This window comes from Lepidochelys olivacea (assembly GCF_965140295.1).
Source record: "Lepidochelys olivacea isolate rLepOli2 genome assembly, chromosome: 27".
Taxonomy (NCBI): Eukaryota; Metazoa; Chordata; order Testudines; family Cheloniidae; genus Lepidochelys; species Lepidochelys olivacea.
This window is the reverse complement of record NC_140437.1, coordinates 2,993,893-3,138,071: the sequence shown is the minus strand read 5'-3', so window position 1 is coordinate 3,138,071 and position 144,179 is coordinate 2,993,893. Positions and strand designations below refer to the sequence as shown.

Sequence of the window (144,179 nt, the reverse complement as noted above, 5' to 3'; positions counted from 1 at the left end):
GGTGGTGAATGCACCAGGTCCAGAGTGTCACTGCCTTGGTACAAAGGGAAGGTGAGCCTGCTCTTCCCTAGTGATTTATGTAAAACATACATGCAGTGTTCTGTATCATAATGTTTAGATGCTTCCCCCGATCAGTGGGAGAAAATGTGAACAAGCTTTCCTGACTGCTCTGGGTTCCAGTAAGTAGATATGCAATGTGGATTCGAAGGGGAACCATTTGCCTTGACTAATGTTTGTGTCCAGGAGGGCTCCCCATCCCAGTAGGTATGCATCTGTTGTCATTATTAACGTTGGGGGTGGTTGAGTGAAGGGAACTCCTGAGCAGACATTGTGAGAGTCTTTCTACCAGTTGAGGGAGTTTTTGACTGTTGAGGGCATCAATAGAAGTTTGTTTATACTGTGTGTGCTTGGTATGTGCTGAACCACCACTGAAACCAGTACATGTGGAGTCTCACGTGATTTATTACAAAGGTGCCTGCCACCATGTGTCCCGGTAGCTGAAGACTATTTCTGACCAAGGTTTGAGGGTTGGCCTGTCCTGTTGAGATTAAGTTGTCTCAGGTGTTGAACCTGCATAAGAGAAGGAAGGCTTTGGCCTCTGCTCCATCTAGGTAGGCCCCTATAAATTCCAGATGTTATATTGGAGTTAATATGGTCTTTTGGATGTCTACTTTTAGAGCCAGTTGGAGGAATAGGTCCACAGTCTTTTGTGGGGGCGTCAAAGCATCATCAAAGGAGCATGCCTTGAGCAGGCAATCATCTAGATACAGGAATATTATCACTCTTTGTTTGCGAAGGAGCACCACAACAATAGAAAGGACCTTTGAGAACACTCTGGGTGCAGACAATGAAAGTTGTCTTGTCTCAGAGTGAATACTAGAAACCTTCTGTGGCTCGTGATATGGAAGTAAGCATCTTGTAGGTCAAGGGTCGAGAACCAGTCCCCATGGTCCAGAGATGGGATTATTGCTGCCAAAGTCACCTTCTTGAAGCGTTGTATCTTTACAAATCTGTTGAGTGATCTTAGATCCACAATGTGTGTCCAATCACCATTCTTTTTCAGTATCTGGAAGTACTTGGAGTTGAAGCCCTTTCCGCTGTGTTGAGTAGGAACTGGTTCTACAGCACCTAGGTTCAGAAGATAGCTTGTTTCCTTATGTAAAAGCTGCTCATGAGAAGGGTTCCTGAGGAGGGTCGGGGGGAGCGGTAGGCAGGAGTGAGGGAGGTAAAATGGATCGAAAATCCTGTGGAGATGATCTCCAAAACCCACTTGGTCCCAATTCTGATGAAAAAGAGTAAGGCAGTTGCCAAAGTAGTGGTGATATTTGTGTTTTTGCAGCAAATTAAAATGGGGATGGTACCTCGGGTCCCCAAACAACATATCAAAAATTGTGCATAGATGTAGATGGCTGTGATGTTGATGACTGTGGGGGAGTTGATCTTCACTTTCATATTCATTGTGTTTTCTGTTGGGGTTCATAATGCCTTTGGGGAGGAGAAAATTGATCAGGCCAGGATCTCTGTGTCATCTGTGATTTATTATATCTTCTTTTTTGTGCAGGTGCATAAATTCTCAGTGAATGCAAAGTGGCTCTAGAGTCTTTTAGTATGTGGAGGGATTCATCCATTTTCTCTTCAGATAATTTGGATCGTTCAAATGGAAGGTCCTCCACAGTAGACTGGACTTTCCTTGGAAAGCCAGAAAGGTGAAGCCAGGAAGCTCCGCATGCCCACTGCTGTTGAGATGAAGCAGGCAGCTGTGTCAGGTGTTTAGAGAGGTGCCTGCAACAATGTCCTTGCAAGAAGCTGACCCTCAGTAGTGATCATGTGAAACTAATGGGAGATGGTCAATGAAGGTGTTTAATGTAGAATAATTGATACGGTTGTATTTTGCCATAAGAGCTTGGTAATTAGCAACCTTAAATTGCAGGGTCACCTAAGAATATGATTTTCAAGTTGTTTTAAGTTCTGTCATAGGATGTTGATTTAGCATGGTGCTGTCTGCCACGTTCATTTACAGCATCGATTACAAGGGATTTTGGGAATGGGTGGGAAAATAAAAAATCCGAGTCTTTAGAGGGAACATAATACTTTTATCCACTCTCTTGCATGTGGGATGTACTGTGCCACATAGTCTTTGCTGGGTCCAGCGATACCTCGTTAATAGTGAGTGCAATACAGGCTGATGATGAAGAGTGTAGCATGTCGAACAGCTTGTGTTGCAACACCTTGACTTCTTCCAGTGGAATATGTAGAAAATCCACTTCTCTCTTGATGAAGTCTTGAAATGGTTTGAAGTCATTTGCCAAAGTTGGTGGGGGAGGCATAACAGCTTCAACAGGAGATGATGAAGAGATGTTAGTCACTGGAGTAATCCCTTTGTCTCATCTCACTGCCTGTTCTCCTCCTGTGGATCGGGAGACCTAGACAGAGAAGCAGTAGGAGATTGTCTTCTCCTATCGTGATGAGCAACGCTAGGGGCCCTCAAGAATTGGGGTATAGACCAGTATGGCCACTGGGGTGGTGCAAAGGGCATTGATGGGTGCACCCAAGCGTGTCCATACCAACTGTGTGGGTCATGTCTCTCATGGTGGTAAGCTGGTTCTGCAGAGGTTTCTGGGTGATTCGCTCCCTGGTAGTGGGACAGAGAGCCTTCCAAGGAGACTGAGGAGAATCTGTCATCCTCCTCCTCCGCCTTGACACTGGGAAGAGGTGGAGCTGTCATGGATGCTGTGGGAGACTCCATTGGTACTGCATGTATGTCTGGGCACTGAGATGTGATCAGTACCAAGAATGTGTCGGTGCTGAACCGGGGCGACTCAGGTATCTCTGAAACCAACAAGTCTTTAGGCAAATGAAATGCATTGGGTTCTTCCGTCCTAAGTGCAGGACTCTGCATTATCCTTATTGATCCTCATCAGATTTCTTTTGGCCCAATCCTCCAATTTGTCTAGGTCCCTCTGTATCCTATCCCTGCCCTCCAGCGTATCTACCACTCCTCCTAGTTTAGTATCATCTGCAAATTTGCTGAGAGTGCAATCCACACCATCCTCCAGACCATTTATTTATCATTTACTTTGAACAAAACCAGCCCAGGACCGACCCTTGAGGCACTCCACTGGATATCGGCTGCCAACTAGACATGGAGCCATTGATCACTACCCGTTGAGCCCAACAATCTAGCCAACTTTCTACCCACCTTATAGTGCAGTCATCCAGCCCATACTTCTTTAACTTGCTGACAAGAATACTGTGGGAGACCGTGTCAAAAGCTTTGCTAAAGTCAAGAAATAATACATCCACTGCTTTCCCTTCATCCACAGAACCAGTAATCTCGTCATAGAAGGCGATTAGATTAGTCAGGCATGACCTTCCCTTTGTGAATCCATGCTGACTGTTCCTGATCACTTTCCTCTCCTCTAAGTGCTTCAGGATTGATTCCCTTGAGGACCTGCTCCATGATTTTTCTGGGGACTGAGGTGAGGCTGACTGGCCTGTAGTTCCCAGGATCCTCCTTCTTCCCTTTTGATTGGCACTACATTAGCCTTTTTCCAGTCATCTGGGACTTCCACCGTTCGTCACGAGTTTTCAAAGATAATGGCCAATGGCTCTGCAATCACAGCCGCCAATTCCTTTAGCACTCTCGGATGCAACTCGTCCGGCCCCATGGACTTGTGCACGTCCAGCTTTTCTAAATAGTCCCTAACCACCTCTTTCTCCACAGAGGGCTGGCCATCTACTCCCCATGTTGTGATGCCCAGCGCAGCGGTCTGGGAAATGACCTTGTTAGTGAAGACAGAGGCAAAAAAAGCATTGAGTACATTAGCTTTTTCCACATCCTCTGTCACTAGGTTGCCTCCCTCATTCAGTAAGGGGCCCACACTTTCCTTGGCTTTCTTCTTGTTGCCAACATACCTGAAGAAACCCTTCTTGTTACTCTTGACATCTCTTGCTAGCTGCAGCTCCACGTGCGATTTGGCCCTCCTGATTTCATTCCTACATGCCTGAGCAATATTTTTATACTCTTCCCTGGTCATATGTCCAACCTTCCACTTCTTGTAAGCTTCTTTTTTATGTTTAAGATCCGCTAGGATTTCACCGTTAAGCCAAGCTGGTCGCCTGCCATATTTACTATTCTTTCGACTCATCGGGATGGTTTATCCCTGTAACCTCAACAGGAATTCCTTGAAATACAGCCAGCTGTCCTGGACTTCTTTCCCCTTCATGTTAGTTCCCCCAGGGGATCCTACCCATCCGTTCCCTAAGGGAGTCAAAGTCTGTTTTCCTGAAGTCCAGGGTCCGTATCCTGCTGCTTACCTTTCTTCCCTGTGTCAGGATCCTGAACTCAACCAACTTGTTAGAGAGCTTATTCCTTCACTCTCTCACTTCCCTGGTCCTTCTCACATGAACAGAGAGCAACAATATCCGAAGTCCGAAGGTGCAAACAATTCGATGTTTATTGGGGTGAACTTCCAGCAAGCTTAAACACAAGTTCCTTTTCCTTATTTCCGAATCCCAACTTACTTCCTGTTTGCCCCTAATTTATATAGTAATATTCTTAGCTATACCTTAACCAATCATTCTACTAAAATTTAACTAACCAATCCTAACATATTGTAACATGATTATGTAACCAATTATATCCCACCACCTTAATTAGTTTACACCCAGCAAAATTATTTATACAGCAGACAGGAACAATCACAGAACCAGACAGAGATTATACAGACAAACAATAGCAAAGTGGGAACTATAATGGCAAGACAATACAGAAGTGAGGATTTCACATCCCAGTATTGATAAGTGAGTTCTTGCCAGACAGGATGCTATCAAACTAAGTTTTCTTTTACATTTTCTAGGCACTTCCCTTTCTCTGGAGCTGATAGGCACTATCAGGACAGGATTGTATTCCTAACAGCCCAATAGCACCTTCTTTCCATGTGACTACTTTGGAATGTGAGGATGTGACCGGTCGCTTCCCAGCTTATGGCTGCCTCTGTCGCTTAGCCAAAGGCCTTAGCCTAAGAACAGGGCCCCAGACTGTCACAGTAAGAGAAGGACCTTACATTGGCAGACAGTGATTTTGATTCTTTCTTTTATACCTCTAACTAGCCAAGTGATAAGAATACACCTAAATTCTTAAAGTACAGGCCTTTACAGGCAGGCCTGAATATCTATATCCTAACACTCCACCCCTTTTTTTCTTTTTCTTTTGGGATCCTCTTGCCCAGGTATCCCTGGAAAAGCATAGGACATATGGCGACACATTTCCTGATAGGTCCAGGCATCAAGGTGGCAGGTGTCGATGCTCCATCTGTCCCACTGCCCCTTGTGTAGTACCATGCCCTGCACCTTCTCTTGTACGGGCATACTACACCTATTCCAATTAGTGTTCCAGACTTCCCAGTATAGTGGGCCCGAGAAGGTTGGGTCCGGGTTGTCTAGTACACATAGGTGGGGGGGGGGGCTTACTACATTACTTATAGGTTATAATTAGTGGCTGTTCTCTAGGGGGTTGTGCCCCCCTTGATCGTTTCCATATGCAATGTAACACACATATAGTTAACAATACACTAGCTGCTATGATAATCCACAGCAACACCGAGAGTCCTGACCACTGCAGTATGGTCCAACATCCTGGCCACCACCAAAAACACTGCTTCTCCTCCTTTGATAAGGTTAAAATTTTGTCAGCGCCATCCTGTAGTGTGTATTGTAAGTGTGTCCAACTGTTGGCGCTTGCAGCAAGTTGCTCTTGTAATCTTTGTGTACTTTTGTCCATATTGTGTGTCCATTGAATATCCACAGTGAAATTTGGTATTGTCCAAACCAATTCAACTACTTGGTACGGCATGGGGTAGTAGGTGCCGGTTCGATTGTTTACAACGATGAAGTCCACTGATCCATTGGTGCACCATAGTCCAGGTGGCAGTGTATAGAAGTTTATAATTTGGTCATACACTGGAAGGATTTTGCCTCCTAGTGTTATATTGCAGGATTGCATACATTCCCAACAGAATACACCGTACCCCATATACATTACCCCTAAATGCCCCCCCTTTGCAATAGGCCATTGATCCTGCTCCTCCATAGTCATAGAAGAGGGGCACATCCATATTCCTCCTCTGGATATACAACTGCTTAATGTGATGACAGTCCAATTTACACCATTCCAGCCCCCCCACCTATTCCCTAGTGGCTCCCAACGTGCTCCCCCTTCCCTACTAACTCCCATAGGGTTCAAGGGAACCACCTTATTTGCATTTCCTTCCCATGGTATCATAGTAACAATTACACAAGAACTGTCCCCATAGGTCGGGGATGTTATTTTCCAGGTAGATGGGTATGTTTTTGCAATTGTGGATAGATATGGGCTAGCCTCCCGATTTAATACTGAAGGCCATTGTTCTGACCAAGCATCTCTCATAATATCCATTAACATTATTAACTGAGCATTTTGAATACCTACGCACACTTCTCCCCATGTTAGTCTTCTGAAGCCATCCTCTACCCATGTCAACAGGTCCCCTGCCCAATGAGTTAACTGCAAGTTTACCTCTACTGCTGTCCTCCACCTTGTGGCAACTGCTGATAGTTGCTGTGCCATTAATTCATTAATTTGTTGTTGAAATTTCACATTTTGGCTTACTAATTGTTTGGTTACCCACTCGTCCCCCAGATTCCATGTACCCAGCATAGTGTTCCCCGCTGCCCACAACCCCCTTTTCCGACGACGATTCCAGGTGTGTCCCCTCACCCATGCATTGAATTGTTGTTTCAATCCTTTTATGTACATACTACAATTAGGATGGATTTGGTCCACCCACCATTCCTTGGGGCGTACCACCCATGTAATAGAGTGAAAGGACATGTTAAAAAGTGCTGGCTGCACCTGCTCCCACAATGGCTCCCATACATTTGCTTGTCGGGGAATATTCTTGGCTCCAGGCTGTGGCCACTTTAAATTTGGATTCTTCCAACTTGGCATCCATATCACCTGTAGGGTTACATTCTGTAAAATGGTTAACTCATCATACACCCAGCGTCCCAAAGGGGATTTTACGCCTAATGTAATATGTACATAACAATCACACCTTCAGGGATTATCTTCCATGGAAGTACCATTGTGGTTACATATGGTAACATCACACCCTAAATGTGGGGCCCTATTTTCCCAAGAGGGTTCATTTGCTCCAGGAGACCAGAGGGTTATATTCTTTGGACCCTCTGTAACAAACCACATAGCTGGGTAACTGTGTTTTCCACTATCATTAATCATGGCAGCACCCAGGGAGTACCATGTGATATTTCCTGATAAATTTGATATTCTCCACCTGGTTGGGATTCCCCCATCTAATCCATAAACCATATACCGACACTGCCAAATTCCTGTTGGAGTATTAGTGGTACATCTTTCTATGGGGAGATTCTCATAGTCTTCATTAGCTTTATTACCACAGGTTGCATGTGTAGCCGTCCATGTGTTTCCTCCTTTTGACACTTCACATCGTGGGATCTGAATAGAATTTGTAAATGTGACAATTGTGATTAGCACTAGTAATTCATAGAATCATAGAATCATAGACTATCAGCTGGGTAATCCAGCTACCCAGCCTCCAGGACCTGGTATGATTCTTTTCCCTCCCACCAGATGGTGCAGGCCTCGAGACCAAGCCTGTGGGGATCAATGTGCACTTCTCCGGCCCAGGGCCTGTGGTAGGAGGCAGTAAAAAGAGAGAGAGGGTGAGCTGGACAGGTCTTGCCTGGCATCAAGAAACACACACACACACACACTTCTTTTCCCTTGGTGCCAAACACAATGCAAGAAGGAAAAACAAAAGTTACGGTCACGCTCTACCGTGATGGCGGGGCTCTTTTTTTCGCATCTCCCACTCTGAACCCCCTTCCCATGATGTTCTCGGAGCTACAATTAGAAGCATCCCAGTGCACCTGCACCCAAAATCGTCACTCTGCACAGGAGACTCTTGTCCCTTCCACTGGTCTTAACCCCGCAGAGCCCTGGGCCCAGCTAGGATGCACCTTATTATTCTTGAGTACTGGGGTGCTCATTCTCTCCTTCCTATCCCTCTTGGACTCCATCTGTGAGAGAGGACAGGGAAGTGTTTCAGACACAGACATCCTCCCCAGCTCTCTGCGCCCTGGGCTCACACCTGGTTGTCTCCCCAATCCTTGGCATTGTCCAGCATGTCTCCCTCCACAGAAGTCACCTGGCCTCGTCTTAGACACCATCTTCATATTGCTCTTCTCCTTCCCAGAGCTCCTGCTCTGCTCCTCAGACCCATCTGTCCTCAGCTCTGCAGGCAGAGGGGAAGGGGCACCGTGGGATCACACACGCCCCATTCCAGACACCCCATCGCATCCACAGGGCTCCCAAATGGTTGAATATGAAAAGTGCATGAATATGCTGAAAATTGCCAGTTGGGGGGAGCTGAGCCCCTCCAAACACACACACACCCTGCCCTTAAGGCAGGAGGGGGCAGGAAGGATTGAGTGGGATGCCCTCAGGGAAGGGGGCAGAGCAGGGTGGGGTGGAGGTGGGGCTGGGGCCTTGGGGGAGAGGGCAGAGCTGGGATGGGGGACCTACTGGCAAAACCAAAAGGCAGCACCTATGCCAGGCCTGATGTCAGGTTACTAACTTTCTGCACAATACCGAACCCCTTAGCCCCGCCCCTTCTCTCAGGTCCTGCCCTGCCCCTTCTCAGAGGCCCCGCCCCCAGTTCACTCCATTCTCCCTCCCTTGGTGGCTTGCTCTCCCCCACCCACACGCACTATCACTGGGCTGGGGCAGGGGGGTGGGATGCAGGAGGGGTGAGGGCTCTAATGGGGGGTGCAGGCTCTGGGGTGAAGCCAGAAATGAGGGGTTCAGGGTGCAGGATCGGGCACCGGGCTGGGGCAGGGGTGCAGGACCGGGTGAGGGCTCCGGCTGTGTGTGTGATCTTCCCCTTTCCCTGAGCCATGTGTCTTCCCCCCACGCACAAGGTCTCCTGCTGATGCACAAGGCCTCGTGCTGACGGGTCACCTGGCTCTCCGCTGATAGCTCAGGGGTCTGGGGTCCTCTGGCCCTGAGACCCCACTATAACTCCAGGGTTATTTCTCATGGGTTAAAGCCCAACTGATGCTGAGCTGAACACGTCCCTCATGGGTCTGGGGTTCAACAGTCCGAACTGGCTCTGCGTGTGGGTACAGTGCATGGGTCTGAGTGAGACCCATGCACCAACATGGCTGAAACACACAACTCTGCATCCTGGGGGTTTCTATCCCCCTCATTCCTCCCACGGGGGCCTGGCCCATCTCCTGTACGTCCAGAGACCTGAGGGGCAGCAGTCGGGGTGTTGGGAGAGGGTCTGTTTTCTGTGGCTAGTGACTGCCCCAGAGTCACTCCCACCAGCTCCGATTGCCTTGCGCAGCAGCTGCCGTCCTCTGAAGACTGGCTGGGGATTCGACTCGGAAGAGGCACTTGGGAGCTGGAGTGACCATAGGTCAGACATTGCAACGTTAGAGCCAGAACATCCAGGTCTAGATTTTCAGGCCAGTCAAGACAACAAAATAATCCAGTGTGACCCCCAGACACATGACACCCAGCTGATCCAGGCAAGTCACTTGTGCCCCATGCCACAGGGGACGGCAAAAACTCCAATATCCCTGCCAATCTGACCTGGGGGAAATTCCTTCCTAACCCCCCAAAATGGATATCAGTGAGACCCTGAGCATGTAAGCAAGGCCCACCGGCCAAGCACCGGAGAGAAATTGTTTTCTATATCACCTGAGAGCACTTGCTTCAGCACCTCCTGCCCCCTCCTGTCACCTCCACGAGGAGTGGAGAATCCATCATTGCCCTGGGTACCTTGTTCCAATGTTTAATCACCCAATCTCAAATGTGTCCCAAATTTCTAATGTCAGTTTCTCTGGCATGAACTTCCAGCCATTGGTTCTTGTTCTGCCTTTCGCTGCTCAGTTAAAGAGCCCTTTCGTACCCAGGTTTCTCTTTGTGAGGGGATTTGCGCACTGTCATCAAGTGACCTCTTGGTCTTTGTGAGAAACTGAACAGATTCAGCTCTTGTATCGCACTGAAAGGCAACTTTTCAGCTCCTTTTTTTTTTGGGGGGGGGTTCTCTGTCCCCTGTCCAATTTTTCATTCTTCCTTTTAAAATGCGGCCAACACGACTGTATGCAAGATTCCGGTGTTGGTCTGACCATGGTGGTATACAGAGATATCTCTGGTGCCCTATTTCTAGTCACTATTCTCCTTGTCTGTGCATCCAAGGATGGCCACAGCATCGCACGGGGATTTCATGCTGAGTTGTATGTCCATTATGACACCTAAATCCTTTACCAAGTCACAGAAGTCCGGCCTTCCTCCATATTAAAGCTCAGTGTGTTTGAATGGACACAGCTTCCCAAGTGCTCCATCACACACGCAAGGGAATCCCCCACTCAGCCACCTTCACCTGCTGCTGGTCTCTTTTCTCTTTCTTTTTCTCCAGGATCTGCATGTGTCATTCTGGGGGCAGTTCTCCTCCGCTCTTTGCCTGTGAGCAATGTGACCCCCCCTGGACAGACTGACCAACCCAGGATTCCTTCAGCCTGAAAGCAGAGGGGAGCCTTCACTCACTCCCTCTTTATGGCTCCAGTCTCAGGACCTAAATTCCCTGCCACAGCCCAAAAATCCACACTGGGTCCCACTCCTCTCTCTGGCGATTTCCCTTCTCCCACAGACCTGTCCTGAGGACACAGGCCTGGGGCCAGGTGAGCAGAGCCCCTGAGATTTCCCTTCGCAGTCTCTGAGGGTCAGGTCGCCCCATTATGCAGCTTGGTAATGTCGTCTTTTCTTCTCTTTCAGAAGTAAATTGTTGTATTTCTAGTCTCTTTATACGACCCCCCCGATTTGCTGCTTCCAATTCTCTGCTGTATACACCAACACTGGACTGGGTGAGGAGTCTGGAGCCATCCTGCACTGGGTACGTGGGAGGCTTGTAGGATCAGACCCTAAAATAGCTTTGGAGGGAAATTCTAACCCCGCCTTCCCATCCCAACCTGTGCAGAGGAGCTTTCGACCCCAATCCCTGCCTGTCACTGCCCCACACCCTTCCTGACGGCTGCCCTACTTCACTCTCTTCCTGCCATATTGGGTCCACCAATAAGTTGCCAGGGAAAGACAGCTCCCTTCTCTTACTGTTAAAGGTCAGGTGGGCCAGTTGTTGCTCTGTTGTCCTGCTGGGAAGCTCAAAATCAGGGACCCACCTCAGGTAAAGGTGCCAATGCCCTCCCAGAAAACAAGCCACCCCTGCACAAAGGAGGAGGAAAGGGCCTGCCAAAGCCTGGGATTGAACCAGGGACTTTTAGATCTTCAGTCTAATGCTCTCCCAACTGAGCTACTTCGGGAGCTCCATGGCTCTCTTTTGGCCTGCTGCTTCTCTGTCCGGGATGTTTTTGTCAGCTGTGGCACACAAAAAGGACATCGTTGTGAGAGGCCCATGATGGCAAGACTCGCTTTTGCCTGCCTTGCTCAGCTTGGCTTGCTTCCTCACTCTATTCCTGCCTTAGTTCCCGGGTTGACCTAGTGGTGGAAGGGGACGAGGGGCCAGTGGTACAGGGAGAAAGTTGAGCTGGACCCTGAGCTACACTCGACCCTGGGGCAAGAGTCTGGCCACCACTTGCCACCCCACCCTGTTGTCCTGGCTTCCCCTAATGGACATCATTTAGGGAGGGAAGTGGGGCTTCTGCCTCCCCTCCCCGATTTTCATACCGCAGAGGAGTGCGAACAGGAAAACAAATGGCTGCTCCACACTCCCACCAGAGGAACCCAACACCCTTAGCTGTGGCTGAGTGAGAAGTGTCTGTTGGGTGACAGGGCTGTCCCTGAGGAGCTAGAACAGCAGCTGCCGCCTCCCCCTTGGCTCCAGGCTGTGGGAAATGCTCATTGCCTAGCTGCATGGGCGGAAGCTGCTCCATTCTCTGGAGAGCGTCTGTATTGGTCTGTCAACACCCCATCTTCACTGAGCCAGTCTGATAAGGTCCCAAGTACCCCCTCTGGCTTGGCAGCTCTGAGACCCTCTCCCAGCCCTGAAGAAGAGCCCTGCCTGGCTCAAAAGCTTGTCTCTCTCCCCAAGAGAAGTTGCTCCTATAACAGTCATTACCTCCCCCGCCCTGTCTCCCTGGCATTCTGGGAACACGTGAGTGGCCACCCTCACAACCTGAGTTGCCCCCAGCCCCTCCCATCTTCCCCTAACCCCAACCCCCAAAGGCACCCCACCTGCAAACCCTATGGAGACTGGGGGGAGGTGCAGGGCAGGGGAGGGGAAATCCTGGGGCCACAAGCTCAGTAACTGGGTGAGGCTGCCCCTGAGCTGGGCGGGGAGAGGGAGTGAGCCAGTGCATCATGGGAGATGTAGGGTCTCCCCCACCTGCTGCAGGCCCCAGGGCATCATGGGAGATGTAGGGTCTCCCCCACCTGCTGCAGGCCCCAGTGCATCATGGGAGATGTGGTTTCTCCCCTGCCTCCATCTCGCGCCAGTCGCTGCCGGGCCCTGCCCCGCCTTCCCATCTTTCGAGCGAGGGGCCGGCAGGGCGATGCCGGAAGCAGAAGCTGCCGTGAAGCTGGGGAGGCCCCCCCCGGGAGATGTTGTCTCCTCGCCCCGCCCCAGCGTGCTGCGGGGGGCGGGCTCCAGCCGGTGCAGTGCAGCGGGGACCCCCAACCCTGCCCCTCCTGCCCACGCACTCCCCGGCCCTGCCCGGTCCCTGCTCCACTCGCTCCCCAGCCAGGGAAATGGCGGGGTGCGCTTCACCCGCTGGGGGTCCGTTAGAGCGATTCCCGGAAGAGGTCGCTGCCGAACTGGAAGTTCCCCGTGGGACTCGAAAGGAGCGGGCACCGGGGCAACGTACTTCCGCTCCCTGCCGCCGGTCCCTTGCGCGCCCGGGTCCGCCCCTCACTTCCGGTCAGTGCTCCTGGTGGGGCTCTAGGGGCGCTGCAGGCTGGGGGAATGAGGCGGGAGGAGCCCGGGGTCCCCCAAACCCCAGCCAAGGCAGTCATATCCGGGCGCTGCACCCAGACCCTGCCGCTGCAGCCCGGCCCCGCCAGGGGGTGACTCGCGGTGCCTCTGGCTGTGCTGCCTCCCTGCCCGCTCCCGGGGCTGGGGCGGGGCCGGCCTGGGACACCCAGTGCCCGAGTGCCCCAGGGTTCGCACCCGCCCCCCGGCCCCAGCATGTCATGGACCCGGGTTTGCCCCGAGCACCGCGGAGTCCCCGACCCCCGAGTCTGCAGCAGAACCGCGTGTCTGGCGTGACGCTGCGGGCCCAGGACATGCCGCCTTCAGAGGGTGCGGGGAGTCGGGGTCCCGCGTTGACAGCCTCGGTAGGGCTGGCTGAGCCCCTCCACAGTGTAAGCACAGAGTGCTTACACAGCTGTTAGGAGCATGGAAGCGTCCTGTGGCTTATTTTTCTAAGCAATTGGATCAGGTTGCAAAGGGTTGGCCGGCATGTTTACGGGCGGTCGCAGCTACTGCCCTATTGCTTAAAAAAACCGAGAAGCTAACATTGGAAGGGGTTATGCAAATCTATACTCCCCATATGGTCCGAGCCTTATTGAATGCAAAGGGAGGGCTTTGGCTCACTCAGGCTCGGATTGCTCGGTACCAGGCTAAGCTGTTAGAGAACTCTGAAGTCACCCTACAGCCTTGCCCCTCCCTTAACCCAGCCACTCTCTTGCCAGAAACAGAGGAACAGAAACATGACTGTTTAAAAATCATAAATGTCCAGTACTCCAGCCGTCCGGATTTAAAGGATGTACCTCTCCCAAATGCAAATTATGAGTGGTACACTGATGGTAGCAGTACTGTAATAGATGGGCAAAAAAGGGCGGGTTATGCTGTTGTGACCCTCCATGACACTGTGGAAGCTGAAGGTTTGCCTGCTGGGACCTCTGCCCAGCTTGCCGAACTAATAGCCCTGACCCGTGCACTTAAACTGTCAAAAGGAAAGCGGGTCAACATTTTTACTGATTGAAAGTATGCTTTTGGTGTGCTGCATGCTCATGCTGGCCTATGGCAGCAAAGGGGAATGCTGACAGCCCAAGGCTCCCAGTCAAGTACGGGCCCCAAATCCTCCGGCTCCTAGAAGCTGTACAACTCCCCTCGGAAGTGGCGGTGGTACACTGTAAAGCCCATCAAAGGGAGAATCAAGATGTGGCCAGAGGTAACGCCCGGGCAGATAGAGAGGCTAAGCATGCTGCCACCCTGCCATCCCCTCAGACTGAGAACGCCCATATGCATGCCCTTATCCCATCAGGAGGGGAGCTTCCAACCCCTCAGTACTCTGGGAAAAAAAGACAGCTAACTGACAAACTCGGTCTCCGGGAAAAGGAGGGATGGCTCCATTCCCCAGAAGGGAAGGTCCTCCTACCAAAGGGCCTAATCCAGCCGGTGCTGCAGAACCTACATCAAACCACTCATGCTGGCAGGGAAGCACTTATCCAGCTAATGGGAAAATACTTTATCACTTCCGGACTCCGACCCCTGGCTGCCCAGGTACAAGCGGACTGCTTAGTCTGCCAAAAGAATAACCCCCGACCGGGACATCCTGTGCCACCAGCTGCCCTAGAACCCACTCCGGGCCCCGAACAAATGTGGCAAATAGACTTTACTAAGTTTCCCCGGACCCAAGTGTTCAAATATCTCCTTGTCATAGTGGATCAGTTCAGCGGATGACCAAAAGCCTTCCCATGCCATAACTGCACTGCCAGGACAGTGGCCCCCCAAGTTTGTTAAGGAGCTCATTCCTCGCTTTGGACTCCCCCTGTGAATGGAATCTGACAACGGGACACACTTCACGTCAAAAATCATCCAAAGCATCTCACATGCCTTACAGATCCCCTGGAAACTCCATACGCCCTGGAGACCGCAAGCCAGTGGGGTAGTGGAGCGTACCAATCAGACCCTTAAACGGCATCTCTCAAAAGTGTGCCAAGAAGCCTCACTGCGATGGCCTGATGCTTTGCCCCTCGTCCTACTCCGTATCTGCGTTCTCCCAAAGGGTAGATTAGGGCTCAGTCCCTTTGAAATTATGTTGGAAAGGGCATGGCCCATGAATGGCACCCCGGTTCTGTCAGGGGAATGAAAGTTGGGTAATGTTTTTTTGTCACAGTATATGTGTTCCCTGTCTGCTGTTCTCTTGTCTCTTCACAGGTATACCAAGGATTCCCAGCTTCGGCCCTTGGACTCTCCCGTCCACTCCTTACAGCCCGGTGACTCTGTGCTTGTTCGCACCTAAAAAAACGAGCCTCTCCAAAAAAAGTAAAAAGAACCCTATACCATCCTGCTGATTTCCCATACAGCGGCAAAAATAAAAAAACACAAGAACTGGATCCATCACTCTCGTCTGAAGGCAGTACCTGCCCCCTCGTCAGCAGAACCGTGGACCGTCCAACCTGCTGACTCCTCATCTAGTGACAATCTCGGGCTAAAGCTACTGTTTAAAAAACACAAATAGCGGGCTGGGGTTTGTCGTCTTGGCTTGGTGGTTTATTTAGCCTGCTATTGAAATTTCTCTTTCCTGTATTGCTTGTATTACTGGTATTATGCTGTGCGGTATCATGTGTCAGGGCCCTTTTGCAAAAGTTAATAAGTCATTCTCTTCAGGGCTATCACAAAGTGCTTAAGCAAAGTTATATTATAAAAAAAGAAGTAGCCCAAGTAAAAAAACTCAAAGCCAAGGCTGTTGAGTGTTCTCAAAGGGGGGAGTTGTTGGGAACACTGGGGCATGGCCACTAGGTAACTCACGGGGATGGAAGACCACAAGATTTTTCAAATCTTCCTGTACCTTTTTAAAGCTTAAAATAAACTTTTCTGCTTCTCCACCCCGTTGTAATTATTGGGTGTAGCACACCGGGTAACGAACCAACTCCAGCTGTTGTTCAGCCTCTCGGCACTGGGTGCCAGCAACAGGAGCGAGCAAAGAGAGCTGTAAACAGGGGAGTTTGAGTGGGAGTTCTGTTGGAGGAGAAGGTATTTGTGTGTGTGTTTGGTTTTGTATTGGTGGTATCTGTATGTGTAGGGGCTTTGTGGTGGGAGAGAAGCTGAGCCCTGATTAGGGGGCGGGGCTTCACTGACTAGGGGTCCTATATAGGTAGCGGCACAGGAGCTAGCAAAGAGAGCTGTAAACAGGGGAGTTTGAGTGGGAGTTCTGTTGGAGAAGAAGGTATTTGTGTGTGTTCAGTTTTGTATTGGTAGTATCTGTATGTGTAGAGGCTTGGAGGGTCTTTGTGCTGGGAGAGAAGCTGTGCCCTGATTAGGGGGCGGGGCTTCACTGACTAGGGGTCCGAAAAGGGAGCAGCCAGTCAGGCAGCGGCACAGAAGCTAGCAAACAGAGCTGTAAACAGGGGAGTTTGAGTGGGAGTTCTGTTGGAGGAGAAGGTATTTGTGTTTGTTTGGTTTTGTATTGGTGGTATCTGTATGCGTAGAGGCTTGTAGGGGCTTTGTGCTGGGAGAGAAGCTGAGCCCTGATTAGGGGGCGGGGCTTCACTGACTAGGGATCCTATAAAGGGAGCAGCCAGTCAGGCAGTGGCACAGGAGCTAGCAAACAGAGCTGTAAACAGGGGAGTTTGAGTGGGAGTTGTGTTGGAGGAGAAGGTATTTGTGTTTGTTTGGTTTTGTATTGGTAGTATCTGTATGTGTAGAGGCTTGTAGGGGCTTTGTGCTGGGAGAGAAGCTGAGCCCTGATTAGGGGGCGGGGCTTCACTGACTAGGGGTCCTATAAAGGTAGCAGCCAGTCAGGCAGCGGCACAGGAGCTAGCAAACAGAGCTGTAAACAGGGGAGTTTGAGTGGGAGTTTGAAAGGGGAGTTTGTCTTGTGGTGCTTGTGTGGGGTTTGGTTTTGCTGTGGGTGGTGGTTTGGTGTGGTTTGTGTTTCCCAGATTAGCAGGATTTAGGTGGGAAGGCTATGACAGATTCAGAGGTGGCAGTGGGAGTGACCCATGTAGCAGATGACACAATGAAGATGACTGGATGTGGAAGCTGTGGTATGTACATGATCCTGGAGGGGGCACCTGGTAAGAGTTTTGTCTGCATGAAATGCCGTCTGATAGAGCTGATGGAGGAAAAGATCAGAGGTTTGGAGATGCAGGTGGAAAGTCTGGTAGAGTTTAGGAAGGGGTTTGAGCAGATTATGGAGCAAAGACATGAGGTATCTGAAGGGAAAAGTTCAGACTTGCAGATGGAAGCAGGACTAGGGAATTCTGAGGGGAGACTGGGTGAGGAAAGTGGTCAGTGGAAGCATGTGACTGAAAGAACTAGGCAGAGGAAAAGACGGGCTAGTGAAGGAGAAATAGAGCTTCAGAATAGGTTTGCAGATTTGGAAAATGAAGAAGGGGCTCAGCAGGTAGTCACTGAAGGTGACAGGGCAAGGAAGAAGAGAAGAGCGGTTAGTCCTATAGGAAAAGGGGAAGAGTTAATGGAGATTACACCAAATATGAGCCCCAGGAGGATACAGGATGGGTTAAAAAGGATTACAAGGGAGAATGGGAATGGGAAGAACTTGCAGCCAGAGGGAACAGGGGATAGACTGGAGAATAGCACCGTCACTAGGAAAAGGCAGGTCTATGTGATTGGGGACTCTTTACTGAGAAGAATAGATAGGCCTGTAACCAGAGCTGATCCAGAAAATAGGAGGGTGTGCTGTCTTCCAGGTGCTAAGATACGGGATGTAGACCTGAGGTTGAAAAGGATTCTAAAGGGAGCGGGAAAGAATCCCCTAATTATCCTTCATGTGGGAACAAATGATACGGCTAGATTCTCGCTGGAAAGTATTAAGGGAGACTATGCTAGGCTGGGGAGGATGCTTAAGGAAATTGAGGCTCAGGTGATCTTTAGTGGGATTCTGCCTGTTCCTAGAGAAGGGCAACAAAGGTGTGACAAGATTATGACTATCAATAGATGGCTTAGGCAGTGGTGCTATAAGGAGGGCTTTGGGATGTATGGCCATTGGGAGGCATTCATGGATAGAGGACAGTTCTCTCGGGATGGACTTCATCTGAGTAGGGAAGGAAATAGACTTCTAGGATGGAGGCTGGCACAACTGATTAAGAGAACTTTAAACTAGGAATTTGGGGGAGATGGTTGGGAGATGTCCAGGTAATCTCCACGCCAGAATTTAGCATAGAGTGGAAAGAAAATGAAGTAAGAGTGGATACAGCTGTAGGTAGGAGGAAGGGCAGTGTAGATACAAGTCTAATAGGTTATACTGGTAGTAAAATAACCATGCCTAATAGGGTACAGAATGTGAGTGAGGCCAAACAGCAAAAATTAAGATGTTTGTACACTAATGCAAGGAGCCTAGGTAACAAAATGGAGGAACTAGAGTTACTGCTGCAGGAAGTGAAACCAGATATTATAGGTATAACAGAGACCTGGTGGAATAGTAGTCATGACTGGGCTACAGGTATTGAAGGGTATGTGCTGTTTAGGAAAGACCGAAATAAAGGTAAAGGTGGTGGAGTAGCACTGTATATCAATGATGAGATAGAATGTAAAGAAATAAGAAGCAATGAAATGGATATGACTGAGTCTGTCTGGGCAACAATTAAATTGGGGAAGAAAACTATTAGAGCCTCCCCTGGGATAGTGCTTGGGGTGTGCTATAGACTGCCGGGATCTAATTTGGATATGGATAGAGCCCTTTTTAATGTTTTTAATAAAGTAAATACTAATGGAAACTGTGTGATCATGGGAGACTTTAACTTCCCAGATATAGACTGGAGGACGAGTGCTAGTAATAATAATAGGGCTCAGATTTTCCTAGATGCGATAGCTGATGGATTCCTTCAACAAGTAGTTGCTGAACCAACTAGAGGGGATGCCATTTTAGATTTGGTCTTGGTGAGTAATGAGGACCTCATAGAGGAAATGGTTGTAAGGGATAATCTTGGCTCAAGTGATCATGAGCTAATTCAGTTCAAATTGAATGGAAGGATTAACAAAAATAAATCTGCAACTAGGGTTTTTGATTTCAAAAGGGCTGACTTTCAAAAATTAAGGAAATTAGTTAGGGAAGTGGATTGGACTGAAGAATTTATGGGTTTAAAGGTAGAGGAGGCCTGGGATTATTTTAAATTAAAGCTGCAGAAGCTATCGGAAGCCTGCATCCCAAGAAAGGGGAAAAAAATCATAGGCAGGAGTTGTAGACCAAGCTGGATGAGCAAGCATTTTAGAGAGGTAATTAAGAAAAAGCAGAAAGCATATAGGGAGTGGAAGAAGGGAGGGATCAGTAAGGAAAGCTACCTTATTGAGGTCAGAATATGTAGGGATAAAGTGAGACAGGCTAAAAGTCAAGTAGAGTTGGACCTTGCAAAGGGAATTAAAACCAATAGTAAAAGGTTCTATAGTCATATAAATAGGAAGAAAACAAAGAAAGAAGAAGTGGGACCGCTAAAAACTGAGGATGGAGTGGAGGTCAAGGTTAATCTAGGCATGGCCCAATATCTAAACAAATACTTTGCCTCAGTCTTTAATAAGACTAAAGAGGATCTTAGGGATAATGGTAGCATGATAAATGGGAATGAGGATATGGAGGTAGACATCACCATATCTGAGGTAGAAGCGAAACTCAAACAGCTTAATGGGACTAAATCGGGGGGCCCAGATAATCTTCATCCAAGAATATTAAAAGAATTGGCACAAGAAATTGCAAGCCCATTAGCAAGAATTTTTAATGAATCTGTAAACTCAGGGGTTGTACCGTATGATTGGAGAATTGCTAACATAGTTCCTATTTTTAAGAAAGGGAAAAAAAGTGATCCAAGTAATTATAGGCCTGTTAGTTTGACATCTGTAGTATGCAAGGTCTTGGAAAAAATTTTGAAGGAGAAGGTAGTTAAGGACATTGAAGTCAATGGTAAATGGGACAAAATACAACATGGTTTTACAAAAGGTAGATCGTGCCAAACCAACCTGATCTCCTTCTTTGAGAGAGTAACAGATTTTTTAGATAAAGGAAACGCAGTGGATCTAATTTACTTAGATTTTAGTAAGGCGTTTGATACTGTGCCACATGGGGAATTATTAGTTAAATTGGATAAGATGGGCATCAATAGGAAAATTGAAAGGTGGATAGGGAATTGGTTAAAGGGGAGACTACAACGGGTCCTACTGAAAGGTGAACTGTCAAGTTGGAGGGAGGTTACCAGTGGAGTTCCTCAAGGATCAGTTTTGGGACCAATCTTATTTAATCTTTTTATTACTGACCTGGGCACAAAAAGTGGGAGTGTGCTAATAAAGTTTGCAGATGATACAAAGCTGGGAGGTATTGCTAATTTAGAGAAGGACAGGGATACCCTACAGGAGGATCTGGATGACCTTGTAAACTGGAGTAATAGGAATAGGATGAAATTTAAAAGTGAGAAGTGTAAGGTCATGCATTTAGGGATTAATAACAAGAATTTTAGTTATAAGCTAGGGACGCATCAACTAGAAGTAACGGAGGAGGAAAAGGACCTTGGAGTATTGGTTGATCATAGGATGACTATGAGCTGCCAATGTGATATGGCTGTGAAAAAGCTAATGTCGTCTTGGGATGCATCAGGAGAGGTATTTCCAGTAGGGATAAGGAGGTTTTAGTACTGTTATATAAGGCACTGGTGAGACCTCACCTGGAATACTGTGTGCAGTTCTGGTCTCCCATGTTTAAGGAGGATGAATTCAAACTGGAACAGGTACAGAGAAGGGCTACTAGGATGATCCGAGGAATGGAAAACTTGTCTTATGAAAGGAGACTCAGGGAGCTTGGCTTGTTTAGCCTAACTAAAAGAAGGTTGAGGGGAGATATGATTGCTCTCTATAAATATATCAGAAGGATAAATACCAGAGAGGGAGAGGAATTATTTAAACTCAGTACCAATGTGGACACAAGAACAAATGGATATAAACTGGCCACTAGGAAATTTAGATTAGAAATTAGACGAAGGTTTCTAACCATCAGAGGAGTGAAGTTTTGGAATAGCCTTCCGAGGGAAGTAGTGGGGGCAAAAGATCTATCTTGCTTTAAGATTAAACTCAATAAGTTTATGGAGGAGATGGTATGATGGGATAACATGGTTTTGGTAATTAAATATTCATGGTAAATAGGCCCAATGGCCTGTGATGGGTTTTTAGATGGGGTAAGATCCAAGTTACCCGGGAAAGAATTTTCTGTAGTATCTGGCTGATGAATCTTGTCCATATGCTCAGGGTTTAGCTGATCGCCATATTTGGGGTCGGGAAGGAATTTTCCTCCAGGGCAGATTGGAAGGCCCTGGAGGTTTTTCGCCTTCCTCTGTAGCATGGGGCACGGGTCACTTGCTGGAGGATTCTCTGCTCCTTGAGGTCTTCAAACTACAATTTGAGGACTTCAATAGCACAGATATAGGTGTGAGGTCCTTTTTAGGAGTGGTGGGTGAAATTCTGTGGCCTGCGTTGTGCAGGAGGTCAGACTAGATGATCATAATGGTCCCTTCTGACCTAAATATCTATGAATCTATGAGTTGGTTGAGTTCAGGATCCTGACACAGGGAAGAAAGGTAAGCAGCAGGATACGGACCCTGGACTTCAGGAAAGCAGACTTCGACTCCCTCAGGGAACGGATGGCCAGGATCCCCTGGGGGACTAACTTGAAGGGGAAAGGAGTCCAGGAGAGCTGGCTGTATTTCAAGGAATTCCTGTTGAGGTTACAGGGACAAACCATCCCGATGAGTCAAAAGAATAGTAAATATGGCAGGCGACCAGTTTGGCTTAATGGTGAAATCCTAGCGGATCTTAAACATAAAAAAGAAGCTTACAAGAAGTGGAAGGTTGGACATATGACCAGGGAAGAGTATAAAAATATTGCTCGGGCATGTAGGAATGATATCAGGAGGGCCAAATCGCACCTGGAGCTGCAGCTAGCCAGAGATGTCAAGAGTAACAAGAAGGGTTTCTTCAGGTATGTTGGCAACAAGAAGAAAGCCAAGGAATGTGTGGGCCCCTTACTGAATGAGGGAGGCAACCTAGTGACAGAGGATGTGGAAAAAGCTAATGTACTCAATGCTTTTTTTGCCTCTGTTTTCACTAACAAGGTCAGCTCCCAGACTGCTGCGCTGGGCATCACAAAATGGGGAAGAGATGGCCAGCCCTCTGTGGAGATAGAGGGGGTTAGGGACTATTTAGAAAAGCTGGACGTGCACAAGTCCATGGGGCCGGACGAGTTGCATCCGAGAGTGCTGAAGGAATTGGCGGCTGTGATTGCAGAGCCATTGGCCATTATCTTTGAAAACTCGTGGCGAACCGGGGAAGTCCCGGATGACTGGAAAAAGGCTAATGTAGTGCCAATCTTTAAAAAAGGGAAGAAGGAGGATCCTGGGAACTACAGGCCAGTCAGCCTCACCTCAGTCCCTGGAAAAATCATGGAGCAGGTCCTCAAAGGATCAATCCTGAAGCACTTGCATGAGAGGAAAGTGATCAGGAACAGCCAGCATGGATTCACCAAGGGAAGGTCATGCCTGACTAATCTAATCGCCTTTTATGATGAGATTACTGGTTCTGTGGATGAAGGGAAAGCAGTGGATGTATTATTTCTTGACTTTAGCAAAGCTTTTGACACGGTCTCCCACAGTATTCTTGTCAGCAAGTTAAGGAAGTATGGGCTGGATGAATGCACTATAAGGTGGGTAGAAAGCTGGCTAGATTGTCGGGCTCAACGGGTAGTGATCAATGGCTCCATGTCTAGTTGGCAGCCGGTATCAAGTGGAGTGCCCCAAGGGTCGGTCCTGGGGCCGGTTTTATTCAATATCTTCATAAATGATCTGGAGGATGGTGTGGATTGCACTCTCAGCAATTTTGCGGATGATACTAAACTGGGAGGAGTGGTAGATACGCTGGAGGGGAGGGATAGGATACAGAAGGACCTAGACAAATTGGAGGATTGGGCCAAAAGAAATCTGATGAGCTTCAATAAGGATAAGTGCAGGGTCCTGCACTTAGGACGGAAGAACCCAATGCACAGCTACAGACTAGGGACCGAATGGCTAGGCAGCAGTTCTGCAGAAAAGGACCTAGGGGTGACAGTGGACGAGAAGCTGGATATGAGTCAGCAGTGTGCCCTTGTTGCCAAGAAGGCCAATGGCATTTTGGGATGTATAAGTAGGGGCATAGCGAGCAGATCGAGGGACGTGATTGTTCCCCTCTATTCGACATTGGTGAGGCCTCATCTGGAGTACTGTGTCCAGTTTTGGGCCCCACACTACAAGAAGGATGTGGATAAATTGGAGAGAGTCCAGCGAAGGGCAACAAAAATGATTAGGGGTCTGGAACACATGAGTTATGAGGAGAGGCTGAGGGAGCTGGGATTGTTTAGCCTGCAGAAGAGAAGAATGAGGGGGGATTTGATAGCTGCTTTCAACTACCTGAAAGGGGGTTCCAAAGAGGATGGCTCTAGACTGTTCTCAATGGTAGCAGATGACAGAACGAGGAGTAATGGTCTCAAGTTGCAGTGGGGGAGGTTTAGATTGGATATTAGGAAAAACTTTTTCACTAAGAGGGTGGTGAAACACTGGAATGCGTTACCTAGGGCGGTGGTAGAATCTCCTTCCTTAGAGGTTTTTAAGGTCAGGCTTGACAAAGCCCTGGCTGGGATGATTTAACTGGGAATTGGTCCTGCTTCGAGCAGGGGGTTGGACTAGATGACCTTCTGGGGTCCCTTCCAACCCTGATATTCTATGATATGGACAAGTGGTCATAGTGTACTTGGACTTCCAGAAAGCCTTTGACAAGGTTCCTCATCAAAGGCTCTTAACCAAAGTCAGCAGTCAAAGAATAAGAGGGAAGGTCTTTTCATGGATCTGTAATGGGTTAAAGACAGGAAACAAAGAGAAGGAGTAAATGGACAGTTTTCAGAATGGAGAGAGGTAAATAATGGTGTCCCCCAGTGATCTGTACTTGGACCAGTGCTGTTCAACAGATTAATAAATGATCTGGAAAAAGGGGTAAGCAATGAGGTGGCAAAATTTTCAGATGATACAAAATTACTCAAGATGGTTAAGTCCAAAGCAGACTGTGAGGAGTTGTAGAGGGCTCTCTCAGAACTGGGTGACTGGGCAACAAAATGGCAGATGAAATTCAATGTTGATAAAAAATACATATTGGAAAACATAATGCCAACTATGCATACAAGATGATGTGATATAAATTAGTTATCATTCAAGAAAGAGATCTTGGAGTCATTGTGGATAGTTTTCTGAAACCATCTGTTCCATGTGCAGCAGCAGTCAAAAAAGCAAACAGAACGTTAGGAATCATTAGGAAAGGGATAGAGAATAAGACAATAAATATCTTAATGCCACTATATTAATCCATAGTAAGGAAGCCCACACCTTGAATACTGCATGCAGTTCTGGTTGCCCAATCTCAAAAAAGATTGTTTAGAAATGGAAAAGGTACAAAGGGGGGGTGGATTAGGACATGGAACAGCTTCTGTATGAGGAGAAAAAAAAGACAGGGACTTTTCAGCTTGGAAAAGAGGTGTTTAAGGGGGATAGGATAAAGGTCTATACAATCGGAAATGGTGCGGAGACAGTGAATAAGGATGTGCGTTATGTGAGAATCACCCAATGAAATTTATAGGCAGCAGGTTTAAAACAAAGAAAAGGAAGTATTTTTTCACACAATGCACAGTGACCTGTGGAACCTTGTTGCCGGGGGATGTTGTGAAGGCCAAAATTATAACTGGATTCAGAAAAGAATTAGATAAGTTCATGGAGGCTAGGCCCATCAATGGCTATTAGCCAGGATGGTCAGGGATGCAACCCCATGCTCTGAGTGTCCCTAGCCTCTGACTGCCAGAAGCTGGGAGTAGGCGACAGGGAGTGGATCACTTGGTGATTGCCTGTTCTGTTCATTCCCTCTGAAGCACCTGGCACTGGCCGCTGTTGGAAGACAGGATACTGGGCTAGATGGACCATTGTATCTGACACAGTGTGGCCGTTTTTATGTACTTCTTCACCTTTAAATGACAAGGTTCATTTTCCTTGTCTTCCTCCACAGCTTCTAATGATTGTGTGGGACACTCTCACATGTATTCCTCAAGGGAATATCCTGGTTATGATGAGTCGTGCAGGGAATCTAGAGACTCATCTCATGATAGACTCTGGGCCCGGCATGGACCACCAAGTTCTTATCCTAGCATGCATGTATGGTGATACTGGGTTCTTTGTGGTCCATAGAGACAGGAACCTTCTCCTAAAAGATGATACCCTCACAAGAACCATCTTCTACTGTCTCAACCACTCAGGCTGCTCCTGTGCAGCTCCTATACAGCCTTCTCTTCAGCCTGAGGATTCAGGCAAGGACACTTGATCCCACTCTGCAGACTTGTTGGGACATACCATAATTTCATCACCTCTAGATGAGACTGTGTGGTTCCTCCTAGTACACCACAACTACATGATTTGAAAGCATTTCAGGACTTATTAAAATGGTGTCAGACTCTTTACAAATCCCTGTAGAAGAGGTTAAGGAGCCCGCCCAGAGACTTACTGATATTCTCCAATTTTCTGCTTCTGGTAGGTTTGCCCTTCCAATGAATGAGGCTATTATGGATTCTGCAAGAATTTGATGGCAAACTCCTATCACAGCAGTCCCTATGTCCTAGAAAGTGGACAAAAAGTACCATGTCCTTCCAGGGGGGATGAATTCTGTTATTTCCTCCCCAACCCCACGTGGGATTCCTGTTGGTGAGAGCCACAAAAAAGAAGTCCAAACAACCATTTAAAATCATACCAAAAGAGCATGAACCAAAGCACTTAGATTTATTGGACTGAAAGTCTTATTCTTCTGCTAGTTTTCTGTTTTGAGTAGGAAATTATCAGGCCGTGTTGGCCAGATATGACTTCTTAAGTTACATAAGCTTTTGAAGTTTGTAAATAAACAGCCTCTTGTGACTGTGGGATAGTTCATGGCCAGAACCAATTTACTAGCTTCGCCTGATGCAGCAGATGCTGCTTCAAGTCCCATGGCCATGATGGTGGTTGTGAGGATAGTTCTATGGTTTCAGGGATCTAGCTTCCTACAGGAAGCTCAGTCCAATGTAGAGGACTTGCCTTTTTTATTGCTTATTCATTACTAAAACCGATGAGGCCCGATGTGGCACACCTTGTTCCCTTGCAGGCTTTACAGCAGCCTCTGAAATGAAGTGTGTTATACCACCAGGTTATTCATCACAGAGACCAATACCACCACAACCTTTTCTCCACCAGAGATCCTCTGAGCCTCTAAGAAAGAGGCAGCAGTTCCGTAAGAAGAGGCCAGCTACTTCAGCTGCTCATACATAGCAGCCTGCTCCTGGGTCAGAATACTTTATGGGATAGTCAAGAGAGGTGAACTCATTCCCAGGGGTCTAGAGCCACCATCCCTTTGTTTTGGAAATCGAGTAAGGGACTTCCATCACTTCAGACCAATGGGTACTGGACACGGTTACAATGCAATATTCTGTCTATTTATATACTGGTCTACTCCCAACCCCTTATTCCCCATCCCTCTTCAGAAATCACCTCACAAGGAGCTGTTAAACTAGGCAGTTCTCTTGTTTGTCCCTTGGAGCAATAGAAGTTCTTGCTCCATATCAAGGGAAGTGGTTCTGCTTGAAATACTTTTTTATTCCAAAAGAAAGGAAGAGGATGCCCTGCCTTGGATTTAAGAAAATTCAGCACTTACTTTCATTTATTTCTGGTTGGGCTAGAGTGGATCTTGTGGAAAGAGACACCAGACTTAATTCAGAGACTCCAATTGATGGTTAATTACTCTCCTTGTTAAAAAAAAATCATATTTTCCTACTCTGAATTTGTCTTGCTTCAGCTTCCAGACTTGGCTCACAGGCCCCCTCTGGCCTCAGCATGTACAGTGGTTACTGCTGATGGTGCCACCGTTGGGTCTTCAACTGAGGGCTGAGCAGGCTTAGTTCACAATTTTGCTCTGCCAATGCCTACAGGTCCCTCTATATATGTGCTTCAAAGTAGAGAATGTCTGATCTAAAAACAGAGCTGTTCCTGTAGATGTATTGGAGCAGACCTGTGAGCTCAGCCAGAGTCTCCACCTCCTCTCCAAGATCTTGCTCTTTGACGAGGGGGAGCGTTGCGGGGTAGGTACACCCTGTCACAGGGTGTCTGGCCACGTGTGTACACAATCAAGGAAAGAGGCTAACTGCTAGAGCCAGTTAGGTCCAGTGCTAATGATCCTTACTACGAAACAGGGTAATACAGCCTAGTGGCCAGAGTCAGTAATGTTGCACTCCCACACAGGGCAACATGGCCTAATGGCTAGAGCCAATAAAGCGGCCCTTCCAGTCAGGGCAGCGTGACCTAATGGCCAAGGTCAGTAAAGCGGCCCTTCCACTCAGGGCAGCGTGGCCCAATGGCCAGAGTCACTAGATGGCCCTTTCACTCAGGGCAGTGTGGCCCAACTGCCAGGGTCAGCAAACGGCCCTTTCACTCAGGACAATGTGGCCCAATGGTCCGGGTCAGCAAATGGTCCTTCTGCTCGGGGCAGTGTTGCCTAAGGGCTAGAGTCAGTAAAATAGCCCACCTCTGTGAGAGTGCCTGGCGTGTTGGCCCACTGGGGGAGTGGGACACCACTCAGGGAACAGGGGGTGCCCTGGGTAAGGAGACTCAGGCCCTCGCTGCTCCTCCGAGTCCCAGCCCAGTGCCTTGGCAATGGTAGGGGTGCTCACCAGCAAGTAAGCAGTGATCCTCCCGAAACACAGACTGGTTCCCCAGTTCACTCACCAGCAAAAAGTTTTAAGTCCCCTGGGCTGCTTCTTACCCTTTCATAGAATCATAGAAGATTAGGGTTGGAACAGAACTCAGGATGTCATCTAGTCCAACCCCCTGTTCAAAGCAGGACCAACCCCAACTAAATCATCCCAGCCAGGGCTTTGTCAAGCTGGGTCTTAAAAACCTCCAAAATGGAGATTCTACCACCTCCCTAGGTAACCCATTTCAGTGCTTCACCACCCTCCTAGTGAAATAGTTTTTCCTAATATCCAACCTGCACCTCCCGTACTGCAACTTGAGACCATTACTCCTTGTTCTATCATCTGCTACCACTGAACAGCCGAGCTCCATCCTGTTTGGAACCTCCCTTCAGGTAGTAGAAGGCTACTATCAAATCCCCCCTCACTCTTCTCTTCTGCAGACTAAATAACCCAAGTTTCCTCAGCCTCTCCTCATAAATCATGTTCCCCAGCCCCCTAATAATTTTTGTTGCCCTCTGCTGGACTCTCCCCAATTTCTGCACATCCTTTCTGTAATGGGAGGCCCAAAACTGGACACAGTGCTCCAGATGTGGCCTCACCAGTGCTGAATAGAGGGGAATAATCACGTCCCTCAGTCTGCTGGCAGTGCTCCTACTAATGCAACCCATATTGCCGTTAGCCTTCTTGGCAACAAGGGCACACTGTTGACTCATATCCAGCTTCTCGTCCACTGTAATCCCCAGGTCCTTTCCTGCAGAACTGCCACTTAGCCAGTCGGTCCCCAGCCTGGAGCAGTGCACGGGATTCTTCCTTCCTAAGTACAGGACTCTGCACTTGTCCTTGTTGAACCTTATTAGATTTCTTTTGGCCCAATCCTCCAATTTGTCTAGGTCACCCTGGACCCTACCCTCCAGTGTATCTACCTCTCCCCCAACTTAGTGTCATCCACTAACTTGCTTAGGATGCAATCCATCCCATCATCTAGATCATTAATGAAGATGTTGAACACAACCAGCCCCAGGACTGATCCCTGGGGTACTCCGTTTGATACCAGCTGCCAACTAGACATGGAGCCGTTGATCACTACCAGTTGAGCCCGACAATGTAGCCAGCTTTCTATCAGCCTAATAGTCCATTCATTCAATCCATACTTTTTTAACTTGCTGGCAAGAATACTGTGGGAGACTGTATGAAAAGCTTTGCTAAAGTCGTATATCATGTCCACCACTTTCCCTATATCCATAGAGTCAGTTATCTCCTCACAGAAGGCAATCAAGTTGGTCAGGCATGACTTTCCCTTGGTGAATCCATGTTGACTGTTCCTGATCACCTTCCTCTCCTCCAAGTGCTTCAGAATGGATTCCTTGAGTATCTGCTCCAAGATTTTGCCAGGGACTGAAGTGAGGCTGTAGTTCCTCGGGTTCTCTTTCTTCCCTTTTTAAAATATGGGCACTATATTTGCCTTTTTCCAATCATCCAAGACCTCCCTGATTGCCACGAGTTTTCAAAGATAACAGCCAATGGCTCTGCAATCACATCAGCCAACTCCCTCAGCACCTTGGGGTGCATTGCATCTGGCCCCATAGACTTATGCATGTCCAGCTTTTCTAAATAGTCCTTAACCTGTTCTTTCACCACTGAGGGCTGCTCGCCTCCTCCCCATACTGTATTGCCCAGTGCAGCAGTCTGGGAGCTGACCTTGTCTGTGAAGACCGAGGCAAAAAAAAGCATTGAGTACATTATCTTTTTCCACATCGTCTGTCATTAGGTTGCCTTCCCCATTCAGTAAGGATCGCACACTTTCCCTGGCCACCTTCTTGTTGCTAACATACCTGTAGAAAGAAAAGGAGTACTTGTGGCACCTTAGAGACTAACCAATTTATTTGAGCATAAGCTTTCGTGAGCTACAGCTCACTTCATTGGATGCTTTTATGTAGCTCACGAAAGCTTATGCTCAAATAAATTGATTAGTCTCTAAGGTGCCACAAGTACTCTTTTTCTTTTTGCAAATACAGACTAACACGGCTGCTACTATGATACCTGTAGAAACCATTCTTGTTACCCCTCACATCCCTTGCTAGGTGCAACTCCAATTGTGCTTTGGCCTTCCTGATTGCACCCCTGTAGGTTCGAGCAATATTTTTATACTCCTCCCTAGTCATCTGTCTAAGTTTCCACTTCTTCTAAGATTCCTTTTTGTGTTTAAGCTCACCAAAGATTTCTCTGTTAACCCAAGCTGGTCACCTGCCATGTTTGCTATTCTTTCTGCACATCAGGATGGTTTGTTTCTGTGCCCTCAATAAGGCTTCTTTAAAATACAGCCAGCTCTCCTGGATTCCTATCCCCTTCATATTAGCACCCCAGGGTATCCTTCCCATCAGTTCCTTGAGGGAGTCAAAGTCTGCTTTTCTGAAGTCCAGGGTCCGTATTCTGCTACTCTCCTTTCTTCCTTTCGTCAGGATCCTGAACTTGACCACCTCATGATCACTGCTGCCCAGGTTGCCATCCACTTCTACTTCCCCTACCAATTCTTCCCTGTTTGTGAGCACCAGGTCAAGAGGAGCATGGCCCCTAGTTGGTTCCTCCAGCACTTGCACCAGGAAGTTTTCCCCCAAGTCTCTCCAAAAACTTCCTGGATTGTCTGTGCACTGCTCCATTGCTCTCCCAGCAGATGTCCAGGTGATTGAAGTCCCCCATGAGAACCAGGACCTGTGATCTGGAAACTTCTGTTAGTTGTTCCAAGAAAGCCTTGTAACAATGAAACAATGGGTGTTACCATATACACTGTAACAAGAGTGATCAGGTAAGGTGAGCTATTACCATCAGGAGACAAAAAAAAACCTTTTGTAGTGATAATCATAGAATCATAGAATATCAGGGTTGGAAGGGACCCCAGAAGGTCATCTAGTCCAACCCCCTGCTCGAAGCAGGACCAATTCCCAGTTAATCCATCCCAGCCAGGGCTTTGTCAAGCCTGACCTTAAAAACCTCTAAGGAAGGAGATTCTACCACCTCCCTAGGTAACGCATTCCAGTGTTTCACCACCCTCTTAGTGAAAAAGTTTTTCCTAATATCCAATCTAAACCTCCCCCACTGCAACTTGAGACCATTACTCCTCGTTCTGTCATCTGCTACCATTGAGAACAGTCTAGAGCCATCCTCTTTGGAACCCCCTTTCAGGTAGTTGAAAGCAGCTATCAAATCCCCCCTCATTCTTCTCTTCTGCAGGCTAAACAATCCCAGCTCCCTCAGCCTCTCCTCATAACTCATGTGTTCCAGTCCCCTAATCATTTTTGTTGCCCTTCGCTGGACTCTCTCCAATTTATCCACATCCTTCTTGAAGTGTGGGGCCCAAAACTGGACACAGTACTACAGATGAGGCCTCACCAATGTCGAATAGAGGGGAACAATCACGTCCCTCGATCTGCTCGCTATGCCCCTACTTATACATCCCAAAATGCCATTGGCCTTCTTGGCAACAAGGGCACACTGCTGACTCATATCCAGCTTCTCGTCCACTGTCACCCCTAGGTCCTTTTCCGCAGAACTGCTGCCTAGCCATTCGGTCCCTAGTCTGTAGCTGTGCATTGGGTTCTTCCGTCCTAAGTGCAGGACCCTGCACTTATCCTTATTGAACCTCATCAGATTCCTTTTGGCCCAATCTTCCAATTGGTCTAGGTCCTTCTGTATCCTATCCCTACCCTCCAGCGTATCTACCACTCCTCCCAGTTTAGTATCATCCGCAAATTTGCTGAGAGTGCAATCCACACCATCCTCCAGATCATTTATGAAGATATTGAATAAAACCGGCCCCAGGACCGACCCTTGGGGCACTCCACTTGATACCAGCTGCCAACTAGACATGGAGCCATTGATCACTACCCGTTGAGCCCGACAATCTAGCCAGCTTTCTACCCACCTTGTAGTGCATTCATCCAGCCCATACTTCCTTAACTTGCTGACAAGAATACTATGGGAGACCGTGTCAAAAGCTTTGCTAAAGTCAAGAAACAATACATCCACTGCTTTCCCTTCATCCACAGAACCAGTAATCTCATCATAAAAGGCGATTAGATTAGTCAGGCATGACCTTCCCTTGGTGAATCCATGCTGGCTGTTCCTGATCACTTTCCTCTCATGCAAGTGCTTCAGGATTGATTCTTTGAGGACCTGCTCCATGATTTTTCCAGGGACTGAGGTGAGGCTGACTGGCCTGTAGTTCCCAGGATCTTCCTTCTTCCCTTTTTTAAAGATTGGCACTACATTAGCCTTTTTCCAGTCATCCGGGACTTCCCTGGTTCGCCACGAGTTTTCAAAGATAATGGCCAGTGGCTCTGCAATCACAGCCGCCAATTCCTTCAGCACTCTCGGATGCAACTCGTCCGGCCCCATGGACTTGTGCACGTCCAGCTTTTCTAAATAGTCCCTAACCGCCTCTATCTCCACAGAGGGCTGGCCATCTCTTCCGCATTTTGTGATGCCCAGCGCAGCAGTCTGGGAGCTGACCTTGTTAGTGAAAACAGAGGCAAAAAAAGCATTGAGTACATTAGCTTTTTCCACATCCTCTGTCACTAGGTTGCCTCCCTCATTCAGTAAGGGGCCCACACATTCCTTGGCTTTCTTCTTGTTGCCAACATACCTGAAGAAACCCTTCTTGTTACTCTTGACATCTCTGGCTAGCTGCAGCTCCAGGTGCGATTTGGCCCTCCTGATAACATTCCTACATGCCCGAGCAATATTTATATACTCTTCTCTGGTCATATGTCCAACCTTCCACTTCTTGTAAGCTTCTTTTTTATGTTTAAGATCCGCTAGGAGTTCACCATTAAGCCAAGCTGGTCGCCTGCCATATTTACTATTCTTTTGACTCATCGGGATGGTTTGTCCCTGTAACCTCAGCAGGGATTCCTTGAAATACAGCCAGCTCTCCTGGACTCCTTTCCCCTTCAAGTTAGTCCCCCAGGGGATCCTGGCCATCCGTTCCCTGAGGGAGTCGAAGTCTGCTTTCCTGAAGTCCAGGGTCCGTATCCTGCTGCTTACCTTTCTTCCCTGTGTCAGGATCCTGAACTCAACCAACTCATGGTCACTGCCTCCCAGATTCCCATCCACTTTTGCTTCCCCCACTAATTCTACCCGGTTTGTGAGCAGCAGGTCAAGAAAAGCACCCCCCCTAGTTGGCTCCTCTAGCACTTGCTGCAGGAAATTGTCCCCTACGCTTTCCAAAAACTTCCTGGATTGTCTATGCACCGCTGTATTGCTCTCCCAGCAGATATCAGGAAAATTAAAGTCACCCATGAGAATCAGGGCATGCGATCTAGTAGCTTCCGTGAGCTGCCGGAAGAAAGCCTCATCCACCTCATCCCCCTGGTCCGGTGGTCTATAGCAGACTCCCACCACTACATCACTCTTGTTGCACACACTTCTAAACTTAATCCAGAGACACTCAGGTTTTTCTGCAGTTTCGTACCGGAGCTCTGAGCAGTCATACTGCTCCCTTACATACAGTGCTACTCCCCCACCTTTTCTGCCCTGCCTGTCCTTCCTGAACAGTTTATAACCATCCATGACAGTACTCCAGTCATATGAGTTATCCCACCAAGTCTCTGTTATTCCGATCACGTCATAGTTCCTTGACATCACCAGGACCTCCAGTTCTCCCTGCTTGTTTCCAAGGCTTTGTGCATTTGTATATAAGCACTTGAGATAACCTGTTGATCGCCTCTCATTGCCAGTATGAGGCAGGAGCCCTCCCCTCACAGACATTCCTGCCTGTGCTTCCTCCCGGTATCCCGCTTTCCCACTTACCTCAGGGCTTTGGTCTCCTTCCCCCGGTGAACCTAGTTTAAAGCCCTCCTCACTAGGTTAGCCAGCCTGCTGGCAAAGATGCTCTTCCCTCTCTTCGTAAGATGGAGCCCGTCTCTGCCCAGCACTCCTCCTTCATGGAACACCATCCCATGATCAAAGAAACCAAAGCCTTCTCTCCGACACCACCTGAAAACCTTTTGTAGTGATAATCAAGGTGGGCCATTTCCAGCAGTTGACAAGAACGTGTGAGGAACTTTGGGGGGAGGCAAATAAACATGGGGAGATAGTTTTACTTTGTTTAATGACACATCCATTCCCAGTCTTTATTCAAGCCTAAGTTAATTGTATCCAGTTTGCAAATTAATTCCAATTCAGCAGTCTCTCGTTGGAGTCTGTTTTTGAAGGTTTTTTTTGTTGAAGTGTTGCCACTTTTAGGTCTGTAATAGAGTGACCAGAGCGATTGAAGTGTTCTCCAACTGGTTTTTGAATGTTATAATTCCTGATGTCTGATTTGTGTCCATTTATTCTTTTACGTAGAGACTGTCCAGTTTGGCCAGTGTACGTGGCAGAGGGACATTGCTGGCACATGATGGCATATATCACATTGGTAGATGTGCAGGTGAATGAGCCTCTGATAGTGTGGCTGATGTGATTAGGCCCTGTGATGGTGTCCCCTGAATAGATATGTGGACACAGTTGGCAATGGGCTTTGTAGCAAGGATAGGTTTCTGGGCTAGTGTTTTTGTTGTGTGGTGTGTGGTTGCTGGTGAGTATTTGCTTCAGGTTAGGGGCTGTCTGTAGGCAAGGACTGGCCTGTCTCCCAAGATCTGTGAGAATGATGGGTCTTCCTTCAGGATAGGTTGTAGATCCTTGATGATGCGTTGGAGAGGATTTAGTTAGGGGCTGAAGGTGATGGCTGGTGGCATTCTGTTATTTTCTTTGTTGGGCCTTTCCTGTAGTAGGTAACTTCTGGGTACTCTTCTGGCTCTGTCAATCTGTTTCTTCACTTCAGCAGGTGGGTACTGTAGTTGTAAAAACACTTGATAGAGATCTTGTAGGTGTTTGTCTCTGTCTGAGGGGTTGGAGCAAATGCGGTTGTATCGTAGAGCTTGGCTGTAGACAATGGATTGTGTGGCGTGGTCTGGATGAAAGCTGGAGGCATGTAGGTAAGTATAGCGCCTCTAAACTTGACCGAAAGACTCTCAACAGGCTTTTCTGCAGTTTCATACTGGAGCTCTGAGCAATCATATACTGTTCTCTTACATACAGTGCAACTCCTCCACCTTTTCTCCCCCATCTGTCCTTCCTGAACAGTTTATACCCATCCATGACAGTGCTCCAGTCATGTGAGTTATCCCATGAAGTCTCTATAATTCCAATCACATCATAGTTCCTTGACTGTGCCAGGACTTCCAATTCTTCCTGCTTGTTTCCCAGGCTTCTTGCGTTCGTGTACAGGCACCTAAGAAAACTAGGTGATTGCCCTGCTTTCTCAGTATGAATCAGGAGGCTTCCCGTCTTGTACCCTCCTCCTTGTGTTTCCTCTTGGTATCCCACTTACCTCAGAGCTTCGGTCTCCATCTCCCAGCAAACCTAGTTTCCCCCTTGTCGAAGCTCCCCGGTATCTCTGGGTCTCTGCGGTCCTCAAATGGCCGGCTCCCAGTGGTGCGGTCCCTTCTTGGGGCTTGTTGGGCAGCCTGGAGTCTGTCTGGAACTCTGCAAGCTGTGGTCCCGCCACTGGGGCCTGTAGCAACTTCCTGGAGAGAGCTCGCAGCCTGCGTCCTTCCCCTACAGCAGCCTGCCCAGACTGAGCTGGGCTGCTTTCTTTTACATGCTTTAGTTGGGGATTGGTCCTGCTTTAAGCAAGGGGTTGGACTAGTTGACCTCCTGAGATCCCTTCCAACCCTGATATTCTATGATTCTATGCTGCCTCCAGGCTGGGCATGCCCATCAGTGTGGGAGGGATGTTGCTTCCTCAGCCTGCAAAGCAGAGTTAACCCTCTCGGGGCTTGTCAGGGTTCTCCCACACACACTCTGAACTCTGGGGTACAGATATGGGGACCCACATGAGAGACCCCCTAAGTTATATTCTACCAGCTTGGGTTAAAAACTTCCCCAAGGCACAAATTCCTTTCCTTGTCCTTGGACGGTATTGCTGCCACCACCAAGTGATTTACACAAAAATTCAGGGGTCACTTGGAATCCCTATCCCCCCAAGCCCCTTCACCCCCTTTCCTGGGGAGGCTTGAGAATAATATACCAACTAATTACCTTTGCAATGTAAGCACAGACCAGACCCTTTATCTTTAGAACACTAAAATCAATTAGGTTCTTAAAAGAAGAACTTTATAATAAAGAAAGAAGTAAAAGAATCACACCTGCAAAATCAGGATGGAAGGTAACTTTACCGGGTAATAAAAAGGATTTAAAACACAGAGGACTCCCCTCTGGCCTCAGCTTTATAGTTACAAAAACAGGAATAAAACTACCTTTGTAGCATAGGAAAATTCACAAGCCAAAACAAAAGATAACCTAATGCATTTTCTTGTCTTACTTACAAATTCTGTAATTTTAGATGGATCATTCCAGGTATGTTTTCAAGAGATGTTGAACCTGCTTGATCTCTCCCTCCATCCAGAGAGGGAACAAACAAAGAGAGCCACAAACAAATTCTCTTCAACCCCCCCCCCATTTGAAAGTATCTTCTTTCCTCATTCGTCATTCTGGTCCGGTTCCAACTAGGTGATTTGAGCTACTTAACCCCTTACAGATAAAGCGATTCAGTACAGCTACCAAGGAGGGATCTTATGCTACCCTTTTCTTTATATTTATGACAGGGCTGGTGCAAGGTAGGTATGCCCTGTCACAGGGAGCTTCATAGATCATAAAACAATAGGGTTAGAAAGGAACACAAGGGTCATCTAGGCCAACCCCTTGCCAAGATGCAGGATTTGTTCTGTCTAAACCATCCAAGACAGATGACTATCCAGCGCCCTTTTGGATACCTCCAGTGAAGGAGATTCCAGGAGCTTCAGCCAGGAGCTCACTTCTGGTGTGACCAGTGCTTTTGCAGGGAAGTGAAATGATCAGTCTGAGAATATCTGGATTTGGGGTCCTTTGGGTTCCCAGGTCAGCACCGGGTTGAGAGGGTAGGCTTTGTACCTCTGCTATGCTGAGATTGATAAGGGACAGATCGTCCAAGAAAACAGGATAAAGCAATCCCAGGGCTGCACTAACTTGCACCCCTTGCTGCCTTAGCCCTCATGGACATTGTGGTACCTGGGAAGCATCAGGGTGCAGGACTGTCTCAACCAGGCCTTCCCCTGCCTCTGATCTGCCCGAGATGCCTCCTGTGCCAGAGGATCCAAACCTGTGTTGCTGTTGCGGTGTCTGTCATGGGGGCCTGCTGCACCAGAGAAGTTTACTGGGGGCCTTGCAGCCACTTTGCCGAGTGTACATGCAGTTGTGCACAGAGCGCAGAGGAGATTTTCCAGCATCTGATGGACCTCTTCAGGGGGAAGATGGGACACTTCATTACTGAGCTCTGTGGTTGAGGCTCTCTTTATTTTGAAATGCAGGGAAATTCAAAGATAAATGTCACAAAGCCAGTTCAGGGCATGAAGGGACCCAACTCCACAGCACATCGCCAGGAAGTACAGTGCAAAGCCATGTAGCTACATACATCACAGTCTCACAAATGCACACCCATAAACAGTTTGTTCCTGGCAAACCAGCCCTTGGACACACCCAGACCTTTGCTTCTTTGTTTACTGTTTTTCTATCCCATTAGAAATCAAAGCAAGAGATTGAAGAAGAGGGACAAGCACTGTCCCAGAACGAGGGGATTTGTGGCAATGTCAAGCTGTGCTGCCTGCAACCTCTGCTGGAAGTGACAATCCAAGAAGCTGAAGCTCAGCCCTTTGAGGTGCTCATGCAGTTCCTGTACACGGATAAAATAAAATACCCACGCAAAGGTAGGACAGCAGGAGGAGGACTGTGTGCAAGCCAAACCTGGCCCATAGGGTCTTTTAAAAAGAAAATGAAAATTGAATATTAGCAATTTGTGAGCAAATCTTTATACTTATCACTGATGCAACCGCTGCTGGAATTCTGAGTCCAGTTCTGTTGTCCACAGCTCAAGAAGGATGCTCAAAAATCAGAGGGTTCAGAGAAGAGCCACAAGAATTATTAAAAGATTTGAAAACATGATTTGTAGTCATAGACTCAAGGAGCTCATTCTGCTTATCTTAACAAAGAGAAGGTTAAGAAGTGCCTTGATTAGTCTATAAGACTTACATAGGGAAAAAATATTTAATAATGGGCTCTTCAGTCTACCAGAGAAAGGTATAACACAGTGCAATGGCTGGAAGTTGAAGCTAGACAAATTCAGACAGGAATAAGGCATACATTTTTAACAGTGAGAGTAATTAACCATTAATCACTGACCATTTTAAAGTCAAGATTGGATGTTTTTCTAAAAATCTCCTTTAGGAGCTATTCTGGGGAAGCTCTGTGACCTGTGTTAAACAGGAGATCAGACTAGATGATCATAATGCTAATCTCCCTTGGTTCTGCTATCCGAATTACTCAAGATGGCATCAGAAATTGGGAAAATTTCTGACCCCACTGGACATCTTTGAAGAACCTTATATTAGAAAGCTCTCTAGAGCTGTGGAATGACACTGTTTCCCTTTGTGATGTACAGGTCATGTGCAGGATGTACTACTTATCATGGACGTGTACAAACTAGCCCTGAATTTCAAGCTCTCGCGACTGGAACAGCTCTGCCTCCAGTATATTGAAGCATCTGTAGATCTACAGAATGTGCTCATTGTGTGTGAAAATGCTAACAAGCTTCAACTGGATCAACTAAAGGTAAACACTGAATTTCACTAACAAGGTTACTGATAAAAATTAACAGGTTTCAGAGTAACAGCCGTGTTAGTCTGTATTCGCAAAAAGAAAAGGAGGACTTGTGGCACCTTAGAGACTAACCAATTTATTAGAGCATGAGCTTTCGTGAGCTACAGCTCACTTCCTCAGATGCATATCGTGGAAACTGCAGCAGGCTTTATATATACACAGAGAATATGAAACAATACCTATTCCCACCCCACTGTCCTGCTGGTAATAGCTTATCTAAAGTGATTTCCAGCACAAATCCAGGTTTTCTCACCCTCCACCCCCCACACAAATTCACTCTCCTGCTGGTGATAGCCCATCCAAAGTGACAACTCTTTACACAATGTGCATGACAATCAAGCTGGGCTATTTCCTGCATAAATCCAGGTTCTCACATCCCCCCCACCCCCATACACACACAAACTCCCTCTCCTGCTGGTAATAGCTCATCCAAACTGACCACTCTTCAAGTTAAAATCCAAGTTAAACCAGAACATCTGGGGGGGGGGGTAGGAAAAAACAAGAGGAAACAGGCTACCTTGCATAATGACGTCATTATGCAAGGTAGCCTGTTTCCTCTTGTTTTTTCCTACCCCCCCCCCCAGATGTTCTGGTTTAACTTGGATTTTAACTTGAAGAGTGGTCAGTTTGGATGAGCTATTACCAGCAGGAGAGGGAGTTTGTGTGTGTATGGGGGTGGGGGGGATGTGAGAACCTGGATTTATGCAGGAAATAGCCCAGCTTGATTGTCATGCACATTGTGTAAAGAGTTGTCACTTTGGATGGGCTATCACCAGCAGGAGAGTGAATTTGTGTGGGGGGTGGAGGGTGAGAGAACCTGGATTTGTGCTGGAAATCACTTTAGATAAGCTATTACCAGCAGGACAGTGGGGTGGGAATAGGTATTGTTTCATATTCTCTGTGTATATATAAAGCCTGCTGCAGTTTCCACGATATGCATCTGAGGAAGTGAGCTGTAGCTCACGAAAGCTCATGCTCTAATAAATTGGTTAGTCTCTAAGGTGCCACAAGTCCTCCTTTTCTTTTTGATAAAAATTAAAGAATTAAAGCTCAGTATAGTCACTGTAGACATTGACTCATGGACAAAACATATTATTGTTGTTTTGTGGGTTTTAAGGCTTTGACGTTGACTTTGAAATTGGTAGCAACTTAAAATTCCACCTGGGGGTCAGCATCAGCATTAAACTAGACTCCCTTCCTCCTGCTTCCTATGTCTTTAACATTACAGAGTTTGGTTGACCTAGGGCTGCATACGTTGACCTAGCTCTGTAAGTGTCTACACTAAAATGTAGCTCCCACCAATGTAAGTCACCCACTACAGCGACCTAATAACTTCACCTCTGCGAGAGGTGTAGGTTGATGTAGTTAGGGTGATGCAGTGCCGGTGTGGACACTGAGTTACGTACATCGTCTGTTGGCTGTCAGCCCTGGGGTGGGGGATGTGGGGAGCTCCAGGTGTCAGTGCCCTCCAGTGCCCCACACAGTTAAGTCAGTGGAAGCACTCCTGGTGAGAATGCGCTCCGCCGACAGAAGGTGGACATGAACCACCATTTTAATTACTATGGTGGCTATACATCGATTTAATTTTGTAGTGTAGACATGCCCTAATGCAGCAGCTGGAACAGCTACTGCCCTAAAAACATCTCTTTACCTGAAATCCCTTTACAGTTCTTAGGTGGTTGTCATGGATTCCCAGAGTCTGATCTGTGTCTTAGCCTTTAACCAGTCTACTGGGAGTCCCCTTTACTGTGCTGGACCCCTTGGATCCCCAGGGTTTTCCAGGGGCAGGACCATGGTGTCCATGACTCCACCTCTCTTTCCCTGTGGCTCCCTTCAGGGAGTCCAGCTGAGGCAGACTCCTGCAAGAGATTTCCCCTTCCAGAGTGCAGTGCTCTTAAGTAACTGCAGCAACACCAGGCAGCCTTTCTCCAGCAAGGTAACCTTTATTAGTCGCCTGGAGCACAGAAAGTCTTTGGGTTAGTATGAGAGTGACAGACTTATGATAGAGTCCATGTTGGTGGAGCCGGGGCTTCATCCTGCTCTGCTGCCTCTGAGCTCTATCCTACTGTCAAGGATTCATGTTTGGTCATTGAGGTTCCCATTTTTTTTCTGGACCCTTCATTGCTTTATGCTAATTCCAGCCAGCTCTTGATGGCACATTCTTACCACCCCAGACAGCCACATGACCCAAGCCTCTCATGCCTCCTGCTCTGTTCCAGGAGAAGCATGTTAACCCTTCTGCCTCCTGTGCAGTGAGGAGATGCATATAGTTCACAGAAATATTACAGAAAATTCACACATTTGTCACAGGAATTTATCTCTACTAAAGTTTGTCTGGTTTCTTAAGCTCATTTCTTTTTCTCTGTTAGCTCTTCAAGTATGTGTCAGTGTAGTCCCACGGTAGGTGTGCACAAGCCTCATGTGCAGAAGATCAGATATTTTGAATAGCTCCCACACAGTGGTGTAAAGGGCAGAGCAGCCACAACCCCCCTCAGTTCCCCCTACTGCCTTAGGAGTGAAAAGGAATTTGGCAAACCTCTGACCTGCAACTCGCTTCAGACACTTTAAGCCAGATCTTTCAAGATGCTTAGTGAAGAATTCTTACAATCAAATTTGTTCTCTAAAGGATATTGATTGGTGACATCTCCCCACCCCATGTGCAACAGGGTAAAATGCTTCTTGCCAGCTCCCATGTCTTGTGACAGAGTTCAAACCCTGCCCATCCTGCAATGAACAAGGGAATCCTGTCCCTATCATGGACAGACAAGCCAATGCCTCTCTTGCTTAGGAGAGTGTCACATCCTGAATAATTCCTTTGTGTGCAAGAACTTCTCCACCAGGACCTCCAAGTCTAGGAATGCATGGTTCAAGCTACATGTACTTGAGCAGTCCATACAGATCACTTTGGCCCCAGATGTGACGATTATGACCAGAGTGAGGCTGGTTAAATTAGCGTCGACCAGTGATCCCTTGAATACTCTTCAAACTCCAGGATCAGGCAGTGGAAAGAAGGCAAAGAGGACACTGGCAGAGTTGACACTAATGATGTCAACCGCCTCTTAAGAGCTTGGCACTATGCATCTTGGCATTGACAGACTTGGCATTGGTAAATCGGGTGCTGAGAACTTTGTCTTCCTTACTGGCTGCTCCAACTCAGCGAGTAAACCTGGCATTGCATCCACTTATAAACTGGACGCCCACTGATGTAGCCTGTCTGAGCATAAACCTAGCTCCAAGACCGAAGGGAACTCCCATATGGAAGACATGGGATGCTTCTCCAAGGAAAAAACCCTTAAACGGTTGGGCAAAACAAGATACCTGCCACGATCCCAGTACCAATGCCAGTGATGAAGCCAAGGAAGTACATCAGTTGGCCCCATTCAGTCCCTCAGTACCCTCCTTCAGTGAGGAGATATATTCCTCCTCACTCTTGCCAGTGTATCCCTTCTTGCTGACATTGAACAGAAATCTCTCTTCCGTGCCATTGGAGAATGACTTCAAGGAGGATATTGGGGAGCCCACATTTAGAGCACCACCTCAACCGGCTCTGGAGTGCCATGGGCCAACCAGCCCCAACATGGTCAACACCCATAAATATGCCACCTTGTTTGGCTGTATTGACATGTGAAGGAGCAGTTTAGCGTCTTCTACAATGTAGAAAAAGGAATATAGATCATGCTTCCTGATGGCTTCGCTGACTAGCCCATCCACAGAGGAATGAGAGGTGGGCCCACAGGAACAGGAGATGTTAGAGAGACAACAGTGAGCCCCGACATCCCCCAAGGAATCCTTCTCACCACCAGACAAGGCAGAGACACTAGCACGCACCCTGGCTACAGATCAGTGATTCTCAAACTTGTGTACTGGTGACTCCTTTCACATAGCAAGCTTCTGAGTGCAACCCCCCCACCATTTATAAATTAAAAACACTTTTTAATATATTTAACAGCATTATAAATGCTAGAGGCAAAGCGGGGGTGGGGTGGAGGCTGACAGCTCGCGACCCCCTATGTAATAACCTCATGACCCCCTGAGGGGTCCCGACCACCAGTGTGAGAACCCTTGCTATAGATGATTCTAAAGCCTTCCTGGACCTCCTGTCCTGAATTGTGGAGACCCTTGATACGGAGGCTTGGACTACACTATCAATTTATACCTGCCTGTGACAAAGTTCCTTCTCTGCCTTGGTGGGTCCTGCGCTTATTGGTGGCTTTGCTCGCCTCAGAGATTCACAGGAGCCCTCAGTTTGGCCACTTTTGCTAGTGGCTCAAACCTGCCGTTCACTCAGCTAACCTCATCACTGGCGAGCGTGGGGAAAAGGAAGGAGAACAATCCCTGCAGCCTCTGCTGATCAACCTAGTGGGTCGGGGGAGAGGCCAGGGACCATACCCTCTAGTGGAACCCACAGTCCAGGTCAACTCCTCCTGTATCCAACAGGGAGTTGGGGGAATGGGGTGAACCTGAGCCCGCCCTCAACTCTGGGTTCCATCCCAGAGCCCTGTGGATCACAGCTGTCTACAGTATTTTGTATAACACCGGTGTAACAGCTACAACTCCCTGGGCTACTTCCCCATGGCCTCCTCCCAACATCTTCTTTATCCTCCCCATAGGACCTTCTTCCTGATGCTAGATAGTGTTTGTACTCCTCAGTCCTCCAGCAGCACTCCCTCTCACTCTCAGCTCCTTACGTGCCCCTCACTGACCTGAAGTGAGGTTTTTTTTTAAACCAGGTGCCCTGATTAGCCTGCCTGTCTTAAGGGATTCTAGCAGCTTCTTAATTGGCTCCAGGTGTCCTAATTAGCCTGTCTGCCGTAATTGGTTCCAGCAAGTTCCTGATGGTTCTGGAACTGCCCGTTAGCTTACCCTGGGAAAAGGGACCTGCTTAATCTGGGGGTAATATGTCTGCCTTCTGTTACTCTCCTGTAGCCATCTGGCCTGACCCTGTCACATATTCCCCCCCCCCCCGTTCAACACCGCGGGGTTGGGCAACTTGGGATGTCAGGCAGTGTACCCGTGACAAGCCATTTGCATTGCCATGTGGCTTCCAGCCCGGTGTTGTCTGGTGAATTGAAAAGGTTGTTGGGGACAGGAACCATCTGGTCACCCTTGCGTTCTTCTTTTTATTTCATTGCATCCACTGGCGGGATGCATGGTTGGTCACAAGGGTAAACCGTCGTCCCAGCAGGTAATAACATAGTGTTTCCATGGCCCATTTCACAGCAAGGCACTTTGTCTCAACCACTGCATGCTTCTGCTCTCTCGGGAGGAGTTTCCTGCTGAGGTAGAGGATCAGGTGTTCTTTGTCTCTGACCATCTGTGACAGGACAGCTCCCAGTCCTACTTCAGATGCATCTGTTTGTAAAATGAACTCTTTGTTGAAGTGTGGGGCTGTAAGCACGGGGTTACTGCAGAGGGCTGTCTGTAGATCCATGAATGCTTTCTCTGCGGCATCTGTCCACTTCACCATGTCTGGACCCCAAGCTTTTATCAGCTCTGTCAGGGGACTTGCTCTGGTGGCGAAATGGGGAATAAATTGCCAGTAGTACCCCACCACAACCAGAAATGCCTGGACTTGCTTTTTCCAATTTGGCCAGGACCAATTTTGGTTAGCCTCCGGTTTGTTTATTTGGGGCTTGGCCATGCCCCTTCCTACAATGTAGCCAAGGTATTTAGCATTGGCAAGCCCTATAGCACACCTGCCTGGGTTGGCTGTAAGGCCGGCCAGTCTTAGTGTGTCCAGTACCACTTCCACCTTTTCCAAGAGGGTCTCCCAGTTGGGGGTGTGAATAATCACATCATTCAGGTACGCAGCTGAATAACTGGTATGGGGCCGCAGGAGCTTGTCCATAAGACGCTGGAAGGTGGCACGTGCCGCATGCTGTCCAAAAGGAAGAACAGTATATTGAAACAGACCCTCTGCTGTAGAGAGTGCCATCTTTTCTTTGGCAAGGGGAATCTGCCAGTATCCCTTTGTTAAATCAAGGGTGGTCAAAAATTGGGCATTGCCCAGGCGGTCAACTAACTCATCAATGCGGGGTATGGGTTATACATCAAATTTGGATATCTCGTTCAGATGGCGAAAGTCATTACAAAACCTAGTGGTGCCATCAGGTTTGGGCACCAACACAATCGGGCTTGACCACTGACTGTGGGTTCCAACATGCTTTTCACCTCTGCCTTGATCTTCTCCCTTTTTGCCGCTGGGACCCGGTAGGGCCTTAAAGTTATCTTTGCCCCAGGGTCTGTGATAATGTGGTGATATGCTTCCATGGTCTGGCCTGGTTTGGTTGAAAACACATCCTGATACCATCTTAGTTAGCTCCTTCTTCTGGTTCGGTGTCAGATCAGGTGATATCTGCCTATATCTACCTGCACATGTAGGTTATTTCCCTGGTTCGGGGCCTCTTGGGCCACTACACATGCCTCTTGCTGGTGCCAAGGTTTCAAGAGGTTGATGTGATAAATCTGTTCTTGTTTCCAGTGTCCTGGCTGCCGCATCTTGTAGGTTACTTCCCCAACGGGTTCAACCACCTCATAGGGCCCCTGCCATCGGGCCAAAAGCTTGCTTTCTGCCGTGGGTACCAACACCATCACCCGATTCCCCTGGTTGGAACTGTCGGACTTTTGCCTGGTGATTATAATGGGTTCGCTGGGCATCCTGCGCCTTTTCCAAATGTTCCTGTACAAAAGGGGTGACCCTGGCTATCTGGTCTCGCATCTGCAATACATGTTCAATTATATTTCTCCCCACATTGGGTTCCTCTTCCCAGATCTCTTTGGCGATATCTAGTATGCCACAGGGGTGGCACCCGTATAATAACTCAAAGGGGGAAAACCAGTTGAGGCCTGAGATACCTCCCATATGGCGAACATAAGGTAAGGTAGTAGGGTGTCCCAAACCTTCCTGTCCCGACTTACCACCTTCTGTATCATAGCCTTGAGGGTTCGGTTAAACCTTTCTACCAGCCCATTGGTCTGTGGATGATAGACTGAAGTTCTCAGGGTACGTATATGGAGCAGGGTACAGAGGTCCTTCATTAGCTTCGACATGAATGGGGTTCCTTGGTCTGTTAATATCTCCTTTAGTAGCCCCACTCGGGCAAAGATCCCCACCAGCTCTTTGGCTATCATTTTAGAGGCCGTGCTCCGCAGGGCGATGGCTTCTGGTTAGCGAGTAGCATAGTCCAAAACAAGAAGTATAGGTGGCCCCAGGCTGTCTTCTCCAGGAGTCCCACTAGGTCCATGGCTATTCGCTCGAAGGGGACCTCTATGATGGGAAGGGGTACTAAAGGTGCCCTCAAGTGGGGATGGGGACTGTGCAGCTGACACTCTGGGCAGGATGCACAGTACCTCCGCACTTCTTCGTGTACTCCGGGCCAGAAGAAGCGTCGCACGACCCATGCCAGGGTCTTCTCTGCCCCCAAATGCCCCCCAAAAAGATGACTATGGGCAAGATGTAATACAGCATTCTGGTGTTTTTGAGGTACTAGGATCTGCTGTACCTTCTGCCCCTGTACTGGTGCGACCCGGTACAAGAGATCCTTCTTCATCATGAAGTAGGGTCCTGGTCCCTGGGTTTTCCCTTCCATGGGGACCCCATCTATTTCGGTCACCTCCTTCCTAATGTTGTCATACCTTGGGTCTTCAGCCTGGTCCCGTCCAAAACTTTCTCTCCTGGGGCTGATCTGCCCGAGATCTAGGGGGCCAGTCTCTGTCGCCTCTACTGGGTCAAAGGCATTAGGGTGGGGGTCAGACGTGGGTGCGTCTCCCTCCTGGGTGGCCTCCTTTTCAGCTGCTCGTGTCCGCCTACCTAAGAGAGCGACCCTCTGGCTTTGGGTCAGTATTCGGGTTCCCAAGGCCTTTGCTGCCCTTCTTTCCCTTTTCTTCTTTCTATCCTGCCTGGGAGTGGAGAACAAATCTGGGGATATTTCAGAGAAGATTGGGGGTTGACAGTCTACTGTGGATGTCTCACTAACTTCAGGGTTTCCCCCTTTCTCCAGTCCCCCTACTGGGAGTAAGTCTCCAAACCCTGGAAAGTCCCTCCCTATGAGCACCGGGTATGGGAGTTTAGGGACTACACCTGCTGCTACCTCAGTAGTGTTCTCCTGGATTTCAATTTTTACTGGGATGGTGGGGTAATAACTAACTGTCCCATGGACGCATGTCACCCCAGTGCGCTTTACCTGCAGCAGATGACAACACTTCACAAGCTTCCCTGAAATAAGCGTGATAGCACTCCCCAAATCAACTAGTGCCGTGGTTTCTGCCACATTTAGTTTTACTGGTCTGGTGTATATATGCAGGGTTAGTGCGACCCCCACCAGGTGAATTAGGGAGCATGTGTCTGCCCAGTTCCCCAGGTTACACTGCATAGGCTCCTCGGCATTGGGACACTGTGCAGCTATGTGTCCCCACTCCCTCAGGTGTAACATCTGTATGGGGCCCTAGGCATTGCCCAGTCTCTCGGTTTGGGCAGTCTAATGATACTATCCTCTTTCCCCTCAGTGCTCCAACTGTTTGCGGCTTCTGATGGGTCTTCAGCCTCTCTCTTTTTCCACTAGGCCCTCCTGGGGGCCCAGTTGCCCAAGCTTTGGGGCTTGGTGCTGCTTGTTTAACCCAGGGTGCCTTAAGATGCTTTAACCTTAAGTGGTTGGGTCAGTTCCCTTGCCGTCCTTTGCCTCTCTACTGGTGCGACAACCTCGTCATAGGTGGAGGGTTCATTCTGGCTTACCCAGACACAAAGGTCTGGCGGTAGTCCCCTCATGTATCGGTTGATGGCTCCAGGTGTCCTAATTAGCCTGCCTGCCTTAATTGGTTCCAGCAAGTTCCTGATTGTTCTGGAACTGCCTGTTACCTTACCCAGGGAAAAGGAACCTGCTTAATCTGGGTGTAAACAGTACGGGCTTCTCCCGTCAACATAGCTATCGCCTCTCTGGAGGTGGAGTACCTACGCTGATGGGAGAAGCTCTTCACTAAGTGCTACAGTGGGATGTAAACCTTAACACACTTAAAACTGCCTTCACCAAACAAGGACATTCCACCAGAGAAGTAGATTGCATCATGGAACAGGCCACACAAATACCCCGAGAGAACCTGCTTCAATACAGAAATAAAACCCCCTCTGACTGCACACCAGTAGTTGTCACTTACCATCCCACACTGGAACCCATATAAGATAGCATTAAATATTCACAACCCATACTCTATGGGGTCCACATTCTGAAAGAAATCTTTTCTGAACCCCTCTTCTGGCCTTCAAACAACCCCGCAGCTTCTCCAAAATCATCATTAGAAGCAAGCTCCCCACAGACCAGGACACATCAATTCAAATCTTTACCAGACCCCTGCCAGAACAACAGATGCAAAACCTGTAGACATATCTCCATGGCTACGATGATTGACACCCCCTCCCCAATACACCTTTCAAGATCTGAGAGTCCTGCAACATGTGGCATACCTTATCTGGTGCACTAAATGCCCCAGTAACAACTATGTGAGTGAAACCAGACGGGCACTATGCTCTCGAATGAGCTAACAGAAAAATCATAAAAAAAGAAAAAAACACCACGTGGGTGAACACTTTTCAGAAAATGATCACTCTATCTGACTTCTCAGGAAATCTTCACATCTTCAAAAGAGACTACTGGGAGCTTAAATTTATAACTTTGCTAGACCCTAAAAATCATGGACTAAATAGGACTCTAGATTTATGGCTTATTACAACAATCTCACCAACAACCCACTAACAACTTCTCTGACAAGTTGCCTCCCCCCGGCCTTTCCCCCCCATGACTGAAGGGTTGTTAACAGGCCAATTCACCTTTAATGGTCCCTTGCAATATGGTGTCCAGAAATAGACATATATGCCACAGATCAGAACAAGAAATGCCGTGTGTTCTGCTCCAGAGGGGTTTTGAGTCCAGGCTTTCTGTAGCCTCATAGGCAGAGGGGCTCATGTATGCCTTCTGCCAATTCATTTAATACCAGGAATCCTGAGGGAACTCGGACAAGGTTCAGCCTCAGTTATTATGCTAGACCCAGCGTGGCCCAGACAGCTCTGATACTCTGAGCTGATGAACCTATCAACACACCACTTGTTCTATCTGACATGATTTTGCAAAACAGAAGTGAGATCTTTCACCTCTTTCATCATTACATCTGACAGTGTGGTTGTTGGCTGATTAACTGCCTTTGAAAGGAGCTGTTCAAATGAAGTCCAGGACAGTTTGGTACATAGCAGAAAAACCTCTACTATACTGAGAAATGAAACAAAATGGAAGAGGTTTTCTATTTGGGCTCCAAAACATTTCCCTTGTCAATTCCTCTTTCTGCTACTCAGGACTGTCTGCTAGCTCTAACACATTTGGGGCCATCCATCAGATCCATAAGAGTACATTTAGCAGTAATAGCTGCATACCATCCTCAATTCAGGGTTATACTGTATCTTCCCACCCTACAGTTGCTAGATTCCGTAAGGGTTTTATTCATGTTTTTCCACCCAGACCAAGGGGCTCCTCCTTCCTGGGACCTCAACACAGTGTTAACTGTTTAGTGGGACCTCCTTTTTAGCCACAAGCAACCTGCTTTTTTGATCAACTGTCTATGAAGACTGCTGTCAAAGTTTGACTCAGACTCACAATTTATCAGACCACTCTGTTTTATTAGCAAAGCTGCTCTGCTAATACATTTAGAGTGGGGCTTGTGTCTCTTAATTTATACTGTTTTTGGAGAACAAGTTACAGAGAAGTTACAGACAAAAGAAGAAAAAAGATTTTAGTCACCACCCTTCGAGATCCCTGAGACCAGTCACGTATCTTCAATTACCTGCCACCCTTAACAATCTCCTTTAACAGCTTCCAGTTAACTTAACTAATTGCCCTTCACACCTTCCATTCTGATGCCTGATTCTTAGACTTGCTGGCTCTGTCTTAATTGCTTCTCCATTCAAAAGCTAACTGTCCCTACATGTGCTCCCTCAGATACTTTGTAACATGTTTTGGCATGCCCTCTCATATACAATGTATCCAGCATGTCCCCTTATACAACGCTATACTTATATAATGTTATACTTCCACACTGCTTACATCAACTCATAGGTTAGGGGACATGCAAGCCCTTATGGATGGTCCACCTGACATGACATTCCATAAAGATAGGCCTCACTCCAAATTCCTGCCTAATATTGTTTCTGATTTTTATTTAAATCAGTTGCTTCCCTGCCCAGTTTTCTCCCTCAAGTGCTACTCTCACACCAGGGGGAAGCCAAATGGCACACCCTTTGACATAGTAGGGCTCTAACATACTACCTGGATGGGATCACATCCTTCACAAGATCCCACAGACTGTGTGTAGCCTTTTCAGATAGGGTTAAGGTTCAAGCCACTTCCACCCAAAGGTTGTCCAAATAGATAACTAACTATATTAGATCCTGTTATGAAGTAGCTAGGGTAGATTTCACTTGGATGTTTTGGGGTTCACTCAGGCCAGACAGGGGTTTGATCAATATCTGCCTTTTAACCCTGGGTGTCTTGTGACTGTGCAGCTTTTGTCCAGAGCTTTGACCCCAACAGCCAGCCAGCGGCCCACAAGGCTCACTTTGCCTTTGCCCAACTTGGTTACTTCAGAAGAAGTCTGCTTTTCTGAAGTCCAGGGTCCGTATTCTGCTGCTTTCCTTTCTTCCTTGTGTCAGGATCCTGAACTCGACCATCTCATGGTCACTGCCTCCCAGGTACCCATCCACTTTTGCTTCCCCTACTAATTCTTCCCGGTTTGTGAGCAGCAGGTCAAGAAGAGCTCTGCCCCTAGTTGGTTCCTCCAGCACTTGCGCCAGGAAATTGTCCCCTACACTTTCCAAAAACTTCCTGGATTGTCTGTGCACCACTGTATTGCTCTCCCAGCTGACATCAGGGTGATTGAAGTCTCCCATGAGAACCAGGGCGTGCGATCTAGTAGCTTCTGCGTGTTGCCTGAAGAAAGCCTCGTCCACCTCATCCCCCTGGTCCGGTGGTCTATAGCAGACTCCCACCACGACATCACCCTTGGTGCTCACACTTCTAAACTTAATCCAGAGACTCTCAGGTTTTTCTGCAGTTTCATACCAGAGCTCTGAGCAGTCATACTGCTCTCTTACATACAGTGCAACTCCCCCACCTTTTCTGCCCTGCCTGTCCTTCCTGAACAGCTTATATCCGTCCATGACAGTACTCCAGTCATGGGATTTATCCCACCAAGTCTCTGTTATTCCAATCACATCATAATTCCTTGACTTTGCCAGGACTTCCAGTTCTCCCTGCTTGTTTCCCAGGCTTTGTGCATTTGTATATAGGCACTTGAGATAACCCGCTGATCACCCCTCTTTCTCAGTGTGAGGCAGGAGCCCTCCCCTCTCACACACTCCTGCTCGTGCTTCCTCCCGGTATCCCACTTCCACACTTACCTCAGGGCTTTGGTCTCCTTCCCCCGGTGAACCTAGTTTAAAGCCCTCCTCACTAGGTTAGCCAGCCTGCTCGCGAAGATGCTCTTCCCTCTCTTCATTAGGTGGAGCCCGTCTCTGCCTAGCACTCCTCCTTCTTGGAACACCATCTCATGGTCAAAGAATCCAAAGCCTTCTCTCCAACACCACCTGCATAGCTATTCGTTGACTTCCATGATTCAGTCTCCTGTCTCTCTCAGGGATGCAAGAACTATGTTAGTTCTGTCTCCTGAGTTCAGTCTCAGGATAACCCCCACTCGATTTAGCTTGATGGCTTTGTTTAGTGCTAATATGTAAACTAAGGCTAAACAAATTTGTTAGTCTAAGACAAATTGGTTTATTGGCTTTACCTGGGCTAGACCATCTGGTCTTAAACATGCTCTAATAACATTATAGAGAACATTTATAATTTCATATATAATGTTACATATGTTTCACAAACATATGTAACCACTTCCCCTCTGCCCAGTGGGTGCTCGACCCCCTGGCCCTGCTTCTTCCCACCCCTGCACCGCCCTTGCCCCACCCCCATTCCACCCCCTTCCACCAAGTACCCACCCCTGCCCTGCCTCTTCTCGGCCTCCTCCCCAGAGCGTGCCACATCCCCATTCTTCCCCCTCCCGGAAAGTCCTTAGCACCGCCAAACACCTGTTAGGCGACGGGCAGGCTGGAAGTGCTGGGAGGGAGGGGAAGGAGCAGGGACGCAGTGCACTTGGGTGGGGGGAGGAGAAGGAGGTGAGGATTGGGGAGGTTGGCTGCTGGTGGATGCGGAGCACCCACTAATTTTTCCCCATGGGTCCTCCAGCCCGGAGCACCCAAGGAGTCAGCACCTATGTTCACAATTATATTATTGACCAGGGTGGTGTTAGCTTTCAAGGCATGTTTTGTACAAATGTTATTGCAGTAATGCTTAGGATGTGAATACATGTGTGCCTTGGGTCACATTCACCCATGCTCATGAGAGCTCATTCCACCAGAGCTCAGGCGGTTTCTTCAGCTTCTATATGAAACATCCCTATTTCAAAATTTGCACGTCAGTGACGTGCGGATCAGTCCACACTTTTACCATGACTCGTCCTTAGTTGAAACTTCAAGATCAGACTCCCACTTTGGTAGAGCTGTCTTGCATTCATTATTTAATTAGGACTCCAAGAACCCATAGTAAGGTCACTGCTTGATAGTCATCAGAAGTGGAATCTGTGTGGACAGTCACTTGAAGAAGAAGGAACAGTTATTTACCTTGTAACACACCTTCAAGGTGTGTTATTCACATGGCTTACACAATCCACTTCCTTTCTGTATCTACTGTTTCCTGCTCTTCTGGGATTGTGTATTGGCAAAGGAACTGAAGGATCATTAGGCCTACTCTGTCCTTTATGGGTACATTTACACTGCAATAAAAGACCCCTGAATTAGGCTCATGGGGCTCGGGCTGCGGGGCTATAAAATTGCAGGGTAGAAGTTTGGGCCTGGGCTAGAGCCTTTGCTCTGAGACTCTGTAAGAGGGGAGGCCTGGGCTCTAGTCTGATCCTGAATGTCTGCACTGCCACTTCTAGTCCCGCAGCTGGAACCCCATAAGCCTGAGTCAGTTGATCCAGGCTCTGAGACTCAATTCTGTGAGTTTATCATTGCATTGTAGACGTATTGTATGTCCTCAGGTGTGAGGCATGAGAATGTCCAGGGCACAGACAATGGATACTGTTGGCCAGAAAGAATCAAATTTCACACATACAGGGTGCATGTGCCCCGGAAGTGAAATCTAGGTGGACAACACCTCTTTAAGAACTATGACAGGTTTCAGAGTAGCAGCCGTGTTAGTCTGTATTCACAAAAAGAAAAGGACTACTTGTGGCAATTGGTTAGTCTGTAAGGTGCCACAAGTCCTCCTTTTCTTTTTAAGAACTATGGTTACCGTAAGATATCATTCTTTATACACGGATGAATATGTTACAAGATGCTACACATCTGAACTAAAGGTTTGGAATAAAAATGTGTGATGTCAAATATAGCATCATTTGAGAGATTACGTGATTGTGTAAGCACAGTGTGTCATAACACATACACTTATGTGGGTAGAGGCAAGGTTGTGCATTCAGCCTTAACTTGGGCATTCCATTTTGAGTGCTTAATTTTATGCATAAATAATGTTGCATTGACAAAGCTTTTTGTATTTAATATCAGAAAGAATAACCAAGATTATGCTATCACGTGATACTGATTTCTCAGGATTCTGGTGAAAAACCATTGAGTTCTCTTCTCATGGTTAATACTGTTGGGAATCTTCAGTGGGGATTTTGGAATGGATGCTTTGTAATGGTTTTTCTTCTGTTCTGTATAAAATTACAGAATTTCCTCAGATGAGACTGTTTTTCGCTTTTTAAGGAACACTGCCTGAACTTTGTGGTTAAAGAGTCACATTTTAATCAGGTAATAATGATGAAGGAATTTGAGCATCTTTCCTCGTCCCTGATAGTGGAGATAGTACGAAGAAAACAGCAACCTCCTCTTCGAACACATTCCGATCAGCCTCTGGATATTGGTAATGTATTTTCCTTCCTGAACTAATAATCACACTGTTTTCTTGAGACTCTAACATGACTTGGGCATTGTCTACACTCAGGAATAGCAGATTACTCGCCATTGATTGCTCAGTCTAGCGTCACCCATACTGCCTCCTAAGTGCATACAAGGACATGCTAATATTTGCACCGGCTAAGCTTCAGGATTGCTGACATTCTATCAGAAACAGAGCTGATCACAGTGATTCCCATTTGTGACCTTTGGGCTCAATTGTTTCTACTGACTATATCTGATAATGAGTCCTGAGAAAGCTCCAGCTAGTCGCAATACAACCTGGCTGCCCATTTAAGGTCAGCTCAAGGTAATGAAAGTCCTCCACTGGATTGGCCCTAGGTACCTAAGAGATCACCTCCCCTTCCACAGCCACAGCCTCCTGCAAAAGGTGTGTTCCATGGGAACAGTGAAACCATCAAGTAATAAATAGTGGGAGGCTCCTGAATGCAGAAGACAGAACTGTCACAGGAGCAAGACCTAGGTTGTGGAACTAATTCCCCCAATAGGTAAGAATGACCACAGGACCCACTGAATTAGGAAAGAAATGCAAATTCATCTCTTTGCATTATCCTTCCCTCGGTAAGGTTTAAATTCACCCATGCTCATATGTATGTGCACGCTCCAGCTATTTCTCATAAGGGCTGGGAAGGAAGGAAGGAAAGAAGGAAGAAAAGAGAGTTTGCTATAGTTTCTTCTATTTTTAAATACTTACAATGGAAAGCCATTCAGGTCCCTAGATAGACACCTCCTGATCCCTAGTGACATGTTCCACAGCTGGGAGCCCTCTGCTAAAATGTTGTTTGCCCCTGCACTCCATTAGCTGAAGTATCCCTGAAGAGCTGTATAGAGAAATGTGCTCCATGATGTGGACCATACCATTCAGCTTATTTCATAGAATCATACAATATTAGGGTTGGAAGGGACCTCAGGAGGTCATCTAATCCAACCCCCTGCTCAAAGCCAGACCAATCCCCAACTAAATCATCCCAGCCAGGGCTTTGTCAAGCCTGACCTTAAAGACTTCTAAGGAAGGAGATTCCATCACCTCCCTAGGTAATGCATTCCAGTGTTTCACCACCTTTCTAGTGAAAAAGTTTTTCCTAATATCCAATCTAAACCTCCCCCACTGCAACTTGAGACCATTACTCCTTGTTCTGTTATCTGCTACCACTGAGAACAGTCTAGAGCCATCCTCTTTGGAACCCCCTTTCAGGTAGTTGAAAGCAGCTATCAAATCCCCCCTCATTCTTCTCTTCTGCAGACTAAACAATCCCAGTTCCCTCAGCCTCCCCTCAGCCTCTCCTCATAAGTCATGTGTTCCAGTCCCCTAACCATTTTTGTTGCCCTCCGCTGGACGTTTTCCAATTTTTCCACATCCTTCTTGTAGTGTGGGGCCCAAAACTGGACACAGTACTCCAGATGAGGCCTCACCAATGTCGAATAGAGGGGAACGATCACATCCCTCGATGTGCTGGCAATGCCCCTACATATACATCCCAAAATGCCATTGGCCTTCTTGGCAACAAGGGCACACTGTTGACTCATATCCAGCTTTCGTCCACTGTCACCCCTAGGTCCTTTTCTGCAGAAGAACTATTCCTTGGAAAATGTTTGTCATCTTGACACCTGTGAGAAGTGGGGTGGTCAGAGAAAGGCCAGGGCTTAGCATTGTGAAAGGGAGGGTGAGCTAAGTCAGTCTGCAATTTATAAAGTTTCCTCTGATGAGACTGTTTTTCATTTTTTAAGGAACACTGCGTGAACTTTGTGGTTAAAGACTCCAGAGGGGAGAGGAGGATGGGTAATTCCTGCTGCAGGTCTGATGAGGCAGGGTGGTAGGTTGAACCCCACTTTGGGGCTAAGAAGATTCATGGGTTTGACCTATGCCCTGCTGCAGGCTTCAGGATAGGAGTGTCAGTGCACACTAATTACTGCTACCAGATTAAAAAGAGTGATGGGGCATAATAAGCCTGCTGTTGAGGCCCTTATACCAATGGCATGTGTGGCAGAGCCTGTATGTAACAGGATAGCCTGTGTCCAGAATCAGGGCATGGGCAGTAAAGTCCAGTGGTTAGAGCTTTAGGTGGTGGAGCCTGAAGCAGGTGAGTTGGTAGCTGGGGTCTGGAGCCTAGGATCAATCTGGAGTCAATAGCCAGGAGCTGTAGCCAAGGGTTAAGCTGGAGTCAATAGCTAGGAACCATAAATGAGGCAAGAAAGCAAGAATGATTAGGGGTCTGTCTCAGCAGCAGTTCAGGGATGTGGATTGGTGCACATACAACTTCCTGGAACTCCCTTCAGGCTTAAATAGTAGGTCTGGGACAATCAGAGATATAGGGTGGGGCTGCCAGTCGTCAGTACTGTGGGTGGCACTCCCCACAGTGACTGGTCTCCTGGGATGCCTTCTGGCAGTGTGGAAGGGCCACCTGCTTGGCCTCCAGCAGATGTGGTTTCAAGTCCCATGAATCCTTACATTGCCCCTCTTCAGGTGTGCCCTGGGGCACTGAACACAAAGGCCATAATGGTTCAGACCAAAGGTCCATCCAGTTCAGTATCCTGTCTACCAACAGTGGCCAATCCCAGGTGTCCCAGAGGGAGTGAACCTAACAGGTGTAAGCAGTGTCAGGATGAGCTCCACCCTGACATCTGGTGGTGAGGTGTGGCAAGTTGTGGAAAAGAACTTCAGGGGCCGATCTCATTTGCATAGGCACACCCACCACGCCTAGAATGAGACCATAGCTGCCCAAATGGTCACTTTGGCTGCTGTGGGATCCCCAGTGTCTCTGTTATTGGGGCAGGAAGAATAAATTGCTATTACCCTGATTATGGGAACTGTGCTTGGAACTGTACGTGGCCTTTTGTTATGATGGAGGGATTCACCATCAACTAAGTAGCACTCGCTAGGCAAGGGTCATGGGTTCCAAAACTGTGTGAATGGAGAGAGGCTGGGGACAAGTATTAATACTTGGTGGCATGGGCCCCTTGGTGAGGGCCTTACATGCTGATTGCACTTCCTCCTCTCTCCACTGTGGAATATCAGAGCTAATTTTGATTTCATTAGAAGTCTAGTTATAGGCTGCTGAGCTCACTTTGGGCTGACAGTGCACCAGCACTGGGGCTCCCCTACTATAAGCTGAATTCACCTAAGAGCTGAAATCACTGAGTGTTGTGTTAAGTAGTGGGGGAGCCTGAAGATATATTGTGGAGCAATTTGCGGGACGGCTGGTGAAGCAGTTCGACGCGGAGCAGTGTGTGGATGGCAGGAGCTGCTTGTGGGCCGTGGAGCTGAGCGAAGGAGTTCGTGGGGCGGCTGGCGGAGCGGAGCGCAGCTGAGCGAAGGAGTTCGTGGGGCGGCTGGCGGAGCGGAGCGCAGCTGAGCGAAGGAGTTCGTGGGGCGGCTGGCGGAGCGGAGCGCAGCTGAGCGAAGGAGTTCGTGGGGCGGCTGGCGGAGCGGAGCGCCGCTATGGAGCTATGGGGCGGTCAGCTTCAGATCACGTAAGGTGCCTCTTACCCCTGTCCCATTTCCACCCAGATTGGGAGGTAAAGCTCCGCCGATAAACTTTCGAACTCTGGGGCTGCCCTGACCAGGGACAGAGACTTTTGGGGCATTGGACTTTTGGGACTTTGGGTGATTTGGGGTTGCTGGACTCAAGAACCAAAGGGAAAAGGGCATGCCCCAATTTGCCTGGGGTGGGGTTGTTTTTGCTCATGGGTTGTGTTATGAATCCTGTTGGTGGTGTTTCCCCAACATAATGCCACATTGTTTCTCTCTGTTATTAAAAGACTTTTGCTACACTCAGACTATGTGCTTGCGAGAGGGGAAGTATTGCCTCTTGGAGGCGCCCAGCGGGGGTGGTATATATTGGTCCCAGGTCACTGGGTGGGGGCTCGAGCCGGTTTGCATTGTGTTATTGGAATGGAACCCCTAGATATTGAACCCGGCCCTTGTTGCTGCCAACTCTGACGGGCAGAAGGGTTACACAGGTAATGATCTAGTGATCTCTCTCCTGCCATCCATGTCCACCCTCTGACAAACAGAGGCTAGGGACACCATTCCTTACCCATCCTGCTAATAGCCACTTATGGATTTAACCTCCATGAATTTATCCAGTTCTCTTTTAAACCCTGTTATAGTCCTAGCCTTCATAACCTCCTCAGACAAGGAATTCCACAGGTTGACTGTGCGCTGAGTGAAGAAGAACTTCCTTTAGTTTTATTAAACCTGCTACCCATTAATTTCATTTGTTGGCCCCTAGTTCTTATATTATGGGAACAAGTAAATACTTTTCCTTATTCACTTTCTCCACCCCATTCATGATTTTATAAACCTCTATCATATCCCCATCCTTAGTCTCCTCTTTTCCAAGCTGAAAAGTTCTAGCCTCTTTAATCTCTCCTCATGTGGGACCCATTTCAAACCCCTAATCATTTTAGTTGCCCTTCTCTGAAGTTTTTCTAATGACAGTATATCTTTTTTGACATGAGGAGACCACATCTGTACACAGTATTCAAGGTGTGGGCATACCGTGGATTTATATAAGGGCAATAAGATATTCTCTGTCTTATTCTCAATCCCTTTGTTAATGATTCCTAACATCCCGTTTGCTTTTTTGACTGTCGCTGCACACTGCGTGGACGTCTTCAGAGAACTATCCGCGATGATTCCAAGATCTTTCTCCTGATTAGTTGTAGCTAAATTAGCCCCCATCATATTGTATGTATAGTTGGGATTATTTTTTCCAATGTGCATTACTTTACATTTATCCCCATTAAATTTTATTTGCCATTTTGTTGCCTAATCCATTTAGTTTTGTGAGATCTTTTTGAAGTTCTTCACAATCTGCTTTGGTCTTAACTATCTTGAGCATCTGCAAACTTTGCCATCTCACTGTTTACCCCCTTCTCCAGATCATTTATGAATAAGTTGAATAGGATTGGTCCTAGGACTGACATCACTAGTTACCCCTCTCCATTCTGAAAATTTACCATTTATTCGTACCCTTTGTTCCTGGTCTTTTAATCAGTTCTCAATCCATGAAAGGATCTTCCCTCTTATCCCATGACAACTTAATTTACGGAAGAGCCTTTGGTGAGGGACCTTGTCAAAGGCTTTCTGGAAATCTAAGTATACTATGTCCACTGGATCCCCCTTGTCCACATGTTGTTTGACCCCTTCAAAGAACACTAATAGATTAATAAAATATGATCTTCTATGTGCCTGACCATTTTATTCTTTACTATTGTTTCAACTAATATGCCCGGTACTAATGTTAGACTTACTGGTCTGTAATTACCAGGATCACCTCTAGAGCCCTTCTTAAATATTGGCGTTACATTAGCTATCTCCCAGTCATTGGGTACAGTAGCTGATTTAAAGGACAGGTTACAGACCATAGTTAATAGTTCTGCAATTTCACATTTGAGTTCTTTCAGTACTCTTGCGTGAATGCCATCTGGTCCCGGTGACTTGTTACTGTTAAGTTTCTCAATTAATTCCAAAACCTCCTCTAGTGACACTTCAATCTGTGAGAATTTCTCAGATTTGTCACCTACAAAAGACGGTGACAAAAGATTGTCATGCCAGGTTTTTGTGGGTGACATTAGTGAAAGTCTTTTACAAGTTCAGGGGCATGAATGTTACTGGCAGGCTCCCAGTACTACTCTTTGGGGCCATAGCCTTCCCAGTCTACGAGGTACCACAATAATCTGGAGCCCAATCCTCAGACACCTCGTTGCCCTGAACTGGAACTAGTAAGGTGATGGCTGTGTTCAGTCAGGGAAGAGATTTTCAGTGGGTGCTTTCAAGAGGGAAATATGGAAGACTGGGTACAATTTGAGGTTGTGGAGTTTGAAAGCAACAGTTGATTTTCTGATAAATATATAGGGTCCAAGCAATTGGTGGTCTAGCTTGAGAGATGGCCTGCCCATGTTGCAATGCTTAGCAGATAACCAGATCTTCTGGCCTACATAAAAGATCAGTTCCTCCTGTCTCTGGCAGTCTTCTTAATGTCCTTGACATGCCCCGTTAGTTCTGGAATGTGGTGGATCCTTAAACTAAGTTGGTAGCTGACGGGTTTGGGGAGGCTGCTGGTAGTTAACATAGTTAACAAAAAAAAGAGCTTCGCTCGATCTGCTGGCAGTGCTTCTACTATTGCAGCCCAATATGCCGTTAGCCTTCTTGGCAACAAGGGCACACTGTTGACTCATATCCAGCTTCTTGTCCACTGTAATCCCCAGGTCCATTTCTGTAGAACTGCCGCTTAGCCAGTCGGTCCCCAGCCTGTAGCAGTGCATGGGATTCTTCCATCCTAAGTGCAGTACTCTGCACTTGTCCTCGTTGAACCTCATCAGATTTCTTTTGACCCAATACTCCAATTTTTCTAGGTCCCTCTGGACCTATCCCTACCCTCCAGTGTATCTACCTCTCCCCCCATCTTAGTGTCATCCGTGAACTTGCTGAGGGTGCAATCCATTGCCTTTAGGCTGTGACTCCACTCTTCAAATGTGGATTTAATCGCAAGCAATTCCTTATAGAGGATTTTGTACTTTTTTTCTGTGTGTTTTAGCTTCCATGAGTGTTATGTGCAGCAGGTGCTGGGGCCCGTGCATCTGAGAGAGTGTGACCTATATGGTCACATTAGATGCATCGGCTTCCACTAAGAACTCTCTAACTGAATCAGGATGCACCTAAATAGGAGCAGTGGTGAAGCTGATTTTGAGCTGTTTGAAGGCTTCGTGAGCCTCAGATAACCAAACAAATTTGACAGTCTTGCAGAGGAGGGATGTCAAGCCAACTGTTCACTGTGAGAACCCTGGAATGAAGTGGTGATAGAAATTGGTGAAATGTAGGAAACACTGCACTTCCCAAGTACTCCTAGTTGTAGACAGCTTTCATCTTATTTGGCTTCATGCAGAGCGCATGTACCCCAAAAGCTCTGCAGAGGATTGGTTGAAGGTTCACTTTTCCAGTTTTGTATATAGACTATGCTGCTGCTACCTCTCCTGGCCGGTCCTGATGTGGTGTTTGTGCTGCCCTGGATTCTCCAAAAAGACAAATATAATCTAAATGGACAACAATTTATTGATCCAGAATGTCCCTAAATACATCATTGATGAAGTGTTGCAAGATCACAGGGACATTACCAAATGTTCAGTCCAAAGAATATTACCAGGTATTCAAAGTATCTGTAACAAGTTCGCAAAGCAGCCTTCCATTTATCCCTGGTCTAGATGTGTATTAGATTGTATGCCCACCAGAGGTCTTGTTTGGTGAATATCCATGAGTATCTTACATCATCCAGCAAGTCAGAGATTAAGGACGGAGGGTACCAGTTCCAAATTATCCATTGGTTCAAAGCCTCATAGTCTCTAAAGAGGTGCAGAGTCCTGTCTTTCTTCTTTGCGAAGAAGGCCAGGGTCCCTGCGGGAAATGTTGAGAAGCAAATAAACCCTTGGGCCAGGTTTTCTTGAATATTTGCAAAAAGAGCTACTGGTTCTGGTTCGGACATCGTGTAAATATGGCCATAGGGAACCTTCACCCCAGGTTGTAGGACAACAAGGAAGTCATAGTCTCAGTGCAGAGGCAACATGTCCACATTCTTTTTTTGAAGATGCCTACATAATCCTAGTATTTATCAGGAATGTGGGGGGTCGGACCCAGGCGTGGTTTGGTTTGGCCAGTTGCTGTGAGCCCCAGCACACGTGGAGGTGCACTCAGTATTGCCTGGGACTGACCCCTGGACGTGCAACTGTTACTATGGAGGCAGGCCTGCTGACATGCTCAATGCTGAAATGCCGGGGATAGATCACACTGAACTGCAGGATTACATGGGGTTCCTGAATTATTGCTTCCAGGGGCACTGTCTTAGAATCATAGAATCTCAGGGTTGGAAGGGACCCCTGAACGTCATCTAGTCCAACCCCCTGCTCGAAGCAGGACCAATTCCCAGTTAAATCATCCCAGCCAGGGCTTTGTCAAGCCTGACCTTAAAAACCTGTAAGGAAGGAGATTCTACCACCTCCCTAGGTAACGCATTCCAGTGTTTCACCACCCTCTTAGTGAAAAAGTTTTTCCTAATATCCAATCTAAACCTTCCCCACTGCAACTTGAGACCATTACTCCTCGTTCTGTCATCTGCTACCATTGAGAACAGTGTAGAGCCATCCTCTTTGGAACCCCCTTTCAGGTAGTTGAAAGCAGCTATCAAATCCCCCCTCATTCTTCTCTTCTGCAGGCTAAACAATCCCAGCTCCCTCAGCCTCTCCTCATAAGTCATGTGTTCTAGACCCCTAATCATTTTTGTTGCCCTTCGCTGGACTCTCTCCAATTTATCCACATCCTTCTTGTAGTGTGGGGCCCAAAACTGGACACAGTACTCCAGATGAGGCCTCACCAATGTCGAATAGAGGGGAACGATCACGTCCCTCGATCTGCTCGCTATGCCCCTACTTATACATCCCAAAATGCCATTGGCCTTCTTGGCAACAAGGGCACACTGCTGACTCATATCCAGCTTCTCGTCCACTGTCACCCCTAGGTCCTTTTCTGCAGAACTGCTGCCTAGCCATTCGGTCCCTAGTCTGTAGCGGTGCATTGGATTCTTCCATCCTAAGTGCAGGACCCTGCACTTATCCTTATTGAACCTCATCAGATTTCTTTTGGCCCAATCCTCCAATTTGTCTTCTGGGTTACCGGCCCCAATGACAAGAGTGTCCCATTGCTGGTTTCCAAAATGTCTGGTATGGACTCCTGCCAGATAGTGATTTGCAGAGCTTGGGCTGTCTTGGAATTTGTGAAATTGGCAGTAGCCCTGGAAACAGTGAGTGCCCACAGCAATGGCAGCTGTCAAGTTTTGCCACGGAGGCACAGCTAACTTGGAACCTGAAGATGCAGGAAATGTCTGGGTGGGCCTGTCAAGACTTGGGGGCAGGGGTCAGTCCTGAGTGTATTTTTGTGGTTGTGCCCAAGCCAAGACCCACTATGAAGTCCAAGCTTGGTCATTTCCTGATCCCTTCCTGGCTGGGGTCCATGATGCATGAAGCAAGTATGTGTTCTGACTCACCGCAGTAGTAGTGCAAGCTTGTTTGTGCCAAGGTTGCTCCTTCTCCTTGGTGGTCAAGCGTTGGCAGTCCACGTTGACCTGCATGTGTTCAGGGGATGAGCTCGAGGGTGCTAGTGCAAGATGTGGGCAAGAACTGGGTAGAACCCCTCTTTTCCTCTCTCTGCTTCTGTAGCCCATTGTCAATGTGGATGGCTAGATCAGTGAAGGTGTCCAGGCCCGTGGTGGCTTCCACACATTCTGAACCTCTTCACTGAGTCCTTACTGAGTCTGGTAGATCTGGGCTACTTCATTCCACTTGATGTCATCCACAAGCCATCAGAAATGTGCAGCCTACAAGGCAGCTGGCCCTTGTCCCTGTGTGAAGTTCTGCAGGGCAGCTTCAGCGATCACATGCACCAAGGGTAATAAAAAATCATAGACAAGGCTCAGTGCTGGACTGTTCTGCTGGAGCAGGGGGGAGGCCCAAACCAGTGCCTCACCTGTCAGAAACTAATTACCAATCCCACCTTGGCCTGACCGAGGGGGTAGGTCTGGGGGTGGAGCAGAAACAATGACGACACTGGTTAAGGAATTTTCAGGGGTCTCCATCAAACCACAGGTCCTGGCTTGTATAGCGGCGCTATCACTCACACCATGTGTGATGTATCTCCTTATGCATGGGTTGCTTGTGGAGGGTTTTCTGCAAAAAGTTGCAGCACCTGGGCCTACAGAGCTGAAATCTCTGCTTGTACGTGGGCGACCTGTGCCTGCAGATCCGGTGCCCCTATGGGACAATGGAATGCCTAGTCCCTCCAACTCCTGCTGGAGTGTTGGCCACAGAATGTCGGAGGTGTCTGTGCAAGCTGTCAGGAACCAGGGCATGGGCATTCAGTTCCAGTAGTTAGAGCCATAGGCAGTTGGTCCTGAGTGGTCAAGCCAAGGATCATGTCAAGTTCCATAACTGGGAACCAGAGCCTAGGGTCAAGCTAGGGTCAATAGCCTACTGAGCTGAAGCTGAAGGTTAAACTGGCATCAATAGTCAAGAACCAGAACCAAGGGGTAAGCCAGAGTCAGCAGCTAGGAACCAGAGCTGAGGGTCAGGCCTTAGTCAATAGCCACGGGTTAAGCCAGAATCAATAGCCAGGAACTGGAGGGCAAGGCAAGGAGGCAGAAACTGGGAATGAGGCAAGGGAGCAGGAACCAGGAGCCAAGCAAGGGACCAGGAACAAGGCAGGGTCTGTCTCAACAGCATGTCAGGGATCTACTTTGTTTCTCAGATAACTTTCTGGTACTCCTGCCTTGTTTAAACACTTGGTCTGAGTCAATCAGATGTTGACGGAGGGGCTGCCAATAATTTCTATTGTGGGCAGCACTTCCTACAGTGACTGTCTCCCAGGAAGTATGATGTGCTCAACAAGGCTGTCTGGCGGCAGTGTGGAAGCCCTGCCCACTTGGAGCCCCACAGACTGTGGTTTGAGACCAATGAATTCTCACAGTCTGCCTTTTTAAGGGCTAGGAGACCTGTTCAGTTAGCCCTACCTGTGCTATAATTAACTGCATCCCAGCCTGAAGGGGAAGGACTGAAGGGGTCGTGTATTAGTGTGGCAAATACTAGGCCTTACAATAAAAAGGGCATAAGAGAACACAATCAGAAGGAAGCTGGGATAAAAACCCAGTTTTGGCTCCTTTGGGAAGCCCCGTGTAGCAAGGCCGAGTGGCCTCCCTCCGAGTGGGAGAGTGAGGGACCATTACACTCCCCTTGGAGGGCAGAGCCTAGATCGTCCCGCCCCCCTCACCGGAAGTACCAGAGCGTGGCTGGAAGGCAGGCTCAGCAGCACAGTTGGGGCAGAGCCTGCAGAGGAGGATACTCTGCCTGTTCTGCCACGTCCCAGAGGGGAACCTACGCCTGGCTGGTCCCGATCCCCAGATGCTGGCAAGGACTGGCCCGGAGTGCCTGCCGTGTACCCCAAGGAGCCGGAAGAGGCCTGGAGGCCACAGGTACCGAACCCTGGGGAAGCAGGAAGTGGTCCAGGGGCAGCCACAGAGCAGCTGGCTGCAGAGTCAGGTGTGGCTCAGTCAGCGTGTTGTGGCTGGATCCCCACTGACGCAGGGGCAGCCAGTGCTGCCCCTGCCAGGGCCCTGAGCTGGGAAGCAGTGAAGTAGGGTGGGCCCGCATCCCCCTGTCACCCCACCCTGGGGTGGCTGACTCCCTACATTGTTCAGGGAAGCTCTAGCCCTGAAGAAGGAGCCTCCCTTACCAGCTCCCTTATAAACTGTTTGCTGGCTACCTGAGCTCCACCCAGGCTAAAGCCAGCCCTGATAGTCTGTTTGTTGTTGGCTGCCTGAGCCTCCTCAAGCCCAGGCCCCCAGCTCAGTTATAGACTGTTTCGGGGCCGACAGTTTGAGCCGTCCAAACCCAGGCTAAAGCCTGACTATGACTATTGATTGCCCAGCCCTATTGTGGGCTCTTGGCTGTCCTGCGGACTCGAATCCTGGCCAAACAGGACTGGAATGAGTGGCCTCCCTCCGAGCGGGAGAGCAAGGGACCATTACACCCTGAGATACAGCTTGCCGGTCCCAGGTCCCATGTGAAGCTGCTGGAGTCTTTGGGGAGGAAAGGCAGTGGGAGACCTGTCAGGCCCAAGAGGGGCAGAAATTCAGTTGGTTGGATATTTTATTTTAATTGGACTTTTGTTACCCTGGAAGGGGACTGAACTTTAACTGCAACCTGGTTGGAGGACTGAGTGACCCAGAAGACCAGTTCAGAAACCGATTGGCCAACAAAAGGGGGAATACTCAAGATGAAGTCACTGCAGTGCTGAATCCTGGCGTGATGGGATGCTCTGGCAGTGAGTGCACCACATAACAACTGATACCAGTGGTGGGATTCCGAAGATCCCCTTTCCCTCCCATTAAGGAGGGTTGATTGAGCAGCAAGGCGGAGCTTCTGTATCACTAGGCTGTGTCGTGAGGGGGCCCTGTCTCACATCCAAAATGGAAGGTGGTGTACACCTGAAGTCTCGCAGGCCCACTACAATAGCAGGAGCAGCAGAAACAAATTCAGAATCTTCTGTTCCATTCCCTGGAAACCCAGCAAAAAGAGCAGGATGTACATTTCCCTGTACAACAACACTGGCCAGAGGTCAGTGACAGCTGCACAAATGGTTCTTACAACAGCTAGAGAAATGGGGTACCAGGAGTCAATCTAGCACAGGGATGGGTTCCATGGGCAGACTGTTCCATGTATTGGAAAAATTGGGGCTGCAGGATGACTAGAAGCCTTCCCTCGCACATTTGAATGGGTGGCTAGTGCAGCTGATTGGGAAGAGTCATCCTGGGAGGCCAGGATGGCCCCATTTTTGACTGGGGAAGCAGTTGCATATAAGGTCCTGATTGATGAACAGGCTGGCTTGTATGTGGAGGTCAAGGAAGCTATCCTAGTCAGGATGGGTTTTACCCCACAAGCATATAGACATCAGTTTTTGGATGGAGCCATTACTCTAGGGAGCCCGTCTGTGAGTTGTAGCCCAGTGGTTTTGGAACCTTAAAGTACCCCAGTGTCCTGCTGGGGGAAAGTCATGACATAGTTGCAGGACTGCAACTTTTTTGGGTCCTGGGGGAACATAGATATGGTCCCTTATATATGTGATCCCTTCCCAGGAGTCACGTGGTTTGCTTATTGATGATAGCTTGTTTGTCAGGTGGAATTCCTCAGGCAGAGGTAGAGCATATCAGTGTGAGTACATCTTGGTGAAGAGCTGCACTGAGAAAGTTATGGGATTTGAAAATGAGGGGATATTCCTGGCTGGGGCCTCACAGGTTAGTACCATATCTTCAGAACAGTGCATCTACCTTGCCATTTTTGGACCTGGGATGATATGTGATGATGAAATCAAATTGGGAGAAAAATAGGGCGCATCGAAGCTGCTGTTGGTTTAAGGCTTTTGCCCTATGTAGGTGCTCCAGATGTTTATGATCAGTGAATACCTGGACTGGGTGGTGAGCTCCTTCCAGACAGTGGTATTTTTGCTCCTGGTTGCACTCTATTGGGTAGTCAGAGTCTTGGTGTAGAGGCAGGGTTTCTGCACTCCTCTTTTCAAAAACTTCATCCTATTCTTGGTATTTCAACGGGCATTCCAATGTAGTTTCAACAGAGGGTTATGCCTGGATAGCCACCCCCACCTGAGCCTCTTGAGTTTAGGTGCCGCAACAGGATCTATTAGTCCCCAACAGTGCTGCTGACAAAATCCAGTGGAAGATAGACTTCCTGTGCTTGCCACTACGTTAGTGGATTGTGGAGAGCCAGTCAGGAGATACCGAGGATCAGGAGAAAGTGTGGAGAAAGGGTCATGCTAAATTGTAACATTTCTTGGTGCCCCTGTATCATGGCCTCCAGGGGAGTTTTTTCCTCTATTACTGGACCTGAAGACTAAGGGGAACCATCAGTAGTCTCTATGAGGTTGGGAGTGATCTTGCTTTGCAGGGGAATCTGAAAACCTGAGCCAAACCTGTGTTTGCAAAGCAGTCGGTGCACCTGACTTAATCATAGAATCATAGAATAACAGAGTTGGAAGGGACCTCTGGAGGCCATCTAGTCCAACCCCCTGCCCAGAGCAGGACCAATCTCAACTAAATCATCACAGCCAGGGCTTTCTCAAGCCTGACCTTAAAAACTTCTACGGAAGGGGATTCCACCACCTCCCTAGGTAACTCATTCCAGGGTTTCACCACCCTCCTAGTGAAAAAGTTTTTCCTAATATCCAATCTAAACCTCCCCCACTGCAACTTGAGACCATTACTCCTTGTCCTGTTATCTGCTATCACTGAGAATAGTCTAGATCCATCCTCTTTAGATCCACCTTTCAGGTAGTTAAAAGCAGCTATCAAATCTTCCCTCATTCTTCTCTTCCATAGACTAAACAATCCCAGTTCCCTCAGCCTCTCCTCATAAGTCATGTGTTCCAGTCCCCTAATCATTTTTATTGCCCTTCACTGGACTCTCTCCACATCCTTCTTGTAGTGTGGGGCTCAAAACTGGACACAGTACTCCAGATGAGGCCTCACCAATGTCGAATAGAGGGGAACGATCACGTCCCTCGATCTGCTGGCAATGCCCTGATTTATACACCCCAAAATGCTATTGGCCTTCTTGGCAACAAGGGCACACTGTTGACTCATATCCAGCTTCTCGTCCACTGTCACCCCTAGGTCCTTCTCTGCAGAACTGTTGCCTAGCCATTCAGTCCCTAGTCTGTAGCGGTGCATTGGATTCTTCCGTCCTAAGTGCAGGACTCTGCACTTGTCCTTATTGAACCTCATCAGATTTCTTTTGGCCCAATCCTCCAATTTGTCTAGGTCTCTCTGTATCCTATCCCTACACTCCAGCATATCTACCACTCCTCCCAGTTTAGTGTCATCCACAAACTTGCTGAGGGTGCAATCCACATAATCCTCCAGATCATTAATGAAGATATTGAACAAAACCGGCCCCAGGACCGACCCTTGGGGCAGTCTGCTAGATACCGGCTGCCAACTAGACATGGAGCCATTGATCACTACCCGTTGAGCCCGACAATCTAGCCAACTTTCTACCCACCTTGTAGTGCATCCATCCAGCCCATACTTCTTTAACTTGCTGACAAGAATACCGTGGGAGACCGTGTCAAAAGCTTTGCTAAAGTCAAGGAATAACACATCCACTGCTTTCCCTTCATCCACAGAACCAGTTATCTCATCATAGAAGGCAATTAGATTAGTCAGGCATGACTTCCCCTTGGTGAATCCATGCTGACTGTTCCTGATCACTTTCCTCTCGTCTAAGTGCTTTAGAATTGATTCCTTGAGGAAATGCTCCATGATTTTTCCGGGGACTGAGGTGAGGCTGACCTGATGAGGACTAGTGAGAAAGGAGTTTGCAGGGTCATCCTGGGGATGAGCTACTGGACCAGCACCTGCAAGTGGGGAGCCCTGGGACAGAGTTCAGGGTGTGTTCCAGTCAAGACCAAAGTGTGGGGGAGCTCTTTTTCCTGATACCTTGGAGGCGTACATGACAGGCAGAGATGGAGTGACCTGACTCACCAGAATAGAAGCAGAGATGGTGTTGGCAGTGTCATTTCTTGTCTACGGGGGTGAGCCGTCAACAGCCCATGTCCACCTGCATCAGCTTGGTAGGAAGCATTGATAAAGAAGTAAGAGAAAATGATAAAATAGTTGCAAGACCCCCATTTTTCCCTCCATTTGTTCCTGTAACCAATTGTCTGTATGGATGGTAAGATCCATGAGGGCATGCAGACTTGCGGAAGTTTCCACTCAGGACAATTCATCTTTAATTTCGTCTCACATTTCCCACCATAACTGGTATAGCTGCGCCACCTCGTTCCGATCTGTATCAGCCATGAGGTGACAGAATTGTACTGCATATGAGCCTGTAGTGCTCTGCCGTTGTTGGAGATTTCTTAGGGCGGCCTCCACTTTTGGAGTTTGGTGCAGATCTCCAAACAGCACTGAACTGACTTTCAGGAATATGTCCCAAGTTGACAATACCAAAATGTCACACTCCAAGAGGGGAGAGGCTTCCCCGGACAGCAGGCTGATAACCAGGCTTACCTTTATACAATCAGTAGTGTAGGACTCAGGATGCATCATGAACAGGAGGCAGCACTGGTTTATAAAACTATGGAATCCCTGGTGATTACCATCAAACCATTCCTGCAGACATATCAGGGAACAGGGCACTGTGAGCCATGTCTGGAGTGCAGTGTTTTCAGCATGCAATTGTGTGACTTGCTCTTGCAATACCTAGTTCTTCTCTGAATGCTTGCTCATGTCAATTCCATTTTTGGTGCATGTGCACCCATGTGCACAGTTATCGGAGTTTACTGCCTTAGCGGTATCCATAGGGCTGACTGTGGCACCCCCTGGAGTGGCTCTCCCATGCGGCAACATATCAGGCACCACCGGCCCTACACCCTCTCAATTCCTTCTTACCGCCCGTGATGGTTGGTTGAAGTGTCTTGTCTTGCTTCACAAGAACGGTAGCAGTTTATCCATTGACTTGCTAGTTGTGGTTGTACATAGTTTCATAGTTAGTTAGCTAATAGTGTTAGTTAGTCAAGAGAGTCCCCTGTTAGGACTTTGCCCCACTACCGCGGCTTTAAGCCATGTGCGTCATGTAGCATGCCGATACCAATCAGCGATCTGCACGATAGCTGTCTTAAGTGTCTGGGAGAAGGCCATCGCAAGGACAGGTGCCGCATCTGTAAGAACTTTCGCCCATGGACTCAGAAAGAACGGGATCTCTGCTTGAGGGCATTCTTGATGGAGGTTGCTCTGTCCGGCATCGGAACCCTCCACTGCAGCACCTATGCCCAGTACTTTGGTCTCAGTGTGCAGCGCAGCCCCGGACTCGGCCCAGCACTGCTCCGTCTCGCCGGTGCTGAAGAAATGGAGTCCTCTGTCCCCTGGAGGGAGCATCAGGCAGAGGACTGCTGTCAGGCCATGCGCCTGCTACGGGGAGTCACGGGAGTACCACAGAGGTTGGATGCAGCAGCCCTGCCAAGGACCTGCCCCCGACCCCAGGGAGCACCAAGGGTTCCCAGCCTGTGATGGGGCCTTCAGTGCCCGAAGTGGTCTTGGCAGCCAAGGACAAGGCCGACCAATTCTGCAGGTGCCATGCCAGGTGACCAGTGTGGCTCTGCTTGTGCACCGAAGGGGAAGGTCACCAGTGTATTGCAGCCTAGACTGGCGGAACACCGGAGGTCACCAAATCACAGATGCAAGTCCCCCTCACTGCAACCGCAGGACCTGGCACCGTACCCTAGCTCACCAGCCAGATGGCCAAGATCTCTGTTGAGATTCCCCTCCTACTAGGCCGGGGACTCCGGACTAATGGCGCCGCTCCCCGTACTGCTGGTACCAAGAGTCATAGGTCGTCTATATGCCAAACACCTTCTCCCAGAAGGTCTCCTTGTTGTCAGTCCCCATCACTCGGGGTCTCGACATCGGTCACACTCGCCCTGGTACTGCTCCTCTGGCAGGTGGCACGACTCCCTGTCACACTGTCGTTTGCCTACCAGGGTCAGTAGGTAGACTCAGGCCTCAACAGCTCTGCCGTGGTCACCAGAGGGGCAGTGGTTGGATCAGACCGTGACTTCTCAGCTTGTCACCGAAGCAGGGTGACTCCCCTCCGACACAGGAGACTGAGACGTCACCAGCCGTGGTGCCAACACAGCAGGGACTGTGACACCGACACTCTCTCTCCCTCCCTCCCCCCCCCCCCTGGCAGTCCTGGAATCCATGGGGGGTGCTGGTGATGTTGGTCTAGCCTTCCCTGGCCACGTTGGACAAAAGGGCCGAGGTGCACCCAGTGCTGCAATCAGAGCATGGCACCGCGGCACAAGCAGAACCGGCACCCCATACTCTGGCGCCGAGGGAGCTCTCCCCCAACAAAGAAAGGGGTGACACCATCCCTCAGGCCAGTCAATCATCATCGTCGTCCCCGGACGAGGTGGTGGTCGGACCCTCCCACACCAGCGGTCCCCTAGACGATTTTAAGGAGAACCAGGCCCTCCTTAAATGAGTGATGGAGAATTTGGGCTTGCAAATCGAAGAGGTTGCTGAAGTGTCATCTTGGCCACCACACCAGCAAAAATTACATTGCCCGTCCACTCAGGGGTGCTCAAAATAGCCAAATCAGTTTGTCAAATCATAGAATCATAGTCTATCAGGGTTGGAAGGGACCTCAGGAAGTCATCTAGTCCAACCCCCTGCTCAAAGCAGGACCAATCCCCAACTAAATCATCCCAGCCAGAGCTTTCTCAAGCCTGACCTTAAAAATATGTAAGGAAGGAGATTCCACCACCTCCCTAGGTAACTCATTCCAGGGTTTCACCACCCTCCTAGTGAAAAAGTTTTTCCTAATATCCAACCTAAACCTCCCCCACTGCAACTTGAGACCATTACTCCTTGTCCTGTCATCAGCTACCACTGAGAACAGTCTAGATCCATCCTCTTCGGAACCCCCTTTCAGGTAGTTGAAAGCAGCTATCAAATCCCCCCTCATTCTTCTCTTCTGCAGACTAAACAATCCCAGTTCCCTCAGCCTCTCCTCATAAGTCATGTGTTCCAGTCCCCTAATCATTTTTGTTTCCCTCCGCTGGACCCTTTCCAATTTTTCCACATCCTTCTTGTAGTGTGGGGCCCAAAACTGGACACAGTACTCCAGATGAAGCCTCACCAATGTCGAATAGAGGGGAACGATCACGTCCCTCAAAGCTGCTGGCAGTGCCCCTACATATACATCCCAAAATGCCGTTGGCCTTCTTGGCAACAAGGGCACACTGTTGACTCATATCCAGCTTCTCGTCCACTGTAACCCTTAGGTCCTTTTCTGCAGAACTGCTGCCGAGCCATTCGCTTCCTAGTCTGTAGCAGTGCATGGGGTTCTTCCGTCCTAAGTGCAGGACTCTGCACTTGTCCTTGTTGAACCTCATCAGATTTCTTTTGGCCCAATCCTCTAATTTGTCTAGGTCTCTCTGTATCCTATCCCTACCCTCCAGCGTATCTACCTCTCCTCCCAGTTTAGTGTCATCTGCATACTTGCTGAGGGTGCAATCCACGGCATCCTCCAGATCATTTATGAAGATATTGAATAAAACCGGCCCGAGGACTGACCCTTGGGGCACTCCACTTGATACCGGCTGCCAGCTAGACATGGAGCCATTGATCACTACCCGTTGAGCCCAACAATCTAGCCAACTTTCTATCCACCTTATAGTCCATTCATCCATTCAAATGCCCTCATCTATTCCGCTAACATCCTAAAAAGCGGAAAAGAAATACTGTGTCCTTGCAAGGATTTTGAGTATCTGTATACTCGTCCCTCCGCGGCATCACCGGTCATGTCTGCGGTGAATGAAAGGGACAGACAGGGCCACTCCAGCGGACCCCTCAAAAAATAGAGACCAAGAGACTCAACTTATTTGGGAGAAAAGTTTATTCGATGGCCAGCTTACAGTTTAAGGTCTCTAACCACCAGGCCCTGCTGGGATGTTATAACTTTAACCTGTGGGACTCCCTTAGTAAGTTCACGGGGGCCCTCCCACAGGTTCGTGCCCAAGAGTTCGCTGCGTTGGTGAGCAAAGGCACGGCGGTGGCCTGGGGAATCTTCCATATAGCCTGGGATGCGACAGGCTTGGCTGCCAGGGTGGTCGTGTTGGTGGTAGCCATGCGACGCAGCTCCTAGTTGCAGGCTTCTGGGCTGTCTCAGGAGATGCAGACCACGATACAGGACCTGCCATTTGAGGGTTTGGGGCTCTTTTCTGAGCTGACTGACTCTAGGCTCCATGGGCTCAAGGACACCTGAGCCACCCTCCATTCCCTGGGTCTGCACACCTCTCAGCAGTCCAAGAAGCCATTCTGCCCTCTGCCTCCTCCTCAGATGCAGTCTAGGTTGTGGGGGGCTCCCAGGTCTGGCTCCTCCAGGAGAAAGAACAAGGACAAAGCGTGTAAGAGACGCTACCCATCCTCTTCCCATCCGGCTGCTCAACCTGACTCTCCCAGAAGTCAGGGAGGCTAGAAGCAGTCATTTTGAGGGTACGCTCGAAGACAGTGCCCCAGCCAATGTACTGGATCCAAACCCTCCCTTTCCTCAACGGCCTCCGCCCTTTCCGGTCGGCCTGGTCCTGTGTCACCTTGGACTGCTGAGTGCTAAATATGGTTTCTTCGGGCTATACCCTGCCGTTTACAGCTGACCACTTCTCCCACTCCCCCGTCGCTCTTCAGGGACCCTTCTCACAAGCAACTCCTTATTCGGGAGATCAAAAACCTTCACCTGGGGGCAGTGGAAAAAGTTCCTCGGAACATGGAAGGCAGAGGATTCTACTCCCACTGCTTCCTAATTCCGAAGGCAAAAGGAGGCCTCAGACCCACCTGTGTCGACTCAAGAAGTAGCTCCAGAAGTTGAAGTTCCACAGGGTTTCCCTGTCATCCATCATCCCCTCCCTGAATCCAAGAGACTGGTACGCCGTCCTCAATTTAAAGGACGCGTACTTCCATATTTCCATCTTCCCAGGACACCGGTGCTTCTTCCACTCCATGTTGGGAGGGCGCAATTTCCAGTTCTTGGCGATGCCCTTTGGTGTTTCGTCGGCCCCGAGGGTATTCACAAAATGTATAGCACCAGTGGCTGCTTACCTGAGATGTCGGGGAGTCCAAATATACCTGTACCTCGATGACTGGGTGATAAAGGGCTGGTCTCCGGGTCAGGTGCAGAGGCATCTTGACCTGGTCTGTTTCACCTGTCGCGACCTGGGGTTTATAATAAATGAGACAAAATACAACGCATAGAGTTAATCGAATCGGTCCTCGACTCCACTCGGGCCAGGACTTTCCTCCCTGAGACTTGGTTCCAGGCCATTTCAGACCTTATTGTGGGCCTGCAGGCCCACCCACTCACTAGCACCCACACGTGCCTGAGGCTGCTGTGCCACATGCAGCATGTACTTACATGGTCTGGCATGCACAACTCCACCTCAGACCTGTTCAGGCATGGCTGGCGTCGGTCTGTGTCCCCAGCTGGTACAGCATGAACCGGGTAGTCAGGATTCCGGACAGCGTCCTGGCGTCCCTCATCTGGTGGCAGAATCCCTCGTCATGGTTGGAAGGTGTTCCTTTTGCGGCCCCATCCTCATCGGTGATCCTTGTCTCCGACACCTCAGACCTGGGCTGGGGAGCACACTTCGGTGATCTCAACACTCAAGGCTGTTGGTCCACTCAAGATGGTTCCCTTCATATCAATGTCAGGGAACTCAGGGCGGTCTGACTGGCTTGCCAGGCCTTTCTACCTCATATACAAGACAGGGTTGTACAGGGTCCTGACGAACAAAACGGCTACAGTTTTCTATATCAACAGGCAGAACAGAACCAGGTCATCGGTCCTTTGCTGGGAAGCCCTCTGGCTCTGCGACTTCTGTCTACAGTACAATATCCATCTCGTAGCCGCTCACCTTCTGGGATCCAAGAACCCATTGGCAGATCGCCTCAGCAGGACATTCTTGTCTCGCCGCAAATTCATCCGGAGGTGGTCAGCTCCATCTTCCGCAGGTGGGGAACTCCCCAGGTGGATTTGTTCACTTCCAAACAGAACAGAAAGTGCCACGTCTCCTGATTGATTGGAGGCATGGACAGAGGAGCCTTGTCTGATGCCTTTCTGCTCCCATGGTCACGGGATCTGATGTACACCTTCCCTCCGGTACTGTTGCTGCCCAGGGTCATCATGAAGATCAGACAAGACAGGGCGAGGATCATCTTCATGGCATCAGTGTGTCCATGCCAACACTGGTTCAGCACCCTTCTGGACCTCTCAGTAGCAACCCCATTCCAGCTACCGCTCAGTTCGGACCTGTTGTCCCAGAACCATGGCAGTCTTCTGCACCCCAACCTGGCGGTACTACATCTGACAGCCTGGCTGCTGCGTGGTTAAATGCGCAGGAGCAGCCGTGCTCGGTGGAGGTTCAACGCGTTCTGTTGGGAAGCAGGAAGCCCTCCACCAGAGCGATCTAAGTGGCCAAATGGAGATGGTTCTCACCTGTTGGATTGCGGACAAAGGTGATCATCTTCGAGTGATTGCTCATGTATATTCCACAATAGGTGTGCATGCTCTCCACGTGCACCGATGTCGGAAGTTTTCCCCCTAGCAATACCCGTAGGTGAGCATCCCTAGCAACCTCTGGAGTGGCGCCTCCATGGTGCAGTATAAGGGGCACTGCACACTTCCCTCACCCCCAGTTCCTTCTTGCTGCCAGTGAAAGTGCTTCAGAACTGCTCTGCTCCAGCTTTGCTGCAGCTCGTCCCCAGAACTCTTGTTCATTCAGTGTTGGTACCTGGAGTTAGTTTAGTTAGTGCACCTGGGCCCCGGGTTTTAAGTCGTGCAATGCTTGTGGGCGACCGATACCAGTGAGTGATCTGCATTCAGACTGTTTACACTGTTTGGGTGAAACTCATCTCAGCAATCACTGCAAGATTTGCAAGTCGTTTAAACCTCGGACCAAGAGAGAAAGAGACATTAGGCTCCGAGTACCGGGGCGTCGGTATGCGATGACCCACCTGCACTATCTACCAATCTGCACCACTTCCCATCCATGGGACATGCCAAGGAGGCTAAGAAGAGGCCTTGTTCGCCACAGCACTGGAGCAAAACTGGGGGAGAGGCTAGACCCATGCTGGGCAGTCCTTGATCCTCTCGGCCTCTGACTCAGGTCGAGCGGAGTAGCCCGGGCCCCTTTGGAGCAGGCTTCCCTGGATGTCTGGATGCCCTCCACACCAGAGGCCCTGCAAGCAACTCAGGATGTTATGTCCATGCCAGTACCAGAAGCACCGCCAATGTTGGCCCCGTGCTCCAAAGGCAAAACGCCTGTGGGATCCCCACAGTCTCCCCCGGCTCAATACCAGTCTTGGTCGAGGGAACGTTCCTGATGCCATTCACTGCTCAGCAACCATCCTGTGCTTAGTCCACGCAGGTCGCCTTTGACCCCCACCAGGGGTCTGCTTGGGTTCCATCTGACAGAGGCTCCAGGCACCGCTCTGTCTCGAGAAGCGGATACCAATGGGACTGAGGCAGACGACGACACAGGTCCTCATCTCAGCAGGGCTGCCGTAGCCAGTCATGACACGAACATTGATGCTGTTCTCGTTCGTCGTCTCACTCCAGGACCCCTCCTCAGGACCCCTCCTCGGCACCTCTCCTGTAGCCCTGGGCATCGATCGCCGGCGCGGGTTCGCCCGCCGGAGCCAATCGCAGAGCAGCTGCTACCGGCAGTACTGTTCTTCCATGTCGGGGTCACGGTCTCATGGTCAGCATCACTCCCAGTGTTGCCACTCCTCCCGGTCCAGGGACAGCATCAGGTCGTATGTCATAGAATCATAGAATCATAGAATATCAGGGTTGGAAGGGACCCCAGAAGGTCATCTAGTCCAACCCCCTGCTCAAAGCAGGACCAATTCCCAGTTAAATCATCCCAGCCAGGGCTTTGTCAAGCCTGACCTTAAAAACCTCTAAGGAAGGAGATTCTACCACCTCCCTAGGTAACGCATTCCAGTGTTTCACCACCCTCTTAGTGAAAAAGTTTTTCCTAATATCCAATCTAAACCTCCCCCACTGCAACTTGAGACCATTACTCCTCGTTCTGTCATCTGCTACCATTGAGAACAGTGTAGAGCCATCCTCTTTGGAACCCCCTTTCAGGTACTTGAAAGCAGCTATCAAATCCCCCCTCATTCTTCTCTTCTGCAGGCTAAACAATCCCAGCTCCCTCAGCCTCTCCTCATAACTCATGTGTTCCAGTCCCCTAATCATTTTTGTTGCCCTTCGCTGGACTCTCTCCAATTTATCCACACCCTTCTTGAAGTGTGGGGCCCAAAACTGGACACAGTACTCCAGATGAGGCCTCACCAATGTCGAATAGAGGGGAACGATCACGTCCCTCGATCTGCTCGCTATGCCCCTACTTATACATCCCAAAATGTCATTGGCCTTCTTGGCAACAAGGGCACACTGCTGACTCATATCCAGCTTCTCGTCCACTGTCACCCCTAGGTCCTTTTCCGCAGAACTGCTGCCTAGCCATTCGGTCCCTAGTCTGTAGCTGTGCATTGGGTTCTTCCGTCCTAAGTGCAGGACCCTGCACTTATCCTTATTGAACCTCATCAGATTCCTTTTGGCCCAATCTTCCAATTGGTCTAGGTCCTTCTGTATCCTATCCCTACCCTCCAGCGTATCTACCACTCCTCCCAGTTTAGTATCATCCGCAAATTTGCTGGGAGTGCAATCCACACCATCCTCCAGATCATTTATGAAGATATTGAATAAAACCGGCCCCAGGACCGACCCCTGGGGCACTCCACTTGATACCGGCTGCCAACTAGACATGGAGCCATTGATCACTACCCGTTGAGCCCGACAATTTAGCCAGCTTTCTACCCACCTTATAGTGCATTCATCCAGCCCATACTTCCTTAACTTGCTGACAAGAATACTATGAGAGACCGTGTCAAAAGCTTTGCTAAAGTCAAGAAACAATACATCCACTGCTTTCCCTTCATCCACAGAACCAGTAATCTCATCATAAAAGGCGATTAGATTAGTCAGGCATGACCTTCCCTTGGTGAATCCATGCTGGCTGTTCCTGATCACTTTCCTCTCATGCAAGTGCTTCAGGATTGATTCTTTGAGGACCTGCTCCATGATTTTTCCAGGGACTGAGGTGAGGCTGACTGGCCTGTAGTTCCCAGGATCTTCCTTCTTCCCTTTTTTAAAGATTGGCACTACATTAGTCTTTTTCCAGTCATCCGGGACTTCCCCGGTTTGCCACGAGTTTTCAAAGATAATGGCCAGTGGCTCTGCAATCACAGCCGCCAATTCCTTCAGCACTCTCGGATGCAACTCGTCCGGCCCCATGGACTTGTGCACGTCCAGCTTTTCTAAATAGTCCCTAACCGCCTCTATCTCCACAGAGGGCTGGCCATCTCTTCCCCATTTTGTGATGCCCAGCGCAGCAGTCTGGGAGCTGACCTTGTTAGTGAAAACAGAGGCAAAAAAAGCATTGAGTACATTAGCTTTTTCCACATCCTCTGTCACTAGGTTGCCTCCCTCATTCAGTAAGGGGCCCACACATTCCTTGGCTTTCTTCTTGTTGCCAACATACCTGAAGAAACCCTTCTTGTTACTCTTGACATCTCTGGCTAGCTGCAGCTCCAGGTGCGATTTGGCCCTCCTGATAACATTCCTACATGCCCGAGCAATATTTTTATACTCTTCCCTGGTCATATGTCCAACCTTCCACTTCTTGTAAGCTTCTTTTTTATGTTTAAGATCCGCTAGGATTTCACCATTAAGCCAAGTTGGTCGCCTGCCATATTTACTATTCTTTCGACTCATCGGGATGGTTTGTCCCTGTAACCTCAACAGGGATTCCTTGAAATACAGCCAGCTCTCCTGGACTCCTTTCCCCTTCAAGTTAGTCCCCCAGGGGATCCTGGCCATCCCGCCCTCCCTTCATAGTTCTCCATCGATGGGTCAGGCCAGCCAAGCCGAACTGCCTGCTCCGCTGGTACTGAAGGTGGTGCAGTGCACCGGGCCCTGTGGCTGGCATAGTGGTACCAGTGTGCACCATAGTCCCCGATGCAGCCCCCAGTGGGGGCTCACTCGGTTGGCCGGAGCTTCTGGACGGTCGTCGGCCTCCCTCTCCCGGCCTCCGAGGAAGGAGTCGTTGGGATGCACATCTTCGGCACTGTGCCTGGAGAGCGACGAGCGAACGGATCCCCCGATGCCGATGAACACGCAAAGTACCGTGCCTGTCTCCTCGCCCACCCATGATGAGGCGATTAGGGCCCTCCATACCGCAAAAGAACTCTAAAGTCCCACCAGGAACACTTGAAAAGGATGGCATCAAACCTCAACCTCCAGACAGAGGAGGTGGAAGAGCCCTTGGACTCTCTCTTTAAGATCATGTCCACCTTGGTACCGGGCAGGGTGGCCTTGCCACTCCACAAAGGGGTGGTGAAAATTTCAAATGCCTTGTGGCAAACCCTGGCCTCACTGGCCCCCATCTCTAAGAGAGCGGAGTACAAGTATTTTGTGCCCGCCAGTGGTCATGAGTACCTTTACCTCCACCCTACCTGTAACTCCCTGGTGGTTGAGTCGGTCAACCAGAGAGAACGCAAGGCCAACCAGCTCCTTCTCCGAAGAATAAAGACTCAAGGAGGCTGGATTCCTTTGGAAGAAAAATGTATTCGTCCTCGAGCTTCCAGTTATGGGTGGCAAACCATCAAGCTCTCCTGGGCCAAGTTCAATCTTCCGGGCTCTCTGCCCAAGTTCGAGGACTCCCTCCAGGAGCATGACAGGAAGGAGTTCACAGCTCTGGTGGAGGAGGGTACAGCAGCTGCCAAGGCAACCCTGCAGGCAGCGGCAGATGCGGCGGACACGGCCGTGTGGTCCATGGCCTCCGTGGTGTCCATGAGAAGGGTGTGGTGGTTCCTGCTGTCTGAGCTGTCCAGTGAGGTGCAGAGCTCCCTGCGGGACCTCCTGTTTGATGGCAAGGCTCTGTTTGTGGAACAGACAGACATAAAACTGCGTGGCCTGAAGGACTCCCGCACTACGCTTAAGACTCTGGGCCTCTATGTTCCAGCTCTGGCTACATCTAAGTTTAAGCAGCAGCAGGCTCCCACCAAGGCCACGCACTCTAAATATGAGCCCCCTTATAAAAAGTCACGGGACTACAAGAAATGGCACCAGAGGCAGTCTCGGTCTGCCCCCCAGCCTGGGTCCTCCAAAGGCAAACAGGCAGAGAAACGGTAGTTTTGACAGGATGCCTGGGGGCGACCTACCAGTTCTTATCAGGGATCCACCCCCAATAAAGCTTCCCTTCTCCAACTGGTTGTGTGCTTTCCTCCCGGAGTGGTCGTGGCTGACTTCGGACCGATGGGTCCTCAGCACCATCTCTTGGGGCTACACCCTCCAGTTTATCTGTACCCCACCCAACCACCCTCTGCCCCCGTCCGTCCTGCGGGACCTCCTCTCACGAGGATCTACTCGAGCAGGAGGTGGGGTGGCTCCTTGGACTAGGAGCAGTGGAAGTGGTGCCAGCGAAGTTCAAACGCAAGGAGTACTACTCCCACTATTTCCTTATCCCGAAGGCCAAAGCGGGGCTCAGACCCATCCTGGACCTGTGAGGCCTGAACCAGTACATGGTGAAGCTCAAGTTCTGCATGGTCTCCCTGGCCTCCATCATCCCCTGCCTGGATCCCGGGGAATGGTATGCTACCCTCGATCTGCAGAACACATACTTCCACATCCATATCTTGGAGGGGCACAGGAGCGTCTTCCATTTCATGGTTGGGCAGGAACACTACGAATTTACAGTGCTCCCATTTGGCCTGTCCAGTGCCCTCAGTGTATTTACAAAGTGTATGTCTGTGGCAGCAGCCTACCTCAGGTGCCGTGGGGTCTAGATCTTCCCCTGTCTGGATGACTAGCTGGTCCAGGGCAGCTCCCGGTCGCAAGTACAGAACCACTTGGCACTCCTCCTGTCCATGTGCGCCACTCTGGGCCTGTTAGTAAACAACACCAGGTCCACATTAGTCTCAGTACAATGCATAGAGTTTACCCCTGGACGCCACGTCGCCCAGAGCCTCCCTCCCACTGGATAGGTTCGAGACCCTGAAAGGGCTCCTTGCCTCAGTCACAAGGTTTCCAGTGACAACAGCCAGAGCGTGTCTCCAACTCTTGGGTCACATGTCGGCGTGCACATATGTGATTCGTCACGCCAGACTCAGGATGAGGCCCCTCCAGCTCTGGTTGGCCTCAGTTTTCTCCCAGGCCAGAGACAGGATGGACACGATCCTCACTGTGCCCAAACTGGTGATCGCCTCCCTACGATGGTGGTCCTCACCAGGGAAATTGCTCCACGAGGTCCCGTTCAGAGGCAGGCCCCCATCTCTGGAACTGTATCCAACGCCTCGGATCTGGGGTGGGGAGCCCATGTGGGAAACGTTCAGACCCAAAGTCTGTTATCTGCACAGGACCTGGCCCTCCATATAAATGTCAAGGAGCTCAGGGTAATCCAGCTGGCATGCATGGCCTTCCACTTGCACCTGGCAGGCAGGGTAATCAGGGTTCTCATGGACAACACGGCCTCAATGTTTTACATCGGCAGACAAGGCGTGGCCCGTTCCTCCGCCTTCTGCCTGGAAGCCCTCAAGCTGTGGGAATTCTGTATAGCCCACGATATTTGCCTACAGGCCTACCACCTACCAGGCACCCGGAACTCGCGGGTGGATCGCTTGAGCAGGGACTTCTCAGCATGAGTGGTCTCTTCACCCAGAGGTGGTGCACAGACTTCCAAGACTGGGGAACTCCCCAATTGGACGTGTTCACAACTCAACAGAACCATTTCTGTTCCCAGTTCTGCTCCGGGGCGGGCTGAGATGGGGCGCTATCTCCGATGCCCTCCTGCCTTCCGTCCCGATGCCTTCCGTCCCGTCCAGACCTGCTCTCCCAGGACCAGGGCCACCTCCTCCACCCCAACCTAGCGGCGCTCCACTTCACAGCATGGCTGCTCAGTGGTTAGGCCAGGAGGAAAGGACATGCTCAAAAGGGGTCCAGCATGTCCTTTTGGAAAGCAGGCTACCCTCCGCGTGCTGAGCCTACTTGGCAAAGTGGTCAATGGGTGGCTGAGCGGTGCGTTTCCGCCATGGCTGCCCCGATCCAGCTCATTTTGGACTACCTCCTTCACCTTAGAGACCACGGCCTGGCACACTCATCTGTCAAGGTGTACTTGGCGGCCATATCGGCCTTCCACCCGCCGGTGCAGAGGCACACAGTATTCTCCCATACCATGGCCTGCCGATGCCTTAAGGGGTTGGATCATCTCTTCCCATAAGCTAGGTCCCCTGTCCCTCAGTGGGACCTGAACTTGGTGCTGGCCTGGCTGATGGGCCCCCTGTTTGAGCCGCTCGCTACATGCTCCTGGTCACACACCTTGTGGAAGGTAGCCTTCCTGGTAGCGATCACGTCGGCTAGACGGGTCTCCGAACTCAGGGCCCTGATGTCCGAGCTCCCATAGACAGTGTTCCATAAATTTAAGGTCCAGCTCTGCCACACACCCCTTTCCTCTTGCAGGTGGTCTCCGCCTACCACATGGATCAGGACATTTTCCGGCCGGTCCTCTTCCCCAACCCCCATGCATCCAGCGACATGCACCGTCTCCACATGTTGGAGACGGGCTCTGGCTTTTTATCTGGAGCGGAGTAAGCCGTACAGGAAGTCTTCGCAGCTGTGCATCGCCTCGGCTGCACGCATGAGGGGTCAGCCGATCTCCACTCAGCGGCGTTCCAACTGGATCACCTCATGCATCTGTACCTGTTATGACTTGGCAGGAATCCCTCCGCCATCAATCGGGAGGGCACACTCGACTCAGGTGTAAGCCTCGTCAGCTGCCTTTTTAGCCCATGTCCCCATTCAGGACATTTGCAGGGCTGCCACATGGCCTTCTGGTTACACGATCACCTTGCATTATTCAGTCGTCTCCCAGACCAGGGAAGACGCCGGGTTCAGCAGGGCTGTGCTCCGTCCCAAGAGTTTGTGAACTCTTACTGACCTCCAACAGATATAGCTTGGAATCACCTATTGTGGAATACACATGAGCAATCACTTGAAGAAGAAAAGACGGTTACCTTTTTCGTAACTGGTGTTCTTCGAGATGTGTTGTTCATGTCTACTCCACATCCCGCCCTCCTTCTCCTCTGCCGGAGTTATCTGGCAAGAGGGACCTGAGGGTGGGGGGAGCACGCAGCGCCCCTTATACTGCACCATGAAGGTGCCACTCCAGCGGTCACTAGGGTTGCTCCACTATGGATACTGCTAGGGGAAGAACTTCCGACACCAGTGCACGTGGCGAGCACACACATCTATTGTGGAATAGACGTGAGCAACACATCTTGAAGAACACCAGTTATAGAAAAGGTAATTGTCTTTTCGTCCCAAGTGGGCTTCAGTGCAGCTTATGCTGGACTAACTCCTGCATCTTAAGCTTAAGAGATGTTAAGAGTAACAAGAAGGGTTTCTTCAGGTATGTTGGCAACAAGAAGAAAGCCAAGGAAAGTGTGGGCCCCTTACTGAATGAGGGAGGCAACCTAGTGACAGAGGATGTGGAAAAAGCTAATGTACTCAATGCTTTTTTTGCCTCTGTCTTCACGAACAAGATCAAGACTGCTGTGCTGGGCATCACAGCATGGGGAGTAGGTGGCCAGCCCTCTGTGGAGAAAGAAGTGGTTAGGGACTATTTAGAAAAGCTGGACATGCACAAGTCCATGGGGCCGGACGCATTGCATCCGAGAGTGCTAAAGGAATTAGCGGCTGTGATTGCAGAGCCATTGGCCATTATCTTTGAAAACTCATGGCGAACGGGGGAAGTCCCGGGTGACTGGAAAAAGGCTAATGTAGTACCAATCTTTAAAAAAGGGAAGGAGGAGGATCCTGGGAACTACAGGCCAGTTAGTCTCACCTCAGTCCCCGGAAAAATCATGGAGCAGGTCCTCAAGGAATCAATCCTGAAGCTCTTACACGAGAGGAAAGTGATCAGGAACAGTCAGCATGGATTCACCAAGGGAAGGTCATGCCTGACTAATCTAATCGCCTTCTATGATGAGATAACTGGTTCTGTGGATGAAGGGAAAGCAGTGGATGTATTGTTTCTTGACTTTAGCAAAGCTTTTGACACGGTCTCCCACAGTATTCTTGTCAGCAAGTTAAAGAAGTATGGGCTGGAGGAATGCACTATAAGGTGGGTAGAAAGTTGGCTAGATTGTCGGGCTCAACGCGTAGTGATCAATGGCTCCATGTCTAGTTGGCAGCCGGTATCAAGTGGAGTGCCCCAAGGGTCGGTCCTGGGGCCGGTTTTGTTCAATATCTTCATAAATGATCTGGAGGATGGTGTGGATTGCACTCTCAGCAAATTTGCGGATGATACTAAACTAGGAGGAGTGGTAGATACGCTGGAGGGCAGGGATAGGATACAGAGGGACCTAGACAAATTGGAGGATTGGGCCAAAAGAAATCTGATGAGGTTCAACAAGGATAAGTGCAGGGTCCTGCACTTAAGATGGAAGAACCCAATGCACCGCTACAGACGAGGGACCGAATGGCTAGGCAGCAGTTCTGTGGAAAAGGACCTAGGGGTGACAGTGGACGAGAAGCTGGATATGAGTCAACAGTGTGCCTTTGTTGCCAAGAAGGCCAGTGGCATTTTGGGATGCATAAGTAGGGGCATAGCCAGCAGATCGAGGGACGTGATCGTTCCCCTCTATTCGACATTGGTGAGGCCTCATCTGGAGTACTGTGTCCAGTTTTGGGCCCCGCGCTACAAGAAGGATGTGGAAAAATTGGAGAGAGTCCAGCGAAGGGCAACAAAAATGATTAGCAAAAAGAAAAGGAATACTTGTGGCACCTTAGAGACTAATCAATTTATTTGAGCATTGGTTAGTCTCTAAGGTGCCACAAGTACTCCTTTTCTTTTTGCAAATACAGACTAACACGGCTGTTACTCTGAAAAATGATTAGGGGTCTGCAACACAAGACTTATGAGGAGAGGCTGAGGGAACTGGGATGGTTTAGTATGCAGAAGAGAAGAATGAGGGGGGATCTGATAGCTGCTTTCAACTGCCTGAGAGGTGGTTCCAAAGAGGATGGTTCTAGACTATTCTCAGTGGTAGAAGAGGACAGGACAAGGAGTAATGGTCTCACGTTGCAGTGGGGGAGGTTTAGGTTGGATATTAGGAAAAACTTTTTCACTAGGAGGGTGGTGAAACACTGGAAATGCGTTACCTAGGGAGGTGGTAGAATCTCCTTCCTTAGAGGTTTTTAAGGTCAGGCTTGTCAGAGCCCTGGCTGGGATGATTTAGTTGGGGATTTGTCCTGCTTTGATCAGGGGGTTGGACTAGATGACCTCCTGAGGTCCCTTCCAAACCCTGATATTCTATGGTTCTCCAGGAATTGTCCCTCTCATTGATAAAGGTCCATCTAGCGGCCATCTCGGCTTTCCACCCACCGTTACAGGGTAGGTCTGTTTTTGCTCAGGAAATCATGGCCTGATTCCTTAAAGGCCTGGAGTGCCTCTACCCACAAGTCAGAGACCCCATCCCTCTGTGAGACTTGAATCTGGTGCTGTCTCAGCTAACGGGTCCTCCTTTTGAGCCCTTGGCTTCTTGCTCTCTCCTCCTCTCCTGGAAGGTCACGTTCCTGGTTGCAGTGATGTCGGCCCACTGGGTATCCGAGATTCAGGTGCTCACCTCGGAGCCACTGTACATGGTCTTCTACAAGGACAAGGTCCAGCTAAGGCTACACCCAGCTTTTCTTCCTAAAGTAGTCTCCGTTTCATTGGAGCCAGAACATTTACTTACTGGTCTTCTTTCCAAAGCCGCATAAGTCAGAAGAGGAGCTCAGGCTAAGTGCCCTGGACATTAGGAGGGCTCTGGCCTTCTGTGTGGATAGGACCAAGTTGTTCCGTAAATCGATGCAATTGTTCGTCACAGTGGCTGACAGGATGAAAGGTCACCAGGTATCCACTCAAAGAATTTCTTCTTGGATCACGGTCTGCATTCGCTTTTGCTATGACCAAGCGAAGGTGCCACCTGCGGCGATCGTCACCACCCACTCTACAAGGGCGCAGACTTCTTCGGCAACTTTCTGGCCCATGTGCCTATCCAGGGCATCTATAGAGTGGCCAAATGGTCGTCTGTCTACACTTTTACGTCCCATTATGTGCTGACCCAGCAGGCCTGGGATAAGGCTGGTTTCGGTAGGACAATACTGCATGCCGCTAAGCTATGAACTCCAAGCCCACCTCTGTTGATACTGCTTGTGAGTCACCTGAAAAGGAATTGACATGAGCAAGCACTCAAAGAAGAAAAACCGGTTAACTACTTTTCCTAACTGTTCTTCTAGATGGGTTGCTCATGTCCATTCCATTTCCCCCCCACACCCCCACCCCTCTGTTGGAGTTGCCAGCAAGAAGGAACTGAGAGGGTGCCAGGAGGGAGGCAGCACCTGATATACCACTGCATGGGAGTGCCACTCCAGGGGGCACCACAGCCAGCCCTAAGGATAATGCTGAGGCAGAAATCTCTGACAGCTGTGCATGTGGGTGCGCGCACACCGAGAATGGAATCGACACGAGCAACACATCTCAAAGAACAACAGTTATGAAAGGTAGGTGACAGTTTTTTCTCCGAGGTCAGCTGAATGACCTGGGCCTCCAAGGCTTAGTTGTCAGCCTGAAGTCAGGCAGCCCAGTTGGGAGTGTCCAGTGCTTCCAGAAGTTTGGCCAGGTCTATTTTACTGGCATCAAGCCCACTCCTGTGGCTTAAGTGGTCCATGCAAACTGACGTGGGCAGTCTGACCTAGCGGCCAGACCAGGAGTCGGGAGCCAGGCTGGGTCAGATACCAGGAGATTAGATTCTGAGTTATGCCAGAGATCGAAAGTCAAGTGTAAGGAGGCAGGCAGGGTCAGGTTACCAGGGGATCAGAGTCAGGTAGTAGGAGCAGGTAGTGCAAGGGAAACAGTCCTGAGCAGGGGCAACCCAGTTACATGGACAACTTCTTCTTTCTGTGCTTGATTTTAAATACAGTCAGGGACATTCAGAACCCCCGAATTCCACCTAGCAGATTCCAGGATTGCAGTCCTCTGTTCTCTCAGAATTCAACTTCTAGTTCTGGTGCCTGTTAGCAGCCACTTGGTGGCAGGGAGTAGTGGATCAGTGTTCTCATTGCACACATCATGAGTACCTGGTTCATACCAGGAAGCTGACGATCTAACCAACGAATCACATTCAAAATCCTTTTTAGGGACACATGTAGATCACTTGCCAACCAACATTTCTGATGCAATTCTTTCCTCCCAATGTTTGAGCCACGGTGGAAAGTGTCCACGGTCAGGCTATCTTCTCTGAGGATCTCTGGGTGGATCTCAGGTTGTATCTTACTCTGCTATCAATTGTCTCACTTTCCTTCCCTCACGCAGGATGAGCACAAGCAGTGTCTATAGCATTGCTTGAGGGTAGTGTCTTTGGTTAACATTTGTAAAGCAGCTACGTGGACTTCCAACCATATGTTCCTGAGTCATTATGCTTTAGTAGAAGACTCTGCTGCTGACACATACTATGAGGCAACAGTCCTTCATGCAACTCTGCCACCTACATCCTTGCACTCGCTTCTTTCTTGAGTACTAGCTGTCAGTCACCCACAATGGAGTACACATAGGGACCAGCACTTGAAGAAGAAGAGGAAGTTATTTACCTTACAGGTTATTTGAGATTTGTGGTCCCTATCATACATACTACCACTCTCCTTCCCCTCTGCTTTGGACATTGATTAGATTCATGGTAGAGAAGGAACAGGAGAGGTGGTTGGTGTGCTCCATCTTTTATCTCCTTCGGTGGAGGCCCTAGGAAAGTAAGGGTGCATGTGCGAGTCAGCGGACACTGCTTTCAAAATTCTCTGACTCTGGGAGCATGGAGTACATGCGTATCCCTAATGGAATACAGATAGGGACCACACATCTCGAAGACCCTCCAGTTACTATAAGGTAAGTAACTTCCTCATGCGGGGGTGAGCTAGGGCTGGAGGTTGGTAGGGCAGATCTTGCACTGAGAGAGAGAGGCAAAAGAGGCAAAGGTGGAGGGAGGGAGCGAATCAACAACAGTGAAAGAAAGGATGAGAATGCTGAGAGCAGATAAGAAGTCACTGATGTTGAAGGACTAGAAGTCACGGAAAGACCAAGTGACAGGGCATGAGGGAGTTGGGGAGCAATGGGTGATCCTGAAAGGGAGGGAGCTCAGCAAGAGAGATCTGAGAAAGCAATGCTTGGTGAGACCAAATTCCATGAGTGTTCCTTTTGGTGAATGGGAGAGTTGACCGTGAGCTGCAGATTGAATGAAGAGGGGAGGAAAAGAAAGTGTGCAGCTAAGGGGTTGGATGGGTTGTTCCCATGGAAGTTGAAGTCCCTGATGCTGAGTGTGGGAGATTGTAAGAAGAGGGAGAGAGAGAGAGAGAGAGCGAGGAGTTGAGATCAGAGAGGAAGGCTGATGGGGAGGAGCTGGATGGATGGTAGGTGACAGCAATATTGAGGGGGAGAAGAGAGAAGTCAATGCAGCATTGTTCAGAAGAAGAGAGGAGGGGGAAGGGAGGAGGGAGGTATTGGAAATAGCAGCAAGGGGACAGGAGAAGCTCCGTACCCCACCACAGTCTGATCCAGGCGGGGGGGGGGGGGGGGCGGGGCGGGGAAGGAAGGGGTGAGAGAAGGAGAAGCCTCTATAAGAGATGGCAGCTGTAGAGGGATCCAGGTTTCTTGAAGAGCCAGGAGCTGGAGGGAGCAAGATAGGAAGAGGTCACAGGTGGCTGAGATCTTTGTAGATATGTCATGGCGTTCCAGAGACAGCGAGAGAAGTGGAGGTGCAATGTATGTGAGGTTAGCAATGTTGGCACAAAATGGACAGGGGGTGGGTGAGGAGTGGATTGAGGCAAATGTACCAGAGGTGAGGAAAAGGATGCAGATGTAAAACCTCACCGAGGGCATCAGTCTTACATACAGAACAAATTTCCAGGGATCGTGGCCTGGCCTTATCCATGGCATACGAAAAGAGGCCTCCCATAGTGCTGAGAATGTGATGAAGTGCCTGCCTACTAACAACTCCCTTAATCCCATGGGAAAACCTGTATGTAGATGTGGCACAACCGTGTATTAACTTTATAGCAGCTGATTACCTGGAAATGTCTTCTTTTTAATCATTTTACCATGTTGCCTCTGTCAGGAACATCTTTGATTCAGGATATGAAGGCTTATCTAGAAGGAGCTGGGATCGAGTTTTGTGATATCATCCTCCTGTTAGATGGCCACCCAAGACCAGCACATAAGGCAATTCTGGCAGCCCGCTCCAGGTGTGTGCACTCTGATCAACCATTTACTGAAACTTAGAAACTTTTTAAATAGTCATCATTTACTAGAGCAATAACAAATGTCATGTGTGGACATGATTTCTCAGTACCACAGACTGCTTCTTGGATCAGGTTGTTTTGAAGCACACAAGAGAATAGGCTTCTGTTCACTGAGTAACACATAGGATTTTTCTCCTAGAAATTCAACATAATAGAGCCATTAAGCAACAGTGACTAAAATATGAATGAATTTGCCATCTCAGCAGGGAAATGTTAGAAAATCAAAACCTTAGTTGAATAACAGATGGTCTGTATCCTACCACAATTTCAAAAAGAAGCAAATAATCACGCATAAAACTACTGTCATGAACTTGAAAGGAACAAGTGTTCATGAAGAACAAAAAGGATGTTCTAAAAATGAAAATGCAGCTCAAGAGATGCTAATAGAAATGAAGCCTAAACTTTGGTATGTAAGCTATGAGGTAGAGATTTAAGAATCCATTGAACAAACATATAAAAACATCAATACATTAGGGGGTAGATTGGTCTCTCTGGGTTCCCACTTGGTTGAAGTTGTAAATAACTTACTCGTTTAAGGGTGTATCATACGTCTCTTCCCTGGCACGGCCACCCAGCTCTCTTGGCTGGTACATGTAGTGAGGAGAGGTGGATATTGGTTCTGCCCTTCCCTGTACCTTCTTCACTCACTTGCAGGGGGAGCATTGGGTGCATGGCATTGGGTTCTGCAGTGCATAGAGCTGCAATCTAGGCAGCCTTAACCTGGCTGAGTGAGAGAGATGGGAATCTACTCTGTGTATGGCTATGTTAAAGCTAGGTATGATCTAGTCCTGTATCTGTACATCAAAGTAAGAAGCCAGTGGAGAATCAGCAGGCCTGTTAAACTGTGTAAAGGGAGTAATCGAAAAGGAGAGGGGGATTGTTGGCGAGATAAATGGTTCGTAGATTCCAAGGCCGGAAGGGACCATTAGATCATCTAGTCTGACCTGTATATCACAGGCCATAGAATCTTGCCCTCTTACACTGTACTGAGCCCAGTAACTTGTGGATGATTAAAGTATGTCTTCCAGAAAAGATGTCCAATCTTGATTTAAAAAGATGGAGAAGCCACCGCCTGTCTTGATAGTTTGTTCCAATGGCTAATCACCTTCACTGTGTGTATTATTTCTAATTTGCATTTGGCTTTAACTTCCAGCCACAGATTCTTATTCTGACTTCCTTGATAAAGAGCCCTTTAGTACCTGTGAAGAAAATACAAGGGACATGGTAATCAAATCACCTTTCAATCTTCAAACCCAGTGGTTAGGGCACTTGTGTGGGATGTGAGAGACCTGGGTTCAAAACACTGCTCCTCATCAAGGGGAGTGGGGATTTGAACCTGAGTCTCCCAAATTGTGGATGAGTTCTTTAGCCACAGGACTATTGGTGAAGGGGAAAGTACCATCACCTCCTGCTTCTCAGTTTTTGTTGAGAAAGGGCTGACCCGGCTTAGGTGACTGACTCCAGAAGGCTCATGGCTGTGACCCCCCCAGCTAGAGGGAGGCACCTCCCTCAGACCGAAGTTAGGCACCTTCCTCCCTTTACCTACCACCACCACCACCTACCACCCCTCTCCTCAGCATTTCCTATTGACTGGCTTAGGCAACTCCCCGCTCAGCATGCTGGCTTTTGGGAATCCCTTTTTGAGGCATCTAACTCTTCTCAGTTCAGGGTTTGATAGGGTGACCCTATACAGCTTCATCCTCACTGATCAGCATGGTTTACAGATGACCTGGGACAGATGGAGCAGGAGAGGAAGCTAGACAGACAGCTAGAGTGCCAGTGGCAGAAATCTCAGGCCGAGTCTAATTGGTTGTGACATGAAGAATTTGCTAGGGAGAAATTGTGAAGGGCTTTAATCAGGTATACAAGTTGAAGAGAATATAATACTGAATGCCATTAGGAGTCTACAGTAACCGGTGACAAGAACCTGCACTCAGAAGCTGTTATCCAGAAATTGTGACCATGTCATTCAGATTCAGGCACCTGAAAAAACTGACTCTTACATATTCAAAAAAGGAAGGGGGAGCTGGATCAATAGTCCAGAGTTAGAGGTACACCTGGTGGGGTGAAGAAAAGCACTTTGCCACATCAGTAGATGCAAGTTATGTTATATGGAGAGGAAGGGTAGAAAAGGCGGGAAACCAGACTAGAATCTAGCTCATCCGATGAAGTGAGCTGTAGCTCACGAAAGTTTATGCTCAGATAAATTTGTTAGTATCTAAGGTGCCACAAGTACTCCTTTTCTTTTTGTGAATACAGACTAACACGGCTGCTACTCTGAAACCTATCTATTAATGGTGCAATGAGGTTAGTAGATGAGCACAATCTAATACTATCACAGGCAAACTTACTAATGCCTATAGCCAGTGAAAATGGGTTCCTTCCATTCAGTATACAATAATAATTAGAAAATGGAGGGGGTCAACAGAAAATTTTGACTTTTTGTTGAAAAAAAACTTGATTTTTTGTTTAATTTTTGGCAATACTTTCTGCAAAAATTTTCGTTTAGTTAAAATCCAATTTTCCATTAAAAAAAGTTTTGAAGGAAAATTTTCAGCCAGCCCTAATAATCTTTAGCATGTACATACTTTAGTACTTTACAAATAGTATCTAACAAACCATCACAATATCCTTGTACAGTAGGCAGGTAACCATTTATATTAGTGTCTAGCCCCTAAGAAACCAGGAGACCCATAATGTTTGAAGTTTACCAGTACTTCATATGCAAAGTAAGTAAATGAATTATTACAGTGTATTATATCCTAATTTTTATATTTTTGAAAATTAATTGCCATAAAGAAAATCCATATGGCATTGTTTCCTATATAACATCCTATAGCATTGTTGGGATTGTGTTGCTTTGTTGCATCACACACAGATTTATCTGAAACATGACAATACTACATTTGAGAGACAAGGTTTGAGTGTGACTGGATCTCTGGGGTACAACTTGGAACCGTGGGACCCTTGTTCCCCCTTAGCTCTCCAATCTGGGCTGTCTCTCATAGTGCTTTGCTAGTGATAAGCAGTAAACACCTCCAGGTGCTGTGATCACTCAGCCACCCGCATGCAGAGATTCAAACAATTTAGCTGAGTGTATGTTCTCTAAGCCACTCATGAACTATATAGAGGAAAACACTAGCAAATCCCCTTTGGGAAGAGACCTGAGATCTGTGTAGCTCAAAAGCTTGTCTCTTTCACCAGCAGAAGCTGGTCCAATAAAAGATATTACCTCACCCACCTTGTCTCTCTAATATCCTGGACCAACATGATTACAACAACACTGCATACTATATTTGAGGAGGCATTTAGAGGCAGTTTTCCCCTCCGCATAGTAGCTAGGAAGTAATTTATGTGAAAGCATCAATGCTTTGTAGCCCCCTTTGAACAGTACTGCTTGAAACCATCTGCAGAACCTTTCTTGTGGTTATGTAAAATCTCCTTGTGTTACATCAGTCACCTTTCCTTTTCCAGTTACTTTGAAGCCATGTTCCATTCCTTCATGCCAGAAGATGGACAAGTAAATATTTCTATAGGTGAAATGGTTCCCAGTAAACAAGCATTTGAGTCTATGCTGAGATACATTTACTATGGTGAAGTGAACATGCCTCCTGAAGATTCCCTGTATCCTTAAATCTACTGAAGCCTAAGGTCTGTAGATGCAATTGAAACAGACACTTTGGATTTCTTTTGCTATGGATATTTTAATATGTTGGCTCTGATTCTGCCATGTCATGCACCTGGTGTCATCATTTACACCTGTGCAAAGTGAGTGAAAAAAAATATGCCAGACCAGAAGAGAAGCATATTACACCTGCTCTGCACTGCTGCAAATGCCTTCATTGTGAGGGAGTGGAGAATCAGGCCCTTCTACTGGACTATGAAACAGTTCAGTTGAGTTAAACTATAACTAGTGTTATGATTTTGTCATGAAATTTTTAAATATATTTCATGGCAGAGGTGCTGGAAAACAACAATATGTCACAGAAAGAGGTTAGTGGGAGACGGAGAGTGACCCTACCCCACACTCGCCCCACAATGGCAACTCCTGTCCCGTGGGACTGAGCCCAGCTGTCTGCTCTAGGCCTTGCGACCTAGCACATGGGGTCACAATGCTGAACAGTTTTGAAGAGTCCATGCTGCTTTAGATGGAGATGGTAGGGCAGATGGACCAAACCTGAGTGGTGCTGTGACCCCATGTACAAGTTTGTAACACCACTTGGTTTGAGCACATTTCAGTTGTTTTGGAGGGCATTTGATGGACTTTATTCAAATTCATGCTTTCTGTGACCATCATGACAAAATCATAGCCTTAATTATAACTAGCCAGGGATTTGAACCTGGCTTTCCCATGTGAGTTTTCAGACCACTGATCTATGCAATTTCTCTCTTTTCCTGATCTAATGAATATTTAATTATACAAAGTGGAACAGCTCCAACAGGACAGATTGAGAAGTCCCCACCCCAAATGTCCAATAGCCTGCCACTTAAGGTATTCACCTGGGATATGGGAGACTGGGGTTCAAGTCGCTAATCCAGAGAAGGGTTTAAATCTAGGTCTCCTGCAGTCCAGGTGTGTGTGCTAACCACTGGGCTGTTGGCTGTAATGGGGGCAAGCTCTGTCTTGGGTTGTTTGTGTGAAAGGACTGGTGTGTCTTAGAGAGCTAGGGTAAGATGCACAAAAAGAGTGTCTCCTATACATCACTAACTTTCACAAAATCACCACTCAGCTGCCACCAAACTATGTAGGCACCTAAATCCCTAAAGGCACCTGCATTTCTGCTGGTGGGCATGCCCAAAGCTGACTAAATCCTGACACTGCCCTCACAGCTAACAAGACATTCAGAGCCTAAGCTGCTTCTTTGAGTAGATGCAGCCGTGTTGGTGGGTGCATGCCTAGGGCTCTGGAGCCAGAGAACTTTGCTTAGCAATGTCTGTAAAGGGGCAGCGCTCACACCTCCTTGCCACAGCTTCTGGCTATATGAGGCGGCACCACCCTGACCCCTTTCATTTCCTTCTTACTGCCTGTGGCTGGAGTCAGAGCTTTGTGTGATTCTTAACCATGCAATCTCTCACTGTCTTTTTCTAGTGTTTGTTCTAGTCGTATATAATTAGTACCCTTAGTGTTAGTTAAATGTAGTGTTAATTACATTTAGTTAAGTATTTCCCCGGTGATGCCCTCACCATGGTTTAAAGATTGTTATATGGGGAGAGCGATCCCCAACAACAATCCCCACACACTGCTTACTGTGACGTCTACGTCAAGGAGCGGTGTGCAATTTCTAGGTCGTTCTTGAAAGGAACTCAGCTGGCTAGGGACCTTCGCCTAAAGCAGCACCTGCTTGACCAGGCCATGTGGCCTGCTTAAGCACCGAGGACCTCCTCAGATTGGAAGTCACCCTCAGGTTCTGAGAGTGCTGCCATGTCATGCTCTGGAGCCAGCGCCTCTCCAAAGGGATGGAGGAGGAGTTCCCCATCGAATGCGCCGAGGAAGAGGTCACATAAGACCAATCCAGACCACTGCAGGTCTCATGAAAACTCTTCTGCCTCCTCCAGAAAGAGTGTGGACCAGCATTGTGTTAATGCCAGCATACATGAGGGTGTGGGTGCCTCTAACAGCTTCCTGATACTGAGCAGAGAGGTCAGAGACCCTCTACCATTGACTCTGATTCTTGAATCCAGTACTGACGAGAGTGATGCTGGCATCAGTTGTTTCCACGCCGGCGGCATATCAAGCAGCAACAGACCTCCTTTGCTTTTCCATCCTGACCCCTCCATTGATCCAGGCTTTTGCCAGGGCTGTGTCGTTTATAGCCTCATTGTGTGGATGGGCCACTGAACCTTTTGGTCCATTGGGACCACACTCCGATGTTCCCCTTCCACAGTCTGTGGAAGCAGGGCTGGTATGGGCTTGGTGCAAGGGATCTCTTTGGCACTGGGAAACTCCTTGGCACCATTGCATTCACACCACTGATGTTACCATGGCAGCTCTCACTGCCCTCCACTTTGGAACCGTCAGCTACTTTGGTGCCACCACTGATTTTGGGGTCCACACTGCTCCCCCCATCGGGAACAATTTGGCAGGGCTCTTCCTCGCCTTCAATACCTGAGGATTTCAAGTCCTATCAGGACCTTTGGTGGTGCATGGCTGCTTCCCTGGCCTTCAGGCAGAGTTCCTGCAGGAGAGCACCATTATGTTGCTGGATATCCTGCAGCTGTCTGCTCCTGGGAGAGTGGCTCCTCTTATTAATGATGCACTCCTAGAGTCTGCAAATGTTCTTTGGAGATTGCCAGCTTGGAGGGATTGCTCAGTGGTTTGAGCATTGGCCTGCTAAACCCAGGGTTGTGAGTTCAATCCTTGAGGGGGCCACTTAGGGAACTGGGGCAAAAATTGGGGCTTGGTCCTGCTTTTAACAGGGGGTTGGACTAGAAGACCTCCTGCGGTCCCTTCCAACCCTGATAGTCTATGATTCAGTATCATGTATGACAAAGCACATGGAGAAACTCTGTTTTGTCCTGGTGCAGGGATCTGAGGGCTTTTATTTTCACCTGGATCCAAATTCCTGGTCGTAACTGTGGTGAACAATAAAGGCCAGCAGGGCAGATTTAAGTCCACTGCTAAGGATGAGGACTCTAAAAGGATGGACTTTATGGGTAGGAAGATTTATATTTCCTCCTTTTTGCAAATGCAGATTGCAAACCAGCAGGCATTGTTGTCCAAATACAAATTTGTAAATTAGATGTTCATGTCTAAGTTTGCAGACCAGATGTCTGAAACCTCCAGAGAGAAATTTGGGGCATTCATTACCAAAGGCTGCTTGATGGCCAAGACATCATTGCAGTCGATGCTGAACATCACAGACTCTTCAGTCAGAGTTGTGGCCTCCAAGAGACCATGAGAAGGGTATCTTGGCTGCAGAATTTGGGCATTGCTCCTGACCTGCAGCAGGCTATAGATGATCTGCCTTTCAATGGCTAGGTGCTTTTTTCAGACAAGATGGACAAGACTCAGTACTTCAAGGGTTCTAGGGCCACCCTACATTCCTTGGGTTTGTACACACCGGCAGAGCAAAGGTGCTGCTATGGGCAGCAGCAGCAATACTGTCCACAATGCACTTTTGGGCAGTCTCAGCCTTCCATCGCAGTTTGGATGTGCGTGAGGCTCTTGGGCCACATATCTGTTTGCATGCAGAGGGTTCTGTTAGCAAGATTGCGCCTTTACCCCTTCAGATGTGGCTCAGGATGGTTTACCATCTGACTCTTCAATCCTTGGACAGATCGGTCCATCTACCTCCACTGGTCCTGGACTCCTTGTAGTGGTGGATGCTTCCAGAAAGTATATGTCAGGGCATTCCCTTTGTCCAGCCCCTACCAACCAGGTCTGTTGTCTCTGACATCTCCCTGGTGGGCTGGGGAGCACATCTGGAGTCACTGAAAATTCAGGTTTCAGAGTAGCAGCCATGTTAGTCTGTATTTGCAAAAAGAAAAGGAGGACTTGTGGCACCTTAGAGACTAACCAATTTATTTGAGCATAAGCTTTCGTGAGCTACAGCTCACTTCATCGGATTCATTCAGTGGAAAATACAGTGGGGAGATTTATATACATAGAGAACATGAAATTCTCCTTGATTATCACTACAAAAGGTTTCTCCTTCCCCCCCACCCCTGCCACTCTCCTGCTGGTAATAGCTCACCTTAAGTGATCACTCTCATTAAAGTGTGTATGGTAACACCCATTGTTTCATGTTCTTTATGTATATAAATCTCCCAGCTGTATTTTCCACTGAATGCATCCGATGAAGTGAGCTGTAGCTCATGAAAGCTTATGCTCAAATAAATTGGTTAGTCTCTAAGGTGCCACAAGTTTTTCTTTTTGAAAATTCAGGGTCTGTGGTCAGAGCAGGAAGTGTCTCTGCATATCAACATACTGGAGCTTCGGGCCATCTGCGATACTTGTCCCGCCTTTCTGAACCGCATCGGGGAGCCATCATTTACATATTTACCAGTGATACTGCTGTGATACATTATGTGAACAGAGAAGGGGAGCACAATCCAGGGTGGTTAGGTTATGGCAGTTCTGCATCAAGGAGGCTATCACTCTAATAGCCGATCGCTTTTCCGAGGCCCCGAATCATCTCGCAGACCATCTCAGAAAAAATTTTTGCCTGAATCACGAGTGTTCCCTGAAGACAAGCATCCTGCAGGTCATCTTTGCAGCTTGGGGCATTCCAACAACCAACCTGTTTGCTACAAGGGACAACAGGAAATGCCATCTGTTCTGCTCTCGAGGGGAATTCTGTCCAGGCTCCCTGACTGACACCTTCCATCTCAGCTGACATTAGCTCTTCTGTATGTTTTTTCCCAATCCCAGTCATACAACAGATCATCCTCAAACTGAAAGCGGATCAGGACATGCTTATCCTCCTTGTACCAGCATGGCTGAGGCAGTGTTGATTCTCCAACCTTGCGCTTGTCAATTCAGCCTCCTTTATCCCTTTATCTTCATCCTGACCTACTCACTCAGAATCATGGTGTTGCCTTGCATCCCACACTCAGCTCCCTGCATCTCACTGTGTGGTTGTTTTGTGGTTGAACGAGAATGAAAAGTGGTGTTTGGCAGCCATTCTGCAGGTTCTATTAAATAGAAAGCCCTGTACCAAAATCACCTGTTTGAGAAAATGGAACCATTTTTTTGGTGTGTTCATCGGCCCCGCAGAATTCAACTGATGCTGGTCTCTATCCAGGACATCTTAGAGTACTTGCTGTGTCTTCGGTTGCCTGGTGGTGCCTTTAGCTCTTGAGGTCGCACCGGGTAGTGATTTCAGTGTTTCATCCACCCATTCTTGGAAGATCAGTCTTTTCCAGTACCATGGCAGCAAGATTCTTTAAAGGCCTTCTTCATCTCCATCCTCCAGTGTCTCAAAACCAGTTCCTCTGTGGGACCTTAATACTTTCCCAGTGGACTTAATGGGACCTCCATTTGAGTCTCTGGCATCTTAACCCTTTCTACTTTCTGTCAGAAAACTGCTTTCCTGGTTTCAATAACATCTGGAAGGGGAGTCTCTGAGTTGCAGGCTCTGAGAGCCTCCTTATACAGGGTTCTCGAAGGTGGTATATGTACCCATGTTTTTTCCTGAGCTGCAATCAGCTCCGGAGGAGCAGTATCTCCATACATTAGTTGTCAGATGATGTCTTGTCATTATACCATTACTGCATCTTCCAGAGCTAATGCAAACTTTGAAAGGGTGGTCCAGCAATCCTTAGTTACACTCTGAGCCCCACCTCCTGTGGATACTCCTTGTGCATCACCTATGTGGAATACTCGGTTGCATGTAATTGAAGAAGAAGAAACCAGTTACTTATTGTAACTGGTTCTTCTAGATGTGATACAGACATGAATTCCACTACCCACCCTCCACCTCCTTTCCATCAGAGTCTGGTCTCTGGATGTTCGTTGCAAAGGAACTGAGTGGGGTTGGGGTGTCACTGCCTTCAAAAGCCTGGAGTGGTGCTATGGCTATGAGGCATGAGCGCTGCCCTTCTGCAGGTACTGCTAGGGAAAATTCTCTTCCTCTGCTGCACTGGGTACACACACGCCTAAGTGGAATACACACGTCTGCATCACATCTTGAAGAATCAGAGTTAGTAAGTAACCTTTTCTTACACCCAAGCCACAGTGGAATTCTCAAAGTAGGTGTTCCCTGCCCATCTCACTTGTGCAGGGCCTGATCTGGTTGATGCACTCAGAGTGCTGAACCCACACAAAAGGGTAAGCAAGTCATCACCTGATAGCCTGGTGTTTACAGCAAGCACCAGGAGTGTAGGAAACATGTGTTAGAGCAGGGTTATGAAAACAGGTCTCCCACACCCCCAGGTGTGTGCAGTGGGCTATTGGGGGCTGGACTTGATGGCCTCTTGAGAGCCCTTCATTCCTATAATTTTAAAATGGGGTAGAGGAGTGTCTCTTCAATTCTTTGTGAGAAAGAGCTCACCTGGTTTGGGTACCTAAATCCAGGAAAGGGTTCAAGGCTAAGAATCCTGAGCATAGATAGGCGCATCCTTCCAGCCTCTCAATTTGGTATGTAAATCCCTTTGTGAATCTGGGCCCTAAGCCCTCTGCATTTCACTCCTGGCCAGCTCAGGCAGTTCCCTGCTCAGCTGCTGGCTTCTGAGAATCCGGTTCATAGGTGCTTAACTCTCCCCATACAATGCATGGGGAGCCTGACAACCTAACTCGGGACGTGAATTCCACTGTGTGGCAAGGTGCCTAGAAGTTAAGTGTTGCAATGCCAAGATCCCCTGCGTGAGCACAACTATGCAGGACTTAATCCCTGCTCACTATATTTTTGGGCCATTGCTGTCATTCACAATGGGTACCAGAGAGTATGCATGCCTCAGTATGTTGGACTGGTCCACTGACTAACCATCTTGCTATACAACTCTTGGGGAAGTACTTTATATACATCTTTGGAGGGAGCTTGCATGGACCACCATAGAGTCATAGAAATGTAGGGCTGGAAGGGACTTGGAGAAGTCATCAAGTCCAGCCCCCTTGCTCTGAGGCAGGACCAAGGAAACCTAGACCATCCCTGACAGGTGTTCATCCAACATGTTCCTAAAAACTGCCAATGATGGGAATTCTACAACCTCCCTTAGAAGCCTATTCCAGAGGTGAACTACCCTTATAGTTAGAAAGTGTTACCTAATATCTAATGTAAATCTCTCTTGCTGCAGATTAAGTCCATTACTTCTTGTTCTATATGAGCAGCTGGCCCCTGAGCCAGCTGCTTGGGCAGCCCTGGGATCAGCCACACTGGCTGCTGCAGAAGTCATGGAATCCATGACTTCCGCAACCTCCATGGCAGACACGGAGCCCTAATTATTACCAACTTGGAACACAGATTTGTTCTCCTTGACTAGCTTTATAGCTACCTCTTCTCTGCCCCTTATTATTATGGTTTCTACAACAACAGACTTCAAGCATACTGCAAGCAGAACCTGGAAATGAATGTTACAGTGGAAAATGTGCTCCAGGTAATTGTCCCTGATCCATTTTAATTAGTCATTGGTAGTCTTAAATACAGTAAATATTCAAGAAATTCAAAGGGTCCAGCAACACCAGCCAGAAGGGTCTGTGATTTACTCACATTCTTAGACAAAAATAATTGGCTAAACTGCAGTTAAGATTATAGGGATACTATAGTTTTTGGGTGGAAAAGCATTAGAATGCCATGGAATTGAAACAGAATTTGTAAACAAGAATGTGCAAAATTTGAAGTATGGGGATGAGTTAAAACATTTGATGTTTCTAGGCCAAGCTGTTATACAGATGTGACTGGGGAAAGTGTATTAAAATTTTTACAGAGTAAGTAATACTTGTGTTCTTCTTCAGAGGCTTCTGTGCATCCCTACTTGCAGGTCTGACATCCTCTGGCTTCAAGTTCATGGAACCTCTACTACAGCTGTATCCAGTGGGGCTGCATAAGCCCTCCTAGTGATGTCAGTGCTCAATATCTGAATCTATATAAAGCAGTGCAGACCCCAGTGTCTTCATTTCCTTCTCCTCTCCTGTGCAAAGCAGTAGGATCCTCGCTGTGTGTGACTTTGTCTAATTATTTAATAGACCATCTTTGCCATCTGAATTTTCTTTTATTCACTTTAATTATAAGGAAGAGAGAATAGTGTAGGAGATTGATCTGGTGTTGGTCCATGCAAAGATGGCTGGAGTAGAGCCCTAGAAAGGCTGTAAGAATATCTGACAGTCTATCTGAAATCAGACATGTATGTTTAATGTCTGGTGTGCTCAGGTGAAGCTCACACTCCATCACATTCATCCCCAGAGTATGCCATGATCAGCAATTGAGTCTAAAGGCCTATCTGTCTTTCAAACCAGTGACACTCAGACAGCACAGGCCCTGCTATCAGGCTGACGAGGCAATAAAATCTGGGCCCACAATGACCCTCCTTGGCACAAAAATGCACTACTATTAAATGAGTGAAGCCTTGGAACCTGGCTCCAGCCTCTTCACCGGCCTCAACTTGGGCCTCTAACAAGGGTTCCAGTGCCAGGTCTGTGCCTCAGGCAGCACTGACCTCCCCTGTGAAGCATTATCAGGCGTTTTCATCTGCATTGGCACTTGTGATGCGGATAAGTTTGACTCCCCAAATGGTATTAGTTTCGAGACCCGTTTATTGAGAGAACATCCTCAGCTGTTGAAGATCCTTCTATGGCACCTGCTGCACCATCCTAGGAATATACACCATCTGCACAGAAGAAACAAGGAAAGGAAAGCATAGGTCTGGTTCTGGGGAAGTGAAGAAGGAAAGAAGAAATTCCCCAGGGTTGATTTTGGAGAAGGTCTCAGCTCCTAAGTTGTCACTGGCCCTGTAACAGCTGCAGACTTCCCCAGTTCATGTTCCTGGTAGTCCAGCAACTTTTCCCAAGACTGGTCAACTAGTCCACATAAAAGATTTTTGCTTCACTGGTGCACGGTTTGGCTTTGGAACTTACTCCTGATTCATCTCTGGAATTCCTGTTCAGTGATGCCCAGGATCTCCCTTTTGCTTCACTCAGGCCCCCTTTGAGTGAACCATCACCATCAGCCTTCATACACCTCTTCAGTTCCACAGAGCACTCTGTCTTCCATGATATCAGGAGTTCACAGATGTTGCTATGGCATTCCTTCACAAAGCCTTAAGGACACTACTTGGTGGTGCTTGAACTGTGTGGTCTCTGCTGCATTAGAAAAGATAAAGGGTACTAAATCTGCTCCCTGGGCACAGAATTTCCTCGCTCAGTAGGAAATCATATTTGTTGGGATCCAAGTGTATTGCCAGTTACTAGGCAGTGACAAGATACTAACAGTACACCCTCTGGGATGCAATTGTTCTGTAGTTGATTCCTAAAGATCAGGCTAAGGCAGCAAAGGATCTTGCCACTGAAGCAGAAGTATGGCCTGTCATTCCCCCCATGCGGCCTATGACACCTCTGCCCCTTGCAACAGAGCCACGGCCGCAGAGATATTCAGGAATTAAATCATAGAATCATAGAATATCAGGGTTGGAAGGGACCCCAGAAGGTCATCTAGTCCAACACCCTGCTCGAAGCAGGACCAATTCCCAGTTAAATCATCCCAGCCAGGGCTTTGTCAAGCCTGACCTTAAAAACCTCTAAGGAAGGAGATTCTACCACCTCCCTAGGTAACGCATTCCAGTGTTTCACCACCCTCATAGTGAAAAAGTTTTTCCTAATATCCAATCTAAACCTCCCCCCCTGCAACTTGAGACCATTACTCCTCGTTCTGTCATCTGCTACCATTGAGAACAGTCTAGAGCCATCCTCTTTGGAACCCCCTTTCAGGTAGTTGAAAGCAGCTATCAAATCCCCCCTCATTCCTCAGACCTTGCCCCAGAATCACAAGTGTGAATACAGAATTTGAAAGTTAAGGCCATTTTACTGAAAAAATCAACAAAACCTTAGAAATTTTTGGTAAGATGAGACCCTGAAACATAATCCAGAGACCGGTATGAGACCTAAGGCCTGAACTAAAGTAATGGTCAAGACTTTGCTAACACAAAGCAAGTTAAGCTGTGATCCAGAGGCAGGCTCTGCTCACAGGAGCTGGCAAGAAGAAGGCTAATGTTGCAAATATACATGTACCTAAAAGGTACGAAGCACTAGTAATATAAACATGTGCCAGGACAGTACCAGAACATTCCGGTACTAGCACATTCCACATAGATAACAAGGAATATACTGACCCATCCTAAAGACAGGGGCAGGAGGGTAATATGATGGATAGAGTTGTTTTGTTTGAACCAACATGTACAAGGTGAGAGGCAGCACCCTAACACATAGTGGGGTTGCACCTCTATATGTCAGAGTAATGTGTAACTTATTTGTATCGTGAGCTGTAGCTCACGAAAGCTTATGCTCAAATAAATTGGTTAGTCTCTGAGGTGCCACAAGTACTCCTTTTCTTTTTGCGAATACAGACTAACACGGCTGTTACTCTGAACCCTGAAGGGTTGTCTTTGTCTGGCCTAGGGGGCAATGGAGAGTCCCACCACTGACTAAGCAGGTCCATTGTCAGGGGGTACATATTTGTAGTATGTCCTGTAGAGTCTCTGGGAAACTATTACTGTGCTTCGTTTGACAATAAACCTGGCCAGGTGCCTTCGTACCTTATCAGAGTCTGTGGTCATTGGGGATTCTCTCGGGGTCTGCTGTGTCAGCTACCTGCTCAGAGCTGAAGCAGCACGAAGAGGGAACGCACACATGCAGCTGACTGTTATCAACATTGAACAGAGCAGAGCACCACACTGGTGATATCTGATGACATTGGTGTGGTGACACCACAGTTGGGAGCCGCATTCCAGTTTCTTGCACGCTCTTCTCTTCATTTACCACCTCCACGTCCTTTAGAGACTTCACAAAGCCAAGTATGAAATCACATCAGACTGCTGGATACTGAAGACTACGCATCAAGGTTACTCCATACAGTTCTTCACCATCCTGCTTCCAAGCCCCCCTTCTCAGTTCCTCTTCACAGATCCTTTGGAAGATAGATGGCCTGAAGACTGAAGAGACACATCAGAACCTTCAAAATGAGGATGATCACTATGGCAGTGGTTCTCAACCAGGGGTCCGGGGCCCACTGGGGGGCCAAGAGCTGGTTTCAGGGATTCAGTCAAGCAGGCCCAGCATTCGACTTGCTGGGGCCCTAGGCAGAAAGATGAAGCCCCACTGTATGGGGCTGAAGCCTGAGGCCCCAAGCCCTACCATCCAGGGGCCCAAGCCCCACCGCTTGGAGCAGATGCCAAAGCCTGAGCAACTAAGCTTTGCGGGGCCCCTTATGGTGGGGGACCCTGGATAATTGCCCTGCTTGCTACCCTAATGCTGGTCCTGGCTTTTATTTGCAGAAAAACAATTGTGGCACAGGTGGACCGTGGAGTTTTTTTAGCATGTTGTGGGGGCCTCAGAAAGAAAGTTTGATAACCCCTGCTGGTTCGTCATTCCCCCTCCCTATTCCAAAGAGACTGAAGGCTTATCTACATGAACATTGAGTTCTCAGCAAGCTGGGGTGAAAATCTATCCTGCACTAGTGTGCCACTCACTAAGTATTCATGTGGACCCTGCTGCTGTGCACTGAAAGTTCCCTGGTACACTTTGATCTACCCCACTTTGAAACAGGAGTAGATTAAAGTGCATTAGGGAACTTTTAGGGTGTGTCAGCAGGAGCCCTACGGAAACTTACCCCACACTAGCATGCCGCACACTACGTTTTCACCCCAGCTTGCTGCAAATCATTGCTCATATAGACAAGCCCTGATGCATGATTCTTGATTTGAAGGACACCTACTTTCACAGACATAAAGCAATCACATAGGAAATGCATGAAGTTTTGCATAGGAGAAAAGTTTTTACAATACAGCATTCTCCGTCAGCCTGTCAACAGCACTAAGAGTGTTTACTGAGCGCCTGGCTGTGGTGACAACCCAGCTAAGGAAAAGAGGAATATATGTTTTGCCATATCTATACAACTGACCTCTCAAAGCCAGATCATGGCAGGAGCTCTTCTGCTCTTTGGTCCTGACCTGTCATTTAATCAAGACTTTGGGGCTCAAAATCAAGTGGGGCATGTTGAACTGTGCCCTTGTAAGAGCCTCACTTTTATTGGCACAGTCTGAGACTAACCTGTGGACAAGATGTTGCTGCCAGAAGACAGATTTCACAGTACCGGTCAAACTCTGCAAACCTTGCAATATCAGCTTTGCCAAATTATCTGGTTCTTTCTGAGGCTCATGGGACTTAGGCAAGAGCTAGGCATCTGGACACCCCTGGTAACGCAGCAGTGTGCCTGCCCACAGGCAGTAAGATAGGCATCTAGGGAACTTTTAGTGCAAATAGCTGAGTGCCAAGTGAGTTCAGGCGCTTGCAGGGTTTGGCAGGGGGTTGTGCATCACAGTGGTGCTGAAAGTAGGACTTAGATGCCTAAAATAGGGACTTATGCACCTAATTCCTTTCATGCATTCAGGCCAAGGCAACTAGACCAACATGAGTGGTCTCTGGAAACATCGTTGTCTTGCCATCTCTTCTGCACGTAAACATCTGTGCTAAAATGCTTTGCTATAAAGGCAGAAAGGGTCACCTTTTCTGTTCAATAATGGTCAGGAAGAAGGAGTCTCTCAGGGTCACATTCCTCCTGGACTGGAGCAAGAACTTTGTACTTTCCTGGCAGTACCTCGTACCCTGAGAGAGGGTAAAAACTCTTGTCATTGCTCCAGAGTGTCTCAGAGCACTGGTATGCCAAGCTGTTGCATCCTCCTTTGAGCTACCATGTCACGTTCTGCTATCTCCTGATCTTCTATCTCAGGCTGGAAGAGAATTCTGCATCCAGATCTAGTATCTTTGCATCTGACTGCCGGGCTGATAGATTCTTAACCAACTCTGACCTGTCTAGTTCTGCAAGAGTGAGAAAGATTCTTCAGTCTAGAAAACGTGTGACACACATGTACTGTGTTCAAAGTGGAAGATATGCTCCACTTGGGCAATGGCTGAAGGATTGTTCTAGAGTGCTCCCCTCCATTCTAGACCACTACCAAAAGGAGACCAGTCTGTTCGATGCATCCCCAAAAGTCCATCAGGATGCAGATTCTGTATGCCAACTCCATCTGCAAGGGTCTAGTGTGGTTGGGCGGTTCATTTCCTCCACACTCTCTGCAATCACACATTCCATCTAAGGCTTTGCGAACACCTTTCTCTTGTGAGGTAGCCTCTTTCTGCATGGGACTTGCACTGGGTGCTAGCAAAGGTCATGGAACCACACCTCTGAACCACTGGCAAACTGCTTTTTGGACTATCTCTTACAAAAAAGCCTTACTCAATGCCATTATGTCAGCTTGGAGGGTCAGTCAGTTGCAGATTTAATGGTGACCTAGTTTTACACATAAGGCTGAGGGATTTCTATAGCCACACCCAAACTTAATTGCTAAAACAGTGATGGATTTTCATATTAACCAGTCTGTATCCCTTCTGGTTTTCTTCCTCAAAACTCACACCACTCCCAGAGGATGCATATTTTCACACATTGAATGTGAGAAGGGCACTCTGTTTCTGTCCAGAGAGAACTAAGCCCTTCTGAAATAGCACTAGGCTAATTTAGCATATGGGAAGAGGTACAAGGGACAGGTTGTTTCTTCTCGCAGGTTATCCAAGTGGATCATCTTGTCCATTTGTTTCTATTACTCTTGGACTAAGGTTCTCTTGCCATTATGCATTACAGCCATTTGTGTGGCATGTTCAAGCTGTTGCCCAGTAGGGCGTTCTGTAGAGCACTCATTTAGAGTTCAGATCACATCTTAGCAAGCACTGTTCCTTAATCTTGACCTCCTGTTTGGAGGCCGAGACTGGGAAAGTAGTGCTACAACTTCTCTTCAGCTGCAAACTCCTCAGCCTGCCTTGCATCTCTGTGGGTACTGCTCGCTAATCTCCTGCAAATGAGAATGCACAGAGGACCTGGAAGAAGAAACTTATAACAGTTGTTCTTTGAGAGTTATCTTTCTGCATTCACACTTCCTGTCCCCATTCCATACAGAGTTCTCATCATACTTTGGTATAGAAGAAGAAGCCGAGGTGGTTGGGTACTGGACTTCCTTCTGTAGGCTTAGAAGTTGAACATCAGTGTCAGTAAGGGGTGCTCATGCAGACCCAATGGACACTGGTTTGGTAGAAGTTCCATCAGCAGATCATTGGGAGCGTCAAACCCACAAATGTGAATGCATAGAGGCAACTTTCAATGAACGACAGTTACCATAAATAAACTATTTTTTCCTAAAGATCATGGACCAGATCCTCTGCCCTGGTCCTGCTCATTTTTTGCTGCCCAGGTGGTGCAAAAGAGCCAAAATCTAGCCAACTAAGAATTTCCCTGGTAGAGGGAATCCTCAGTTGGCAAAAAGTTAGCAGTGCTCCCTCCTACGTTGACTGCTCCCCACCCACAGCCTAGGGTATTGCTTTCCCTTTGCCTGCACCAGTCTCATTCTGGCACCTGAGACAATCTGGCTCCATGCATAGCCTAAGTCGTCTCCAGTTTTCCATAAAAATTACCTTCTGACAAGAACCACACACAACAGCCAAAATCCAGTTCAGAATGGAAAGCTGGTAGCAGCCTCAAGTTTAGGGAAATGACCTTCTCTGCATAAAATCAGCACTTGTCTGTGATTAGACTTTTATCAGAAGAAGAAAGAGAAGAGAGTTTTAACTTTGTTCTGCTCTAGATTTTAGAGGCAGCTGACAAGACACAGGCTCTGGACATGAAGAAGCACTGCCTACATATCATTGTTCACCAATTCACCAAGGTTGGTTGGATCTTCTCTGGGTTTCTGGGAATCTGTTGTCCTCTGTCACTACCATGGCTGAGAGCAGCTTAATCTGGGCCTTCATTTAATTCTTCTTGCTTCACAGGACAGCTTGCTATGCTTACAACTGGACATTGTTACTGACAGGCATACTGTGGACAATACCTGGTTTTCTTGTCTTTTTTTATCTAAAGGAACAGCTTTTTGGAGACATGAAAACCTACCAAAACAGAGCAGATATTCAGAACTCCCACCATTTCCTTGTCCTTTTCTTTCTGAAATATTAGCCCTTCTGTGCTACACCAGTGCTGGGTTTTGATATGTATGACAAGATATGTTTGACATGTATTGAATGTACAAGCTTCTTTCTCTGGCAATTATAAATGTGATACTCAGTTTTTTGGTGAAGAAAGTACTGTCTATGTGGTAGTGGTAATGGTAATATTACATAATTTCATAAAACATATCATCATGTTCATAGATCATAGAATATCAGGTTTGGAAGGGACCTTAGGAGGTCATCTAGTCCAACCCCCTGCTCAAAGCAGGACCAATCCCCAGTTGTTCTGGCTGGATCTTCTACAGTCTCCATATTTGTGAAACTTAAATATGGATTATTGTATAAAATAGTGAGAAAATGTCAAAAGACTGAAATTCAAATTCCCGTTAGTTTGTGTCATATGATATGTGGTCCCTTATTGATGGGAATATTGTTATTCAATACATTGTGTGTCCAAACAAAGAACCCCAACTACCAAGAGGCAGAGCAGACGTTGGTCTGAAAGGTGAACGTTTTAGAAAGTTATGAGCAAATGAAAACAGGAGTTAGAATGGAAAACCGCACTAATTCTTCTCTACCTTTGATTCTAGTCTTGCACTGACTTCCCTTCTCCACTGAAGATCGTCTCTTTTTTTTTTTTAAGGCGAGACCAAATACTATTCAGCATGAGCTTCCACTTCTACTCCTCCCCCTCATTTGTTCCCATCCTGCTCCATCTCTCCGTACATCCCAGTCTTCAACTCAGCAATATGTCTCCTGCTTTCTTTCTCTAACCCTGCACCCAGCACCTTTGGCCTACTCTTTTCTCAAAGGTAGATCCTCCTCACTGACCTCATCCTTCCACCTCCCCCTCAACCACTCTGTCTCCAACATACCATCTCCTTTATTGTTAAAAAAACACCCTTGATTCCCTCCTGCACGTCTTCTCCAACTGCTGTCCCATCTCACTCCTTCCTTTTGCCGCTGAAGCACGTGGTTTACTTCTTTTGTCTCATCATCTCCATCTTCATTCTTAATCCCCTACAATTTGGCATCTGTACCTCCACTGGATGCCCTCAACAACGTCAACGGTGACCTCTTCCTGGCCAAATCCCAAGACCACGCTGCCTTTCTCCTCCTTCTCAGTCTTACACCACCATTAACTCAGTTGATCCAGTCCCTCCTCCTAATGATTCTCCTTTCTTGGCTTTATAGGGCTTGTTTACATGATAACATTGCCCCAGTTTAACGGATGGTGTGAATTTCAATAGATTCAGTTAACCCGATATCGACACTATTCAGTATAAGAGTGGCTTTTTATGCTAATAAACTGAATAGGAAAAGGCTTAGTTCAACCAAAATGAGACACTTTTAAACTGGAACAAGAGTGTCCACATAAGGGTTTGCACTAATTTAACTTAAACCAATGCAATTTACCCATGTAGACAATGCCTTGGACTTGGTGCTCTTCTGGTTCTCATCTTACACCCCCAGCCACTCTTCAGTGGCTACTTTGTGGACTCTGTCTCCCTTTCAGTGTCTGTCAGAGCTACATTCTTGTCTCCCTCCTCTTCTCTTCTTGCTCCCTGTCTCTGTACAACTTCATCTGGTTACACAACTTTAGCTGTTGCCTCTCTGGTGAAGATTCACAAATTCATTTCTCCACTCCCGAGCTCTGCTCAGTCCATTATTTCTGATTGCCTCTCTGCCATCCCTTCCTGAATTTCCAGCTGTCAGAAAAATCAGCATGAGTAAAACTGAGCTCCTTCCCTTTCTCCTGAAGCTTTCCCTTCTCCCTCCCTTTGCTGTCAAGGTTGCTTTCTCTTTTCTCTTTCTGCTGCAGTATCTCATCCCTCGTATTACTTTGGATTCCTCTTCTCTGTCCCTCCACCCCACCCCAAATTGATGCTATCACTAAATCCTGCTAGATTGCCTCACAGCATCTCTAAAACGTGCTCATCCTTCTCTGTTCCCACCTTGAAGTCCACAGGGTTCCATTCTTCTATTGTCATCTGTCACCTTAACTTCTGCAACAGCATCCTGTCTGGCCTGCCTGACACCCACGTCCATCCAAAATGCCTTCCTTGCCTGCTATTCTGATAGCATCAAGCCCCTCCTCATCCTTTGGCTGGCTTTCCTCTCCATTTCTACAGCAAAGCCAAGCTCCTTGTCTTCTCGTTCAGGCCTTGCTCAGCGTGATTCCCACATGTGCCCACAGATCTTTCTGCTCCTCCTCCTTACTGTGCTCAAACTGTCTGATTCACTAAGTCCTTAGTATCCTTTCTCCATTCCCGCCTTCCTGGCTTTCCCTAGGTGGCTTCCTACACACAGAGGCCCCTCCCTGACCTGCTCTGCAGGACCTCCACCTTCTCCTCCTTCAAAGTCCTTCCATTAAAACAGACTACTTCCAACAAGCCTGAAAACCCTAGTCCTCCCTGCAGAGGAGTAGTCATAGAATCCTAAAAAGAAAAGGAGGACTTGTGGCACCTTAGAGACTAAGAAATTTATTTGAGCATAAGCTTTCCGATGAAGTGAGCTGTAGCTCATGAAAGCTTATGCTCAAATGAATTTGTTAGTCTCTAAGGTGCTACAAGTACTCCTTTTCTTTTTGTGAATACAGACTAACACGGCTGCTACTCTGAAACCTGTCATAGAATCATAGAGTATCAGGGTTGGAAGGGACCTCAGGAGGTCATCTAATCCAACCCCCTGCTCAAAGCAGGACCAACACCAACTAAAATATCCCAGCAAGGGCTTTGTCAAGCCTGACCTTAAAAACTTCGAAGGAAGGAGATTCCACCACCTCCCTAGGTAACGCATTCCAGTGTTTCACCACCCTCCTAGTGAAAAAAATTTTCCTAATATCCAATCTAAACCTCCCCCACTGCAACTTGAGACCATTACTCCTTGTCCTGTCATCCGCTACCACTGAGAATAGTCTAGAACCATCCTCTTTGGAACCACCTTTCAGGTAGTTGAAAGCAGCTATCAAATCCCCCCTCACTCTTCTCTTCTGTAGACTAAACAATCCCAGTTCCCTCAGCCTCTCATCATAACTCATGTGTTCCAGTCCCCTAATCATTTTTGTTGCCCTCCGCTGGACTCTTTCCAATTTTTCCACATCCTCCTTGTAGTGTGGGGCCCAAAACTGGACACAGTACTCCAGATGAGGCCTCACCAATGTCGAATAGAGGGGAACAATCACGTCCCTCGATCTGCTGGAAATGCCCCTACTTATACATCCCAAAATGCCATTGGCCTTCTTGGCAACAAGGGCACACTGTTGACTCATATCCAGCTTCTCGTCCACTGTAACCCCTAGGTCCTTTTCTGCAGAACTGCTGCCTAACCATTCTGTTCCAAGTCTGTAGCGGTGCATTGGATTCTTCCGTCCTAAGTGCAGGACTCTGCACTTGTCCTTGTTGAACCTCATCAAATTTCTTTTGGCCCAATCCTCCAATTTGTCTAGATCCCTCTGTATCCTGTCCCTACCCTCCAGCGTATCTGCCACTCCTCCCCCTTTAGTGTCGTCTGCAAACTTGCTGAGGGTGCAATCCATGCCATCCTCCAGATCATTTATGAAGATATTGAACAAAACCGGCCCCAGAACCGACCCTTGGGGCAGTCCACTTGATACCGGCTGCCAACTAGACATGGAGCCATTGATCACTACGCGTTGAGCCCGACAATCTAGCCAACTTTCTACCCACCTTATAGTGCATTCATCCAGCCCATACTGCTTTAACTTGCTGGCAAGAATACTGTGGGAGACCGTGTCAAAAGCTTTGGTAAAGTCAAGGAACAACACGTCCACTGCTTTCCCTTCATCCACAGAACCAGTTATCTCATCATAGAAGGCAATTAGATGAGTCAGGCATGACTTGCCCTTGGTGAATCCATGCTAACTCTTCCTGATCACTTTCCTCTCTTCTAAGTACTTCAGAATTGATTCCTTGAGGACCTGCTCCATGATTTTTCCAGGGACCTAGGTGAGGCTGACTGGCCTGTAGTTCTCAGGATCCTCCTTCTTCCCTTTTTTAAAGATGGGCACTACATTATCCTTTTTCTAGTCATCCGGGAATTCCCCGGATCGCCATGAGTTTTCAAAGATAATGGCCAATGGCTCTGCAATCACATCCACCAACTCCTTTAGCACTCGCGGATGCAGCGCATCTGGCCCCATAGACTTGTGCCCGTCCAGCATTTCTAAATAGTCCCGGACCATTTCTTTCTCCACAGAGGGCTGGTTACCTCCTCCCCATGCTGTGCTGCCCAATGCAGTAGTCTGGGAGCTGATCTTGTTCGTGAAGACAGAGGCAAAAAAAGCATTGAGTACATTAGCTTTTTCCACATCCTCTGTCACTAGGTTGCCTCCCTCATTCAGTAAGGGGCCCACACTTTCCTTGACTTTCTTCTTGTTGCTAACATACCTAAAGAAACCCTTCTTGTTACTCTTAACATCTCTTGCTAGCTGCAACTCCAAGTGTGATTTGGCCTTCCTGATTTCACTCCTCCATGCCCGAGCAATATCTTTATACTCTTCCCTGGTCATTTGTCCAATCTTCCACTTCTTGTAAGCTGCTTTTTTGTATTTAAGATAAGCAAGGATTTCACTGTTAAGCCAAGCTGGTCGCCTGTCATATTTACTATTCTTTCTACACATCAGAATGGTTTGTTGCTGTAACCTCAATAAGGATTCTTTAAAATACAGCCAGCTCTCCTGGACTCCTTTCCCTCTCATGTTGTTCTCCCAGGGGATCCTGCCCATGAGTTCCCTGAGGGAGTCAAAGTCTGCTTTTCTGAAGTCCAGGGTCACATTTCCTGAAAAAGAACTCATGGAGCTAACAAGCATGCTATTCTTCAGTACACATTCTTGCTGCTTGTTACCTCATCCCTCGATTCCCTTTACAGACTTCATAATAACATCCTGAGAGTTGGCGCTACGGGCGGAGTAAGGGAGCATAATGCCCCAACCCATGCAAGTCATGCATTACCTACCTAGATCTTGAGTCTGGGCACTGGGTAAGAGCAAGGGCAGCAGAGATGGCTGGACACAATGGGAGGAGTATGCTGCATCTGCTAATGGGTGATGCACTGCCTGGAGGGGAGTGTGCAGCAATACAAGAGTTGTGAAAGGCTTGTGAGTTACCTTAATGTAAGAGTCATTGGCCAGGGAGTGTAGCCTAGTGGGAGGGCACTCACTGGGGAGGTGACCCATGCTCTAGTGGTTCTTTAATTGTTTATCCAGAGTGGAATAGCTTTATTAGGAGAGACTGAGGAAGGCACACATAAAAATGTCCCTTAGCCCAGTATTTAGAGCCTGCACCTGAGAGTTGGGAGATCCTTGTTCAAATCCTTTCTCCCCTTCTGCCTGAAGGGGGAACTGACCCTAGGTTTCGCACATCCCAGATGTAGAATCAAATGAAATAAAAATCTTAAATGAATCCACATGTTCCATAGAATCTCTGTGGATAGTAATTCCATGCTTTAAGAAGAATATAACAGTAAGGCTCTATTATCGACCACCTGATCAGGACAGTGACAATGACGATGAAATGCTAAGGGAGATTAGAGAGGCTATCAAAATAAAGAACTCAATAATAGTGAGGGATTTCAATTATCCCCATATTGACTGGGTACATGTCACCTCAGGACGAAATCATAGAATCATAGAATATCAGGGTTGGAAGGGACCCCTGAAGGTCATCTAGTCCAACCCCCTGCTCGAAGCAGGACCAATTCCCAGTTAAATCATCCCAGCCAGGGCTTTGTCAAGCCTGACCTTAAAAACCTCTAAGGAAGGAGATTCTACCACCACCCTAGGTAACGCATTCCAGTGTTTCACCACCCTCTTAGTGAAAAAGTTTTTCCTAATATCCAATCTAAACCTCCCCCACTGCAACTTGAGACCATTACTCCTCGTTCTGTCATCTGCTACCATTGAGAAAAGTCTAGAGCCATCCTCTTTGGAACCCCCTTTCAGGTAGTTGAAAGCAGCTATCAAATCCCCCCTCATTCTTCTCTTCTGCAGGCTAAACAATCCCAGCTCCCTCAGCCTCTCCTCATAACTCATGTGTTCCAGTCCCCTAATCATTTTTGTTGCCCTTCGCTGGACTCTCTCCAATTTTTCCACATCCTTCTTGTAGTGTGGGGCCCAAAACTGGACACAGTACTCCAGATGAGGCCTCACCAATGTCGAATAGAGGGGAACAATCACGTCCCTCGATCTGCTTGCTATGCCTCTACTTATACATCCCAAAATGCCATTGGCCTTCTTGGCAACAAGGGCACACTGCTGACTCATATCCAGCTTCTCATCCACTGTCACCCCTAGGTCCTTTTCCGCAGAACTGCTGCCTAGCCATTCGGTCCCTAGTCTGTAGCGGTGCATTGGATTCTTCCATCCTAAGTGCAGGACCCTGCACTTATCCTTATTGAACCTTATTGAACCTCATCAGATTTCTTTTGGCCCAATCCTCCAATTTGTCTAGGTCCTTCTGTATCCTATCCCTCCCCTCCAGCGTATCTACCACTCCTCCCAGTTTAGTATCATCCGCAAATTTGCTGAGAGTGCAATCCACACCATCCTCCAGATCATTTATGAAGATATTGAACAAAACCAGCCCCAGGACCGACCCTTGGGGCACTCCACTTGATATGCAGAGACAACATTTCTCGATACTTTAAATGACTGCTTCTTGGAGCAGCTGGTACAGGAACCCACAAGGGGAGAGGCAGTTCTTGATTTAGTCGTGAGTAGAGTGCAGGATCTGGTCCAAGAGGTAGCTATAACAGGCCCACTTGGAAATAGTGACCATAATATAACAACATTTAACATCCCTGTGGTGGGAAGAACACCTCAGCAGCCCAACGCTGTGGCATTTAATTTCAGAAAGGGGAACTATGCAAAAATGAGGAGGTTAGTTAAACAGAAATTAAAAGGTACAGTGACTAGAGTGAAATCCCTGCAAGCTGCATGGACACTTTTCAAAGACACCATCATAGGGGCTCAACTTAAATGTATACCCCAAATTAAAAAACACAGTAAAAGAACTAAAAAAGAGCCACCATGGCTTAACAACCATGTAAAAGAATCAGCGAGAGATAAAAAGGCATTTTTTAAAAAGGGGAAGTCAAATCCTAGTGAGGTAAATAGAAAGGAGCATAAACACTACCAAATTAAGTGTAAAAATGTAATAATAAAAGCCAAAAAGGAGTTTTTGAAAAACAGTTAGCCAAAAACTCAAAAGGTGGTAATAAAATGTTTTTTAAGTACATCAGAAGCAGGAAGCCTGCTAACAACCAGTGGGGCCCCTGGACGATCGAGTTAAAAAAGGAGCACTTAAAGATGATAAAGTAATTGCAGAGAAACTAAATGAATTCTTTGCTTCAGTCTTCACGGCTGAGGATGTTAGAGAGATTCCCAAACCTGAGCTGTCCTTTGTAGGTGACAAATCTGAGGAATTCTCACAGATTAAAGTGTCATTAGAGGAGGTTTTGGAATCAATTGATAAACTTAACAGTAACAAGTCACTGGGACCAGATGGCATTCACTCAAGTGTTATGAAAGAACTCAAAAGTGAAATTGCAGAACTATTAACTATGGTTTGTAACCTGTCCTTTAAATCAGCTTCTGTACCCAGTGACTGGAAGAAAGCTAATGTAACGCCAATATTTAAAAAAGGGCTCTAGAGGTGATCCCCGCAATTACAGACCAGTAAGTCTAACGTTAGTACCGGCAAATTAGTTGAAACAATAGTAAAGAATAAAATAGTCAGGCACATAGAAGAATATAAATTGTTGTGCAAAAGTCAACGTGGTTTCTGTAAAGGGAGATCTTATTAATCTATTAGTGTTCTTTGAAGGGGTCAACAAACATGTGGACAAGGGGGATCCAGTGGACATAGTATACTTAGATTTCCAGAAACCCTTTGACAAGGTCCCTCACCAACGGCCCTTCCGTAAATTAAGTTGTCATGGGATAAGAGGGAAGATCCTTCCATGGATTGAGAACTGGTTAAAAGACAGGGAACAAAGGGTAGGAATAAATAGTAAATTTTCAGAATGGAGAGGGGTAACTAGTGGTGTTCCCCAAGGGTCAATCCTAGGACCAATCCTATTCAACTTATTCATAAATGATCTGGAGAAGGGGGTAAAGAGTGAGATTGCAAAGTTTGCAGATGGTACTAAACTGCTCAAGATAGTTAAGACCAAAGCAAACTGTGAAGAACTTCAAAAAGATCTCACAAAACTAAGTGATTGGGCAACTAAATGGCAAATGAAATTTAATGTGGATAAATGTAAAGTAATGCACATTGGGAGTGGAGCCCTGAAAGCCAGGCAGATGGAAGATCTCTTCTGCACTGGCAACTCCTGCAGCATAGTTGAGTCCAAGTGTATCCACTCCCGTCCTTCCTTTGGTTCAAACCAGTGAAGGGGGATGCTGACACATGGGCAAAGCAGTGTCTCCATATCAACTACCCAAGCTATTGCAGCCACATCACACGGAGAGGACACTCCATCCTTGCTGGCAACCTGGACACAACACAGAAGGTGACAGTTATGGGTAAAAAGCTCTTACTTGATTGGCATAGAGGGTTCCAAGAGTCACCTTCGACGATGGGAAGAATCACTGCATTCCATTGGTCAGCCACCACCCACCACAAAGCCAGGCAGCCCCCAGAAAGTTAGGTGCTGGCCCGCCATGGTCTGTCCACGTCCTGAGGTGCGTGGTGCTAGACAAAAAGTTGAAAGGCAGATGGAAATCTGGCACCTGGCAAAAATAAGAAACCAAGAACTTTCTGCCTTGGGAGCTGGAATGTCAGGACCATGTGTCCAGGATTGACAGGCGATGATGACCTACAATACACAAGCAGTATACGGAAGTCAGCTTTGCTAGACCATGAGCTGTACAAACTCAATGTTGACATTACAGCACTTCAGGAAACAAGACTTGCAGATGCTGGTTCTGTCCAAGAGGCCAGTTACACCTTCTTTTGGCAAGGTAAAAGCAGTGAAGAAAATACTCTTCATGGTGTCAGTTTCGCTGTGAAAAACAAGTGGGTAAAGCTCTAGAGACACCCATTGGGAAATCAGAGCGTATCATCTCACTTAAACTTCAGACGACCATCGGCTCTGTGAACATCTTTAGTGCCTATGCACCAGCACTCAAATCTATCCCCGAGGAGAAGGATACATTTTACAACTCTTTGCATCAAGTCATCAAAAGAATACCATCAACTGAGCAACTTTTCCTCCTTGGTGACTTTAATGCAAGAGTCGGTGCAGACAACTACTCATGGCCAGATTGCCTGGGACATTTTGGCATTGGCAAGATGAATGAGAATGGCCAACAAGTTCTTGAATTCTGCGCCCAAAACCAAATGTGTATTTCCAATTCATATTTTACAGGAAAAGATCACCACAAAGCATCATGGCGACATCCATGATCAGGCCACTGGCACCGATTAGACCTTGTTATCGTCAGGAGGAAAGACCTACCCTTAGTGGAGAACACTCACACGTTCCACAGTGCTGATTGTGACATTGACCACTCCTTGATTATTGGCAAAGTGAAGATTACAGCCAAGAAACTACGTAGAGCAAAACCTAGGAGCAAGCCCAAAATCAATGCTATTAACACCAAAAAACAGAGGAAATGCCAGGAGTTTGTGAATGCTTTTGAACTTAGCATACATGGAAAATCATTAACAGAGAGTGCAGAGCAATTTGGGCAAGATTTAAGAACAACAATCCATGAAACAACTTGAGCTACATTCGGGGGGAAGAGAACATCAAAAAAGGACTGGTTTGAAGAAAATGAAGTGGAACTATTATCTCTCATCAACATTAAGAACACAGCCTATCTGGAACTGAACAAGAAGCCAACAGAGAGCGCCAAAGTGAGACTTCAATATGCAAAAACTGAGGTGCAGTGAGCAAGCAGACACTGTGCAAATCATTACTGGATCAAGATCCGTGAAGAGATACAGACAACCTCAGACACAGGAAACCTCAAAGTCATGTATGATGGCCTGAAGAAAGTTCTAGGTCCCACTGTCAACAAGGTTGCCCCTCTCAAATTGCACAGCGGCGAAATCATTACAGATAAAAGCAAGCACTTGTGTCGTTGGCTTGTACACTATTCAGAGCTATATGCACAAGAAAGAAACATCACCAGCGAATCACTGGACCAAATACCAACTCTACAGGTCATGCCAGAGCTAGATGTGGAGCCCACTGTAGAAGAACTAAGCAAGGCCATGGATTTGCTATCAAGTGGCAAGGCTCCTGGAAAAGATGGCATCCCAGCGGAAATCCTCAAGTCTGGGAAAGACAGCCTATTACCATATCTTCATTAGCTGCTACTTAAATGCTGAAAAAAGGGTGAGGTACCACAAGAGATGCGCGACACAAAAATCATCACTTTGTATAAAAATAAAGGTGAAAAGTGTGGTGCAACAGAGGTATCTCGCTACTAAGTGTAGCAGGAAAAGCTTTCACAAAAGTCATCTTAGTGTGCCTACAACAGCTGGCGAATTGTGTCTACCCTGAATCACAGTGTGGATTCAGGGATGGAAGATCAACTGTAGACATGATATTTTCTCTGCAGAGAGCAAAACAGACCATTGTACATCACCTTTGTGGACCTAACCAAAGCATTCAACACAGGCAGCAGAGTAGGTCTATTTGCAATCCTAGAAAAGATAGGATGCGCACCTGTTAAGTCTTATATGTTCATTCCACAACAACATGAGAGCAGCTGTCCAGTTTGAAGGGTCCACTTTGGACAGTTTTGAGATGAAAAGCAGAGTGAAGCAAGGATGCGTTCTTGCCCCTACACTCTTTGGAATCTTCTTCTCGGTACTCTTGAATGGCGTGTTTAAGGACATGAAAGATGGAGTGTATCTCCACACAAGATCAGATGCCAAACTCTTCCACCTGTCCCGACTTGTCGAAGGCCAAAGTCAAAAAGGTGCTAATCAAGGAATTTTTATTCACTGATGATGATGCCCTCATAGCCCACAGTGAAGATCTACTACGAGGATTCATGGACCTCCTTTCAAGTGCCTCTCAGGCATTTGCTCTCACTATCAGCATCAAGAAAACAGTTGTATTAGGACAGCGGGTTCCACAGGATCCTTCAATTACCTTAAATGCAAATCAGCTAGAAGTAGTCCAAAAGTTCAGCTATTTAGGTTCTACAGTGACTACCAACCTCTCACTGGATGAAGAACTAAATGTTCACATTGGAAAGGCAGCCACCACCTTTAGCAGACTAACTAAAAGAGCATGAAACAACTCAAAGCTTACCATCAAGACCAAAATGCTAGTGTACTAAGCCTGCATCCTCAGCACGCTCATGTATGGTGGGGAAACATGGACAACTTATGCTCATCAGGAGAAAAGGTTAAACAGTTTCCACCTCCACTGTTTACGCCGCCTACTCAACACCAAATAGCAAGATAAAGTCCCCAATGCAGAGGTTCTTCAAAGGGCAAAGTTACCAAGTATAACAGCCCTGCTCAAGCAAAGACAATTGTGCTGGTTGGGCCATCTGAGTAGGTTGGAAAATGGACGCATACCCAAGGACATGCTATACGGGGAGCTGTTGGAGGGAACAAGAACAAGAGGATGTCCCAAGCTTCGCTATAAAGACACGTGCAAGCAAGATCCTGGCCAGTGAGAAGTCTTGGCAAGTGATGGTAACACGTGGCTCCATCGTCTCCATCAGGGTATCAAAGTCCATGACAGAAGCTGGCTCCTACAGCTTGAAGAGAAAAGAGCCTTTAGGAAGCAAGCAGTTCCCAACCAAGATACAGACATTTGCAATAACTGCCAAAGATTATGCAAATCTCAGATTGGACTATTCAGTCACATGAGACATTGCAAACCATGTACATCATAGGCTGCAATTCCCACTGTCTCTCGCAGACCAAAAAATGCCAACATGTCTAATCTGGCATATTTATATGGCTCCTGTCATGTTAGTATCTGAGCTCCTAACAGTCTTTACTGTATTTATCCTCACAACATTCCCAAGGTAAGGAAGCACTGTAAACTCCAGTTCATAGATGGGAAACTAGGGCACAGAGAGCTAGATCCACAAAGGGAATTAAACATGTAACTCCCAGTACAGATGGCAACGTCCAACTTTTAGGTACCAGTGAGATCATCAACCCCGACTCAGCTACTTCCTAACACTGAAGGCACTTAAGTTTCTGCCAGAAGGCATGCACAAAACCACTGAAATCACCAAGCTGCTCAGAGCCCTCTCTCACACTTAAACCCTGATGGATTCACAAATGAGGCGTTCTCCAATCTGGTAGGCAGGCTCTGAGCATGTCTAAGCTGCACAAAGGACATTTGTAACTCTGGGGGCATGTACCCAATGCCCAGAATTGGGAGTTGTCAGGGTTCCTTCCCAACTCTGAACTCTAGGGTACAGATGTGGGGACCCGCATGAAAGACCCCCTAAGCTTATTTCTACCAACTTAAGTTAAAAACTTTCCCAAGGCACAATTTCCGCCTTGTCCTTGAACAGTATGCTGCCACCACCAAGTGATTTAGACAAAGAGCAGGGAAAGGACCACTTGGAGTCCTATTCCCCCAAGCCCTACACCCCCTTCCCTGGGGAAGGCTTGATGATAATATCCTCACCAACTGGTACAGGTGAACACAGACCCAAACCCTTGGATCTTAAAAACAATGAAAAATCAATCAGGTTCTTAGAAGAATTTTATTTAAAGAAAAGGTAAAAGAATCACCTCTGTAAAATCAGGATGGTAAATACTTTACAAGGTAATCAGATTCAAAACGTAAAGAATCCCTCTAGGCAAAACCTTAAGCTACAAGAAGACACAAAAACAGGAATACACATTTTCTCCAGCACAGCGAATTTCACAAGCCAAAACAGAGAAAACCTAGCGCATTTTCTAGCTAGATTACTTACTAACTTTTACAGGAGTTGGAGGGCTTGCATCCTTGATCTGTTCCCAGCAAAGGTATCACACAGACAGACAAAAGCCTTTCCTCCCCCCAAATTTGAAAGTATCTTGTCCCCTCATTGGTCATTTTGGGTCAGGTGCCAGCCAGGTTACCTGAGCTTCTTAATCCTTTACAGGTAAAAGGACTTTGCCTCTGGCCAGGAGGGATTTTATAGCACTGTATACAGAAAGGTGATTACCCTTCCCTTTATATTTATGACAGGAGCACTCAGTTGGGATAGAGAAGACTTGTTTTCAAATCGTTGCGCTGCCTGATTTTGATCAGGGACTTGAATCCAGGCCCCACACGTGCAAGGAGCGTGTCGTAATCATTCAGGTATTGCCTGCTCTTGGATGGAGCTTGCTTAGTGTCTCCTGTTAAAGCTGTTCCACTTTGTATTAAATAATTAACTATTCGTTGGAGCAGAAAGAGCAGGGAAGAGCTTGACTGTAGCTCAGTGGCTAAGGCACTGACCTGGGACAAGTCCCTGTTCCAATTTATATTTCATTATTTATATTTATTCCAATGGGAGAGGCTGTAGCACAATTATCCCAGAATAACCTCACCTGGCATGTGGGAAAATCAAGATCACAAACCTGCTCTGAATCAAGCATAAGGGCAGTTTGAAAACTGGTCTCCTGCATTAGGGCTGAGTGCCACAGCCAGTGGGCAGCTATGGTTAGTTTCTCTTGCTCCTTTTTCCTGAGAAGGGGTTTGCCTAGCTAAGACACCTGGCTGCAAGAGACGGTTCACAGCTGAGAATCCCAAATGCAGCTAGGCACCCCCCCTCGAGCCCAGAGCTAGGCATTTAACTGCCTCAGCTTTTTCTGCTGACTAGCTTAGCAAGGCTTCTTGCTCAGCTGTATCTCTCCCCAGGCATTGTATAGTGAGCCTGGGCGCCTGACTCAAGACTAAGAATTCTACTGGGAGGCAGTGTGCCTAAAAGTCCCTTTGTCAATCTGTCCCCAAGAGACTAAGGACCAGATATATAAAGGTATTTAGGTGCCCAAGGTGCAGATAGACACTGAATGGGATTTTCAGATGTGCCTGAGCGTGTTACACGTCTAGCTCCCATTGAAGTGAATGGCACCAAATCGATTTAGGTGCTTTTGAAAATGCCATTGGCAGAAACTTAGGCAGCTAGGGAATTTTATTAGCAAAAACGTAGGTAGCTATGGACTTTGGCCAGCAGCTGAGTAGAGGGTTAAGAAACTCAACGGCACTTGCATATTTTATTTAAGCCCCTAGAATGGCAGTGAGGCACCAAAGTCCCTTTGTGGCGCTCTAGCTCTAGATGTCTACATGCATCTTTAGGTACGTAAATGTCTTTGGAAATCTGGCCCTGAGGGACTTACCCACAGTCACATATTGATCTGTAGCCAAACAGGGAGCTGAACGTGAGTCTGGCACCATAACACTTGGGCTGTCCCTTCTGTCCACTAAGCGCACCTCGCTTGCACACCTACCTAGGTACTGTCAGGCCCAAAATAAGGGGGAGGTTGTTTGTTTCTATCATCTTTGCATTCTTTCCATTCAAAAAACTGAACTACATCAGGTAAAAACAAAAGACAAAAATGACACAATTGACCACTGCATACAAGTAATATTTAAAATGTACAATCTCTGAAAAGAATACAGAAATACTGAAGAATCTGGAAAGATGTAATCTATGCTAGAATTAACCTAATGGATTCAGCATTCCATATTCTGCATTTCCATTTGGAAATGCAGATTATACAGATGGGCTCTGGCAGTCATAGAGTGTCCGGCTGCATTTACTGCTGTGCAAATTGTCTTATTTTAATACAGTGTCATGGTCTTGACTAGAGCCCTGCGCAGATACAAAATTTGCATCTGCATCTGATGCATAATCTGCAAACATAGTCCGCGAATATAAAGTGGATATAAAGCAGATATCCACAGATTTGCAGGGCTCTAGTTTTGACTTCCTTGTGGTAGACCTGATCAGTAACAACTTGAAACTAATGTTGAGTGCAATGTTGCACTGTGGCCAGAAAAATGAACAAAATGCAACATTTCAGAAAATGTTTGAGGCTCTGACATTTTGTTAAATTTCTGTCGTTGCTAATTTTTTTCTTTTAACTCTGGTTTTGTAATTTAAAAACTGTGATTCTAGGGACAGGCTCATCAAATTATCATTGAAAGACTGAGTGTTAGGGTAGGAGAATACCTGCAGCTTTCAAGAAATCCAAATGCTGTAATGTTTATGTTGTGTTTTGGAGATTTTGGTATGTAACTTTTTGCCCAGCACTATATGAACGTGCGGCCATTACAGTCTCCTTCAGCTCTGTTGACTCGTTAAAGGTTGCTGTTCCCTATTCAGAATATCAGAGGAGAATATTAACCGGAGAGCTGACTATATTGTTGTAATACTTTGGGCAAGGTTATACATTAGTCTCCCAGTGTGTGTTAGGTTTATACAAATGCCTAATAAAAATCTTTTTTGTTTATACTCTGCAATAATTCTGTGTCTTTGCCCTTGGTCTTAATCCTATCTCAATGCAATATGCTCTTCAGTGCAGGTGCCTAATTCCCACTAATGTTAATGGAATCTACCCCTCCATCCCCTGCACATTGTCTATTCCCCCTTATTTTAGACAGATAACTCTGTGTACTGATTTCTTTCCAGAAGTGGTCTGATTCATCTGCTTCATTTCACTCTTATACTAGAGGCACAAAATGCCTTTGTTTCTTCACTACAGACACTGGACCTACAAAGATAGGAGGAAATATTAAGTAATTTAAAAAAGATATCCAAATATTCTCCATTGATTGGGCTAAAATATGAGGTAAAATACGGATGTTTCTCAAGGTCAGAAAATGGCTCTTCAGAGAAAACTTGGGTTTGTGTGAATTCTCCGTTCAGTCTGATGCTGTCAGAAAATAAACATTATTATAGAGCAGTTGATTAGCTAAGACCTTCAGTGCACGTGTTGATTATTAGTTCTCATGGCATTCTTTAACTGCTTGAAAGATCCAGGCAAAAATATTATGTGCACTAAATAGAGCAGTACTTTGAGCTACTTCTCAGGGCACACCATAACAAAGTAGATAGATTTCAGAGTAGCAGCCGTGTTAGTCCATTTCCGCAAAAAGAAAAGGAGTACTTGTGGCACCTTTATAGACTAACAAATTTATTTGAGCATAAGCTTTCATGAGCTACAGCTCAATTCATCTCACTGCATGCATCCAATGAAGTGAATTGTAGCTCAGGAATATTTATTATGCTCAAATAAATTTGTTAGTCTCTAAGGTGCCACAAGTACTCCTTTAGAGTAGATAGATTATTTGCACAAATCCTGAGCTACCAGTTCCAGTGGATCTTAATGTCAGCAGAAATACAAACGGCATGAATTTCAAAGCTAGTTAAGGGCCTAAGATATGTTTTAGCCTACACTAGTTTGCATCTTGTATATTAATTATGGAATCATTATTATGAATAATTATATATTAATTATGGAATCATTATTGTGAATAATTATTGTCATTCTCGTGTCAGATTTCCTGACATACCTTCAACTCCACCCCACAGCAAAGGCAGTCTAAAACCAGAAGACAAGGAAGGAGAATTATTATTTTACATAGAAACCACAGTTGTAGTGATTTTCATGGAACTTTGCATCTTGGTTCTGTGTGCTTGTCATTTTACTAGTAACATGACAATATCCACACAATGGAATATCACTGGATTTCACTAACCTGTATATGTCTACTATGGGTCTGTTGGGATTAAACAGTGATATTTAAAATATGGTTTTAATTTTTTTCTTTTTTGTGTGTTTTTCTGTTTGTTTTTGTTTTCCCTGAAGGTCTCCAAGTTGCCAAACCTGCGATCCCTCAGTCAGCCGCTCCTTCTTGACATCATAGAATCATTAGCCAATCACATATCAGACAAGCAATGTGCAGAGCTGGGTTCAGACATATAAAACACTTCCAAATCTCTTTCATTTGTTCCTCAAAGTGCTGCACTTTACAGCTGAATCCCTCTATACTGAGCTGCTCAGAATGTCAACACAATAAAGCAGAAGACCTGTGAAGAGCATAAAAATCTGAACTATTGCTCTCCTATAGAGCTGCATGGCTTACATCTGTGTATTTGGGGCAGAAGCTGGTCTCAGCCGTACCAATGTAAAATTGAAATCACTGCGGGCAATGAGTTTATTCCAGATTTACCGTGGTGTCACTAAGTTCAGAATCTGGCCTATTGCTTTTGTTTTGTAAAATATAAAAGGATCATTATTATTATGAAACACAACATTTAGTGAAACATATTCAAAGGGCTTTATCATTGTAACACAATCCAGTGGCTGGAAGTTGAAATCAGCAATAATTAAATTGGGAATAAAATGCACAATGATAACAGTTAATTGATAATTGGCCCAGAATACAAAGGCTTTCTATAGATTTTCTGTCACTTGGAGTCTTTAAATCTACATTGGGTGTCTTTCTAAAATATAAGCTGTTTTTCAACTACCTTATTGGGCTGGATACGGGACGCACTGCGTGAAATTCTCGGGACAGTGTTTTGAAAGAGGCCAGACTAAGATAGTCATAATGGCCCCTTCTGACTTTTAAAATCTATTAACCCTCTCCAGTCAAGCCTTTCTGAAATAATGTATTAGTAAATAGCTAAGATCTTCTGCCTGCATGGCAGGAATCACTTTGTTTTAGCTTGAGGGAAATGAAGCAAAAGGAAGCACTGGAAAAGGGGTGTCCAACCTGTGGCCATTGAAAGTATGCTTCCAGCTACATCCTGTGACTTTTTTTTTTTTTTTTTTGGTAACTCAGCCGTAGTCACTACAGAAAGGTGTATGGATCCTCTAAAAGATCTGCCGTAGTTCAAACAGGAATTAATTCAGGGAAATCCTATGGCTTGTGTTCTACACATGAGCACAATGGGCCCTTCTAGCTTTATAATCTATGAAAAGCACCTCCCACTGCGGCTCATGCAACCCCAAAGATTTATTGTGAGCAGCCGATGTCCCACTCCTACTGCAGCTGCCCTCTCTGGCCACCTGCTGCATCAAAGGGGAAGAGAGAGTAGCTCTGGCTTCATTGCATACACTGCTACTGGTCTGGGGGAGCCTAGGTGAACAGGGCAGACACTCAGAAGGCTTTGCTTAGGTGAACAGCCATAAAGGACAGCTTATTTACCCCAGACAGCACCCAGGGCAGGCCAGGAGGGAAAGCTGAGAACCAACAACAGGAGTTCCATGATCTAACTTGCATCAACTGTCAAGGGTCCCCAAGAAACCATACAATAGCTGCAGCACTGTGTACACCAGCCACTACCCCATGCTTACACTCAACCTGCCCCTCTGCACCCTGACATTACTCCTGTGCCAGAGTAACTGTGGGGAGGGAGGCATAGGAGCTGAATATGCTGGCTCTGTGCCTGCTGGGGATTACTAGTAGCAAAGCAGATAATGTAGCAACTAAAACTAGTCTCCCTTCCCCGGTATGTAGCAAATGGCCAGCTGGGGGAGCGGCTAAGCAGCTGCACTCAGCAGGGGCTTGTGGATCATTTCTACTCCAATGGCTACTGTCTGAGCGGTTCAATGAGAGCAGAAGAGGCCAGAGAATCTACTCACGAGCATTGATTTGGAGCCCCTCGGCTTTTGGGGATAATGTATTTGACTCTCATGCTGGAGAGTGTGGACAGACCTGCAGTAGAAATACAGTGGCCAGGCAGCTTATGTTTATACACTAGCCACCTCCGCATGGGGGGATGGACTAGGTGACCTCTTGAGGTCCTTTCCAGCCTAACAGTTCTATGATTCTTGGATCTCTTCTAGTTAAGGGCAGTAAAGGTCTGTTTCCAGCAGACCAGAGCTACACGCCTGTGTTGTACCGTTAGCTTCACCATTTCCTGTGTGTGTCTGAAAAGGTGGTTGCTTTTGTGATGTCCAGTTGCTGTTCACCAGCTCCTTGGTGCTGGGTAGCAGGGTTTTAGATGCTGTTGTCCCTTCAATTAATTCAAGGGACGTGCTTTATGGAATGATAGATTGTCCTCCCAGTTAAGGACTTGTGCTAGCTGCATGTGCAGGTGGCTCTGACTGGAGAAGGCAGAGTGACCTGACATCAGGCCATGCGCGTTGAACTGAACTCTAGTAGATGCACCTCATCTCCAGCTATGTACACCCATTCCTCTGGTATATGCGCTCTGTATTTCATTTGGAAATTAAACTGACCAGTAAGTAGCACACCAGTAAATAGCACTTATGCACCACTACCACTAACCCTATCGACTCCACTTTCTGAGAATCTCAGGGCAATTTAAAGCTGAAACCTGTGGTTCACACCTATGACTGTCAGCATTGCACAGAGTCTATATTCTGAGAACTCAGAGGCACATGCAACCCCATGGTTTTTTACAACAAACCTTATGACCTTATGCATCTGATCAAGTGAGCTGTAGCTCACGAAAGCTCATGCTCAGATAAATTGGTTAGTCTCTAAGGTGCCACAAGTCCTCCTTTTCTTCTTATGACCTAGTTATCTCAAGTGCAAAGTAAAACTTACTTTATAGCGAAATGGAACCATATAGCCTGCAGCATCAGTCAGCAGAGCTGTTCTGGTTGGGAGTCTCACACTGACTACAGCTGCCTTTACATGGAAACAGTCAAATGTCTCTCACATGGAGGAGATTTTGATCTACAGTGTGCACAAGACTGCCCACATTCTGACAGCACAGCAACAAAGGTGACATTTTCAGGTTGGGTTTCAGCCAGTCTCACTGAGATTTTAGACCTGCTAGGTGAGTTAGGGCTGGGAGCTCTTATTTGAACCTCCTGATGGGTAAAATGAAGCACCATTATTAATAAAGATTGGCAACACCCTATTTGAGTGCTAGGAACATAAGAATTGCCATACCAGATCAGACCAGCTGTGCATCTCATCTAGTAGTATGTTGTCTCTGACTCAGAGGAAGATGCAAGAATTCTGTAGTGGATACTGTGGGATAAGCAGCCCTTATGAGTAGTTTCTCCCTAACTCCCACCAGTCAGAAATTTGTGAAGGGTTACCTCCTTTTATTCTCCTCTCACTGTGGTGGTTCTAATTATCCATATAAATCCTCAACCCTTTTAAAAATCCTGTTGAGCTCTTGGTCTCAATGATATCTTGGCAGTGATTTCCACAGATTGATTATGTGTTGTGTTCAAGGGTATTTCCTTTGATCAGTTTTCAGTTCCGTAAATGTCGTCTTGTTCTTGTATTTGAAAAAGGATAAAGAGGAATATAAATCTCTATAACATTAATCATTCTGTGTACCTTTGTAATGTACCCTCTGAGTCGTGTCTTTAAAGTAACTTGTCTTGATCTTTTCAACATCTTTCCATCCCTCTAAGAATTTTTATCTTCTGTCGCAGAATCCCCTGGGTTTTCTGTAGGTTGTATCCTTTTTAAGATAGGATGACCAGTACTGAAGGCAACATTCATAGAATCATAGAATCATAGAATATCAGGGTTGGAAGGGACCCCAGAAGGTCATCTAGTCCAACCCCCTGCTCAAAGCAGGACCAATTCCCAGTTAAATCATCCCAGCCAGGGCTTTGTCAAGCCTGACCTTAAAAACCTCTAAGGAAGGAGATTCTACCACCTCCCTAGGTAACGCATTCCAGTGTTTCACCACCCTCTTAGTGAAAAAGTTTTTCCTAATATCCAATCTAAACCTCCCCCACTGCAACTTGAGACCATTACTCCTCGTTCTGTCATCTGCTACCATTGAGAACAGTGTAGAGCCATCCTCTTTGGAACCCCCTTTCAGGTAGTTGAAAGCAGCTATCAAATCCCCCCTCATTCTTCTCTTCTGCAGGCTAAACAATCCCAGCTCCCTCAGCCTCTCCTCATAACTCATGTGTTCCAGTCCCCTAATCATTTTTGTTGCCCTTCACTGGACTCTCTCCAATTTATCCACATCCTTCTTGAAGTGTGGGGCCCAAAACTGGACACAGTACTCCAGATGAGGCCTCACCAATGTCGAATAGAGGGGAACGATCACGTCCCTCGATCTGCTCGCTATGCCCCTACTTATACATCCCAAAACGCCATTGGCCTTCTTGGCAACAAGGGCACACTGCTGACTCATATCCAGCTTCTCGTCCACTGTCACCCCTAGGTCCTTTTCCGCAGAACTGCTGCCTAGCCATTCGGTCCCTAGTCTGTAGCTGTGCATTGGGTTCTTCCGTCCTAAGTGCAGGACCCTGCACTTATCCTTATTGAACCTCATCAGATTCCTTTTGGCCCAATCTTCCAATTGGTCTAGGTCCTTCTGTATCCTATCCCTCCCCTCCAGCGTATCTACCACTCCTCCCAGTTTAGTATCATCCGCAAATTTGCTGAGAGTGCAATCCACACCATCCTCCAGATCATTTATGAAGATATTGAATAAAACCGGCCCCAGGACCGACCCTTGGGGCATTCCACTTGATACCGGCTGCCAACTAGACATGGAGCCATTGATCACTACCCGTTGAGCCCGACAATCTAGCCAGCTTTCTACCCACCTTATAGTGCATTCATCCAGCCCATACTTCCTTAACTTGCTGACAAGAATACTGTGGGAGACCGTGTCAAAAGCTTTGCTAAAGTCAAGAAACAATACATCCACTGCTTTCCCTTCATCCACAGAACCAGTAATCTCATCGTAAAAGGCGATTAGATTAGTCAGGCATGACCTTCCCTTGGTGAATCCATGCTGGCTGTTCCTGATCACTTTCCTCTCATGCAAGTGCTTCAGGATTGATTCTTTGAGGACCTGCTCCATGATTTTTCCAGGGACTGAGGTGAGGCTGACTGGCCTGTAGTTCCCAGGATCTTCCTTCTTCCCTTTTTTAAAGATTGGCACTACATTAGCCTTTTTCCAGTCATCCGGGACTTCCCCGGTTCGCCACGAGTTTTCAAAGATAATGGCCAGTGGCTCTGCAATCACAGCCGCCAATTCCTTCAGCACTCTCGGATGCAACTCATGGACTTGTGCACGTCCAGCTTTTCTAAATAGTCCCTAACCGCCTCTATCTCCACAGAGGGCTATCAGTCTCAAGCCCTCCGTAAAAGAGACAAAAATGGCACCTTCCTTCCTGACATGACAAAGCCATGAAAAAAATGCAGAAATTGGGCTTGTTTTTGGCTTAATTGGCTTGTGAGTTGCTTGTTGGCTAGTTTCTAGCTTGTTGCTTGTTTGGCTTGTAGCTTGTTGCTTCTTTTTTTTGATCGGCTCCTGGCAAACAGGCAAGCGGGGGAGAGAGTCAGGAGTGCACAGCGGGCCCATCACAGTCCCAGGCTGCACATCAGGGGGATCTAGTCCCATAGAGTGTTGGGGTTCTTAGAGATTGGCTTGTTTTGGCCTTGTTTTGAAATGGGATTAGCTTGATTTTTGGCTTTTTTGTGACATTTGGGGTGCTTATTTACCGCGTGAAAGTTGGCAACTGTGCTTACTTCTTTAGGGAGCAACTCTGAGCTACTTCTCCTCCAGCTGCTGTAACCTTCCCCCTGCAGCCAGCACTTCCCCTTTCTGGGCTCAGCCATGTACAGATTCTTCAGGGCCTGTAGGTGCTTTGCACAGGTTGTCCATCGGGGTCCTGCTGCAGTCCCCCAGGTAGTTTGTCTCTCCAGTGTTGATGAGGCAGGCAGTCTCCTTTCCATTTCCATAGAACTCTGCCTGCTGCTGGCTATGGGAGATACACAGGGCCTATGCACACACCTCTTCAAGGTTACTCTGCCCATTCTAGGGGACCTGTTGAATCCTTGGCTGCTTCTGGAGTAACAGGAAGCAGCAGAAGCTATTTTCATCTTCCCTCAGTGAGGAAATGGCTTCCTTTGCTCCTGGAGGTGAATTTTGCCACAGCTGTCCATGCTTTGTCATGTTGAAACGTGCAGGGCCTGGGCTACTCTTGAAGATCACTCAAAGATCAGTTCATTTAAGGCAGAATGTGCGGGCTGCTCACATGGAGCATATTCCACCTGCTGCCAGTTTGTTCCAGATGCAATTGGAGTTGTTGATTTGGATCTATAAAGCCTATATGTTTTAGTCCTAACTCCTGTGTACATCGACTATTTCTTCATGCACCACCCTGACATCTGAGATCAGCTGAGAGGCTCTCTAACAAGCCCCAGATTTGAACATTAGTAAAGGGGGCAGCATGTTCTCACGGCTGGGGTATGGGAATAATCTGTGTGCAAGTTTCTTGTTTTGCTCAGGACTGTGGCAGGGCTTTGAATGATTTCTGTTGACTTTTTGTTAATTTTGTTGTGCTTTAATGTATATAACATGGATTCTGGTGGTGCCTAAAGCCGAAAATAGATGCAGTTTACATGTTTTAAAACATCCACATGTATCAAACCAGGAGACCAGTGAACGTGCCAGAGTCAATGTGGCAGTGAGAGTCAGGAATCTGCTTTTCCCCTTCCAGGTCTGACACCTGAATGTTATCTCTCCTTTCTGTCTCTCCTTTACCATTCCCATCCAAGCTCTTGCTAAGTCTTGGTGCTTCTTCCTTTATAGTATCTCCAGAATCCATCCTTTCTTCTCCATCTCTCCTGTCCAAACCTTTCCTTGGTGATCTCCCAACCAGATTATTGCTGCCTCCTTCCTGTGGCCTACGTGACTCTGACTCCCCTCCAGTCTGTACATCGTATAGGTGCCACACATCTGTCTCTGCTGGTGCTCACCCCACATCCCAACCCCTCTGCATTCTCTTCTACCTCAGACCCACAGTCCTCATCTTCAAGCCCCTAACCAGCTCTGCCCTTGTCTTCATTTTGTCCCTTGTTTCCTGCACTCCCCGCATGCCCTGCAATTCACACATCCCTTTGCATTCTTCCTCCACCTCCCTGCGGTGTCCCATTCTGCCCCAATGACTAAAATGTCCTCCCTCATTGCACTCACTGCATAATCGCCCTTCAGATCTTACCTCACAGGCCATTCTTGTCTGCAGTCCCCCGGCGGACACACAATCCCATGCCAACTAATTAAGTCTCTCCTCTCAGTGTCACTGTGTCAGGTTGGATTGAACCTAGGCTCTGCTCCTGCAATGCATGATGTGTAAGTGGACTGTGGCACTTGCACCAGGCCTTGGGGAAGCCATTGGGGCTATCCATGCAAGTGCAGCAGACTACCCACATCTTGAACACTACAGGATTGGGACCCTGAACTGTATGTTTCTCAGGGCAGGAACCTTGTGTGTGTTCTGTTGTTACAGCACCAGTCACACTTCTTCTGCTATCCAGAAGTGTTAAACTGATCAGATGATGCTATTCAGTGGATCTCTGAAGGCCATTCCAGCAATAGCTGTGTGTTTTCTCTTATGATCAGTGTATACTCTTTCTTTCAAGATAAAGTTATTACAATATGTCCTAATTAAAGTACAACCCTTTCCCTCATAAAAATGACAACCCTAATAAACATTATTTGGGATCAACATGCAGTTCAGTTGTTTTCATTTTGTCTGTTATTTTATTATGGAGGTACCATAGTTCAGAGTCAGTTCCATTTTGCACTTAAAGCAGGGATTTAATCTTTGTTTACTGTGAAAAAAATACAGAGTATCCACCCCAAATTTATAATATTTGCTTTTGGAGTACAGGATAATTTTTCTGAGAATTTACAAGTAACTCACCTAATGAATTTATGAGGTATAATTAATTGAATAACAGAACCTTTAAAAAATGTAGCATCTCTGTCAGTGTTTTCTTTGTTACAAATGATCTTAACAATAAAATGGCACAGACCCTTCACACTTTGCATATAGTTAAAATTATTTGAAATCTTGTGCATAGATTAATAATGTAGCTTAATTACAACCTAATGATTGTTGTATCCAATTGTTATGATTATATATACTACAGACAAACTCTTGTCAACAGTTCAGGTAACTCTCAACTGTGGACATTGTGACATCACAGGTCACTCAGCCAGTCACTACCCTTCTTCTACAGCTAATTTGTATGCAGCAATTCTGTTGATTGTGACTTAGTGGTATAAGGGAGATTGCACACGTCAAGCACTCTCGCTAGTAAAGAGCAAGTGACAGCTAGCCAAGTAAAGATTCCAGATATCCATACTAATTTGGGCTTCCTTATAACACTGCTGCATCAGCTCCACCATACCCCAAGGGAATACAGGCCTGCTCTGCAACTATAAGTTAGGTTTGTGCATGTGTCTATATGCAAATTTGTCTCTGGCTGAGGTAAGGATCCCATTACAGCAATGCAGTAAAACCACCTCCCCAAACAGTGTAAAGCCATGTTCATCCTACTTTGGTCAACACAGTGTGAGTATAGACATTGCATGGACTGTGTTGACCCTAACAGCCCTTCAGCCACTGTCTCACAATCCTCTAATGTCCACAACACTGATCACTCTGCTTATAATTTTAAACTCCGCTGCCCAGAGATTAAATCTAATCTAGCAGCTCATCTTTGTCATTTTTCTTCCAATCAACCATGCTGGCTCCACACACACAGGGGGGTAGTAGACGCACTCCTGCCTGGAGCAGACAAGAAGTTTTGGATCTCCTGGGCCCGTAGGAATAAGAGTTTGTGCAAGCACAGCTACGGATCAGCCGTAGTAATGTGGACATTTATGAGCAGTTTGCACAAGAGATGCAGGCATAGGGGCTAGGACAGGGATTAGCAGCAGCACCACATGAAAGTGAAGGAACTTCACCAGGGATACCACAAGGTGAGAGAGGACAACAAAAGATGTGGTGCTGCCCTACAGACCTGCTTCTTTTACAACGAACTGCATGTCATAGTTGCAGTGACCCCACAGACCACTGTGCAGGCATCAGAGGAGCCTAAAATTGAACCCGTGCCATGAACAATGAGGGGGAAGAGGAGTGGGGAAACACAGGAGAGCGCTCCAACCATGCCATAAAACTGGACCTGTTTGAAACTGTGGGAGAATTGCTAGTCCCATCAGGAGAGTGCAGATGAGCCTGCTGATGAAGGGGAAGGGAGCTTGGGTAAGTGTGTGCCTGCATTTTTTCCTTACAATGTTTTATTTACTTTTCCTTCCTCTCTCCCTGCCCCTCCCCTCCTGCCATTTAAAGATGGCACCCATCCCATCCCATCCCCACATTTACAAGAGAAAGATATCAACTTTTCAGTGTTTTACTGGTGTACTGTGAGAAAGTTAAAAAGTCAATTTAAAATAAATTCTGGAACAGTACTATGACAGTCCGATTACACGATCCTCCTCATAATGTAGGACCGGAAAGGCCCTCGTGAGATCATCCAGTTCAGTCTCCTGCACTGAAGCAGGGCTAAGTCTCCTGCCAGTGTTTGTCTAACCTGGTTTTAAACATCTCCAATTACAGAGATTCCACAACCGCCCCAGTGCTTAACCACCCTGACAGGAAGTTTTTCTTAATGTCTAACCTACACCGCCCTTGCTGCAATTTACTCCAATTATTACTTGTCCTGTCCTCAGTGGATAAGAACAATTTATCACCCTCCTCTTTATAAGAACCTGTTACATACTTGAAGACCTTTACCATGGTTCTTTCACCATTCCAGATACCCCCAGGTACCATGGCAACCAGCAGCACCCCAAAAGCCCCAAGTTCCATCCTGAGTGCTCCCAGCACTAGCTCAGGCACCCCAAGTGAGGCCCTCAGAGCATGATAGAATCTCCCAGAGACAGCACAGATGATGGCAACCCTAACAATGCCTCCCTCCTGTGTTTCCCCACTCCTTCCCCCCCAACCCAGTAGGGCAACCCTAGCAATGCCTCTGGCACCATCATATACCCATGGTGATGCCCCAGTGCCAACCCATGGAGCCTTAACAGCATCGCAGCTGCCCCGGGTAACAACTCTGTACCATCCCAAGCATCACCAGTGTTGCCCAAAGTTCCCAGCATCCATCTCAATGATGTCAAGGAACTAAAAACAGAACAAAGCTCTGAGAGCTGGTCTACACTACCACTTAAGTTGACATAAGTTATGTCACTCGGGTGTGAACCCCCTGAGCAATGTAATTTACATCAACTTAAAGCAGTGTCTATACTGCACTATGTCAATGGGTGTGTCACGGTTCCTCCCCCACTCTGAACTCTAGGGTACAGATGTGGGGACCTGCATGAAAACCTCCTAAGCTTACTTTTACCAGCTTAGGTTAAAACTTCCCCAAGGTACAAATTAATTTTACCCTTTGCCCTGGGAATTTCCACTGCCACCACCAAACTTTAACTGGGTTTACTGGGAAACGTAGTTTGGACACGTCCTTCCCCCCAGAATCCTCCCAACCCTTGCACCCCACTTCCTGGGGAAGGTTTGGTAAAAATCCTCACCAATTTGCATAGGTGGCCACAGACCCAAACCCTTGGATCTTAGAACAATGAAAAGCATTCAGTTTTCTTACAAGAAGACTTTTAATAGAAGTAAAGGAATCACCTCTGTAAAATCAGGATGGTAGATACCTTACAGGGTAATTAGATTCAAAATATAGAGAATCCCTCTAGGCAAAACCTTAAGTTACAAAAAAGACACACAGACAGGAATAGTCATTCTATTCAGCACAGTTGCTTAATTACAGTTGCTCAGCCATTTAAAGAAATCATAATCTAACACATACCTAGGTAGATTACTTACTAAAAGTTCTAAGACTCCATTCCTGTTCTGTCTCTGGCAAAAGCAGCATACAGACAGACCCAGACCCTTTGTTTCTCTCCCTCCTCCCAGCTTTTTAAAATATCTTGTCTCCTTATTGGTTATTTTGGTCAGGCGCCAGCGAGGTTACATTTAGCTTCTTAACCCTTTACAGGTGAGAGGATTTTTCCTCTGGCCAGAAGGGATTTTAAAGGGGTTTACCCTTCCCTTTATATTTATGACGGTGTAATTACGTCAACAGGAGAGCACGCTCCTATTGACTTTGCACATCTTCACCAGATACAGCAATGGCCAATTTAGTGTGGTAGTGAAGACAAGCTCTGAGTACATAAGCTTCTGTTGCTTATAGAATAGAAATGAATGGCCTTTCTGTGGCCTCTTTGCAGCCTGTTTGAGATTAATTTGTACCTTTAATTAGCTCTGACTACTTGAATGACAAGTTATAACATAGAGAGACAAGGTGGGTGAGGTGATATATTTTATTGGACCAACTTCTGTTAGTGAGAGAGAGAAGTTTTTGAGCCACACAGAACTTGAAAGCTTGTATCTGACCAACCGAAATTATAATGTAGTAATGGAAACCACAAGAAAAGGCTGTAGTAAAAGAACATTGTTAATAGCAAATTAATTTTATTATTGGGGACAGGAATCAGGAAAATGTTAAACTATACCCAACTGCAAAAGACAACATGAAATATGTTAAAACCATGTTTTCAGGTCAGGCTAAAGTAAGTTAAAGTTGTTACAGTGGAAATGTAGGCATAACAGAATATGACATTTAATTATGATTGATTGATGGTAAATTGCATAACTAACTGCAAATTGTAATATGAAATAAATAAGGGGTTATAAAAAAAACCCCTATAAATTGTTACCCAGCTTTGGAACCAGGTGAGCTGTGGACTGGACCCAAGATTGGTAGTGAGTTACCCCGTTCCTGTAATGCGCTGTCATTTCTTTAATCAGGGCAACCTGGTTTAATAAACTTACCACTTGATGTCTCACTAATTAATAACATAAATGGAACCATTTATTACAGCAGCCAAACCCCACCCTGGGTACTCATATCAATGTCCCAAGCATCGTTCCCAGGTACCTCAGGCGCACAGTTCTGGGAACCCTTAACATTACCCCCAGTGCTGTTCCAGCAATGCCCCCAGAGCTGCCAGACATCCATGAAGATGGTCTAATGCTGCTCTGAGTGCCCCTGGTGATATCTCCAGCACCTTCACAGGTGACACTGATGACACAGCACCATCCTCCATGCCCCGATGACACCTCAGTGCCGTCCTAGGTGCCTGTGGCATTATGGATGCCTCTGCCATTGGACCTGCAAGAATACTGCATCTCCCAGGGGACATCCCTGGGTGCCCACACCTGGCACTGTCCCATTGTGCCCCTGGAGTCATTCTGGACACCCCCACTGACATCTTCACGAACCAGCTGAGCGGCGGCGAACCAGCTGAGCAGCGGGGGACAGCAGAGCAGCTCACAGCAGGAGTTTGCCTGGGAGTTCGCCTGGAGTGAGCCCAGTGAGGCGTACGTCTTGCAAACTGCTCTGAGGAAGCTCATAGTAGGAAGGTGATATGGAAGGGGGGGCGTTCAGCTGTTGTGACCTGCACTGGATGTGCCATGTTTGTCTTTCTTCCACAGGACAGAAGCGACTTTGTCTGTACAAAGTGCAAGCTGGTCTCCATATTGGAAGACAAGATTGAAGGTCTGGAGCAACAGATAACAACCCTGCGTTGCATTCGAGAAACTGAGGATTTTCTGGACAAAACTCAGGATATGCTTCTAGGGGCACAGAGCTCTAAAGATATAGAGCAGGTTGCACAGAGGAGCCAAGAGGCCAGTGAAGAAGCTTGGCAACATGTGACCTCCAGAAGAGGTAAGCGGAATGTCCGGGTTCCAGTAACACAGACACAGGTAACTAACCGCTTTCATGTTCTCTCCACAGGTACCGTTGCGGAGAGTGGACCAGATGATATGTCTGGGGCGAGAAAGCAGAAGGAGACTCCGCTGGTTGGAAGGCATGAGATGCGATGTCCTGAGGTTGGGGGTTCCACGACCATCACTCCCAAGAGGAGAAGGCGGGTGGTGGTGGTCGGGGACTCTCTCCTCCGGGGGACTGAGTCATCTATCTGCCGCCCTGACCGGGAAAACCGAGAAGTCTGCTGCTTGCCAGGGGCTAAGATTCACGATGTGACGGAGAGACTGCCGAGACTCATCAAGCCCTTGGATCGCTACCCCTTCCTGCTTCTCCACGTGGGCACCAATGATACTGCCAAGAATGACCTTGAGAGGATCACTGCGGACTACGTGGCTCTGGGAAGAAAGATAAAGGAGTTGGAGGCGCAAGTGGTGTTCTCGTCCATCCTTCCCGTGGAATGAAAAGGCCTGGGTAGGGACCGTCGAAGTCAACGAATGGCTACGCAGGTGGTGTTGGAGAGAAGGCTTTGGATTCTTTGACCATGGGATGGTGTTCCATGAAGGAGGAGTGCTGGGCAGAGACGGGCTCCATCTTACAAAGAGAGGGAAGAGCATCTTTGCCAGCAGGCTGGCTAACCTAGTGTGGAGGGCTTTAAACTAGGTTCACCGGGGGAAGGAGACCAAAGCCCTGAGGTAAGTGGGAAAGCGGGATACCGGGAGGAAGCACAGGCAGGAATGTCTGTGAGGGGAGGGCTCCTGCCTCATACTGGGAATGAGGGGCGATCAACAGGTTATCTCAAGTGCTTATATACGAATGCACAAAGCCTTGGAAACAAGCAGGGAGAACTGGAGGTCCTGGTGATGTCAAGGAACTATGACGTGATTGGAATAACAGAGACTTGGTGGGATAACTCACATGACTGGAGTACTGTCATGGATGGTTATAAACTGTTCAGGAAGGACAGGCAGGGCAGAAAAGGTGGGGGAGTAGCACTGTATGTAAGGGAGCAATATGACTGCTCAGAGCTCCGGTACGAAACTGTAGAAAAACCTGGGTGTCTCTGGATTAAGTTTAGAAGTGTGTGCAACAAGAGTGATGTAGTGATGGGAGTCTGCTATAGACCACCGGACCAGGGGGATGAGGTAGATGAGGCTTTCTTCCAGCAGCTCACGGAAGCTACTAGATCGCATGCCCTGATTCTCATGGGTGACTTTAATTTTCCTGATATCTGCTGGGAGAGCAATACAGCAGTGCATAGACAATCCAGGAAGTTTTTGGAAAGTGTAGGGGACAATTTCCTGGTGCAAGTGCTAGAGGAGCCAACTGAGGGGGGCGCTTTTCTTGACCTACTGCTCACAAACCGGGTAGAATTAGTGGGGGAAGCAAAAGTGAATGGGAATCTGGGAGGCAGTGACCATGAGTTGGTTGAGTTCAGGATCCTGACGCAGGGAAGAAAGGTAAGCAGCAGGATATGGACCCTGGACTTCAGGAAAGCAGACTTCGACTCCCTCAGGGAACGGATGGCCAGGATCCCCTGGGGGACTAACATGAAGGGGAAAGGAGTCCAGGAGAGCTGGCTGTATTTCAAGGAATCCCTGTTGGGGTTACAGGGACAAACCATCCCGATGAGTGGAAAGAATTGTAAATATGGCAGGCAACCAGCTTGGCTTAATGGTGAAATCCTAGCGGATCTTAAACATAAAAAAGAAGCTTACAAGAAGTGGAAGGTTGGACATATGACCAGGGAAGAGTATAAAAATATTGCTCGGGCATGTAGGAATGTTATCAGGAGGGCCAAATCGCACCTGGAGCTGCAGCTAGCCAGAGATGTCAAGAGTAACAAGAAGGGTTTCTTCAGGTATGTTGGCAACAAGAAGAAAGCCAAGGAAAGTGTGGGCCCCTTACTGAATGAGGGAGGCAACCTAGTGACAGAGGATGTGGAAAAAGCTAATGTACTCAATGCTTTTTTTTGTCTCTGTCTTCACTAACCAGGTCAGCTCCCAGACTGCTGGGCTGGGCATCACAAAATGGGGAAGAGATGGCCAGCCCTCTGTGGAGATAGAGGTGGTTAGGGACTATTTAGAAAAGCTGGACGTGCACAAGTCCATGGGGCCGGACGAGTTGCATCCGAGAGTGCTGAAGGAATTGGCGGCTGTGATTGCAGAGCCATTGGCCATTATCTTTGAAAACTCGTGGCGAACCGGGGAAGTCCCGGATGACTGGAAAAAGGCTAATGTAGTGCCAATCTTTAAAAAAGGGAAGAAGGAGGATCTTGGAAAAATCGTGGAGCAGGTCCTCAAGGAATCAATCCTGAAGCACTTACATGAGAGGAAAGTGATCAGGAACAGTCAGCATGGATTCACCAAGGGAAGGTCATGCCTGACTAATCTAATCGCCTTTTATGATGAGATTACTGGTTCTGTGGATGAAGGGAAAGCAGTGGATGTATTGTTTCTTGACTTTAGCAAAGCTTTTGACACGGTCTCCCACAGTATTCTTGTCAGCAAGTTAAGGAAGTATGGGCTGGATGAATGCACTATAAGGTGGGTAGAAATCTGGCTAGATTGTCGGGCTCAACGGGTAGTGATCAATGGCTCCATGTCTAGTTGGCAGCCGGTGTCAAGTGGAGTGCCCCAGGGGTCGGTCCTGGGGCCGGTTTTGTTCAATATCTTCATAAATGATCTGGAGGATAGTGTGGATTGCACTCTCAGCAAATTTGCGGATGATACTAAACTGGGAGGAGTGGTAGATACACTGGAGGGGAGGGATAGGATACAGAAGGACCTAGACAAATTGGAGGATTGGGCCAAAAGAAATCTGATGAGGTTCAATAAGGATAAGTGCAGGGTCCTGCACTTAGGACGGAAGAATCCAATGCACCGCTACAGACTAGGGGCCGAATGGCTAGGCAGCAGTTCTGCGGAAAAGGACCTAGGGGTGACAGTGGATGAGAAGCTGGATATGAGTCAGCAGTGTGCCCTTGTTGCCAAGAAGGCCAATGGCGTTTTGGGATGTATAAGTAGGGGCATAGCGAGCAGATCGAGGGACGTGATCGTTCCCCTCTGTTCGACATTGGTGAGGCCTCATCTGGAGTACTGTGTCCAGTTTTGGACCCCGCACTACAAGAAGGATGTGGATAAATTGGAGAGAGTCCAGCGAAGGGCAACAAAAATGATTAGGGGTCTAGAACACATGACTTATGAGGAGAGGCTGAGGGAGCTGGGATTGTTTAGTCTGCAGAAGAGAAGAATGAGGGGGGATTTGATAGCTGCTTTCAACTATCTGAAAGGGTGTTCCAAAGAGGATGGCTCTAGACTGTTCTCAATGGTAGCAGATGACAGAACGAGGAGTAATGGTCTCAAGTTGCAGTGGGGGAGGTTTAGATTGGATATTAGGAAAAACTTTTTCACTATGAGGGTAGTGAAACACTGGATTGCGTTACCTAAGGAGGTGGTAGAATCTCCTTCCTTAGAGGTTTTTAAGGTCAGGCTTGACAAAGCCCTGGCTGGGATGATTTAACTGGGAATTGGTCCTGCTTCGAGCAGGGGGTTGGACTAGATGACCTTCTGGGGTCCCTTCCAACCCTGATATTCTATGATTCTATGATCTTAGATGCTGTGCCAGATACTCCTTGTGCTGCATCTGGTACCATGGCAAGTTCCCCAGGAAATGTCTCCAACAATGTCCTGGATGTCCCCTGTGCTATTCTTCGTGCCCCTCCAGTACCCTGGGCTGTCCCACAGTGCATTTGTCCCCATCCTGGATGTCTGTGTTAAAATAGAGGGTATAAAACAAACCTTAGGTAAGTAACTGCTTATCTGATTTCCCACACCACCTTTCTTAGGGTCCTTTTAATTTCAATTCTTAATCTCTTACCTAACAGCCTAAATTTGGCATCTTGAGACACTCTCCTAACTTTCCCTCTATCATTTGTACCTACATATACCATAACCACTGACTCCTCCCCAGCACTGCCTACCAGGCTGTCTAGATGTCTCCTAGATCCACTACTTTCATGCTTGGCAGGCAATTTATCATGCAATTAGCCAGGTCATCCCAAAGCCAACTATATATAATTCTAATATCAAATTCCCCCAGTACTAATACCCATCTCTTCCTAATAATTGGGGTCCCCTCCCCTGGATGGGGTATCCTCACTGGGAGATGATATCATGATATCATCCGGAAGGAGGGTCCCAACTGTGCGATTGTTTTTCCCTGCTCCAGCTTCATGCTTTCCTGTCCTGAGACCTTCATCTTCCTGAACAGCACAGGGGCTGTTGAACAGGCAGTGTCACTGCTCTACTGTGTCCTTTCCGCCCATCCAATCAGAGAATGAGACCTTTTGAGTTCTTGCCGCCGGTACTGGAATTTTTCAGTTCTTTTGTGCAACTCATCCATCACACCAGTTCGTGTAAGATTAGACCACAGCTATTGGTACATACCTTGAAGACCAGCTGGTTTGCTCCAGTCAGCAACTTACCTCTGGAAGTTGCTTTCTGTGGGCCCCTTTATAATCCTCCCTTGGCCAACTTTATAGTTATGCTTCTCAAGTAGCAGTTTTTCCATCAACACTTTTCTAGCTGCTGAAATATCCAGTTTAAAGTTCATATAATTTATACAAAGTCCCTCCATATTCTTTATAGTTGTTTTAACAGTGATTATACAATGCAAAGTCACTTCAAGAATTGTTGTTTGCAAGCAGGCTGGAACAGGTGTGTAAATCTTCCATTCCTGTTCTCTTTGTTTTAACAATGATGGAACCTTGGTATATGTGATTGATACGTGATGTGTGAACTGAGGCGCTACATTATTTATCAAACAGATACAGATCCAATTATGCCATTCTGGGATCATGTTCTTATACATACTATCTGGCTTCAGTTCATTGTATTTATTGCCTCTTTCAGCCCAGGTGTATGTCACTAACTTGATAGCATAAGCCTGCTTGATGGCAAACATTAGTCTTACTTCTTAATTTTGTTACTTAAACTAAAGGAAATCAACATGAACATAAGCACTGAGGGACAGGACCTCAGGAGCAGACTATACTTGCATAAGCATAGCAGTTCTGCCTGAGGTGATCAGCAGACAGGGTCCTGTGACAGTGCTCTGGCTCACAGCATAGCGTTATGGGTGCCAGGTGCCACCAGGGGTGTTCAAGATGGTGCTGGGAGCGTGCTGGGCTATTGTTGGCAGTAGGCAGGGTAGCTCTTGGGCCTGATTGGGGTTGCCTGGGACAGTGCTGGGGAGATCACCTGGTGTCAGAGTTGTTGCCCAGAGAACCTGGGACAGTGGCAGGGTGGACTTGGGTGTGCCCAAGATGGTACCAAGACCATCACCTGGCGTGTGCAGGATGACACCCACTGCATTGCTGAGGGTGTCTGGGACATCAATGGAGGCACCCAGACCCTCATCAGGATCATGGCCAGAGGCTCCAAGTGCATCACAGGGACACTGAGGATCATATTGTGGAAACCTAAAATGGCACTTGGGGCACTGCTTGGGTGCCCAAGATGACATTCAGGCCATGCCTGGGGGCTCCCTGGATCATGTCAGGGGTGTTTGGGATGGTATGAAAGGTGTTGCTGGTGCACCCAGGATGGCAACGTGGGCATTGCTGGGACACCTGGAGTCATACAGGACCCTTTTGTGGGGGAGCATGGGATGGCTCCAAGGCAGTTGCTTGCCACGGGTGCTGTCTGGGGCAGCACCTTGTTTCTCACCAGGAGCATCAAGCCTGCACTGGGAATGTCACCACCAGCTCCCAGGACAATGTCAGAGGCCTCGCTATGGGGGCTGTGACAGGATGTACCCACAGACGTCCCTGGTTGGTGACGCCATTCAGGTCAGCATCAGGACTGTCTCTGTGAGCATCCAGGATGGCTTGCAGCAGTGGTTCTCAACCAGAGGTACATGTACCCCTGGGGGTGCTCAGAGGTCTTCCGGGGGAGGGGGTATATCAACTCATCTAGATATTTGCCTAGTTTTACAACAGGCGACATAAAAAGCACTAGCGAAGTCAGTACAAACTAAAATTTCATTTAGACAATGACTTTACACTGCTTTATACTATGCACTGAAATGTAAGTACGATATATTCCAATTTATTTTATTATATGGTAAAAATGATAAAGTCAGCAGTTTTTCAGTAATAATGTGCCATGACACTTTTGCATTTTTGTGTCTGATTTTGTAAGCAAGTAGTTTTTAAGTGAGGTATAACCTGGCGGCTATGCAAGACAAATCAGACTCCTTAAAGGGGTACATTAACCTAGGGGTTATCCACAGTGACCTTGTAGTTGAAGTGTTGTAAATAAGGCTCCAAAATTAAAGAGTTAGTGCTATTTAAGAATTGCCCAGGCATCAAAACTATTCAGAAAAAAATAGGACAGAAAACAAACAAACAACCCTTCCTCAAAATACCTCAGACGTTGCAGGGTAATGAAATGTGATTATCGTGATTATATGACGAAAGGGCACCAAACTTGTACTTACTACCCCAAACTGAAGGATCTCCCTAACACAGCTAATGTCTAGATTTCTTCAATAAGCTGAGGAAACTCAGAGTTACTGCAGCCTTTCACAAGAGTATACCGTGGCACAGCTAAAGAGGCTTCCATTTTTCCCTGTCTCTGAATGAGTGAATTAATTAAACATTAAATTAATATAAAAATTAAGATATTATATGGTGTTGCCATATACAGTAGTTGAAAACAGGGAACTTGGTGAAATCTAATATTATGATTAAATGAAGTTATATGTATAAAGGGATGTCAACTATAAGTTATACAGCTTTGGACAAAATATTGCATAAGCCAGACGAATTAGCTGTCCCCTGTACCCAAGGTGATGCATCTGTCCCTGCTGTGGTGCTTGTCACGGAGTCCGCGG

General features: G+C 47.4%; 1 protein-coding gene across 1 annotated transcript; it reads left to right on the top strand.

Annotated features, from left to right (window-relative positions):
• Window positions 1-36,830: 36,830 nt before the first annotated feature.
• Window positions 36,831-125,172, top strand: LOC311513563 (leucine-zipper-like transcriptional regulator 1; the record flags this gene model as incomplete). The annotated part of the gene is made up of 9 exons (XM_084615484.1): window positions 36,831-36,842; window positions 37,358-37,541; window positions 38,273-38,442; window positions 53,345-53,501; window positions 88,933-89,059; window positions 92,591-92,740; window positions 100,045-100,150; window positions 107,396-107,476; window positions 124,553-125,172. The coding sequence occupies 9 exons, from the start codon at window positions 36,831-36,833 to the stop codon at window positions 124,667-124,669; spliced, it is 1,104 nt and encodes a 367-aa protein (XP_084471610.1). The 3' UTR covers window positions 124,670-125,172.
• Between the last annotated feature and the right edge of the window lie 19,007 nt (window positions 125,173-144,179).